The sequence below is a fragment of the Malania oleifera genome, chromosome 12 (genome assembly GCF_029873635.1).
Source record: "Malania oleifera isolate guangnan ecotype guangnan chromosome 12, ASM2987363v1, whole genome shotgun sequence".
Classification (NCBI taxonomy): Eukaryota; Viridiplantae; Streptophyta; class Magnoliopsida; order Santalales; family Ximeniaceae; genus Malania; species Malania oleifera.
In genome coordinates, this window is record NC_080428.1 from 56,123,337 (window position 1) to 56,267,515 (window position 144,179).

A 144,179-nucleotide genomic window follows, 5' to 3' on the forward strand; every position below is an offset into this window, starting at 1 on the left:
AAGAAGAGATTAGTGCCTTAATTAACAAAATTTCTCTCTGAATCTCTTTGAACTTTTCATTCCCAAATAAGCCTATATACTCCACTCATTCCTATTCCTTTACTAGAACAAATTTGGTGAGAGTGCTTTGAGAGAACCTACATTGTTTCCACTAACTTATACTCTCATATTGATTGTTGATTTTAGAGAGAGTTAAGCCCAAAGTTTTTCCCCAATGATTTAATCAATATAATCTTTTTGGGGAAGACCTTTTAAGCTTGTGAATCTTTGTATTTTTATTGTAGGACTCTTGAGCTTGTCTAGTGTTTTTGAAGAAAATATTTTTGGACAAGCTTGCTCTTCTAAATATCTCTTGTGCTTGAGTTTCCGGAAATTATTTTGAGATATTTGATTATACACTTGAAATCTTTGAAACATTATTTGTGGCTGATATATTTATATAGATTGTTTCACAGAAACTTTGCTAACACACTCTCACACTTTGATTCCCTATTGACACAATATTGCGAGTAGATTCACATATCTTCATTGAGCTTATACTTCCTATCCTATTGAAGTGCATTGGTTATTGCTTGTGCGTATTGGTACAAATCTGCTTGTGTTAGAAGCATCTTTGCATATTTTTTATTCATTGTTGTATTACAGGCATGGCCTGAGGGGGCCGTTGATCTAGCCCGTAAGGATCAGGTTGTAAAGGTTAGGGTCATTCCTGTTAATTTGACCTGGTGTTGTAACCAGTGCCGCTCCACCCGTTAAGTGAGCATTAGTGGATTCCTCAGGCTTACGAGCTGAGGCGAGGACGTAGGTAGTATTGGTCGAACCCCGATAACATATCGTATGTGCACTTTATATTTTATCAATTTATTTATTGCACATGTATTATTATTTTCAATAGGCTGTGAATGTTGCGCATGATTCAATTCCTGCACTTTATATTTATCTACGCATTTGGAATTGCGTAGACAGACCCTAGGTTGTGTTATACTGCTGATTTAGTTGAACCTAGGAGATAAATTTTTTTTAATACCCAATTCACCACCCTCTTGAGAATACACCAATTCCAACAATTTCAATCTCATCTCATTACATCATCCTTTGCTTGTCACCTTTTACCAATTTTTTTTCTAGTTTTTCTTGTGTTTCGTGCAGGGATACAAGAAATGATTTTTCCAATACAAAAGACTTGGAGCTGATAATATGCTTTGAGAATCTGGATAATGGGGTATAAAACAAAAACAAAAAAATGAAAAAAAATGAAAAAAGGGGAAAATGGAAAAAGGAAAAACCCTCCTAATTGGTGCCTAGTAGGGATCCCACTCCAATAGTGCATCCTCGATAATTTTAAGAAGATAAACAAGTCCTGAAGAAGATGTTGACAATCCATAAGGATCCCTATGGGAAATAGCTTTCAAATTATAAAGGGTCTTATCAGGAGGAGCTCTATTGTTAGTCAATATATATATATATATATATATATGTATATATATATATATATATATATATGTATGTATATATATATATATATGTATATATATATATATATATATATATGGAGACATCCTACCACACTATATTAACTCAGATGCTGTAAAAAAAATATTTTGCTTGGTGACATGTGTGCCTTTTTTATGAGATCAATGAGCAAGGGTCCTTAACTTTTCATTCTTAATTGTGGTTAGTGTCTTATGGGTGTAATGATTGTGTTCTAATCAAATGATGGGTGGTCATCTTTGGCTGGCTAGTATATCTAAAAGAACCAAACAATGTATTAATTTAAAATTTAGACCATTTTTTTTCTTGAAGTTAGTTACCAAAAATTTAACCTGCATTTGAGTCCCCTAGTGTCATTGGGTTTGAGTCCCCTAGTGTCTGGGATTAAATTGTTTTCAGGTTCAATAATTCTAAGATATAAAATTCAAACTGATTTTTCTAGAAAATTCTTGAACGAAAATTCTGTGGTAATTCCCAAAACTAGACCTGGGTATTTATCCAAATCTAGAAAAGGCTAAACCCAAACGCCTAATTACCCATATCCAGATCTGGGTCCAAAAACCCATATTGGAATACTCCAAATCCATTGACCCATTAATCCAAAACCATGAAACCATTCACCCTGACCCAAACCCATTAGATTTAAAGCCTTGGAACCCAAATCCCTTAAGGTCTAATTGGGCTCAAACCAAATGACAGCTAACTCATTAACCCAAGGACCATCACCAAGGTCCAATTGGGCTCATTTTAAAATCGTTCAACACACAACCCAATTAACCTTAATCAAAATCCCTTAACCTATTTGCCCTGAACCCTAGCTTGAGTCTTAAGTAGCTTTAAAGTTAGCCCAATTTAAAATCCAAGCCCATTCTCGAAAGTGATGGTGTAGTCCCAAGAGGGGGGGTGAATTGGGTATTTTAAATTTAATATGCTAAAGCTTGATTTATTTTAACGCTTATTTATCATGTCCCCTTTCTATATTCTAAATCACAACAATTATCTAAATAGCAAATAGTTATACCAATTTGAACAATCCTACACATATGTAATTAAAACAAAAAACTCAGCAAATTTTAAATATGTAGCAAGATAGACAAATATCAATTTTGTGTTTAAGGAATGAATATCTCAATATCAACAACCTTCAACAATTTTAACCAAGCAAATATCCTTATTGTACTTGAACAATTTGATCAACTAAATGAAGTAATCTCAATCGATTAAATTAATTTAGACTTGCAATATCAGCAACGTTTAATTCACAGCTGAAAATTAAATCATTCAAGTCATTCACAAGTCTATCTAAGCATTCATAAAATCCTTAAATCAATCTCAGCTTTTAACAATTCCCAAGCCAAATTAATTCATACACAACAGTTAATAATCAATTTAAAATTGCAGAAAATTAAAGAGATTAAGGAAAAGAAGATGAACACCCATATTTTTTACAAGGTTCGGGGACCTACTGTCACGCCCCAAACCCAGAAATGGGCCCCAGGGTGTGATTTAGTAACCTAACCTGTCTCTGTATCATACAACCATCCATGATACTACACAACATAAGGGTCTGACCCCGTAGGGTTCACGTATACCCTATTCTCAATCACATATACAATATACGCAGCAGAATAATTCAACCTATTACATCATAATATCATACTAGAGTCCATACAAAATTAGGATCTAGTCCCATAATACAACACATACCCCTGGGCGCCGACATAACCCAAAAATGACAACCCGACCAAAGATCAATACTTACACAAGTACTTCTATGAAGCTAACCAATGACTACGCTCTTGAAATGCTAGGACGCTAGTGTCGACTACTCAAAGGACCTGAAAAACATTTGTATGATAGGGATGAGACACCTCTCAGTAAGGGAGAAATAGGTTATATAGGGACGAGAGACCTCTCAATAAGGGAGAAACATGTTATATCAGTGTGTGGATACATGAGTGTTATTTCAATAGTAAAACATAAACATTTCACAATTCCAGTATTTTCACAATACAGTTCTAGTATATCTCACAAAACACCTCGGTCTAGTGTCGACAGTTCTAGTATATCTCACAAAACACCTCGGTCTAGTGTCGTCATACTCTTCGGCCTAAGCCGACCACACGACACGGTGCCCCCGATAACCTGGCGTAGCCTAAGCCCCATAACATTCAACCGATGCAAACATGATGCAAACTCACACCCTTCGGTGACCAACCGGAATCAATGGTGGTATTTCACACTCTCGACCTCAAGCCGGATATTTGAGGCTACGGTATTATTCTAGCACGCTTCATATCTTAGCCTTCGGTAGTTACCTGACACGCTTCGATTGTCCTGGACCTTCGATTTTATCCTAACTCGGCATTTTCACAAAACCTGGAACAATTTGGAACTCATGTTCCTATATCTCATTTCAACAACTCACAGCCTACGGTAGTTAATCGACACGCTTTTCACAAAACACATCATTCAATATATCAGTTCATTCTACACTTATTTGGGTATACAAATATCCTTATAACAGATAATTCGAAAATACAGTTTAATATAATCAAAGTTACGATCATATCTATATTAACATTTAACCAAATATACAATTATCCAACAGAAACGGAGATGATACCCGATAAACCCTTTTTTTCCCAAAAGCTGTAAACCCAAAAATCCTGTAATTTCACCCTATAGATTTTTCCAAATAAGTAACCAAAACATTCATATAATCGTAAACCATAGTTTTATCGATTCAGATTACAAAATTACTGATATAAACAGAAACCCCTTACCTTATCCTGAAAACCAAAACATGAAACTAATCGGTCCAAAGCAACGACACGGGATCCCTAAAACCTAAAAATCGAAGAACAATACTTTAATATAATCCTAACTACTTCAAATCTATCGAACCGAAAACGAAATCAGACCCTTACCTCGATTTTGGAACAAAACCCAAAAATCCTCAAAACGAATATCTGATCTGCAATAATTGTAGAGATTCTCCTTTTGATCCACGTAGCAACGTCAGATCATTGATTCAGGTAACAGATGGCCCACAATCCTAGAAAGAGAGAGAGAGAATCAAGAGAGAGAGAGAGAGAGAGAGAGAGAGAGAATCTTTGATTTCCTAGCAACTAAGCAATGAATAGGATATTTATAACTTGGTTGACCTAGCCAACCTCATCGACGAGACAACACCTTCGTTGACGAGCAAAAGAAGGGCATTTTGTAAAGACCTGGAAATTTAAAAGGATTAAAATAATTTGAAAAAAAAATAATAAATAAAATAACAAATAAATAAATAAAAGGAATGACGTGGGAAAAAGAAGAAGAAAAAAATTAAAAATAAAGAAATTAAATTAAATTAAGATAAATTAAATAATTAGTTATTAAATTAAATATTTTTATATTTGATTTAAAAAAAATTAATTAGCTAATTAAAATGATATATATAAGTAAGAAATTCTAATATATATATATATATATATATATCTATATGATAAGTATAAGATAAAATAATATATATATATATATATATATATATATAAAGTTAAGAAAAGTAAAAGAAGAAGAAGAAGAAGAAGAATAAGAAAGCAGAGGCTGCACGCAACCCCCCCTCTCTGATTTTTTTTTTAATTTTCCTGCGCTCCGTCTCTGTCTCTCTCATTCTCTCAATTACTCGACGAGTTTGCGACGGATCAGGAAACGGAAGGTGCCGTTAGAATCCTGGTTCCGCTGCCGATATTTCTACTAGAGTAGATTTTTCATGGGAACAGTTTAGACACTACTCCTAGGGAAAGATAATTTTTCCCCATTTTCTCAATTTCACCGTTAATATGTGGTTAAATCGACGAATGGACACCACTACGGGGTCCTGGTCGTCGATATCGTCATTTTGACATAAGTAATTTTTCAATTGGGGTTTTCTAAACCCTACTCCAAGGCGAGATTGGGATTTGGAAAATTTGATAATTTGGCTAAATTTAAGGGTATATTTATTTATTTAGGAATTATGGCCCTAGGAAATATTTAAATAATATTTTATTTAAGAATAATTTATTGGAGTTAGGAATTTTTGATTTAGGGTCCAGGTGAGCGCTGCAGGTATTTTTCGGAATCCATGTTGGCATAGTTCAAAAAACCAAGGAGAAAAATATATATTAAATCAGAATTTTTATGAATTTAATGGAAAAATAAATTGTGTTATATTTATGTGCAATTTTTCAGTATGGGTAAAATGTCAACTGTTTAAATTAAATTTTTTTTCAAGTTTAGGGTTGTTTATTAGATATGTATATGCGAAAATGAACTGAGAAAGTGGGAAATATTTTCAGGATAATTAAGTAAGAAATGAAAAGTATTTTCAATATATAAACATTAAAAGTTAGTTGGCTTATTTTACAAACAGTTTATGAATTTTATTACTAAGTTGTGTGGCATGAGATTCTGTGCAAATATATGTTAAATGTATGAGATGCAGGCTAAGTAAGTAAAACAATGAAAATAAAATATGATATGGATAATGTTGCTTGTGTATGTTTAATGCAACCATGTAAATGTAAGACAGCTGAAAGACAGTCATGTTAGCAGATCTAGCACACTTCTGTGTAGACTAACTGATGACAGCTAAAAGGAGCTGTGTTAGCAGATCTAGCACGTTTCTGCGTAAACTAACTGATGATGGCTAAAGACTAGCTGTAGTACGAAGTAATGAAATGAAATGTTATGCAATGAAATGACGATGAAATGACAATGAAATAAAATGACAAAGGTAAATGATGTAAATGGGGAAAAAGTCACTTCAAGTGAAACAAAATGCAAAGTTAACTTATGAACAGGAATGAATGTGCATGAATGTATAATGACAGAAAAGAATGATGTATTATGATATTAGAAGTATGTATGTACGTAGAATATGTTACGATTGGGCGAGACGTACCTTTTGCCTGAGGGCTTGCTGAGTAAGGCGAGTGCACTAGTAGCTACAGATGTGGCAATAGCCGCATAATGTACTAGGGCAAAGGGAACCTACTTGTATGGGCGGGTAGATTTTCCTATCCTTAGGGCCTTTACTGGTAAAATTTTGTATGAACTGCGTGAGTACGAGATCAATTTAACACTTGAGGGCTTACTAAGTAAGGTGAGTGCGCTGGTATGTTTTAATTGTGACCTTAGGGTTACCTAAGTATCATATCAGATGTGTGCTACTTGTATGGGCGGGTAATCACCCCTATCCTTGGGTAATCTCGTGGGTTAAACATTTGTATGTGTTTGATTAGGATCAGAGAATGATTTCGAAAATTATGTTAAGAATTAAAAAATGTTAAATATTATGTTATTTATAAACTCATGTTGGCCACACACTGTTTTAATATATGGTTTCTTCCCTTACTGAGATGTGTCTCACCCGAATATGAATTTATTTTTTTTTAGGATTTCCTTGAGATCGAGCTTTGAGAGCTCGAGGTTTTTATAACATTGCTGGGAAATAGAAAAAGAAAATGATATATTTATATGTTCATTTTGGGGAATGTAAATATTTATGTTTTATGCCTTTATGTTTTAAGGTTATTGAGTAAGGAATGATTATGAAAATACTGAATTGTTTGGGAGTTATGTAGATTTATGGAAATGCAGGTGATGGATGATTTAATATGGATTATAGTTAGAATTAGTAAACTCTGGTGTTATGTTATATGGAGCTTTTGTTGATATGTTCCACTGCGCATGTTATGGATCATGATTTATCAAGGATATGATCAGGTATAACGCAACGGGCCCGGGTTTAAGTGTTCGGGGCGTTTCACATTCGTCGACGACAGAGTTGGCCTTGTTGATAAGCCTGAGATTTTAGAATTCCCAAAATCTCTTGGCATCCTCTCATTGACGAACCTCTGAATTTCGTCGCCGAGCTGTAGAAGAGACTTCGTTGACGAGAGAAGGAGCCTCGTTGACGAGTCCTATTATTTTTCTCCTTTTAATTTCCCTTCTCTTTTCTTATTTATTAAATCCACATTTCTTGGGTTGGGTTCTTACACCAATTTACATCCTTACTTCAAGCAACCCGCTGTGAGGATTTTCCTTACTCTCTCTGTTCAATAGGTGGAGTTCCCTCTCTCCATTGGTAGGTGGAGTTCCCTCTTTCCGTTGGTAGGTGGAGACCCCTTTCTAACAAGAACACCCCTCTTGCTAGGCAATGATTCTATCCCTGAATCGTCAATTTACAATCAGTAATAGCAAATTTTGCGTACAAGTAAAATACTCTCTAAATAAAGTGAATTTGTACAATATAAACACACTATGAAACTTTCAATAGAAAGATGCAATAAAGCTCAAAACATTTAAGGGTTTTTTAGACTGAGATAAATCAAAATGAAAAGTAGAAAACCAAATATTGATTTGCAAATAAGAGCAACAGTGCACAACATCTTTTGCAATATGATTTTTGTGCAATTTGAATGAATAAGGTTGCCCTAATGCAATTAGGGTTGCCCCTAAATACTAGGTTTTGAAATCAGACCGTTTTCCTTAAGTATGGAAACAAAATATGCTCAAAATAGTAAGAAATCGTGCTGTTTAAAAATCAATCATGATACTTCGGTCACTTGGGCTGGTCACTTGGGCTCAAGCCTCGGTCGCCTAAACCATTAAGAAATTGGGATTTCAAAACAGGTAGTAGCACTTTGGTCACCAGAGCCTTTAGCTTCGATCGCCCGTGCTTGTTTGGTTGCCTGGACTATCAGTCTGGTCGCCTGAACCTACACTGTCTGGATTTATTCAATGGCAGTACCAATTGGGTCGCCCGACCCTTGGATCCGGTCACCCAAACTACTGATTCCAAACCAGTTAGTTCTGTTTGTTATGAAATTCAACCTTATTTACTTCAAAACTCATTTGCAATCTTTTTGAAACATATTTCAACATTGAAAAGACATTTTCAGAGTTTTAGAAATAGGTCTCTAAGTCCAATTATGTCCTAAGAGCTTCATACACAATCTTAATATTAGAGAGATACTTATATGAGACTCCTAAACAATACGTATAAAATACACATTGAGTCCTTATGTTCTTGAAGCTTTATCTTCATTTAAGCTTGAGCCAATCTTCATTTCTTTAGTTCCTCATGACTTTTAAGCTTTAAGTATAATCCATTTATGCTTGTAAAGTCTAATACCTATAAATGTACTTGAAGCACAATTAGAAACCTTAGTTTTTTTATCATCAAAACAGACATGTAGTCTTGTTAGGCCAATAATTCTTGTGCCACCTAGACTTAGACCAATTGAGCTTAAGTTAATTCAGACTAAACACAAGATAAACCAAGCCTAAACAAAGCTTAGCCCAATTAAGTTAAACCCAACCAGATCAACCCAAAAGCTAGCCTAAAGATCAACCTAACCTTAGTTTGACTTAATCCAACCCAAACCTAATCTAGTTATCTAACTAGGGTTTGTCCTTAATCCTAAATCTATTTGGTTCATGGGGGAAAAAAAAACAAGCAAATTCCTAAGAAAATCAAACAATAGAATGAATAAAGGAGAAAAAAGAATTAAAAAAAAGGGAGGGTTACCTTTATAGATCGCAATCAAATGGGAGAAGGCCAAGAGCTAGGCTCTCTACCACTTTCACAAGTCTGTGCTTGATCTGCAAGAAAAAGTAAGAGAGAGAAAGAGGTTAGAAAATGAAAAAATAGAGAATAAGAGTTGTGAGAGAAAGAAATAGAAAGGGTGAGAGAGAGTGTACTGAAAAAAAAAGAGAAAGGAAAGAAAAGAAAAGAAAAGAAAAAGAAATAAAAAATAATATAAATTAAGTTTTAAAAAAAAAATAGGACACATGTTACCATACGGACGATGACACGTGGCACAACCAAAATTGCGTGTTTGGGGAGCGATGTGGCTCGATCTTGGGAGTCCAAGTTATGTTTTCTTTGGACGGTTATATTGCTGCCACATTAGTGATCTACGTCACAAGCCTAGTGCTCGTCGCATTTTGCCATGTGGTGGGTGACATCACCCTAACGTTACTCTGCTGCAAAAAAAAAAAAAAAATCCTACACCATGTGTTAGCATGGTAGGCTAACACGCGGCCAGGCCATTTCGAATCGGGTTAACTCGATTGACTCGAGTTAACCTGTGTTGACTCGTTAACCTTGGCTCAAATTGGTTCAACTGGTCTAACCTGTCTAAAACTGTTTACTTTATTTTCAGAATTAAAAATTAGTGTTTATTTTTTAAAAAAAGGAAAAATAGTATAAAAATAAAAAAAAATCACAAAAAAATCAAAGAAAAATAAATAAAAATTGTTTGAGTAATTGACTTAGATAAAAAATGAAAAAAATAAAAATATCAAAAATAAATAAAATGAAGGAAAATTTCTTTAAAAATCATAGAAAATTATAGGAAATGCTAAAAAATTAGAAACATTTTGAAAAATATTTAAAAATTTTTGGGAATGTTTTAAAGACTTTTTACTTGATTTTGATGAATTTGTGCGTGTTTATATATATATATATATATATATATATATATATATTATTCTGTGTGAGTATGTTCCAATGATTAAACAAAACGTGAAGAGGTGTATTACAAAACTCTAGGTTAAGAATATCAAATACTATTAACAAAATTTATAAATTCAAACCACAAAAATCAGAAAACATCCTTAAAATATCCTATCCTCATTTTAGAAAACCCTCCACAGTTTATCCGTCCCACTCGCACTAAAGCTATTCCTACTCCCAGTAAACTTTACAATTAAGCTGCCGATTCCGGCTTTTATATAAAATTGACTTAAATGTCTAGAATACCCTGCTCCCCAGTGGCAATTAGCTCACTAAAACGAGGACATTCCCGTAACTTAACATCACAAAGACCGCGTTCCTTCTCTCTTCAACACGAGCCTGACCGCAGCCTTTCCCTCTCACTTTAAAAGCTCTCCCCTCTCAAAAGGGCTTACCGAGAGTGAAGAATTCACCGAGAAGATGATGAAACTATTCTCCAGAGGCTCTGCCTCGAAAGAAGCTTCAGACTTATCACCGCAATCTTTCCCTTCACCTTCGTCGCTGCCTCCAAACTTCACCGGCCCGGCGAGGCCGATCCGCCTGGTGTACTGCGACGAGAAGGGCAAGTTCCGGATGGATCCGGAGGCCGTCGCGATACTGCAGTTGGTCAAAGAACCCGTCGGTGTTGTGGCCGTTTGCGGTCGCGCTCGCCAGGGCAAGAGCTTCATCTTGAACCAGGTGCCTTTTCATTTTGTCCTCGCAAAATTAGAAAAACTGAGAAAATGTCAATTAGTACTTTCTGTGTTTGCACTCTAGGGGTTTTTTTGTAGCTATAGTTTGTTTGTATGGTTTTACTTTATTTTTTCTGTCCCAATGTTTCATGATTTGGGTTTCCTGTTGTGGGCATTGTGTTAGTGATTTGCAGTTTGGGGTATTTGAGAGAATGTGAATAATGGCGGAGGACTGTGTATGGCATGAATGTTTTGCGACCTATTATATTAGGATTGTGTTGAGATTGGTGAAGCCTGCTTTTTGATTTATAGTAATTAGTTTTCAGCTAGGGTTAGAAAGTTCGTGGTCGAGTTTAGTTTAATTATTATCATATTATGTCAAGCCCATCGGCAAGGAGCTTACATATGTCATCTGTAGACTAGTCGCGATAGAGTTTGGGTTTCCCAACCTGCTTCTCCTTTCCTTGGAAATCTTTGCCTGAATTTAGCAATGCTGTAAGGGTCCCGGTAGACTCACTGCTCAATTGAACGCCATGTGTGTTCTACAGGGCATTTTGCTTTTCCCTTACAGGTTTTTGGAAGGAGGGGATTGGAGGGGAGGGAAGATGAACCCAGAAACTTTGTTTAGGAATTTATTATTAACTTATTTTTTATGAAGGAGGAAGGGGTAGGGAGCCCCCAAGCACCCCATTCCCTCCATTTTCCAATTCCACTTAAATGATTGCCTCCAGATTTGGGGTGTTTGAGAAGGGAAGGTGATGGATTTTTACTGGTTCCCCCCCCCAACTGTTGTTCTTTTCCTTTCCTCTTCAAACTCCAAACAAGGGGAGAGTAGCCATCTCTTTTCTTTTCTTACCCTCCACTTCCATTCACTTTAAACCCCCTCTCCCACAAAGTGAAAAATCTCTAAAAGAATGTTGAGTATAAAGTTTGCAAGTACATCCCATACCTTTACTTTTTAAAGGGTGGGTATGTGGTCACTCTCCAAGTCATTCAAAATTTGCAAATATTTGTATTTTTGACACTTAAGTCTTAGACCCTTATGAGGTTTTATCTTTTTCATTATGCTGCAGTCTCTGAATCTCTCTTGATCCATCTGTTCATTAAAACACGCACACACATAAAGGCACGAGGGAGGTTTGTGAAACGTAAACTGTAGGAGGTGGAAGTGTTGTTTGAATGATAAAGGTTTTCTCTTAATTTAAACCACCGATATGTAGGGAGTGTAGTTTACCCCTTTTAAAACAATGCTCTATTCAATTGGCCGAGTTTTGAGCATGCAAGGAAGTACAAATTGTAGTTTCTTCTTCCAAAGTCTTAAGTTTGTCAAGAATGCGAGCCTGATACATTAGGAGTTGAAGGATGAAGCCTTGGAGAGATCATTGCATTTGGTATAATATGTAACTTGAAATGACCAACTAGAACAAACATCATAACAAAGTCTTTAATTTCAGTTTTGACTCAAATTTCAAAGCTCCAAAAGTATGGAAATTTCAAGATAAATTCCAATTTCGATTCCAATTTTGATTTTGATTTGAAAAAATAATGGAAATTAGTATTAAAGCGTGGAATTCTTTTATGAAACTTTAGAAATGATTAATAGACATAATAATATAAGTTTTAGGACTAATATATTACAACTTAAATGCATCTATGTTGCGTGTAAGGTGGAAAAGTTGTAATATAATATGTTTATCAAACATATTTGTATGTCAATGTGGATTAAACATATTCAGTTAATGCAAATAAAATTCATAAATCATTTAAATATTATTTAGTATATAAATAAGGATTATTTAGACATGAATGGTTAAATAAAATGTTGTAAGTTTATTTTTTATGTAATTTCAAAAGACCTCGTAGTAATCTTTTCTTTCGATAAAAAAAATAAAATAAATTGAGAAATTTCACTTTGCTCCTAAATCTCTCATTTAAATTCCAAGGAAATTTCATTGTATGGTTAAAGTTTTGATAAGTTTTGTTAAAACTTGGAGATTTCAATAAATTTTGGATGATTTGTTGAAATTCCGACGGAAATTATGTAATACAGAACGAGTGCCATTTCAATTTCGAGGGCGATGGAAACAAAACATTTAGACTATTTCGTGGAAATTTAAGACGATGCATCATAATATGAAATAAACATTCTATTAAGCAGACTCTCTCCTGCTCTGCTTTGCAGGTTGGCTAATTTTGTTTAGCCGTTCAAAATACATAAGAAAGTTAGATACTCAGTGTCTTCACTCTCGTTATTGAAACTTAATGTCACTAAATCAATTAGCTAGATGCATCACAAGCAACCTAAATCAAGATTTTGTGGAGGCTTCTAGACTTATATGGTGTAATCTATTTTTGTTTTTGGTGAGATACGGGTTTCTCCACCTAATGTGTAACATTTTATGAGGATTAATTTATGTGACTTTGGGAGAAGGTGAGATAGGTCATGTATACACAACCTCCTTTCCTTGCATGTTATGGATAGTAGTTTGTTTGCATCAACAATGCCAAAAATCCATTGTCATCCTAGGTGGCTTGCCAATATGGTGTCATGACACTCACAATAGTGTCTTCCTAAGGTCACCAGATCAAGGAACAAAGATCGTTTTTCATGTAATGAAGAATTGAGTAGAATGGAAGACCTAATCACAATGGTAAGTTTCTCCCTCTATTTATATTCTATGATTATATGGCAAGTACATACCAATGACCATAATACTCTTACTAACTCAAACTAACATAACACTAGCACACAATAATAATTTTAAATGACCAAAATAACCATTAACACTACCCCTCAAGCTAGAGCATAGATATCATATGCTCCTAGCTTGTTACAAATGAATTTAGCATGAGCACCCTAAAGGCTATAGTGAATAAATCAGCGAGCTTCAAATCATACTTCATATGAATGATTGTAATGAGCGCCTACCCAAGTTTTCCCCAAACAAAAGTGGCAATTAACTTTAACATGTTTTGTCTTCCATAGTAGTCAGAGGAGCGAGGCGAGCCGAGGCGCAAAGGGTCTTTGAAGCCGAGGCGCGAGGCACGAGGTGAAGGCGCACAATTATTAAAATTGTGTAAAATATCTATTTGGGGTAATTTATATATGAACATATGAATATCTAGTGATATTAGAATTTGAAATGCCAAAACATTCAATAACAAATTTAGAAATTTAATAAAATTTCCAAGACAAAGCCCAAAAGCATCAACAATTCAACATAGTTCAACATCAAAAGAAAAGAGTAGAAAAAAAAATTTCAAAATATAAAATCTAAAAATCCTCCTCAATCATCACTCATCACTCATCATCAACTAAGTCGGCAAAGATATCATCATCTTCCTCTTCATCATCAGAACTGTTTTCTCCAACATCTTTTTCCTCTTCTGTCTCCTCTGCACTATCCACTTGGATTTCATCCTCATCTACAAGTTCCAACATTGTGGTCCGACCCTTAGCACTGGTTGCACTACTAGATGAAGCCCTTCCTCTTCCTCTAGACGATGATGGCATATTTGTACTTATTCTTGATCTAGTGTGATGTGGGGGGTTATTTAGTCCAGCAGCTCTAGCAACAGAATCCTAAGTCAAATTATCATATTCAAACACAAGTTCGTCATCCTCATCAGAATCACCATCCATCCTAGCAATCAACCACTAATTACTATCATTAATGTCCTTTAGGAGGATGGGATCAATGGTGTCACGTTTGTCGTATCGACGCCTCAGAGTTCGATTATATTTCACAAATACCAAATCATTCAAGCGTTGCTGGGATAACCTATTTCTCCTTTTGCTATGAAGCTGCAAAAAGTTTAAAGTAATATGGTTAATAATGATTCTAAAAAGTAGTATATTGGTAGTTCTTGTTCTTTAATAATTAACCCATGATATACTAATGACTTACATGTTGGAATATGCTCCAATTTCTTTCGCAGCCAGTAGCACTACACGTGAGGCTAAGAATTTTCATAGCAAACTTTTGCAAGTTTGGAGTTGTTGATCCATATGCCATCCACCATTGCGCTGTTATAAAATAAATTTTAAATGAATACCTACTAGGTAAATAATTTCAAAAATAAAGAGGTAGTACAAATGCCACTTTACCTGGTGCTTTTGTCTTCCTTTGTCTCACTGCCAAACTAATTCCGAAGACACCACTAGCGGCATTGTATTTTTCCAACTCATGTGAAACTTTATCTTGCATTTCAATAGTTGGCAGTAACCTTGCAATACATTTGTACAAACCCGTCATAATTTCTTCATCTTGCAAAAGGTTGGGGTTTGAATAGAAAAATTCTGGATTCAAGTAGTGTGCAGCTGCATGCAACGGTTGATGGAGTTAGCATCCCCACCTCGTATCAATAATTTCAAATGCCTCCTTGAATTTATCCTCTCTCTCACCAAAAGCCTTAGCTATGGCTTCCTTAGCCCTATCCATTGCTTCATAAATGTATCCCATTGCAGGCTTCTTTTCCCCATCAACCAAATGGAGTACACGAACAAGTGGACCTGTTAACTTAAGAGCATAGACAATGGTACTCCAAAAAGTAGGCATCAAAACAATAGTAGCTGCTCTTTTGCCAGCCGCCTCCTTTGCCCATTTAGTAGTATTCCAATCTTCAGAAGTAAACATCTTCCTCAAGTTGTTCTTTTGAAGATGGATTGAACGAAGGGTGATGAACGCAGTTGCAAATCTTGTAACTACAGGTCCAAGTAACTCCTTTCCTCCAGTGAACTGTCTCATCAAGTTGACAACGCCAACACGATTATAGATATAGCCATTCAAAAAAATTGCCCTTTTCAAAGTTGCATAAATTGAAGACATCTTCCCAATATCCTCCAAAATTAAATCAATGCGATGAGCAGCACACGGTGTCTAATATAAATGTGGCCTCTTTGCTTCCAACAATCTCCCTGTTCAAAAATCAAGGAATGAAGCCATTAAAATATTAAAATAAACAATATATACACTATAGAAAGTAGTTCTAAAAATAAGTTCTTACTTGCTGCAACATAGTTTGACGCATTGTCAGTTACCACTTGAATCACATTTGATTCTCCAATTTCCTCCACCATCTCATCAAGTAATCTATACATTTTATCTGCATTCTTGACAATATTAGAAGCATCAATAGACTTGATGAATATTGATCCCCTTGGAGAGTTCACTAAAAAGTTGATTATGTCCTTATTAGCAACCGAATCTCTCTAACCATCAGACATAATTGAGCAGCCATATTTTGTCCATTCCTCCTTATGGACCTTCAACAACTCTTTCATTCGACTAACTTCCTCATTCAAGTAAGGAACTCTCACTTCATGATAGCTAAGTGGCTTTATTCCAGGACCATATTGTCCAATCGATTCAAGTGCCACTGCAAAGCTGCTTAAACATACAGCATTAAATGGTATCCCGGCATCATACATCCACCTAGCAAAATCTCCCATTGCCTTTTTTCTTAGTTCTTTCTTGCTCGCTTCATTTATTGATATTTGCTTCATCTTCCCTTCTTTCCTAGCTTGAACAACTTTCTTTGGATCGGGAGTGAAAAACAAGTCTATAGGCCCCTTCTGTTTTGGTTTCTTCAAGTTGGATTGGTATGATCTTTTACTCCCATCACTAGTAAGCACTCTCTTGCCACGAATGTCAATTTCTTGAACTTCATCTTCTTCATCTTCACCGTAATGATCTATATCATCAAAGTCGGGCAATAACACATTTTCCTCCTTTTCCAAATCTTTCTTTAACATATACTTTTTAATCTCCTCACGTACATGAGTAGGGCACTTAGAGCATTCTTTCACATTTTGAAATCCTCCGACAATGTGTTGTTTTGCCCGAAATATTCCTCCCCTTGTGACTTTACCACAAAAATTGCAAGTCAAATTATTTCTATTTTTTTGATCTTCCAAATGTGCATACTTCCATGCAGGATCTTTCTTTGCCGAGGCCTCACATCCAGAACTAGAATCCATTTAAGATTTTAGACTTGGTATCCCGTATCCTAACTGAAAAAACAATGCATCATATATTTAAAATTTAAGACTTATATAATGCATTTCCAAATAAATTAAAAAATGGTAGTTAATTTCAATAAAAAGAATAAATATTATGTATTAGTTATAATTTATAAACTTACATTAATTAAACTAAATATTATAAATTAAAAAAATATAGCTAAATTTCTGTAAAAAAAAAATAAATATTATGTATTAGTTATAATTTATAAGCTTACATTAATTAAACTTAATATTATAAATTAAAAAACAGTAGCTAAATTTCTGTAAAAAATAAATAAATATTATGTATTAGCTTACATTAATTAACCAAATATTTAATTTATAAGCTTACATATAAAGAAGAAGAAGAAGAAAAAGAGCAGGCAGCAGTCAACAGTCAGCAGCACGCAGCAAGCATGCAGCAGGAAAAAGAAGAAGAAGAAGAAGAGAAGCAGCAGGCAGCAGGATGCAAGTAGCAGCAACAGCAGCAGAAGAAGAAGAAGAAGAAGAAGAAGAAGAGAAGTAGCAGGCAACAGGAGGCAAGAAGAAGAAGAAGAAGAAGATGAAGACTTACAAAGGTTCGAAGGCTTAAAGACGATCTCCAGCTGGTTCGAAATGTTGAAGGCGACGTGACGAACTAACGACTGCTTCGAAGGCAGGCAAACGAACTCACGAGGGCTCCGGCTGGTTCGAAACGAAGTCGCGCAGGTCGTGTTTCTTCAAAATGTCGAAGATGAACTCACGAACCTGGTCGAAGCTCGAAGACGAAGTCGCGAAAGCCTCCGGCTGGTTCAAAGGCTCGCAAACGAGGCTTCGAAGGGTTGAAAGGGGCTACGGCTCTGTTCGTGTGAGGGATACGAGTCTGGCGGGCCATTTCTCTCCTTTAAATGGCCTAAAAATACACAAGGCGCGCCTCACTGCGCCTCGTCTCACCTAAGGTCGCCTCTTGCAGGTCGCCTCGCCCCACCTGGTATGAGGCCGTAGCCTCTTCGCCTCACTGTGCCTTGCGCCTGAGGCGCACTTTTAACTACTATATTGTCTGCTGATGGAAGACTGGGTTGGAGGCAATGGGAATGTTTGCTTGATTGTCACACATCTACTCCTTAAATCGAGAATGTGGAAAAACTAGTTCTTCCAACATGCTTAACCAAACAAGTTCACATGTAGTGTGAGCCCCGGTGCCATACTTTGACTGAGCACTTGACCTTACTCTTCTAGAAAACCAAATTATCGCCAGCAAAGATACAATACCCAATTGTTGATCTTCTATTGGAAGGTGACCTAGCCCAATCTGCACCTATGTATCCCTCATCATATCCTTGAATATAAACGTGACCCCAATCTTGATATGAGAGACCTCTCTTTAGTGTGCCATTGAGACATTTCAAGATGTAGATCTTGTGACTTGTTCTTGGAGAATCAAGAAATTGACTTATGACACTTGTTGTGAAAGATATATTCTATTAAGTGATCGTGAGATAATTCAACTTTTGAACGAGTCTATGATACCATCTTGAATCATGCAAAGAGTCGCCCATATGCGGCACTAAGTTATTGGTAGGATCCATAGGTGTATCAATAGGTTTGTATCCTAATAGCCTAGTCCTATCTAGAAGAGCAAGAATATACTTCCTTTGTGACAAAACTGTTCCCATATGCGAGATGTGGTTACTTCTATGCCCAACAAGTACTTCAATGGTCTTGGATCTTTGGTCTGAAACTTAGTTTGTAGAAAATGCTTTAGGCCCTGGATATCTTGATTATCATCCTTAGTAATCACAATATTGTCCACATATACAATAACTAGAATCCTACCAAATTGAGTATGACGATAAAATACAAAGTGATTGGCACACTGCTAGAGGCCAAACTCAAGTATTATAGGGCATTGAATTGACCAAACCATGTTCTCTGAAACTGCCTTAAACCACATAATAATTTCTTGCTTTAATACACTAAGCTCGATTCCTTTTGAGTAGCAAACCTAGGTGTTTGATTGATATAGGCCTCCTCTTGAAGATCACCATGCAGGAGGACATTCATCACCTCTAATTGATGTAGAAGCCACTAGACTTGTGACAAGTGGTGGCTAAGGAGATGGAAAAATGTATTGGGGCAAGTGTGGCAACTTGGAAGAATGTATTTGAATAATCCAAATCATACACTTCACTATATCTTTTAGCAACAAGGCATGGCTTCAAATGAGCCATAGAACCATCAAGGTTGACTTTCGGTATATACCTAGCGACAACTAAGCACATATTTATTAAAGGGAAGAGACACCAATCCCAAGTCTCATTTTCCTGTAATGACTCATCTCTTCAACCATTGCATTCCTCCATCTAGAGTGGGCTAACAGAAGATAGAGTATTAATAAGGCAAAAATAGTGGAGTGGCAAGAAGTCATAGCAAATAAAGTTGGAGGTGGGATGTTGTGTACATATGCATGTACGTTTCCAGACAATAGTGGGAGAATCATCATCATGGGAAATGGGATTTTCAAACAAGGAAATCAAAAGTGTAGTAATAGAAGCTAGATGGGACTCTCCTTCCTTTTATAGCGCAAGCCACAAGGATCCAACTAATTCACCTTGTGGGTTAACTGAGGATCAAAGGACACACACCAAAATATACGAGGAGATCAAGGGAACCAAGGAGCATTCGGAAAGAAAATGGAGTAGGGGATTTTATAAACTAACTGAGAATGATCTTTTATTAAATAGAGCCAGGTCATCCTTGAATAATCATCAGTAAAAGTTACAAGGTATTGGACACTCAACTTGGACACCACCTGACTAGTACCCCAAACATCATAATGTGCTAACACAAAAGGGCTTGCTGCCTGTTTATTGACTTGGGAAGCAAGTGGAACATGATGATGCTTTCCCAACTGGCAAGACTCACACTCAAGACTAGACACAAAACTCAAAGCAGGAATTGGTTGTTTTAACTCTTCCAATGAAGGATGTCGAAGGCGACAATTGATTAGTGGAGGCTGAAACTATTACTCAAGGACGAGGACAAGAAATACTGGATGGTTGGAGGGTAACCTGTTTGGGCAAGAGATGCAATGCGAAGGGAAGCTTGTTGGGATGCTTGATACTGTTGGAACTTGGAATACTATTCCTCTGACATAGATACAGTACGCTGCTCCCTACTCGAGCCCAAAAGTGTTTGTGGTGGTAGCATTGGTGATGTGAAGTGGTTTATCGTGAAGATCCCAACATTGCTTAATTTTGGGACCTCCTTATCATCCACAATGAGTGCACTTGCAAGGAGGGCCTCTATCTTGTCCATCTCTTCAACCACGACCATTTGAACCACCTCGAGAACTTCTACATTCCTTGGTTGAAAACTAGAACCATCTTGTGTGATGAACATAATCCTTAAAAAGCTAAGGGTTAAAACACTAGATGTTGAGGAATGTGTGCTGGAGGAAGCACAAAGAATGTGAGAATAAACTATAGTAAAAATGCAACTCTACACTACCAAGAATTTGGGATTGGGAGTGGATTACCTCAAACTTGGTTTCAAAACCATTAGAACCCAAAGAATTGTTATATTCTCCCATTGCTTTTGCATTTTGCGAATATTAGCGATTATGGGTTGCATGTTGTTAAGTTCTTTATGGATACAATTCATCTTTGCAAAGTACTTTTGTCCCCCCCCCCCCCCCCGGTGCTGTCATAGTAGAAAAAAGTAAAAAAAAAAGTCAAATCCCATATTTGAATAGCACACCATTATTAAGGAGATTACAGCCATTAAGCAAGATCAGCTCCATCAGAAAGTTAGATTAAGTTTATTATGCCTTCATCTTTCTTTGGGCCAAGCTTGGAGTGCCTCGTATTGAATAAGCCCAAATATCTTGAATCAGCCCATGAAGTGCTTCTTTGATCTTCTTGGATCTCGCTCTAGTGATAGGCCCAACTGGAACATGGAATAGATCCTTTAATGGTACATGTTGATTCTCATCACAACTAACATTGGGTAGGGTGGCCAGCCTGCTACAGTCTACAGGATATAGTGTAGTTTCCTTGGAATAAATGTAGAATACATGAGGCTCAGATTTAAGGATGGGCAGGTGTGACATGTAGACAGTGTATTGATCTTGTGACTTAATTTGGCCATTATGAATCTCTAAATAATCACATGCGGTTTGATAATAAGGAGCACCCATTAATATAACTATGGCATTGAGGCAGCTGAAATTTGGAGTGTCTTTCTTCAAGAAAAGTATTTTTACAGCCATATATCATCTGAACGTATGTTTGCTTCTAATTGGCTGTGGTAGTGAGTAGAAGAGGCACTAGACCCACTGGGATAAGGTCCATAATGATATGTAGGATGTGGATCTAGATATTTAACTGCTATCATGAGATCCATATGACTGTGATGAATCATGCAATCCAAAGTCTCCAACTTCGAAAGCACACCATAGGAATCTTCAGAAGAGTCTTGATCTCAGCAGTGACAACTTCTTGTAAGATGTCTTCCTATTCCATGACTCTCACTAGGGCCAACACTAGCAGCACTCCTCTTCCTGGGTTGTGAATATTGGAATTGAGGAGAAATACTCAAATAATAATTTTCTGGCACATCATGTAATCTATAATGATGAGAACGTTCCGTACCCTGCAAATGATGTCCTTCACCACTGTCGCTGCTGTTGCCACCACCACCACCACCAATTAGAGGGCTCAATTGTGTTATGTCGAGCACTTGAACTTGAATCATGCACATTTATTATTGGTTGGTCACTTGCTTCGGTAGTACCACCAACTTCTTTGTCTAACATGTTACCTGACCGCCAAGTAATGTTGCTCCTCTGTCTTCTAGCCTTAGGCGCAGAGTATCATCTTCTTCAAAGATGATGTCCACGTTAACTGGGTTAAAAACTATCATATATATCTTGCTGGCTTCTCCTTATAATTTGCCTTTACTTATACCTCATGTTATAATGCAGGAAAACTACTTTGTGTAACCTTTTGTATTTTAGTCTATTCCTCATTTTTGTGTGGATAAAACTAACAGCTCTAGTTTCGTTCATACTTTGAAGCAAGTGTGGTTTGGCTAAGAACTTCGATTGCCATTTGTTGAAGCTCATGAGCACAAATGTCATAAGGAATCTAGCATTCGGCTGTATTGGTAGAAGGAAAACATATTTTAGTATAGTGTATAAATTTTGAAAACTATATTTTAACATAGAATAAAAATAATTATTAAGCATGCTTAAACTACAAATATTTGTTTGTTTTGACTGCTGTTTTAGCTAATAGGGTACCAAATGTCACCTACTTGTTCTGCTAGCCAACAACTACAAATGGATGGTTGTGTGAAGGATAATTAGAGACATATTATAGCATATTATATCGTTCAATATTTTAGAGGCATTCTCTCCAATCTCCATAAATTATTACTGAATAGTGAACACTTGATTAATTGGTCGAATTTGAGTACCTATATTGGTCACCAGTTTTGTTTTTACTTTTTTCACCCCATCCTTCAAAACCTTTTTGACATTACTTTTCTTACCAATGTCTTCTATTATAAAAGGTCTATACAATGAGATACACATGCTGTCCAATATAGATAAGACCTTTTGTGCATCTACAATCCTTTTGTGCATCTACAATTTCTCCCTACCCTCATTGCAACTTCATTGTCCGCTATTGTTTGGACAGTATGTTTATCCTCCATTTCCTCTACAACTTTTTCCATTAACTAGAAATCAAATTATAGATTTAATTGTCAATGTTACTATTTCCTAATTAAAAATATGCAAGTCTATAAAATTAGAACTGTAATTACATATTTACATACAGCTGGCCACATTAGAGGCATCAACTGGCTTATGGAACATGGCACTCTTGTTGCAGTAAACTAGAAAATTTATTTTTGTGTCTCTAGTTTGTCTTGACAATCCATCACACATAATGATCCCCCCTCTTTCCCTTCATATGTCAGCGAAGGAGGACGTACAGGCCTTCTAATGTCATCTAGCATAGGTAGCATAAATGGAGAGTTAGCAACATTCGCTGGATCCAATTATTTTCCCACCGCTTCTCCTAACTTGCTCCTTGAGCCTTTTAGGAGTTTGGTGTTGATCTTTGGTTGCTATGCACTTTTGTGTCTTTCCAAAATAAGATTAATCGCCTTTAGTCTACCTTCAAGGGCATTGAGATAAATCTACAAGCATCCACTACGACTAGCTTATTATCTGCACTGCAAGAGCCATCCAGATGTGGGACAAGAAGCTGGACCATTGGCAGACCCTTGTATGAGACTCGTTCAGAACAATTGGGTTAAGCGATTGTTTAGTTTAGTTAATAAGTTATTGTTTGTTTAGTTTAATTAGTAGTGGATTATGTTTATGTATATTTAGCAATGTTTCAATATTGGACTGGACTGGCTGGTTGGACTGGTTAAACTGGGAACCAGACCTCGTTCTAGTCTGATTTGAATCAAGATATTAGCCATTTATCTGACCCAGATTATACTGGCTAAAATTGGAAAACTGGAAGACGAGGGTGAGTCGGCCCAAACTGAGTTCAACACAATATGTTGTTTGAAACTTCAAATCTCTTTAGATCTTCTCCTTGTTTGATGGATGGTTGCCCACCAACTAGAGTGGCCCAGAAACAACAGCCACCATATTTTGATCTGATTTTCGGAAAACAATTCAAATTGTGGGCAAAATGCATATATAAATATATATTTCCTCAAAACATTCATAAAAAGGAGACTTGCAGTAACCAATCTTGTTCTTGTTTGCAGCTGCCATGGGAGGTGATGTGAAAGACGAAAAGCTTTCTATTATTTTCAGATTCCAGATTAAGACTTGCATGATGAAAGAGGGGAAAATAAAAAGGCGCCGTGCCCAGTGCACAATGCTCCCACTTTGAGTGGAGTCTGGGAGAGGTGGATGTCGGCAAGCCTTACCCCCATTTTTGGAGAGGCCGCTCCCAAGTCTCGAACCCGAGACCACCCGTACTGAGGCAGAGGCACTTGCCATCGCACCAAGGCACGACCTCTAATGAAAGAGGGGAAAATAAAAAATAAAGAAAGGGGGTTGGGGGTAGGGGGGATGAAATAGATGAGAGGAGAACAGAGAACTAGAGTAGAAGGTTGGTAAGGTTGTTACTTGTAACTTGTGAAAAAATAATTTACAAAATTGCCATTGTGAAAAGATGTGAAAAATGAAGAAGAAAAAAAATAAGGAGGGTGGGGAGAGAGGTGGGCTGTGCCTAGGGAGGATTGAAACATAGACCTGGCCAAGAAGTGAGAAAGCAAGTCCCAGAACCACTGATCTAGGATATCAGTGGTGATATGAACCTAAAAGTTATTTATATAACTAATATAATATACATTTTGAATGAAAAATATAGCCAGTCTAACCGGAGGTCCAACCAATTTGACCAGTAGAATCAGAAATTGGACAGCTTCATGGTTCACTGCTTAGTTCGGTTTTAAGAACATTGGTATTTAGAGTTTTTGCCGCATTGTTTTAATATTCAAAATTTAAATTTTTAAAATTAAATCATTCAATACATAATATAATTAAAACCAAAATAAAATGATCATGTAAATTTAAATATATTCAAAACAAAAATATCGATGTAATTTTAAAACTGTTTTTTCTACGTTTCAATTATCAATTCAACAAAATTATTCTTATAACACTAAAAAATGAATTATGAAACATTAATTAACTAATTTTAACACTTATATTTTTAATATAATATTATAAATTCATATGCTTATGAAATGAGTATTTTGAATATTTAATTTATAGTTTTATAAATAATAACCAAAACGAGTTATTAATTTTCAGTTTTCACTTTTTATTTTTGATTTTCATTTTTATAATTTTTGACAATAATCATAAATAACTTTTTTTTTTTCAAAATTTTTTAGTGGGCCTTAATTTTTGACACCTCCCCATGGTGCAAAATCTAGCAAGCCTAGCAGCAGATATTAGAGAGAAAATTTAGACAAATTAAAGTTTGCCCGCATAAACTAGAAGGCACAAAGAAAATAAATAATACACAAGCAAACAACACAAGTTACACAACCATCTATCGAGCTTTAATAAAAATTTCTCCTAGGTTTCAAACTTATATACATAAAGTAGATTGAATATTATTGGGACAGCGAAATCTCCAAAAGCAGATTCTTCAAATACAACTTCAACCAACCACGGAAAATTGAACAGATTACATTGTAAATCCGCAAAAAAGAAATAAATTAAAGAAAAAGGGTGATTACACGTGAAGAAGAATGGGGGCCACCTTCACGGAATGATTGAAATCATGAGGTCTAGATGGGCTCCAGAATCTCGCACTGGCAGCTTCTTAAGAAGAAGAAGAAGGAGGAGGAGGAGGAGGAGGAGAAGAAATGACTGGAGTCGGGAGGGATATCCTCAATTTCAATTTGTTGGATACTGTGGTAGTGTGGGAATTGTGGGATACTGGGAGTTTGGGAGTGGGATATGGTTGCGCAGCTGGGTTGAAAATGAAATTTCAAACATTGAAACCCTAATCTATGCAGCTGTGCTAAGATTTGAGAATCTCAACGAGGGCCTGGCATAGGAGTGGGAGGGGGTCGAGGGGGGTGTGGCCGTGTGGGATGTGTGGTGTGTGGGCCGTGTGGGCATTGGGCTGGACACTTGGGCAGTGGGCAGTTCTGCAGTTGGGTTTTTATAGGTTAATTAGTAATGGGTTTTTAAGTGGATTGGCGGATATCTGCTGGATAAACCCGACTCGACCCGTTAAGGAGGCGGATATAAAATGGAAAACCAAGGTATAGGCAATTTACCTTTTAGGCCTTGTTGTATAGTCATGCTCAGGAAGCCACACAGTTTGTTGATGCCTTGACTAACCATATAAAACACATTGGACAGAGCAAGTTATGTTCCACTATTATTTAGAATCATAACTTAATTCGCAGCAGATGGGAGTCTAGTCCATGCATGTCGCCCACCAGCTTTTTGCCCCATAGCCGTTAAGCTGCAAGTGTTCATATCACATTCTTGCTGTAATAATTGCTCATATCTTCCTACCTACAAGTCATGGTCTGCCTTGTGCTGCATATGTTGTAACTGTGCAAGAACTTTTCCTTAAGAAAGGCCTGGGCCTATGCTACTGCCACTTCCAATTCCTTGCTTTAGGTCCTAGCCCATGCCAAATTTGCTGTCCTTATATGTTTGTATTTAACTACCTGATTTCCGCACAATTGTATAACCACAACCCTCCCATGCTTTGCTTGCTTGTCATCCTTTTGCCCATTAAGTGCTAGGTGCGTAAGCAACACGGGCAAGCCAGTCTAAAGCCTTCACCATGATTAGACCATGCAAGTTTATACACACAATGCCAGGCATGGTTTCCAGCCTAGAGATAGATATCCCAACCCATCTTAAGGAGCTAATGTCTAATTTCTTAGCTGGCTCATACACAAGACATCCATATGCGTGAGTCTAGTAAGGCACAGTGTCTGGCTTAGGGCAAAGAGTGGGAACCTCAGGCCACATTAAAGAGCATTGGTTGCCATTTTGAAAATGGCAACTATCAGGAGGAAGCATTCATGTGCTCGAGGAGCCATACTGGGCATTTGGCAAATTGGGACTGTTCCACCATAGTGCACAGAATTGTTGTCAAGCTGCAGCTACCACCTATTATTAAGGCCACACTTATAAACCACGTATTTATTGTCTTTGACGTGAGAAAAAGAAGAAAAAAAATTAAAAATAAAAAAATTAAATTAAATTAAGATAAATTAAATAATTAGTTATTAAATTAAATATTTTTATATTGGATTTAAAAAAAATTAATTAGCTAATTAAAATGATATATATAAGTAAGTTATTGTAATATATATATATATATATATATATATATATATATATATATATATATATATATATATATACAAAGTTAAGAAAAGTAAAAGAAGAAGAAGAAGAAGAATAAGAATAAGAAAGCAGAGGTTGCACACAACCCCCCCCTCTTTGAATTTTTTTTTTAATTTTCCTGCGCTCTATCTCTGTCTCTCTCATTCTCTCAATTACTCGGCGAGTTTGCGACGGATCAGGAAACGGAAGGTGTCATTGGAATCTTGGTTTCGCTGCCGATATTTTTATTAGAGCAGATTTTCATGAGAATGGCTTAGGCACTGCTCCTAGGGAAAGGTAATTTTTCCTCATTTTCTTAATTTTGCCTTTAATATGTGGTTAAATCGACAAACAGACACCACTACGGGGTCCTAGTCGTCGATATCGTCATTTTGACATAAGTAATTTTTCAATTGGGGTTTTCTAAGCCCTACTCCAAAGCGAGAGTGAGATTTGGGAAATTTGATTATTTGACTAAATTTAAGGGTATATTTATTTATTTGAGAATTATGGTCATAGGAAATATTTAAATAATATTTTATTCAAGAATAATTTATTGGAGTTGGGAATTTTTGATTTAGGGTCCAGGTGAGCGTTGTAGGTATTTTTCAGAGTCCCTGTTGGCATAGTTCAAGAAACCAGGTAAGGGGAAAAATATATATTAAATCAGAATTTTTATGAATTTAATAGAAAAATAAATTGTGTTATATGTATGTGTAATTTTTCAGTATGGGTAAAATGCCAACTGTTTAAATTATATTTTTTTCGAGTTTAGGGTTGTTTATTAGATATGTATATGCGAAAATGAACTGATGAAAGTGGAAAATATTTTCAAGATAATTAAGTAAGAAATGAAAGGTATTTTTAGTATATAAACATTAAATGTTAGTTGACTTATTTTACAAACAGTTTATGAATTTTATTGATAAATTGTGTAACATGAGATTCTGTGCAAATATATGTTAAATGTATGAGATGCAGGCTAAGTAAGTAAAGTAATGAAAATAAAATATGATATGGATAATGTTGTTTGTGTATGTTCAATGCAACCATGTAAATGTAAGATAGCTGAAAGACAGCCATGTTAGCAGATCTAGCACACTTCTGTGTAGACTAACTGATGATAGCTAAAAGGAGCTGTGTTAGCAGATCTAGTACGTTTCTACGTAGACTAACTGATGATGGCTAAAGACCAGCTATAGTACGAAGTAATGAAATGAAATGTTATGCAATGAAATGACAATGAAATAAAATGACAAAGGTAGATGATGTAAATGGGAAAAAGTCACTTAAAGTGAAACGAAATGCAAAGTTAAGTTATGAACAAGAATGAATGTGCATGAATGTATAATGACAGAAAAGAATGATGTATTATGATATTAGAAGTATGTATGTATGTAGAACATGTTACGATTGGGCGAGTCGTACCTTTCGCCTGAGGGCTTGTTGAGTAAGACGAGTGTACTAGTAGGTACAAATGTGGCAATAGCCGCATAACGTACTAGGGCAAAGGGAACCTACTTGTATGGGCGGGTAGATTTCCTTATCCTTAGGGCCTTTGCCGGTAAACTTTTGTATGAACTGCGTGAGTATGAGATCAATTTAACACTTGAGGGCTTACTGAGTAAGGTGAGTGCTCTGATATGTTTTAATTGTGACCTTAGGGTTACCTAAGTATCAGAGTAAAGGGGTGCTACTTGTATGAGCGGGTAATCACCCCTATCCTTGGGTAATCTCGTGGGTTAAACATTTGTATGTGTTTGATTAGGATCAGAGAATGATTTCGAAAATTAAGTTAAGAATTAAAAAATGTTAAATATTATGTTATTTATAAACTCATGTTGGCCACACACTGTTTTAATATATGGTTTCTTCCCTTACTGAGATGTGTCTCACCCGAATATGAATTTATTTTTTTTCAGGATTTCCTTGAGATTGAGCTTTGAGAGCTCGAGGTTTTTATAATATTGCTGGGAAATAGAAAAAGAAAATGGTATATTTATATGTTAATTTTAGGGAATGTAAATATTTATGTTTTATGCCTTTATGTTTTAAGGTTATTGAGTAAGGAATGATTATGAAAATACTGAATTGTTTGGGAGTTATGTAGATTTATGGAAATGCAGATGATGGATGATTTAATATGGATTATAGTTAGAATTAGTAAACTCTGGTGTTATGTTATATGGAGCTTTTGTTGATATGTTCCGCTGCGCATGTTATGGATCATGATTTATCAAGGATATGATCAGGTATAACGCAACGGGCCCGGGTTTAAGTGTTCGGGGCGTTTCACATTCGTCGACGACGGAGTTGGCCTTGTCGATGAGCCTGAGATTTTAGAATTCCCAAAACCTCTCGGCATCCTCTCATTGACGAACCTCTGAATTTCGTTGCCAAGCTGTAGAAGAGACTTCGTTGACGAGAGAAGGATCCTCGTTGACGAGCCCTGTTATTTTTCTCCTTTTAATTTCCCTTCTCTTTTCTTATTTATTAAATCCACATTTCTTGGGTTGGGTTCTTACACCTACCTACATCCTTACTTCAAGCAACCCGCTGTGAGGATTTTCCTTAATCTCTCTGTTCAATAGGTGGAGTTCCCTCTCTCCATTGGTAGGTGGAGTTCCCTCTTTCTATTGGTAGGCAGAGACCCCTCTCTAACAAGAACACCCCTTTTGCTAAGCAATGATTCTATCCCTGAATCGTCAATTTACAATCAACAATAGCAAATTTTGCGTACAAGTAAAATACTCTCTAAATAGAGTGAATTTGTACAATATAAACACACTATGAACCTTTCAATAGAAAGATGCATTGAAGCTCAAAAGATTTAAGGGTTTTCTGGACTGAGATAAATCAAAATGAAAAGTAGAAAACCAAAGATTGATTTGCAAATAAGAGCAACAGTGCACAACATCTTTTGCAATATGATTTTTGTGCAATTTGAATGAATAAGGTTGCCCTAATGCAATTAGGGTTGCCCCTAAATACTAGGTTTTGAAATTAGACCGTTTTCCTTAAGTTTGGAAACAAAATATGCTCAAAATAGTAAGAAATCGTGTTGTTTAAAAATCAGTCGTGATACTTCGGTCACTTGGGCTAAAGCTTCAGTCGCCTAAACCATTAAGAAATTTGGATTTCAATACAGGCAGTAGCACTTCGGTCACCAGAGCCTTTTGCTTCGATTGCTCGTGCTTGTTTGGTTGCCTGGACTATGAGTCTGGTCGCCTGAACCTACACTGTTTGGATTTATTCAACGGCAGTACCAATTTGGTCGCCCGAGCCTTGGATCTGGTCACCCAAACTACTGATTCTAGACCGGTTAGTTCTGTTTGTTATGAAATTCAACCTTATTTATTTCAAAACTCATTTGCAATCCTTTTGAAACATATTTCAACATTGAAAAGACATTTTCAGAGTTTTAGAAATAGGTCTCTAAGTCCAATTATGTCCTAAGAGCTTCATACACAATATTAATATTATAGAGATACTTATATGAGAATCCTAAACAATACTGATACAATACACGTTGAGTCCTTATGTTTCTTGAAGCTTATCTTCAATGTAAGATTGAGCCAATTCTTCATTTTTTAGTCATCCTGACTTCTAAGGCCTTGACAGATAATCTATTTATGCTGTGTAAAGTCAATACCTATTAAATGTACTGAAGCACACAATAGAACCTTAGTTTTTTATCATCACAAAGACATGTAGGTCTTGTTAGGCCAATAATCTTGCTGCCACCTAGACTTAGACAAGTGAGCTTAAGTTAATTCAGACTAAACACAAGATTTAAAACCAAGCCTTAAACAAGCTTAGCCCAATAAGTTAACACCCAACCCGATCAACCCAAAGCTAGCCTAAAGATCAACCTAACCTTAGTTTTGCTTCTTAATCCAACCCAAACCTAATCTAGTTATCTAAATAGGGTTGTCCTTAATCCTAAATCTATTGGTTCAGGGGAAAAAAAAAACAAAGCAATTCGTAAGAAAATCAAACAATAGAATGAATAAGGAGAAAAAAAGAATAAAAAAGAATTAAAGAAAAAGGGAGGGCTACCTGATAGATCGCGCAACAAATGGAGGAAGCCAAGAGCTAGGCTATCTTCTACACGTTCACAAAAGTCTTGGCTTGATCTGCAAGAAAAAAGTAAGAGAGCGACCGAGGTTAGAACAATGAAAAAAAAAATAGAGAATATAATAAGATGTGAGAGAAAGAAAATAGAAAGGGGTTGAGAGAGGAGTGTACTGAAAAAAAAAAAGAGAAAAGGAAAGAAAGAAAAGGGAAACGGAGAAAAAGAAATAAAAAAAGAATATAAATTAAGTTTTTTTTTAAAAAAAAATAGGACACATGTTACCCTATACGGACGATGACACGTGGCAACAACCAAAATTGCGTGTTTGGGGAGAGATGTGCCGACTTGGGAGTCAAGTATGTTTTCTTTGGACGGTTTTATATTGCTGCCACATTAGTGATCTCTACGTCACAAGCCTAGTGCTCGTAGCATTTTGCCATGTTGGGGGTGCATACGATTAACGTTACACACTGCAAAAAAAAAATCCTGCACCACTGTGTTAGAATGGTTGGCGACACGCGGGGCAGCATTCGGAATCGGAGTTAAACCGATGACTAGAGTTAACCTGTGGACTCGTTAACCTGGCTCAAATTGTTTCAACTGGCTCTAACCTGTCTAAAAACTGTTACTTTAATTTTCAGAATTAAAAATAATTTTTCTTTTTTTAAAAAGGAAATAATATAAAAATAAAAAAAAAATCAAAAAAAAAAATCCAAAGAAAAATAAACACAAAGTGTTTGAGTAATTGACTTAGATAAAAAAATGAAAAAAAATAAAAATATCAAAAATAAATAAAATGAAGGAAAATTTCTTTAAAAATCATAGAAAATTATAGGAAAATGCTAAAAAATTAGAAAAATTTTGAAAAATATTTAAAAAATTTTGGGAATGTTTTAAAGACTTTTTACTTGATTTTGATGAATTTGTTCGTGTTTAAATATCTATATATATTTTATTCTGTGTGAGTATGTTCCAATGATTAAACAAAAGGTTTATTTAATAAGTTGCCATCCTTTGGAGGTCTTATTAGAAATTTGTAAATCACACCTTATTTTACATTTTCTTTTAAAATTTTAATATTTATGTGTTTTTTAAAAAGTTAATTAAAGACCACTAGATTTAGTTTAGGGATAATTCATGGTTAATTAGGTATTGTTTGTAGAATGGGTGCGTAAGGGATACTAGTACCTTCCCCTCGCATAACTGAATTTATGATCACAACTCTGATAAATACATACTGATATTACTAGTTCCTTGATCTTAAGATTAGTTTAAAGACCAATCAACAAGTAGTAATTATGTGAACTAACTGTACTTAGAAAAATAACAAGTGACGACTCCATTAAACCTTTAATATTATTATTTCTCGTCATTTCAGACCTTTCACTTGAATATTGCGATAAGTATAGTTATTGAACCATAGGATGCGGAAAACGATTTAGTTGTGTTTGAAAGTATAGAACTGATATATTGGATTTGAATTTATATGGCTTTGAATAAAATATAATATAAAGTTATATATATATATATATTTAAATTTATACAAATTCAAATCCAAATCTCAAAATTTGTATTACAAAACTCTAGGTTAAAAATATCAAATATCATTAACAAAATTTATAAATTCAAACCACAAAAATCAGAAAACATCCTTAAAATATCCTATCCTCGTTTTAGAAAACAATTGAAAATCAATAAGTCTTATTAAAAAAGTTTTCTGTTCATTCCAGTTTTTGCACACCCTCCACAGTTTATCCGTCCCACTCGCACTAAAGCTTTTCCTACCTCCCAGTAAGCTTTACAATTAAGCTGCCGATTCCGGCTCTTTATATAAAACTGACTTAAATGTCTAGAATACCCTGCTCCCCAGTGGCAATTAGCTCACTAAAGCGAAGAAATTTCCGTAACTTAACATAACGAAGACTGCGTTCCTTCTCTCCTCAACACGAGCTGACCGTAGCCTTTCCCTCTCACTTTGTAATGAATCCACTCAAAGGGCTGATGAACACAATTTGTAATGATCTCAAATGAGTGGTAATGCCTGACTAAATGAATTACTTGCAAGGGAATGAAATTACAGGGACGAATTGAATCTAATACTGCAAGGCTTACCATGGAAATTGAAATAAGGAAGAACAAGTTGGCTGATTCGAGAGAGCCACTCTCGAGAAATAGAAAACAAATTGATTCCAATTTCCTACCCCCCTCTATTTCTGCTGTCCCTTAACTTTATACATAGCAAACTCTAACTAACTAGAATACCCCTGCGCTCTCCTACAGTTGGCCTCTTAACACGTAAGCAACAACGAGCCGTTAAGGGAGTTCGACCCAACACCCAGCCTAGCTGCCACGTGATCCACGCCTCGGCCATGACGACCCGAGCCCGACCTACCCACAGCGATCAATTATTTGCCTCTTCTGACACCCAGCTTCAGAACAATCTGCACGAGCTCCATTGCGATCAGCTGTTCCATCCGAAGGCCCTCAAGCCCTCTGTTCGAGCTCCCCTGTATGGGTCGCTCGTCCGAAGCCCTCAACCAGCTCGGCATCTCTTCATCTGAACACAGCTGTGACCCTTCGAATTTGCGTTCCCTGGTGACGAGTTACCTTGTTTGAGCCGCTCGATCTGCTTGGATTCCCCTCTGGTCAGCGTCTCAGACCTTCCCCTATCTCGGCTCGTAGCACACTTTAAACCCTCTCCCCTCGCAGAAGGGCTTACTGTGAGTGAACAATTCATCAAGATAATGATGAAACTATTCTCCAGAGGCTCTGCCTCGAAAGAAGCTTCAGACGTATCACCGCAATCTTTCCCTTCACCTTCGTCGCTGCCTCCAAACTTCACCGGCCCGGCGAGGCCGATCCGCCGTGTGTATGCCGACGAGAAGGGCAAGTTTCCGGATGGATCCGGAGGCACCGTAGCGATATGCCAGTTGGTAAGAACCCGTCGGTGTGGTGGCCGTTTTGCGGGTCGCGCTCGCAGGGCAAGAGCTTATCTTGAACAGGTGGCCTTTTCATTTGTCTAGCAAATTCGAAAACTGAGAAAATGTCAATTAGTTACTTTCTGGTTTGCGCTTCTAGGGGTTTTTTTGTAGCTAAGTTTGTTTGTATGGTTTACTTATTTGCGTCCCAATGTTCATGATTTGGGTTTTCCTGTCTGTGTGGGCATTGTGTAGTGATTGCAGTTTGGGGTATTTGAGAGAATGTGAATAATGGCGGAGGACGTTGTAGGCATGATGTTTGCGCCCTCTATATTAGGATTGTGTGAGATTGGTGAAGCCGGCTTTTATGATTTATTAGGAATTAGTTTTCAGCGAGGGTTAGAAAGTTCGTGGTCGAGTTTAGTTTAATTATATCAACTATGTCAAGCCCATCGGCAAGGGAGATTAACATATGTCATCTGTAGAATAGTCGCGTTATTAGAGTTTGGTTACCAAACCTGCTTCCCTTTTCCTTGCGAAATCTTTGCCGAATTTAGCAATGCTGAAGGGCCGGTGACCATGCCCTCAATGGAACGAATGGTGTTCTACAGGCATTTTGCTTTTCCGTTACAGGGTTGTGGAAAGGAGGGATGGAGGGAGGGGAGATGAACCCAGAAAACTTTGTTTAGGAATTTATTTTTAACTTATTTCTATGAAGGAGGAAGGGGTAGGGAGCCCCCAAAGCACCCCAATTCCCCTACATTTTCCAATTCCACTTAAATGATTGCCTCCAGATTTGGGGTGTTTGAGAAGGGAAGGTGATGGATTTTTACTGGTTCCCCCCCCAACTGTTGTTCTTTTCCTTTCCTCTTCAAACTCCAAATGTAACGACCTGGCCCTTTACACGGACTCAGGTGTCACTCACATACATCAAATACCTATACCTGTTCAAGATATGGAAACAACCCGCCCTAACGAGGGACTACCGGTATGTAAAAACATACATTAATATGATGAAATGTCGCGGAGGAAAAAAAATAACATACATGGGGATTACTACTAGCCTTATACCAGAGTTCACTAATACATACATAATTTACATACATCGGAAACTTAGAGTAATCGTCTATTACAACCCTCCAAAAAGGAATTCAGCAGTGTTTCGTACAAACTTTCAGAGATGCTTACGTAAGCTACCAAAATAAACTCCCTAGTACTTTATTCTAACTAGATCCGACGCACGGATGGACCGGAAAACAAAGGTTGTAAGATTAGGGGGTGACACCTCTCAGTAAGGGGAAGAAGGAGTACAACAGCTGTTGTGACTGCATACATGCTATTTCATCAAAAATCGGGAATATAAATCAAATAGTTTAATACAGTAATGCACAGGATATCATTATTATAACAAACTTCCCACATTGTCTTGACACCATGTTTAATGATTATCAGATGACCAACAGCAAAATATCCCTAATAACCAGTTTTTACCCCCGTGGCTCGGAGTTGTGTGCACTGGTCTCGTCAAGGCCCTGTCGTTGCCAGACACGGTCGAGTACCACATACGATCCCGAACCGCCTCCAGGGCCCAATATCAGCCACTGGTTTCACCCTGCTTAGCCCGACCATCTTGGTACCCACATCGTTTAGTCGTGTGTTGCAGTGTACATCCTCGCTACGCTATCGTGCCGTATCATATACAGTCGTTTATTCCAACTTGCAAAGAAAAGTATTTTTAAACTCCCGGGACTCTCAAGCTGTGGTTTCCGGTATCATTAAATTCAATTTATACAAATATGATAAGATTTTTATTCCCTAATCTATATCAATAGTATAGAAATATTCCAGCGGGTTCAAAGCGGCCGTCTTCCACTCAGTTTATCTGCTTTGTTTTACTGATGCGCTCGGTGGTATTCACCGCCTCTGTTTATCACATTGTCAGTATAACATTGGAATTTCATTCCCAGATTCTTTATCAGTAGTATAGAAAAGACATTCCATTCCATTCAACATATTATCACACACAAGTGTATACAAAAACCCGCTAAATGATAGAATTTCAATATACATATTAATAAATAAATAAAGGAATCGCGCCCTCTCTATCTATAGTATAAATACAAATAAAGATGTTTGTAAAATTTGGAGATCAACGTCGAAATCCTCGTTTTTTACCAAAATCGTACAATCGTCAAACCGGCATTTCTACTCGGGTAGAATTCACAAATAAGCAGTTTAAATCATACATATACGTAAACTAGCTTCTTAGCGGTTTTAGGTTCCAAAAAACTTGTTGTAATCAAATCACCTTACCTTTTTCAAAATGAAACCTTCGTACGGAAAACGGTCCAAAACGACAACTCAAGATCCCGAAAACCTAAAAACCACAGAAAAATAACCTTACTATGGTTTCTACGCTATCCAAAATCAAATCAAATTAGGATCAGATCCACTCAATTCCTGGGAAACCGGAAAACTCTCGAAACGACGATCAGATCCACTAAAAGTGTTTAGAGTTTCTCTTCTGATCACGCAGTACCCTCCATTTTTGGAAAACGGATGACGAACGGGAGAAGGATCTGAGAGATGAGAGAGAGAGGAAGGGGGAGGAAGGAGAGGAAGAAAATGAGAGAGAGAGGAGAGGAAGAGAGGAGAGTTGTAGAGAGAGAGAGGAAAAAAGAAAGAGAATTAAGAGAATTATAGAATAATCATGAGAGAGAGAGAGAGAGAGAGAAGATGAGACTGAGAGAATGAGAGAGGACTCCTCTCCCTAAGGAATTTATAGATAAATCTTGACTAGCCCTTACGTAAATCTAATAAATATCTCCTCCAAAGAAGATATTTATATATAAAATCTCAAAATATCTTCTCCAAAATATCTCTTCTTTTTTTTTTTTTTTTTTTTTTTTTTTGGGTCGGGTTACTACAATCTCCCTCCTTATAAGAATTTTGTCCCCGAAATCACCACTGATACCAAAAGTACTCAACCTTACGTCAGAGATCTACAGAGATTCGGCAGGCCACCCTCAATGCAGCTCCGGCGCGGAAGTTATTCTCTACCCTCGATTATGCGGAGGAAACCGTGGTACAATGTGATGCTTCGGACAAAAATTAACACACGGAAAACTCTACCGAGGACCCTACCCCTATACTACTATACAGTAATACATACCTTCCGAAAATAACTGCGGGTTACTTCTGGCGTTATTTCTGACTCTAACTCCCATGAAGATTCCTCCCTAATAGGGTTCGCATAATACATCCACTAGGGTATTTCCCTAGTCCGTAACTGCGAAACTTCCGACTAATATCAGACTGGACCTCTTCATAGATAAAGTCTCATGATCTATAGAGCTTCGTAACTCAGTATACGCGATGTGATCTGGTATGTACTTCCTCAGTACAGACATGTGAAATACATCATGACTCGGGATAATGCTGGAGGTATAAAAAGCCACTCGATAAGCACCGAAACACCCTATCCTTTCAAGGACTTTCAAAAGGCCCGACATACCGAGACTTAGCTTCCCCTATTCCGAATCTCATCACCCCTTTCATAGGAGCGGATTCCAAGAATACCATATCTCCTACGTTCAAATTCAGACTCTCGCCGACGAGTATCAAGCATAACTCTGTTGTCGACTCAGAGCTGCTTTAATTCTTTCCATGATCAATGCAACCTTGCAGAGGTCTGTTGAATCAGTCTGGACCTAGTATCTGCCGCCTCACCACCTGATCCCAGTACAACGGAAGACGACACCGACGACCGTACAAAGCCTCATAAGCGTGCCATCTCTATGTCGCCCTGGTAACTGGTGGTTTATCAAATCAACAAGCGGAGATATAGTATCCAAAATTACCAAAAAAAAAAACAAAAAAAATCTAGAATACAAGCCGCAACATATCTTATACGTGTTGAATAGTTCTTCCGGACTGTACATCCGTTTGTGGGTGTGAAAAGACTACGAACATCCAATCGCCGATCCCAAGGCATTTTGTAAAACTTTCCAGAAAAGAAACGGATGTAACACGCGGATCTCGATCTGAAAAAATAGATTCGGAAACACCATGGAGTCTACCACCTCCTGGACATAAAGTTCGGCCAGCTTATTCAAAGAGTAGCTGACTCTGATCGGAAGGAAGGGTGCGTCTTTGTCAAACGATATACATAACCCATATGGCATTCTGCCCATGCATCGCCCGCAGGTAAACCCGTCACAAAATACATTGAGACGTCCCATTCCACTCAGGGACGTGAGGGTTTGAAGTGGCCTGCCGGCTTCTGATGTTCTGCTGTTAATATACTGACAGTCAGGCACTGTTATCCAAATTGCGTCTTCTTTTCCATTAGACCACCGAAGATTCCGCAAATCCGGTAACATTTTCGTACTACCAGGAGGTAAGTGTAGAGCGACGGCGTGCCCTCTCTAGAATAAAACCCGGTTAATCACGGAATCTTCGTACGGCAAAACCCTGATGCGGAATCTCCGTATCCCATCCCAGAAACTATAAGTCCGGCTTAAAACCATTCCGAACTCCTTCTATAACCTCAAACAAACTTTGGATCCTCTTTTTGCGCTACACGGATCCTCTCTTGTAAGGTCGGGGTTGCACCACCAAGCTGCCTGACAGCATTTGATTGATTTTCTTCTCCCACTCCAAGCCCAACCTTTCCAAGTCCATACAAATTTGGAGCTGAACTCTAATCGCTGGAAAAACGACGAATCAACAGACTTCCGACTCAGAGCATCAGCGCTACACATTAGCCTTTCCTGCGGTGTGTAGCTAATAACACAGGCGTAGTCTTAATCAAATTAGCCACTGGTGTTAATGTTCAGCTCCTCTGGGTGAACAAGTATTTAAGACTTTTATGGTCGTAAAAATCTCGCAACTTTTCACCCATACAAGTAATGCCCCAATGTTTAATGCAAAAATACTACGCTGCTAATTCCATATCATGTGCGGGGTTAGTTCTTCTCGTACTCTTTTAAGTTGCGGAAGCGTAAGCCAATTACTCTGCTCTGCTGAATTATTATGGAACACAACCAAGGACCCTTCTTAGAGGCGTCATATAAATAACGACCCCATCACTGAAGGATATGGTCAGGATTGGAGCGTAGTAACCAGTCGCCGTTCAGCTCCTGGAACGCAACTCACATTACTCAGTCCAAACGTACCTCAGTTCTTTCCTCGTGAGTCGCGTCAAAGGACGCTAACTGAGAGAACCCTTACCAAAACGAACTGTTAGAACCTGTGCAAGACCGCAACAAGATTCTTACTTCCTGAACATTCTTCGGTCTCGCCCAGTTCACTACGGCTTCAATCTACTCGGAGCCACAGAACACCTCCTGGACACGAGCGTGACCAAGAGAAACGCAATATGCTTATTCAAAACCTCACACTTCTTCAATTAGCATTACAGTCTTTCCTAAGCATTGCAAGACAAGCCTAAATGCCCCTATGCCTTGCAGCGCTCCTAGAATACACTAGGATGCGTCGTAAATACCACGACGAACCGGTCTAAATATTCGATTGCCAGTTGTGAAAGACCCTGTTCATCAAATTCCAATAAACGCTGCAGGTGCATTAGTCAACCAAAAGGCATAACCATAAATCATAATGGGCCCTACCGCGTTCGAAATGACGTCTAGGAAGGTCTTTCCAACTTTCACCTTTAGTGGGTGATACCCAGATCGAGATCAATCGAGAGTAGATCTGCGTGCCTTGAAGTTGGTCTCAAAACAGATCTCGATCGACCACTCTCTTGTGCGACGTCTTGGGCATTGGGGACCTTCTTTCCCCCTTCCTTGTTCGTTTGGGTTTGTGGTTGGGTTGGGTAGCGGGAATTATTAATTCTTTATCGTCACCCGTTCAGTTATCTGTAGTCGATGCACATCCTCATCGACCCACCCTTCTTCTTAACAAAACAAAAAGGGAGCTCCCAAGGAGAAATACTAGGACGAAGTGTACCACATTGTCTAGGAGCTCCTAATAGTTGTCCTTCAGTTCTTCAATTCAGCGGAGCCATAGGTAAAGAGCTTTCGATATCGGCGCAGTACCTGGAACTAGCCCTATGAGGAATTCCACTTCCCTAACGGAGGGAAACCTGGCAAGTCCTCTGAAACACGGCAGGGAAATCGAACTATACGACAGCAATGTTTCAAACTTATTTTTTTCAAACGGCGTATTTCACAAAAGCCAGTTACAATTGGCAGACCATCTAGGAGTAGCCTCCTAGCTGCAAAGATGACAAGAGTTGTGGTTGAGAACGCACACAGACCCCTGGAATTTGAATTCCTGCTCCCTGGTGGTTTAAACAACACCTCTCGCCTGCGGCAATCAATACTAGCATAACTGGCCGACAACCAGTCCATCTCAAGGATGATATCAAAACCATGCATGTCATAGACCACTAGGTTAACTGGTAGTATTCTTCCCTGAATTTCCACAGGGAAGTTATGGACTAACTTACTACACCCGATTGCAGACCCAGACGGCGTAGTCACTACCAATTCATAATCCAACAGTTGCACCTCCAAACCACATAATTTAACAAAATTACGGGAAATAAAAGAATGCGTAGCTCCAGAATCAAAAAGTACTATAGCTTCATGAAAAAAACACATAAATAGTACCTGTGACCACGTCACCAGCGTTCTCAGCATCACCAGGAGTCAGAGAATATACCCTAGCCTGGGCAGTACCCCCCTGCTGACCGCCACGCTGTGTCGGAGCATTCCCTCTGTATTGCTTCTGTGTGACTCCATCATTCCTCTGCCTCGGACAGTCTCTCATCTGATGTCCTTGTCTACCACACCGCATACAGGCTCCCGTAGACAACCAACACTGCCCCTGGTGTTTCTTACCACATAAAGAGCAATGTGGAACACTTGCGGCATTCTGGGACGTGCCACCACTATTTTTCTTCCATTTACTCTGTCCTGCCCCAGATGAATAATTAGGAGGCGCTGGCCTCTTCTTCGTAACCTGAACCTCTGCATCCTCTAGTAAACACTCCTCTGCTACCGTGGCTTTATCAACCAACGTAGCAAAATCTTGTAACTGCAGAATCGCCGTCTGCTTACGGATCTCGCTCCTCAGACCCCTCTGAAACTTCCAAGCCTTCTTTGCTTCATCAGGATTCACGAATGGAGCAAATCGAGACAGCTCCTGGAACTTGGCAGCGTACTGCTGCACTGTCAGTGAACCCTGATTCAAATTCATAAATTCCTCCATTTTCGCATTTCTCATTGTGGCCGGAAAATAACGTTCAAAGAAGAGCTCTTTGAATCGGGCCCATGTCAACACTATCGGTATCGGTCGGTGCTCCTCCATCTGCTTTACCGACCCCCACCATCTCTCAGCCTCCCCTGCCAACTTGAACGTGGCGAAGGTGACTTTCTGCTTTTCAGTGCAGTTTAACACACCTAAGATCTTCTCGATCTCCTGGATCCAATTCTCAGCACGAACTGGATCTGTACCGCCCACAAAAGTAGAGGGCTTCAATCTGGTGAACTGCTCAATAGAGCAACCCAACTCAGTCATAGGACGATCCTGCCCTCTATTCGTACGCACTACCTCAGCCATAAGCTGCTGTGCGAATTCACGTAACACACTAGTAGAGTCGTTACCAGCCTCGGGGCCGGCACCCTCACTACTACTGCCACCTATATTGGCAGTGATATCCCTGGATTCCATCCTGAAAACATTTACGAGAATTCATTAGAAGGTAATAGCCTAGCATCAACTAACACTATCATACTATAGACTCAGTTCCTTAAATCCACATCCTGAATATCGAGGTACTCCATTAATTTAACATCATCATTCTAACTCAAGTTCTGCTCTTCCACTTGGAAACAACACCATCAATAGATTGTCATGATTTTCTGAACCCTTCGAATGATCCAGAAAAACACAGAAGTCTGCCAATTGTTTTCATCTCCAGGTATACAAAACAAAACTCAAGGTCATATCCATGTCCTATACTCTGGTATATTCTAGACTGTAACAACTAGCAAGTTTAGCACATATCCCTAACCAGGCAGTATGAATCAAATCATACTTCCGACTGGCTACGGGCTCTGATACCAACTGTAACGACCCGGCCCTTTACACGGACTCAGGTGTCACTCACATACATCAAATACCTATACCTGTTCAAGATATGGAAACAACCCGCCCTAAACAGGGACATACAGGTGTAAAACATACATAATCATGATGTAAATGTCGCGGAAAAAACATAAACATCCATTGGGATTACTACTAGCCTTATACCAGAGTTCACTAATACATCCATAATTTACATACATTCGGACTTAGAGTAATCGTCATATTACAACCCTCCAAAAAGGACTTTCATCAAGTTTAGTACAAAATTTAGATGCTTACGTAAGCTAACCAAAATAAACTCCCTAGTCCTTTTATCTACTAGGACCGACGCACGGATGGACCTGAAAACAAAGGTTGTAAGATAGGGTGAGACACCTCTCAGTAAGGAAGAAGGAGTTACAACAGTGTGTGACTGCATACATGCATATTTTCATTCAACATCTGGAATATAAATCAAATATTTTTAATACAGTAATGCATCAGGTATATCATTATTCATATTACAAAATTCCCACATCTGTCTTTCGACCATTTAATGATTTATCAGATGACCAACAGCAAAATATCCCTATAACCAGTTTTACCCCGTGGCTCGGGTTGTGCACTGGTACTCGTCCAATGCCCTGTTCGTGCAGACACTGTCGAGTACCTACATACGATCCGACTGCCTCCATTGGCCCAATATCAGCCAATGGTTTCACCCTGCTAGCCGACCATCTTGGTACCCACATCGTTTAGTACGTGTGGTTGCACGTGTACATCTAGCTACGATATCGTGCCGTATCATATAACAGTAGTTTATTTCAACTCTGCAAAGAAAGTATTTTTCAACCCTCCCGGGACTCTCAAGCTGTGGTTCCGTGTATCATAAATTCAATTTATACAAATATGATAAGATTTTATTTCCCATAATCTATATCAATAGTATAGAAATAATTCCAGCGGGTTCAAACCGGCGTCTTTCCACTCAGTTTACTCCTCTTTGTTTACTGATGCGGCTCGGTGTATCACCAGCCTCTGTTTATCACATTGTCAGTATAACAAATTGGAATTTCATTCCCATATTCTTTATCAGTAGTATAGAAAATACATTCATTTCCATTTCAACATATATCACACAAGTTTAATACAAAAACCCGCTAAATGATAGAAATTCAATATACATAGTTTAACTAAATAAATAAAGGAATCGAGCCTCTCCTACTATAGTATAAATACAAATAAAGATGTTTGTAAAATTTGGAGATCATACGTCGAAATCCTCGTTTTTACCAAAAATCGTAAAATCGTCAAACCGGCATTTCTACTCGGTAGAATTTCACAAATAAGCAGTTAAATCATACATAATAACGTAAACTAGCTTTTTAGCGGTTTAGTTTTCCAAAATAACTGTTGTAATCAAATTCCCCTTACCTTATATTCAAAATGAAACTTCGTACGAAAACGGTCCAAAACGACAACTCAAGATCCCGAAAACCTAAAACCACAGAACATAACCTTACTATGTTTTCTACTGCTATCCAAATATCCAATCAAAATTAGGATCAGATTCCTACCTCGATTCTTGGGAAAACCCGAAACTCTCCGAAACGACGATCCGATCCACTAAAAGTGTAGAGTTTTCTCTTCTGATCCACGCAGTACCCTCCATTTTTGGAAACGGATGACGAACGGCGAAGGATCTTAGAGAGAGAGAGAGAGAAAATGAGAGAGAGAGAGAGAGAGAGAGAGAGAATGAAAGAGAATAAGAGAATTTATAGAATAAATCCTTGAGAGAGAGAGAGAGAGAGAGAGAGAGAGAGAATGAGAGAATGAGAGAGGATAAGAGAATTTATAGAATAAATCTTTACTTAGCCCTTAAGTAATCTAAATAAATATCTCCTCCAAGATATTTATATATAAATATCTCAAAATATCTTCTTCTTTTTTTTTTTTTTTTTGGGTCGGGTTACTACACCAAACAAGGGGAGAGTAGCCATCTCTTTTCTTTTCTTACCCTCCACTTCCATTCACTTTAAACCCCCTCTCCCACAAAGTGAAAAATCTCTAAAAGAATGTTGAGTATAAAGTTTGCAAGTACATCCCATACCTTTACTTTTTAAAGGGTGGGTATGTGGTCACTCTCCAAGTCATTCAAAATTTGCAAATATTTGTATTTTTGACACTTAAGTCTTAGACCCTTATGAGGTTTTATCTTTTTCATTATGCTGCAGTCTCTGAATCTCTCTTGATCCATCTGTTCATTAAAACACGCACACACATAGAGGCATGAGGGAGGTTTGTGAAACGTAAACTGTAGGAGGTGGAAGTGTTGTTTGAATGCTAAAGGTTTTGTCTTAATTTAAACCACTGGTATGTAGGGAGTGTAGTTTACCCCTTTTAAAACAATGCTCTATTCAATTGGCCGAGTTTTGAGCATGCAAGGAAGTACAAATTGTAGTTTCTTCTTCCAAAGTCTTAAATTTGTCAAGAATGCGAGCCTGATACATTAGGAGTTGAAGGATGAATCCTTGGAGAGATCATTGCACTTGGTATACTATGTAACTTGAAATGACCTACTAGAACAAACATCAGAACAAAGTCTTAAATTTCAATTTTGACTCAAATTTCAAAGCTCCAAAAGTATGGAAATTTCAAGATAAATTTCAATTTCGATGCCAGTTTTGATTTTGATTTGAAAAAATAATGGAAATTAGTATTAAAGCGTGGAATTCTTTTATGAAACTTTAGAAATGATTAATAGACATAATAATATAAGTTTTAGGACTAATATATTACAACTTAAATGCATCTATGTTGCGTGTAAGGTGGAAAAGTTGTAATATAATATGTTTATTAAACATATTTGTAAGGTAATGTGCATTAAATATATTCAATTAATGCAAATAAAATTCATAAATCATTTAAATATTATTTAGTATATAAATAATGATTATTTAGACACGAATGGTTAAATAAAATGTTGTAAGTTTATTTTTTATGTAATTTCAAAAGACCTCGTAGTAATCTTTTCTTTCGATAAAAAAAAAAAAAAATAAATTGAAAAATTTCACTTTGCTCCTAAATCTTTCATTTAAATTCCAAGGAAATTTCATTGTATGGTTAAAGTTTTGATAAGTTTTGTTAAAACTTGGAGATTTCAATAAATTTTGGATGATTTGTTGAAATTCCGACGGAAATTATGTAATACAGAACGAGTGCCATTTCAATTTCGAGGGTGATGGAAACCAAACATTTAGACTATTTCGTGGAAATTTAAGACGATGCATCATAATATAAAATAAACATTCTATTAAGTAGACTCTCCTGCTTTGCAGGTTGGCTAATTTTGTTTAGCCGTTCAAAATACATAAGAATGTTAGATACTCAGTGTCTTCGCTCTCGTTTTTGAAACTTAATATCACTAAATCAATTAGCTAGATGCATCACAAGCAACCTAAATTAAGATTTTGTGGAGGCTTCTAGACTTATATGGTGTAATCTATTTTTGTTTTTGGTGAGATACGGGTTTCTCCACCTAATGTGTAACATTTTATGAGGATTAATTTATGTGACTTTGGGAGAAGGTGAGATAGGTCATGTATACTCAACCTCCTTTCCTTGCACGTTATGGATAGTAGTTTGTTTGCATCAACAATGCCAAAATCCATTGTCATCCTAGGTGGCTTGCCAATATGGTGTCATGACACTCACAATAGTGTCTTCCTAAGGTCACCAGATCAAGGAACAAAGATCGTTTTTCATGTAATGAAGTATTGAGTAGAATGGAAGACCTAATCACAATGGTAAGTTTCTCCCTCTATTTATATTCTATGATTATATGGCAAGTACATACCAATGACCATAATACTCTTACTAACTCAGACTAACATAACACTAGCACACAATAATAATTTTAAATGACCAAAATAACCATTAACACTCCACCTCAAGCTAGAGCATAGATATCATATGCTCCTAGCTTGTTACAAATGAATTTAGCATGAGCACCCTAAGGCCTAAAGGCTATAGTGAATAAATCAGCGAGCTGCAAATCATACTTCATATGAATGATTGTAATGAGCGCCTGCCCAAGTTTTCCCCGAACAAAAGTGGCAATTAACTTTAACATGTTTTGTAGCATAGATATCATATGCTCCTAGCTTGTTACAAATGAATTTAGCATGCGCACCCTAAAGGCTATAGTGAATAAATCAGCATGAATGATTGTAATGAGTGCCTACCCAAGTTTTCCTTGAACAAAAGTGGCAATTAACTTTAACATGTTTTGTTTGCTGATGGAAGACTGGGTTGGAGGCAATGGGAATGTTTGCTTGATTGTCACACATCTACTCCTTAAATCGAGAATGTGGAAAAACTAGTTCTTCCAACATGCTTAAACAAACAAGTTCACATGTAGTGTGAGCCCCGGTGCCATACTTTGACTGAGCACTTGACCTTACTCTTCTAGAAAACCGAATTACCGCCAGCAAAGATGCAATACCCGATTGTCGATCTTCTATTGGAAGGTGACCTAGCCCAATCTGCACCTGTGTATCCCTCAACATATCCTTGAATATAAATGTGACCCCAATCTTGATATGAGAGACCTCTCTTTGGTGTGCCATTGAGATATTTCAAGATGTAGATCTTGTGACTTGTTCTTGGAGAATCAAGAAATTGACTTATGACACTTGTTGTGAAAGATATATTCTATTAAGTGATCGTGAGATAATTCAACTTTTGAACGAGTCTATGATACCATCTTGAATCATGCAATGAGTCGCCCATATGCGGCACTAACTTATTGGTAGGATCCATAGGTGTATCAATAGGTTTGTATCCCAATAGCCTAGTCTTATCTAGAAGAGCAAGAATATACTTCCTTTGTGACAAAACTGTTCCCATATGCGAGGTGTGGATACTTTTATGCCCAACAAGTACTTCAATGGTCTTGGATCTTTGGTCTGAAACTTAGTTTGTAGAAAATGCTTTAGGCCCTGGATATCTTGATTATCATCCTTAGTAATCACAATATTGTCCACATATACAATAACTAGAATCCTACCAAATTGAGTATGACGATAAAATACAAAGTGATTGGCACACTGCTAGAGGCCAAACCCAAGTATTATAGAGCATTGAATTGACCAAACCATGTTCTATGAAACTGCCTTAAACCACATAATAATTTCTTGATTTGATACACTAAGCTGGATTCCTTTTGAGTAGCAAACCCAGGTGTTTGATTGATATAGGCCTCCTACTGAAGATCACCATGCAGGAGGACATTCTTCACCTCTAATTGATGTAGAAGCCACTAGACTTGTGACAAGTGGTGGCTAAGGAGATGGACAAATGTTTTGGGGCAAGTGTGGCAACTGGGGAGAATGTATTTGAATAATCCAAATCATACACTTCAGTATATCTTTTAGCAACAAGCCATGCCTTCAAATGAGCCATAGAACCATCAAGGTTGACTTTTGGTATATACCTAGCGATAACTAAGCACATATTTATTAGAAGGAAGAGGCACCAATCTCAAGTCTCATTTTCCTGTAATGACTCATCTCTTCAACCATTGCATTCCTCCATCTAGAGTGGGCTAATAGAAGATAGAGTATTAGTAAGGCAAAAATAGTGGGGTGGCAAGAAGTCATAGCAAATAAAGTTGGGGGTGGGATGTTGTGTACATATGCATGTACCTTTCCAGACAATAGTGGGAGAATCATCATCATGGGAAATGGGTTTTTCAAACAAGGAAATCAAAAGTGTAGTAATAGAAGCTAGATGGGACTCTCCTTCCTTTTATAGCGCAAGCCACAAGGATCCAACTAATTCACCCTGTGGGTTAACTGATGATCAAAGGACACACGCCAAAATATGCGAGGAGATTAAGAGAACCAAGGAGCATTCGGAAAGAAAATGGAGTAGGTGATTTTATAAACTAACTGAGAATGATCTTTTATTAAATAAAGCCACGTCATCCTTGAATAATCATCAGCAAAAGTTACAAGGTATTGGACACTCAACTTGGACACCACTTGACTAGTACCCCAAACATCATAATGTGCTAACACAAAAGGGCTTGCTGCCTGTTTATTGATTTGGAAAGCAAATGGAACATGATGATGCTTTCCCAACTGGCAAGACTTGCACTCAAGACTAGACACAAAACTCAAAGCAGGAATTGGTTGTTTTAACTCTTCCAATGAAGGATGTCGAAGGCGACAATTGATTAGTGGAGGCTGAAACTATTAATCAAGGACGAGGAGAAATACTGGATGGTTGGAGGGTAACCTGTTTGGGCAAGAGATGCAATGCGAAGGGAAGCTTGTTGGGATGCTTGATACTGTTGGAACTTGGAATCCTATTCCTCTGACATAGATACAGTACGCTGCTCCCTACTCGAGCCCAAAAGTGTTTGTGGTGGTAGCATTGGCGATGTAAAGTGGTTTACCATGAAGATCCCAACATTGCTTAATTTTGGGACCTCCTTATCATCCACAATGAGTGCACTTGCAAGGAGGGCCTTTATCTTGTACATCTCTTCAACCACGACCATTTGAACCACCTCGAGAACTTCTACATTACTTGGTTGAAAACTAGAACCATCTTGTGTGATGAACATAATCCTTTAAAAGCTAGGGGTTAAAACACTAGATGTTGAGGAATGTGTGCTGGAGGAAGCACAAAGAATGTGAGAATAAAATTTAGCAAAGGAATTCAACTCTGCACTACCAAGAATTTGGGGAGTGGACTACCTCAAACTTGGTTTCAAACCCATTAGAACCCTAATAATTGTTATATGCTCCCATTGCTTTTGCATTTTGTGAACATTAGCGATTATGGGTCGCATGTTGTTAAGTTCTTCATGGATACAATTCATCTTTGCAAAGTACTTTTGTCCCCCCCCCCCCCCCACGGGGTTGTAGTTGAAAAAAGTCAAATCCCATATTTGAATAGCACACCATTATTAAGGAGATTACACAGCCATTAAGCAAGATCAACTCCATCAAAAACTTGGATTAAGTTTATTACGCCTTCATCTTTCTTTGTGCCAAGCTTGGAGTGCCCCGTATTGAATAAGCCCAAATATCTTGAATCAGCCCATGAAGTGCTTCTTTGATCTTCTTGGATCTCGCTCTAGTAATAGACCCAACTAGAACATGCAATAGATCCTTTAATGGTGCTTGTTGATTCTCATCACAACTAACATTGGGTAGGGTGGCCAGCCTGCTACAGTCTGCAGGATATAGTGTAGTTTCCTTGGAATAAATGTAGAATACACGAGGCTCAGATTTGAGGATGGGCAGGTGTGACATGTAGACAGTGTATTGATCTTGTGACTTAACTTGGCCATTATGAATCACTAAATAATCACATGCAGTTTGATAATGAGGAGCACCTATTAATATAACTATGGCATTGAGGCGGTTGAAATTTGGAGTGTCTTTCTTCAAGAAAAGTATTTTTACAGCCATATATCATCTGAACGTATGTTTGCTTCCTTAATCACTTTTACTTTGAAAGATGTTTTAGTATGGAAAAATTTGTTATGTTGTATGCAATATGTGTAACTAAATATCCTGCTTGCATGTGCTCTGTTTTAGCTTCTTGGAAGGAGTAGCGGATTTCAAGTTGCATCAACTCATCGACCATGTACTAAAGGACTTTGGTTGTGGAGCACACCCTTAAGGAGAACTGCTCTTGATGGAACTGAATACAATCTTTTGTTATTAGACAGTGAAGGAATTGATGCGTATGATCAGACGGTTAGCTTTATTCTTTACAAAGAAATTGATGATTTGTTGATATTAGATATGATTATAGTAAGAAAAAGATCAGTTACAGAGCTGGATTTTTTTATTTATTTATTTTTCAAACTCTTCTGTTTGTTTTTTTTTTCCTTATTCTCTTTTTTTTTAATTGTACTAGATTTCCTTTATTTTTGTCTTTTTTAAAAAATAAAATAAAATAAAGTTGATGCTTTTCCTTCCTATCTTTTTGGGTATTATGTCTTTATTTTTCACTCTATTCTTTTGCAGGGAACGTATAGCACACAGATATTCTCCTTAGCTGTTCTGTTATCTAGCATGTTCATATACAACCAGGTTTGACCAACTTATGCTGTTGCTTCAACAATTTGGATACCGTGGTTTGTTGAAATTTGTTTATAATTTCTTCACTAACAGTGATTTTATTGCATATATTTACTGTCACAGTTGGTGCCTGCTGTGAATGAGGCATGATGTCTGTGAATTCTATTCCCTAGATTTCTTGCTTTGCCTATTTATGTTGATCTTTTTGTCCAGATGGGTGGTATCGATGAAGCTGCACTTGATCGCCTATCTCTTGTCACCCAAATGACTAAACATATTCGTGTTAGAGCATCAGGAGGAAGGGTTACTGCATCTGAGCTAGGGCAGTTCTCACCAATTTTTGTTTGGCTTTTAAGGGTAACTCTATTTTGAATCATTTTACATCTATTTATTTAATATTTTGAACATCTATTTTGTTTCTGTGACATGAGAATGGATCATTTGTTGGCTCATACACATCAACCAGTTTCCTTACTTCTAACTTATTGCAGGATTTTTATTTGGACTTAGTGGAGGATAACAAGAGAATAACACCCCGGGACTACCTAGAGATTGCGTTGAGACCAAATCAAGATGGTGGAAAAGATATTACTGCCAAAAACGAGGTATCATGTAGCTCTAATATTAATTCTTGTGGCAATAAACATCAGGGATGCGATAATCCTAATTTTCCTTTGTTTCTGCTTCTCTAAAGCGTATTTCTAATCTTAATGTGCCTTCTTTAAAACCTGTGTTTCTTACAATTTACAGTTCGAAGATTTTTCTGTAATGATCTTCTAGAGAACTTCGAGCACTTAATAGCTTGACTCTCTGCTGTTTATGTTCAACTGGAGGTGCTAACTTTGTATTAACAATACTTCCTAGATTCGGGATTCTATTCGAGCTCTTTTTCCTGACAGAGAATGCTTCACTCTTGTGCGGCCGTTGACTAATGAAAATGATCTCCAGAGATTGGACCAAATTTCGGTCTGTTTCTTGCTGTAGTCTTGGCTTTTCCCTTGTTGAGATTGTGAAAAGCTTCTATTTCTGTACTAATGTACAAGGCTTTGTTTGCAGTTGGACAAGCTGAGGCCAGAATTTAGGTCTGGTCTGGATGCATTGACCAAGTTTGTTTTTGAGAGAACTAGACCCAAGCAAGTAGGAGCTACAATAATGACAGGTCCTGTTCTGGTTCGTGTCACGGAATCTTATCTAGATGCACTTAATAATGGTGCAGTTCCCACAATATTCTCCTCATGGCAGGTTAGTGTTGTTTTTATGTAGCTCACTATTCCTTCTAGTTCACTGTATTTTGCTCTGTTGATGGTTAAATTTATTATGCTTGAAAATACTTGAACTTAATTATTCATTTTGAGCACTATTGAAGATATGAAGGATATCAAGTACAGGTTATCTGACATACTAAAGATTTGAAATAAACGTGGGACAGTGAAAGCAAGTTGTTGAAACTGTTTGCTCTTCAATATATATTCCAAGTGGTGTGATGTATATCTTAGTTTTATCTGCTGAATGCACCTTGTGTCATAGAATAAGAAGTGGGAATGGGGATCAACATGCATAACTAAAGCATTAGCCACTCTTGGTGCCAAAACATACTAGGATAAGCAGGAAAACAATTGGAATGGAAGAGAATATTGAAAAGAAATTTTATGGTGAGTTTGTGGCCTAGTGAATTGGAAGAGTAGTGAATAGGACATATTAACATATTTTCATGGGACAAAGTAGAAACTTCAGAAAGAGAACTGACAAAAGTTGTGAAACATGCTTTGAGTTGAAGTATAGAAACTATGATGTGATGAAAATTTGTTGCATTCCTCAAGAGCATTCTTGAAGTTTCCCTGGAATTTTTCCGGAGTCCATGGAGTTCTTCCCATTTGTTTCTTTAGTATCCATGCTGCTTCCATGTGACTTAAAGGCATCCTTCTCTCTTTTCTCTAAAACTGGGGGATCGATTTCTCTTTTCTCTCGTCTCTTTTGGATGAATGGGAGTCCAATTTTTCTAGTGGCTAATGTTTGGACTTGTATGGAAATGGGTGTTGTTCAGATAACAGGAAACTCATGTCTATAATGAGGTGATGAATGCAGAAAAGAATAGTTTGAAACTGTGCTGCAAATATGGAACTTACTGGGCAAATTTGCCAGACTTGTTCATATGAAATGTTATAATTATGTTCAAAGCAATTCTTTCCTACTGTATTTTCCTTCTTCATATTATTTGAAAAATACTTCTATAAATGGTTTGAACTGTTTTTTTGTTTGTACAGAGTGTTGAAGAGGCGGAGTGTCGGAGAGCATATGACTCAGCTGCTGAAGTATATATGTCTGCTTTTGACCGCTCAAAGCCTCCTGAGGAAGTAAGTATTTCTTCTTAAGAGTAATTGCTTGTTTCTATTATTTTCTAACTGCAGTGGTTGTAGGCTGCACTAAGAGAAGCACATGAAGAAGCAGTTCTGAAATCTGTGACTACATTCAATGCTAATGCTGTTGGGGCTGGTCCAGCTAGGCAGAAATATGAGAAGCTTCTTCATAACTTCTTGAGAAAGGCATTTGAGGTAATAGATCTGGGATTTTTTTTTTTTTCCTGTGTTATGAACTTATGACTATAAGCAAGAAGACATGATGGTTTACTAGTTAACAGAGTAAGCCCCTGATGAGAGCTAAACAGCAAAGAAACACTTTCTTATGGTTTGCTTACTTTGCTGTAAAGAGGCCCTTAGACTCTTAGGCCTTTGGTTATCAGGAATGGGTCAATCAGAATGGTAATGAAGGAATAGGTATTGATATCAAGGAATTGTACTGGGATGGTAATAACTGCATTTGACATATAACAAGAAGGAATCGGAATGATTTCCTGAAATAAGATTAATTGTGTTTGGTATGCCAGACTAAAAATGAGATGAATTTATTAAGTTAGTGCCTTTTGAAATAATTAATCAAAATTGTATAAAAATATAGGTAACTTATTTCCTTTCTAAAATTCAAACTAATTGGGGATTGATTTAATTTTACAACCACTCCAGCTGCATAAAAAATGACCAAGAAATTATAAATTGATGCTGCAAAGAATGCATTTATACATAATCCCATGACAAATATATGAAAATTGAAAAGTGATTAGAAGTCTGAAATGTGATTAGAAAATGCTAATACAAATTAATTGGTAATCATAGCGATAAAATTTGATACTATTATAGGCAGTAAAACACCATTTTTTATTAAAAAAATAATTTTATGGTACCTTTTCACCTATCCATTGATTCTCTCTAATATCTAACCGAGGTAGACATTTATCTTGAAATTCCTGTGACCAACCACAAATGCATTGTACGATTGGTCCTAATTATAAGGCATGGTTTTGCTTGCCTTCTTCTAAAGCCAAAAGATCCCCACAAGCCGTCAAAACACTTCCAAAAGTAGATTAATCCACGGCCAAGCCTTCCAACCTCATCCCTCAAAACAAGTCAACTGTTTGTCAACTCCCCAAACTATTTTGAGCAAGGCCTGTAATCATCACTTTCTATAAAACAAACCATGAAACAACTGCACTGATTCTAGTACCATCCCACATTGCAAAAGCCCAATGATCATTGGATTACATATGGACAAATTTCTCTCTGCCATTCGATCATAAATCTGCTTTGCATCATATATAGCTTGTTTTTGCATGCATGTCCACCAAGGGGCTACCCACTTAGACAGGAATCAAAACCAACTTTCCCTATTTGTCCATGAATTTGCTGAACCAAAATTCCAACCAAATTATGTATCGCTGAACTATGAGTAGCTCAAAAATCACAAATCACATTGAATCTGGAGAAAATGCAGAATCATTGAAGATTGATTTATAAAACAAAAGGCCAATTAACTGGAAAAAGAGAATTTCAAACAAAAGCTTGAAGAAGACAATGTAACCTGTCCTCTTACTGTGTCTCAAAAAAAAAAAAAAAAAAAATCGTTTCTGAAGAAGAAGAAAGAGAACAGATATGTGCATGTTTTGACTAATCTGCCAGGACGTGTTTGGATGTAATATGTCCTCTTACTCTTGTCTCAAAAAAAAAAAAATTTGTTTCTGAAGAAGAAGAAAAAGAATAGAGAGCTGCATGTTTTGACTATTCTGCCAGGACTTGTTCGGATGTAAACTATTTTGGTTTTAGTGCCATGTTATGTGTTGCTACATAATATCCTCCTGTCCCACATATTCATTCCTGTTTACACCCACCTTTCCCATGGTAATGAAAACCCTGTAATGCATAGTTTTTCAATCCTGGTTATTCCTGGCCAAACATCCAAGTCTTTGGGAATGAAGACTTTATTCCCATTCCAAGTCTTTCATTCCCAGTAACCAAACAGGGCCTTTGTTGAATGTTACTCTGGGTATGGTTATATGATGTTTTGACTATTCTGCCAGGACTACTTGTGTTGAGAGAACCTAGGCCCTAGTTAATGGACAATAGGGATGTAAATTATTTTGGTTTTAGTGCCATGTGCAGCATAACTACCTGCTGTTCCACATATTCATTCTCACTTATACCCACCTTCCCATGGTAATGAAAATCTTGTAATTTATAGTTTTTTATTCCAGATCATTCCTGGCCAAACATCCAAATCTTTGGTAACAAAGATTGCATTCCCATTCCAGGTCTTTATTACCCAGTAACCAAACAAGGCCTTAGTTGAATGTGACTTTGGGTATGGTTATACAGGGGTGTGTGCTTCTTTTCTTTTCTTTTGGGATGATAGTGCAGACCTTTTTCCTTTGAGTGAAATTCCAGATTATCTCATAGGGAACCTTGTTCTTGTTTGCAGTAGATGAATCATTTTTTTTATGTTAGAATTTGAAAATTAAACGATGTCAGACGTGGGGCTAAGGCTGATACTGGGTGCACTGATCTTTATTTCCAGGAAATTATTCTTTTGCTCATCGATTTGGTAATATCTACTCTATATAATATCTACTCTATACAATCACATAGAATCTTAGGATAATTAATAAAGTAAAAAAAATGGGAAGATGAAATCATATTGGAAAAGAAAATCTTAAATGTATTAGGCAATATGCCCAGTCATTCTAATAATTTTGGGTTTGAGGCTTGTACCATGGTACTTATGCATCAAGAATCCTTCATTCTTTATGGTAAGCAAATAAATGTGGAAAGATCTGTCTTCTAAGTTAGTTTGGTAGTTTACCAAATGCCAAGTGGCACATGTAATTCTCGTCTTTATCATTTTTAAAAAAAATATTTTTAATCTGGTCATGTCATCCCAAAACTTGAAATAAGTACAAGGTAGAATGATTTTAATATGCTTTTGTTAATTGAGTTTATAATTCTAGGAGTGGCTTGGCAGGTATCAATTTTTGTAGTAGGGTTTTAGAGACTTTTAGATCTTTAGCAGGTTGTGGTTTTAGAGACTTTTGGATCTTTAGCAGGTTGTGATTCTTGTGAATATCTATCTTGGCCTTTATTGTATGTTGGTCTTCCTCTGGGGGAATAGTCTTCCATCTGATGTATTTTGGGATCCAGTGATTGAGGGAGTAGGCAAAAGACTAGAGGGGTGGAAGAGGCTTGTATCTTGCTGTGGGATTGAATCACTCTTATTAGTGCCTCTCTTGCCAATATTCTGGTCTATTTTTTATCCCTTTTCAAATTACCTTTTATGTGGTTGGGAAGATGGAGAAGAACATGAGAGATTTCTTGTGGTAATGTACCTGGGGATAGGAGGGACCGCCTTTAGCTGGGATATAATTGTGGAGGTTTCCTTAAGAATCTAATTATTTATGGCATCAAGTAATAAAGAGTAAATATGGAATGCACAGAATGGGTGGGATTCCTAAGGAAGTGGAATGCTACTCATGCAAGCCCTTAGAAGTTTGTTTCATAAGTAGCTTGTCTTTTCTTCCTTTCACACATTTCTAAGTGAGGATTGGGGATAAAATTTTTTTCTGGGAGGATATTTGGGTTGGTGAGCCCTTGTTGGAGCTGTCAGTGCTGCGTTTGTTTAGACTTTCTTCAGTTCATGAGGCAATTTCAGCGTTTTATTTAATTGAGGAGGAGGGGGGGAGGGGGGGGGGGGGGGAGGGGCTTCCTTTCTTGGGATTTCCACTTTTTAGGTGTCTCAGTGAAAGAGAGGTTGACGAGTTAACTTGTTTGTTGAGTGTGTTGGATTTTTTCTTGCCAAATTCGTTGGGGACACAAGGCTTTGGATTCGGGATATTTTGGGGTCTTTCTCTTCAAAGTCTTTCTTTTCTAATCTTACGAAATCCACATATCCTAGTCCCTTCCTTTTAAACAAAGTTATTAAGAAAGCAGATGTTCCATTTAAATCAAGGCTTTCATATGGACTCTAATTCTAACCAGATCAATACGAATGGTGTGTCACAGATAAGGAGGCCTTACAAAGCCCTTAGTCCAGACCTGCGCATGCTGTGCAGTGAGTCAAATGAGACTTCTAGCCATATCTTCCTTCATTGTAAGGTTGCAAGATACATGTGGAACAATTGGTTTCTTATTTTAGAGTGGCGTGGGTGGCTCCGGAATCTATTCATGATATTTTGATGGTGAAGTTTTGGGTTTTTGGGAAGAATAAAGAGGCAGGATTTTTTGGGTGCAGTTTTATTGTGCTGTGGGTGGTCTGGCTTGAATGGAATGCTATAATTCATAAAGATCAGAATAGTTCTCCATTTTTGCTTTGGAAGAAAGTTGACTTTTTTGCTTCTTATGGGCACATTCTTTTGGGTTTTTTGAGGACCTAATGCTATCTGATATCCAACAAGATTGGAAGGCAACTTTGATGTGATTGGTTTTTAGTTTGCTTGTTTTGTGTTTCTTACTGGGAGGATTTCTTATTCTTCGTCCATTGGTATTTATTCTCACTAATAGTTTTATTTTGTTATTAAAAAAAATTCTCGTGGAGTTAATATTTTTTCTTTGGGGATCTAAATGGGGAAAGAGATTGGGCACAATTGGATTTGTTGTGCTCTAGTATGAAAATGATTGGGGGATGTAGGAGCATGTAAACTTCAATGACAAATTTCAAATTGTTGGTTTACAGTTGGCTGTTGAAGCTATATGAAGCATATTCAATCCTTCAGTATGCAGCACTGATAGTCATGTCGATTTGGTTTAAAATCATGAATCTTGTCAAATAACATTGATGGTCTTCCTTTTAATGAAATATTCTTTTGCTATAAAAAAAAGGTTAATTGATGGTTGTGCTCATGTTGGATTAGAGCCAGCTATGCTACTACATGATGCAGGACCAACCATGGCTTTAAATGTGGTCATACCTAGCATCGTGTAATGGTCATAGGTGTCATGGACATGGCAGAAGCTGGTGTTATGCAAAGGGAAGTGGTTGCAGCTTTTAGGAACTTTTTTTCACACACACACAAACATGTCCAAATTCAAGAATGAGCATGAATATTCTGACAGCATGATTTTTAATTAATCTTGGCTACTTTTATTCAACCTACAAAGACTCTTTAATAGGTAACATGGTTTTTATATTAATTTTGATGCGCTGTTTACAAAAAAAAAAAGTTCATATTTTTTGTTATCGCACTACATTCATGTAAAAAATTTAGAAATAAAATTGAAATCACAACCAATAGTTTTGAGACGTAAAATGAGCACTGTAGAGTTTCCATCTCTATTGTCACTTTGGGTTTTAGATTAAGAACCATTTCCCCACTCTTGTGGGAATGCATAATAAACCCATGATCCACATCATTCTCCTGAAAATCCAAATGCGAAAATCCAACTGATAAATGAGGTACAAAATATCCTCCTTACCAATCTTTTGGATCATATCCATGCCCATAGGTTGGAGCTTGCAGTTGGCTATGGTAGTGAGTAGAAGAGGCACTAGACCCACTGGGATAAGGTCCATAATGATATGTAGGATGTGGATCTAGATAGTAACTGCTATCATGAGATCCATATGACTGTGATGAATCATGCAATCCAAAGTCTCCAACTTCGGAAGCACACCATAGGAATCTTCAGAAGAGTCTTGATCTCAGCAGTGACAACTTCTTGTAAGATATCTTCCTATTCCATGACTCTCACTAGGGTCAACACTAGCAGCACTCCTCTTCCTGGGTTGTGAATATTGGAATTGAGGAGAAATACTCAAATAATAATTTTCTGGCACATCATGTAATCTATAATGACGAGAACGTTCCGTACCCTGCAAATGATGTCCTTCACCACTGTCGCTGCTGCTGCCGCCGCCTCTGCCACCACCACCACCACCAATTAGAGGGCTCAATTGTGTTATGTCGAGCACTTGAACTTGAATCATGCACATTTATTATTGGTTGGTCACTTGCTTCGGTAGTACCACCAACTTCTTTGTCTAACATGTTACCTGACCGCCAAGTAATGTTGCTCCTCTGTCTTCTAGCCTTAGGCGCAAAGTATCATCTTCTTCAAAGATCATGTCCAAGTTAACTGGGTTAAAAACTATCATATATATCTTGCTGGCTTCTCCTTATAATTTGCCTTTAGTTATACCTCATGTCATAATGCAGGAAAACTACTTTGTGTAACCTTATGTATTTTAGTCTATTCCTCATTTTTGTGTGGATGAAACTAACAGCTCTAGTTTTGTTCATACGTTGAAGCAAGTGTGGTTTGGCTAAGAACTTCGATTGCTATTTGTTGAAGCTCATGAGCACAAATGTCATAAGGAATCCAGCATTCGGTTGTATTGGTTGAAGGAAAACATATTTTAGTATAGTGTATAAGTTTTGAAAACTATATTTTAACATAGAATAAAAATAATTATTAAGCATACTTAAACTACAAATATTTGTTTGTTTGACTGCTGTTTTAGCTAATAGGGTACCAAATGTCACCTGCTTGTTCGGCTAGCCAACAACTACAAATGGATGGTTGTGTGAAGGATAATTAGAGACATATTATAGCATATTATATCGTTTAATATTTTAGAGGCACTCTCTCCAATCTCCAAAAATTATTACTGAATAGTGAACACTTGATTAATTGGTCGAATTTGAGTATCTATATTGGGCACCAGTTTTGTTTTCACTTTTTTCACCCCATCCTTCAAAACCTTTTTGACATTACTTTTCTTACCAATGTCTTCTATTATAAAAGGTCTATACAATGAGATACACATGCTGTCCAATATAGATAAGACCTTTTGTGCATCTACTATCCTTTTGTGCATCTACAATTTCTCCCTACCCTCATTGCAACTTCATTGTCTGCTATTGTTTGGACAGTATGTTTATCCTCCATTTCCTCAACAACTTTTTCCATTAACTAGAAATCAAATTATAGATTTAATTGTCAACGTTACTGTTACCTAATTAAAAATATGCAAGTCTATAATATTAGAACTGTAATTACATATTTACATACAGCTGGCCACATTAGAGGCATCAACTGGCTTATGGAACATGGCACTCTTGTTGCAGTAAACTAGAAAATTTATTTATGTGTCTCTAGTTCGTCTTGACAATCCATCACACATAATGATCACCCCTCTTTCCCTTCATATGTCAGCGAAGGAGGACGTATAGACCTTCTAATGTCATCTAGCATAGGTTGCATAAATGGAGAGTTAGCAACATTCGCTGGATCCAATTATTTTCCCACCGCTTCTCCTAACTTGCTCCTTAAGCCTTTTAGGAGTTTGGTGTTGATCGTTGGTTGCTTGGCACTTTTGCGTCTTTCCAAAATAAGATTAATCGCCGTTAGTCTACCTTCAAGGGCATTGGGATAAATCTACAAGCATCCACTACCACTAGCTTATTATCTGCACTGCAAGAGCCATCCAGATGTGGGACAAGAAGCTGGACCATTGGCAGACCCTTGTATGAGACTCATTCAGAACAATTTAGTTAAGCGATTGTTTAGTTTAGTTAAGTTATTGTTTGTTTAGTTTAATTAGTAGTGGATTATATTTATGTATATTTAGCAATGTTTCAAAATTGGACTGGACTGGCTGGTTGGACTCGTTAAACTGGGAACCAGACCTCGTTCTAGTCTGATTTGAATCAAGATATTAGCCATTTATCTGACCCGGATTATACTGGCTAAAATTGGAAAACTGGAAGACCAGGATGAGCAGGCCCAAACTGAGTTCAATGCAATTTGTTGTTTGAAACTTCAAATCTCTTTAGATCTTCTCCTTGTTTGATGGATGGTTGCCCACCAACTAGAGTGGCCCAGAAACAACAGCCACCATATTTTGATCTGATTTTCGGAAAACAAATCAGATTGTGGGAAAAATGCATATATAAATATATATTTCCTCAAAACATTCATAAAAAGGAGACTTGCAGTAACCAATATTGTTCTTGTTTGCAGCTGCCATGGGAGGTGATGTGAAAGACGAAAAGCTTTCTATTATTTTCAGATTCCAGATTAAGACTTGAATGATGAAAGAAGGGAAAATAAAAAAAGGCCGTGCCCAGTGCACAAGGCTCCCACTTTGAGTGGGTTCTGGGAGAGGTGGATGTCGGCAAGCCTTACCCCCATTTTTGGAGAGGCCGCTCCCAAGTCTCGAACCCGAGACCATCCGTACTGAGGTGGAGGCACTTGCCATCGCACCAAGGCACGGCCTCTAATGAAAGGGGGGAAAATAAAAAATAAAGAAAGGGGGATGGGGGTGGGGGGGATGAAATGGATGAGAGGAGAATAGAGAACTAGAGTAGAAAATTGGTAAGGTTGTTACTTGTAACTTGTGAAAAAATAATTTACAAAATTGCCATCGTGAAAAGATGTGAAAAATGAAGAAAAAAAAAATGAAGGGGGGTGGGGGTGGGTGGTGAGGAGAGAGGTGGGCTGTGCCTAGGGAGGATTGAAGCATAGACCTGGCTAAGAAGTGAGAAAGCAAGTCCCAGAACCACTGATCTAGGATATCAGTGGTGATATGAACCTAAAAGTTATTTATATAACTAATATAATATACATTTTGAATGAAAAATATAGCCAGTCTAACCGGAGGTCCAACCAATTTGACCAGTAGGATCAGAAACTGGACAGCTACATGGTTCACTGCTCAGTTTGGTTTTAGGAACATTGGTATTTAGAGTTTTTGTTTGTACTTTATGTAGTTTTAGGGGTATATGTATAATTTCTTGTCTTAGAGGCTTTCTTGTAAATAGTGTGGGGAAACCACATAGGAGGTAGTAATTGTTGAATTTGAATTGAGATGGTGTGTTCCCCTCAAGTGTATCTCCTTCCCCCTCTATTCTTCCTTCTTTTTCTTCCCCTTCCCTTCTCTCCTCAATTTCTTCTACAGTTCTACCTTCTCCCTTGCTAGCAGATCCATGACACTGTCCATCATATGATATCAGAGCCCAAAATCGAACTCTGTTTGTTCATTTCAATCCCCCATTTTCCCTGCCACTCTTCTTCTCATCTTATTTCCAATTCTTTCTCTTAATTCTCTCTCTCTCTCTCTTTCTCTCATTGTTTCTGATTTCTGCAGAATCCTCAAGAGAATTCTTCTTCCTTTCCTCCTCATTCTCCTTCCCCTTTCTTCTTTCTATTTTTCTCCCAATTTTCCACCTGGATGGTATGTGTACTGCTGTTCTATTCTGTTCCATAACTTCTGTCTTGTTGTATGCTTTTCTTCTCCCTTCTTCTATCTTCTTTTCTTTTCTTTATTCTATACCTCTCCTCATTTATCCACTCTATTCTGCATATCAAAAATTGCATCACTGCAGCATTGTTCATTGTCAAAAAACCGCCCTGAAATCACAATCGCCGCCCTCAAATTTTGAACACCACTTTGCCGTGTGTCATTTCACAGACCTGCTGTTCCATTAAAAACAGAAAATTTTTAAAAGTTCCGCAAAATTTCATCACCTTCTGGCTAGTGTGTGGCTCCATGCGCTGGAGAAAACTCCCCCAGCCATCGTCCCTCTGAAATCCCTAAATTCTAGGGATTATTTTGGTGCACCATCACCACTGCAAGTGGCATCCTTTGATCGACCTTCGCTCCAAACTTCATCTCTAGGTCATTGGTGGCGGCATGTGTGGTCTACGTGCTAGTGATTTGTGTGTGACTGAACCAAACTTCCCTGCATTTTCGAGTTTCACAAGAACTAGCCTCCAGCTGCGAGATTTTTTGGTTTTTCCATGACATTTTTTCTGCAGCATGATATTTTGATTCCGGTCATGATATATGGCAGGCAAGTGTGGTAATTTGATATGGAAGGCTAAAAATTGTCACTGCCAGCATTGAGTATCATGTTTGATTGTCACTTTTTTGAGAATTATCTAAGTGAATTTGTTTCTTTCTGCATGGAACTCAAGTTCAAAGGTGAATTGAAGATCGTTCTTGAAAATTGGGGCCAGATTTGTGGTTTTGCATGAGTAGATTGAGAATTGTGGGTAAATTGTGTTAAGGACTTTTGGTGATATATAGTTGCAGTATATATATGTATAAATCGGGCAGTATGGTGACAAATTATTGGAAAAAGGGATACCATTTGTCATACTTTGGACACAATTTCAGGATTTTTCACACCTTTCTCAAGTGTGGAGAAAATGTTTCCAAAATCATCATTAATGGAAGATGCCCTATGAATGTGGTTTCCATAACCTTGTGCAAATCTCATCTTGTCTTCATCTTAATCTTCTTAATCACTAAAATTGTCCTAACTCCTCAAATTTGAGCTTTCAATTCTTCTTGTCCTTGTTTTCTCTTCTCAGCACCTCTGTTCTCGTGCTCGTGTAGTCACATTTGCACATCCAACTTCTCTTTCTTATGTGCCAAATGTTGTTTTTGTTAGAGGTTATGTGTGTCTTTTAGTATTATTATTATTATTGAGTGTGTTATTATGATAATTACTGAGAGTTAGTAAGGGTATTATTGTCATTAGAATGTTTTTAAATTTGTATAAATAGGGGGAGAGATCTATCTTCAAGTTAAGTCATTCATTTTTAATCAAATCTTAACATGGTATCAGAGCTGGTTACTTGGAGGTCTTGCGTTCTAGTCTTGTTGCTTGTGTTTTATTGTGTGGTATTTAAAAAATTATTGTGTTCCCTATAATGGGTGATATTATCGTGTCTTTATCTCGTCACGTGCTGTTGGACTGCATGTGTGGGGGAGTGTTAAAGCTTGATATACATTGTTTGGCCCACAAACTAACAGTTTAAGTTTTTAAGTAAAGTGGTAATCTAACATGGTATCAGAGCATGATCCTATCTAAACTTTATTTCCCTCTGCTGTCGCCGGAAAACTCCATTCTCATTGCTATTCTTCCCTAATCCACCTTCATTCCATACTAAATCACAAAACCAACCATATACCCATAATCAAACCCCCATGACTAGCCCCATCATTGGGGGGCACTCCACGCGCCCCCACACGCCAACTAAATGCTGGCAGGGTCGACCACATGCACCGGCAGGTGAGTGCAGTTCTAGCCCCTTTTTTCTTTTGTGGGTAGAGACTGGGATCAGTAGTACAATTGTGTGTGGAGAAGGTGGTTGACTAACCATCCTAAATGGATATTAGTTAACCAGTGTCCCTATCGACACTTGTTCCAAGAAGTTACTGCTGTATATTGTGTGTTTGCCTTGAATAAGATCTAAAGATTATAAATCAATTCCATTTTGATCCCTCTAGTGAGATCATTACTGTCAAAGAGTGAACAAGATAGGGCTATTGGGATCGAAAAATTTAGTATCATTCTTTAAGAAAGTGGTGGTCTCGTAGAATTCTAATTTTTGAAAACATGGGATGATGGAAGATGAAAGACCTTGTTTGTTTGAAAATGATGAGTTTGATTTGAATATCTATTTGAGTGAACACATGTTTGAGATGGATGAAACATTGGGTTTGCATATCGATTTGAATGAAATCATGTTTGAAAGGGATGAAGATTTGAGTAAAAACATTGGGTTTGCATTCCAATTTGATTATTATCAGAAGTCAACAAATATTAAATTAGAAGTGAGAAAGGATTTGATTCATTAAAAGTTTACCTAAAAGGGCAAAAGAACTTTCGATTGATTTAAAAATATTAAGTAAGAGTAAGAGAGAGTTTATAAAAATATAAAGGAAATTAATTTTTTGAAGATCTAAAAGTACTCGAGGAAATCCTAGCTTCTAGATTTCGCTGCTTTTCCCAGGCTGGAGAAGGGTTTATAATTTATACTGCATATCTTTGTTTGATATGTTCATTTAGTATCCATACCAAACTACAAGTACACCTAAGTGTTAGGGTTATAGAAGCTAGAAGAAGCGTACAAAAGTACCCAGAAATCATTTTAGGATGCTCTGAAACAGGACCGGTTCAATTTGGTTTTCAAGTAATTAGTCCATATACCTTTAGTTTGGATCCTTTTGTTAGGTTTCTTGGAATTGGAAAAGACTTTTACTATAGATCGATAATGTTCTTTATTCTTTTGACATAGATTCTGAAAAGTATTTTATTGCAAAATTGTCGTGCCTCAATCTGGATCCCAAATTTTGGTAGTTTTTCTTAATAACTAAGGATCCTTGTGATTTCCATAGAGCATGTATTGCTGCAAAACTTGAGTTAAAAAGAATGTAAAAACATGACATGATGGGGTTGAATTCCTCAAGTTGTTGGAACTTTATAAGCTATTCTTAAATGCTAGATTAGTCTACTTTTGAATTTTATGATAGCTGCACTTATGCAACTCCATATTGTATTAGGTTTTGGATCTACTGTTTTTGTATACATCCTTGTACAAAAGAAGAGGATTCCCGGGGTTGCTAATGTAGGATTTTACCAGGATATGATATGGAGGACTATTTGGATTTAGATGATCCAAATAGCAATGAATTGATGTTAATGTTACTTGTAGGCCTTTTCTGAATCCAAGGATCAGTTAGTAGGGGGAAGATGGGGTTTAGTATGAGATGTGAGACAGGTTTCAACATACATAGATGTGTGTTTGGACTTGGATTCATGTGGATGTGCACCATATATCATTCTGTCTGTGGCCTGTATGACTGATATTTTGTCATCCTAAATGAATCACTTCACCATTGGAACTTGAAAGCTGCGATTTACTCCTACAGATATAGAATGCGAACTTTAATTTTACGAAGTGGGACCGTATAATTTCTTACATTTTGACCTCGACTAAAGAATACAATTTATATATTTTTTAATCTAGTACTGATTATGGTCCTGTTTTTATGAGTCAATCATCACCATCTTTATTTTTATTAGAATCTGCTGGGCAGCGTTGCTGCTCACGGTGTTAACTATTTGGCACTTCCACAGGACTATAAAAGGAATGCATTTATGGAGGCTGAATTAAGGTGCTCAAATTCTATACAATATATGGAAAAGAAGCTGAGGGCAGCTTGTCTTGCACCTGATGCAAAACTAGATCAGGTCATCAAGGTTAGCAAGTATTTATTATCGTATTATTATTCCCTTTACTCTCATGGCTCCTTCTCAAATGCATTGAAATTTCTTTTTCATCTATATCTGTATATTTATCTATCTATATGTAAAATAAATGCAACCCCCAGTGCACAAAGCTCCTGTACCATATCTATATATAGACTATGGAATCTAGATCCATTTTTAATTTGCATAATATGCCTTCAGCATGAGGATGATCCTTGACACAACAGTAAAGGCTTTACACTCGAACCAAAAGGTTACAAGTCATGGAAACTGTTTCTTCAGATATGGAGGTAAAGGCGTCATACCCTCCCCAGACCCCTTATAGGGCATGGGAGCGTGCACTGGGCGTTGCATCTGTATATTCTTCCTTAGGTATTTTAGAAAATTTTTTATTCTACAAACTAGACGCCACCTTTATGTTGGAATACACAATCTGATATTGTTGAGATTATGTCTTGCAGGTTCTTGATGATCTTCTATCTGATTATGAAGCATCATCTCATGGCCCGGGAAAATGGCAAAAATTGACCAAGTTCTTACAACAGAGGTCTGTATATACATATACATATGCATACATACATACATACATACATACATACATATATTATTTGTTTATTTTTTATTTTTTTATGATTCTACATTTAAATTCATCTTATCTTATTATCACACACCCAGTTTGGAAGGTCCAATGCTAGACCTTGTCAAGAAGCAAATAGATAAAGTTGGATCAGAGAAGAGTTCACTCATGTTAAAATGCCGTTCTCTTGAAGATAAGATGGGATTACTTCACAAGCAACTAGAAGCTAGTGAGAAGTATAAGTCTGAATATATGAAACGTTATGAGGATGCTATTAATGATAAGAAGAATCTTGCTGATGACTATATGAGCCGCATAACTAATCTGCAGAGTAATCGCAGCTCAATGGAGGAACGGTGTTCCAGTTTATTAAAAACATTGGATTCTGCCAGGCAGGAATCCTCAGAATGGAAAAGGAAATATGAACAGGCTCTATCAAATAAAAAAGCTGAGGAAAACCAGGCCAGTGGTGAAATAGCCATTCTGAAGGCCAGAAGCTCTGCTGCTGAAGCAAGGTTGGCAGCTGCTCGAGAACAAGCTCAGTCTGCTCAAGAGGAGGCGGAGGAATGGAAAAGGAAATATGATATTGCTGTTAGAGAAGCAAAAGCTGCTCTAGAAAAGGCAGCAATTGTTCAAGAACGCACAAATAAGCAAACACAACAGAGGGAGGATGCTTTGAGGGAAGAATTTTCAAGCAATTTAGCTGAGAAGGTTAAAGAAACACTTTTCCTTCATCTCTCCCTCCTTTCCTGCCCCTCTCTCTCTCTCTCTCTATCGCTCTCTCAAGCATGCTCACACGTGCATGTGACCACTTTATTTGTGCTACAACATATCCTTTTTGCAGTAGTCATGAAGATGCAGAGTTTTAATTAAATAAATCCCCTCTGCAGGAATCGGAAATAAGGGAGAAGGCTGCAAAGATTGAACGTGCTGAGCAGCGTTTGACGACATTGAATTTAGAATTGAAGGTAACTGTATTTGATTTTTATGTTATATGAAAATAATGGTGGCAAAGGCACACATATGCTATTTCATTAAGTGGTTACCTGTTTGTGTGCTCTTAATTAATTTTAAGCATAAATAGAATATGATATCTGTTCATAAGAAGCTAGTTAGGCATGCTGCCTTCATTGATTAATGTACATATGGCAAAGCTATATGATGTCTGTGGGGGTGGAAAAATTTCCCACTATTTTTTATATTTGCTTTTTGGGCCCCAAGACATCTGCTTTGTCTCAGCACTGCACACAGCAATCGTTACAGGCATCATGCAGCAGAGGTGCAAGACATAAATCTCACTCAAAATTACAAGAATTAATTCTAGCCTTGTTGCTTTCCCACAATTATAAATGAATCATTTTCCCTAGGATGATGTATTGTACAACTTTTTAGGGCATATGTTTTATGGCCCTAATTATAAAACTGAGCTGTTGATGCCCCCAATTGTTTGAACTTGTTGGAAATCACCAACTTGAGCCACCAAGGTATAGGCAATTTACCTTTTAGGCCTTGTTGTATAGTCATGCTCAGGATACCACACAGTTTGTTGATGCCTTGACTAACCATATAAAACACATTGGACAGAGCAAGTTATGTTCCACTATTATTTAGAATCATAACTTAAGTCGCAGCAGATGGGAGTCTAGTCCATGCTTGTCGCTCACCAGCTTTTTGCCCCATAGCCGTCAAGCTGCAAGTGTTCATATCACATTCTTGCTGTAATAATTGCTCATATCTTCCTACCTGCAAGTCATGGTCTGCCTTGCGCTGCATATGTTCTAACTGTGCAAGATGTTTGCCTTAAGGAAGGCCTGGGCCTATGCTACTGCCACTTCCAATTCCTTGCTTTAGGTCCTAGCCCATGCCAAATTTGCTGTCCATATATGTTTGTGTTTAGCTACCTGATTTCCGCACAATTGTATAACCACAACCCTCCCATGCTTTGCTTGCTTGTCATCTTTTTGCCCATCAAGTGCCACGTGCGTAAGCAACACAGGCAAGCCAGTCTAAAGCCTTCACCATGATTAGACCATGCAAGTTCATACACACAATGCCAGGCATGGTTTCCAGCCTAGAGATTGATATCCCAACCCATCTTAAGGAGCTAATGTCTAATTTCTTAGCTGGATCATACATAAGACATCCATATGCGTGAGTCTAGTGAGGGACGGTGTCTGGCCTAGGGCAAAGAGTGGGAACCTCAGGCCACATTAAAGAGCATTGGTTGCCATTTTGAAAATGGCAACTGTCAAGAGGAAGCATTCATGTGCTCGAGGAGCCATATTGGGCATTTGGGAAATTGGGACTGTTCCACCAAAGTGCACAGAATTGTTGTCAAGCTGCAGCTACCACCTATGATTAAAGCCACACTTATAAACCACGTGTTTATTGTCTTCGAAACTAAAGATGTAATCCCAAAAGGGAGGTGAGTTGGGTATTTTAAAATTATTTAGTGGAATTTCAGTTTATTGTTTGAAAATTAATCCAACTACAACCTCACACCAATAACAACAACAAAATACTAATCAGCGAACGTATTATACCAATTGATAATCCTAGGTATATATATGAAGCTATAAATACAATCCAAATTTAAACTTCAGTTAATTCAAAATTCAGTTCTGAATTTCAGCAATAATCAAGAATTTTCTCAAGCCACATATTCAGTAATACAAGTTAAGTTATCTTGATGCTTATGCTTCAATTAAATAAAGACTTAAAATAATTTAACCTCAGCCAATCACACCTGAATTTAAATATCAGTTCTTGTCTGATTTTTCATCCAACAACATAAACTCACAGCCAGGTTAATAACTTGATTCAAACACAATCAAATCTCTGTATTCAGAAAATTTCCCAATAAATTTAAAACATACATGCAGATTATAAGGTGCAAAAATTAAAGAGAAAGGGAAGAAGAGCGAATACTAGATTTTGTACAAGGTTCGGCCTACAACCTACGTCCTTGCCTTAAGCAACTCAGGATTTCCTTTACCACTTTGTTGAACAGGTGAAGCAACCCTCTCTGCGTTGGTAGGTGGAGACCTCTCTCTAACGAGAACACCCTCTCGCTAGGCAACGATTCAACAACCCTGAACCGTCAAAAATTGCAAAACAGCAATACAATATTCGTACAAGAAAATAACTCTCAGCAGAGCAGAATTTGTACAAGTTTAAAGCACAATATACTTCAGATAATCAATATCAGATTGAAGCTCACAAGTAATCTAAAGAATTCTGATTGTAGAATGAAGATTTAATAAGAACAGATGAGAATATAAGTTAGGGATTTCAGGAAAAGCTCACGGTGGATTTTCAGAGAGTTATAGCAAGAGTATAACATGAATTTGAATTATATGTGTGAGTTTGGTTGCCCTAGTTTGCGAAAAAATAACCTTTATATAGAGTAAGAAACTTTCTTACCATTTTCCCCAAGTTTGGAAACTCAAATGTTCGAATTCAGAAAGAAAATCTGCACTGTTAGAAGTTCAAAACATAAACTTCAGTTGCCTGATCCATGAGGTCAATCGCTTGAACTTATTCAAAATAGCACATCAGAATAGACAGTAGTAGTCCAGTCGCCTGATCCCGAGGGGTCAGTCGCCTGATCCTATTATGTTTCTTATTAACACTGGCAGTAGCATATCAGTCGCCTGTTACAAAAGCATCAGTCGCCTGACCACTAAACTACTCAGTGTCTTTCACATTTTGATTCCAAAACTTGTTTCTGTTTACTACTTTGAAAAGTATTTTAGACCTTACAAAATTATTTTCCATGTTCTAAATCAGGTCTCTAAGTCCAGAATGAATCCTAAGAGAGCTTCAACACAATATTGACCTTAGAAGTACTTACATAAGACTTAAAAAATATAAATCAAATAAATTCCTAAGTCTTCATGTTGCTTCAACAATTGTCCGAGCTTTGATCAACTCTTTAATATGCTTCATATCCCTCATGACTTGTAGCTTTAAGTCTAAGCTTCATTCAACCTCTTCAAGTAGATTCACTTTACCTTATAAAGTACTTGATTCCTGAAACTCAACTTGAAAGCACATTTAGTAATCTTAATTTGTTATCATCAAAACGAGATTAGCCTTGTTAGGCCAACAGTCTTGTGCTTCAATTTGCACTAGGCATGTTGCTACCACTCCACAATCCTTCTCTGTCCATGACAAGTGGGTAGTCTGTGCCCTGGTGTGATTACAACCATGGTCATAAATTTCCACGAAATTGTGAAATTTTTGCTTCTCCATCACCTTCAAAATTGAAATGGCAGTTGATTTACATCTTACATAATTTTCATCAAAATTGATCAAATCTCAAAATTTTGATGAAACTTGTCAAAATTTTAACTACAAAATGAAATTTTCTTGGAATTAAAATGTGAGAAATAGATGCAAAGTGAAATTTCTCTCGTAATTTATCTTATCATTATTATCTTTTATTGAAACAAAATATTATTACAATAGATTTTGAAATTATATGAAAAATTGAACTTGCAACAACATTATTTAACCATTCATGTCTAGATTATCTTTGTTTATATACTTAATATATAATTGATTTATGAGTTTCATTTATGTGAACTGAATATGTTTAATCCACATATTGTGTTGTGAATATGCTTAATACACATTATATTACAACTATTCCACCTCATGCACAACTTAAGTGCGTTTAATTTGTAATACGTTAGTCTTAAAACTTACATTATTATGTTTACTAATCAAGTCTAGAGTTTCAAACAAGTATTCCATGCTTTACTACTAATATCCATTGTTTTTTTCAAATTGAAATCCATTGCTTTTCTAAAATCGAAATCATAATCAAAATCGACATGGGCATAAAAATTTCTTTACTTTTGGGGCTTTGAAATTTTAGTCAAAATCAAGATTTATGATCTTGATTCTACCATATGCTTTGGCTGTAGGGTCTACAAAAATTGTAACTTTGTTCTTTCATCAATCATGGAAATAAAATGGTACTAATGGAATTGAAGATATTAATGGAAGTTAAAAAGAGTTACGTTTGCATCAATTTCTATCTTCTTTTTGCAATATAGTTTATGTAAATATTCATAAATTAGAATGTATGCTTGCCTTTGTTTGCATATGTATATATGGTAGTGTTTAGATGTTTTATTCTATCTGCAGGCTGCTGAATCAAGGATTAAGAACTATGATATGGAAATATCATCCTTGAACCTTAAAATCAAGGAGTTGGGCGAGAAGCTAGAATCTGTAACTGCTAAGGCACTGTCGTTTGAGAGAGAAGCTAGGATACTTGAGCAGGAGAAAGTCCATTTAGAACAGAAGTATCAATTTGAGTTCCAAAGGTTTGATGAAGTCCAGGAAAGGTGCAGAATTGCTGAAAAAGAAGCCAAGAGAGCCACTGAGTTGGCTGACAAAGCACGAGCTGAAGCAGTCTCTGCCCAAAAGGAAAAGAGTGAGATTCAGCGATTAGCAATGGAAAGATTGGCCCAGATTGAGAGGGCTGAAAGGCAGATTGAAAATTTGGAGAGGGAGAAACATGATTTGGCAGATAAAGTTGATACATTGCGTGTGTCAGAAATGGAGGCAGTTTCCAAAGTTAAATTACTGGAGGAAAGGGTTGAAGAACGGGAGACAGAAATAGAGTCTCTGTTAAAATCAAACAATGAGCAGAGGGCTGATACAGTTCAAGTGCTTGAGAATCTTCTTGGGACAGAGCGGACAGCCCGAGCTGAAGCAAACAACAGGGCGGAGGCACTTTCTGTTCAGTTACAGGCCACGCAGGGGAGACTTGATTTACTCCAACAGGAGTTGACTTCCGTACGACTGAATGAAACAGCATTGGATAGTAAGCTCAAGACTGCTGCACATGGAAAACGCGCGAGGGTGGATGACTATGAAATAGGCATGGATTCTGTTCACGATATGGATACTGGTGACAAAATAATCAGAGGAAGTAAGAGGTCCAAAAGCTCAACTAGTCCTGTAAAGTACACACAGGCAGAGGATGGTGGATCAGTTTTCAGGGCCGATGATGATAATCAGAGCCAGCATATCAATCGAGAGGATTATACAAAGTTCACCGTTCAAAAACTCAAGCAAGAGCTAACAAAGCATAACTTTGGTGCTCAGCTTCTTGAGTTGAGGAATCCCAACAAGAAAGATATCCTTGCACTCTATGAGAAACATGTTCTCCAGAAATCATAACTATTGACGTTTACTTAATGATTTGGGAGGTGCCTGTAATCTACAGAGAATTTGCTTGTTAGTTTATGATTCTAGGTGGAAAAAAAAAGTCTCTTCATATGTTGGAACATGCCTGTAATCTACAGAGAATTTGCTTGTTAGTTTGTCATTGGTACAAAGGTTGGAATTACTATTTAGTGTGAGCTACAAAGGTTGGAATTACTATTTAGTGTGAGCACAGAAGGGTTCCTCTCTTCATATGCCAATGAGGTCAAGCAGGTCGCTGGGTAAGATGTTTCTGACATTTCCTACTTTCGTTTCCATTTGTTTTTGCTCTTCATTTTTTTTGGATCTCTGGAAGAGACTTCTGAATTTTCCTGTAGTTGAGCCACCAGAGTACTTAATGCCATGATGTGATTGCATGAGTCAGAATTTCCTCAATATAGTCGCTTTTCCTAAACTCTGTTTTTTCCATGAGAAACATGATCCCTGAAATTCTGAACAGCTTGGGCATTACTGCTGTCTTATGTTGGTTTAATTACATGGACCATATTGGAGGCTTGAGTTATTTGTAGAATGTGTTGTAGCTTTAAGAGTGTTAAGAGTTTTGGATGAATCTGTAAGTTGGTCCCGGGTGGGGTTTTGTCTTATAAGACTACCGAAAATGATGTCAATGCGTGGTGACATTCTTTGAACACTGAACATATTTGTAATATGAAATTGTTTTTACTTCTGAAATGTCTCACTTGTTTTCTTTAAAGAGCTGGCCATTCATTTTGATGGTTGTAAACTTAAGCAGTTAATAGTCCGTTTGAAGTCCTTTTCTCACCATGCCTTGCTGGTGAGAAGAAAGCCAAGCTAAATTGTAAATGAACATTATGAATTTGATGTTTATTTTAGGCTATTCAGCTGGGAAAGTACTTAAATGTTACCGGACCGTGACATTAGAAGACAAGAGGAGAGAGGAGATGGGGCTCTCTCTCCTGTCATGCAGGTCCCCAAGTCCATGATATATACTATTACTGAATTCATTTAAAGATGGGTAGTTAGAAAACTCTATGGATTGTAGGGCGTCATGTGCCATCTCGCGGGTTACCCTCACCCAACATTTTTAGTAATTGTGTAGGGCATTTAATTATACGTATCTAACAATGATTTTCATTTTTCATTTCATGAAATTATTGGGGGAACAGGATGTACTGTGGTTGATTGATGAAGGATGGATGTATACATCATTACGAAGAAGTCATGAATTGAAGTGTGAAGTGGTAGACATTGTTCTAGCTTGGGGCAGAATTAAGAAAATGGGAAGGAACCTTCTGAATCAGACGAACTGTCTCTCAGATTGAAAGCCCTATTTGCTTTGAGCAGTACAACAACAAAATCTAATTTAGTAATGGAAGGGAACTGAACTGAACGTCATTGCTCTGTGGTTTTTAATCTATTACAAGATTTAGTAAATAAAAATGAAATAGAATCAAATTTATTACTTAATTTCTTCATCATCTTCAGTCAAATATTATTTCATAACATTCTGACATTAATATTTTGATTCATTCTATTTTGTAATTCAACTGAAAGTCTGAAACGTTAAGATTTTTGATATTTTCTTTTCTTTTCATCGTTACTGTGAAAAAGGACGTCAGTTTGACTTGTTTCTCTCTAGGTTTAATGGGCTGCCAGCTTCTGTAGCGTTTCCACTTTTCATCCAATTCTACTTATGGTATAATCTTTCACACTTCGTATGAACCACAGTAGAGTGGACCAAGGCGAATTAGTGGTAGAATCTTGTAACTCTAAGCTTGAGTTAAGTAACGCTGAGCCAGGGGCTATCCCTTGTGTGGTCACTTGATATCTGAGGAGCTTGCTTGTGAGTTTTATGAAATAAATCTTTGAGCAAAAGACACTAAGATCCTTTTAGATTTGTCAAAAAGATTGGGACTTTTCCTAAATTTCAAAAATTTCATTGATCTCTCATGCGATTTCAAAAATGATACAAACTTTTTCTGAGATTTGTTAAAAAGATACAAACCTCTCCTTAAATAAATAAATATTTTATTTTATTTTATTTTTTATTTTTGTAAAATTTAAAGGGAGGTTTGTATATTTTTGATAAATTTCAGGGGAAGTTTTCAAAATTCTTGAAACGTTAGAGGCGGTTCCTAAAATTTTTGAAACTTTAAGAAAGATCAATGTCTTTTTATCAAATTTGAGGGATCAATATCTTTCACACAAATCTCTTTTATGGTGACAACCTTTGGCGCATCACTATCAAAATTATGAAAATGAAATTTTTTAAAATTAAAAATTAGAACTACAAAATAAAAATTGAAAATCGACAATGTGTTTGGTTAGTAATTTTTATATTAAAAAAATAGCACCGATGCTCATTTTTATTTTTTCTTTGTAATCTTTGAATCAAATAACAACTAAAAACTAAACTAAAATATTTAAAACAAAAATAAAATAAAATATTATAATAAAATAAAATAATTATTATATTTCAGAGTTCACAAATACAAAAAACAATCTTTTATACATGACAATTTTTTTTTAAAAGTAAATTTTTATAAGGGCTTATATTATTATAAATTATGAATATTTTTATTTTAATTACATGTTGAATTTATGTGATCAATTTTTTAATTTTAATAAAAAATAATTTATAAAACAAATAATTTAATCCATAAAATTTAGTTATGAATATTAAAGTATTTTGACAACAAACAATTGAAAATCATAAAACTTAATTTTCAGTTTTTTTTTTGAAAATAATTGAAAATCAAATATAAAAAACTAGTAATGTAACGACCTGCTTAATTTCCATATATATATATATATATATATATATATATATATCCTTTTAAATAATAAAATACAATATCAACATATCAAATCCAGTAGGTCAAAATCAACCTGAACCCGTTGGTACCAGAGATATAACAGACACACAAAACGGAAGCCTAAGTCGTAGGAAACATAAAATCATAATATCATAAACACAAAACCATCCATCTCAAAACCAGAATTATTACATCTATTGTATTTAGGTATATACATCCAAAAAGAAAGTCCTAGGGACATTTCCCACAAAAATCCATCTGTCCCCACCAAAACTTAACCTTTAGATAAGGCAGATCAATAGTACTATCTCAGGGGAGCTTTATCCGCTCTTCTATGAGGGGCTCTTGAAATGTTCATATAATTCAGGGTGAACACCTCTTAGTAAGGGAAATAAACTAAAACTAGTGTGTGGCAACATGAGTATTCCGTGTTACACGTAAACCATATAGAAACATATTTAGAAAACTATTATGTCATATATGGGAAAACATATATCATCATAGCATGGCAGAACATACTGCATTTTCGTAACATAATTCATCTCATATAATAATAATACGAAAACAATCTTGGTAGGTTAACTGACTGTTGTCATGTATTACCCCCACATAACTGGGTTATGTGACCCGAAGGTGGGACTTGACAATGGTTGGCCGACCACTGCCAAGTCAAAAGTACAGTTTGTAAGTCCAATGAGTCTACCAGACCTGGTCCGTACACTAGGGGCGCTCACACTTCTTAAAACCACATCAACTATTCGTCCTCACGCTACTCCGTACAATAGCGTTAACACAATATCGTGATGATCACGAACACATAGCAGCAGTACCGTACAAGTGTTAGCCTAAACCAAGTCTACCAGATTCTGATAACATATAACATATAATTAAATTGTAATACATTGATATTTCATACTATGAATTGCCAAATCAATATCATCACATTATTTTACATATATACGTATATCATGAAAATCATCGGTTCATATGCCGGTATTTCACATTACCATAGCTCGGTCTGTATGCCTGCAAAACATATCCATAACTTGGCCTGTACATCAGCAAATCATACACATAAGTCAGCCCATACGCCGGCTAAACATATCCATAGCTCAGTCTGTACGCCGACAAAACGTATCTATACCGCGGCCTGTACGCCTGCAAAACATATCCATAGTTCGGCTTGTACGCCAGCAAATCATATATAAAATCCTCGGCCCGTACGCCGGTTTTTCATTATAAAAATCTATATCATTATCATATTCCCAGAAAACAGTAATTTATCATAAATTCTACTCATGCCACACAAATGGGTTTTTCATAAATTTAGAATATCTCATCAGTATCAACAATATTTTCCAACATAAATGCAAAATTATATAAATACACACACACACACACACACACACACACACACACATATATATATATATATATATATATATATATATATATATATATATTTCCCTGAAGTCAAATTCTATAAAATTTATATTTATTTTTCATTAAACATCTAACTTAGTTTATTCCCTTACTTAATTCTTGATAAGCCCTAAGACAAACAGTCCTGCAACCGCAAGATTCCCCGTTCAACACCCTGAAAATAATATTTCTCAGAACTAAACTTCAATATTTCTACGCGTACTATGCTTTCTACAACTGTCAGGAAGTCAAATATTGAGTAGAAAACCTTACCCTGGATCTAAGATGGATTCCGAACTAGCCCCACCTACGATCCATTCCAGTAGATATGCAGAGAACTTCCCTAGGAGTGTCGTGGTGGCTTTGGATCATCGATCAGGCAAAGAAAGGACCTAGAAACTAATAGAGAAGAGAGAGAAATCGAAGAGGAGAGAGAGAGAGAGAACTGTTCCTGCACGTCAAATCTGCAAGAAAATCACTTTTAGGGCTATTTATATACTAGCACTCGTCGATGGATGAGCCAAGTCACCTCATCGATAAGGTCATGAAGACAACTCATCAACGAACTCTCTCCTCGTCGACGAAATTTAGAATCACCCAAAACCCCCTCTCAGTATTTTCTCGTTGACGTAGAGCACCCTCGTCAACGAGCCCAATATGTCGTGTCATCAACGAACGCTTATTTCCTTTTCTCCCTTTTTATTATTATTTAATTATCATTATTCTTAGGGTCATTACAAGTAACATAAATAAATATGTTTTTATAATATATTTTTTCATTGTTTGAAAATAAAACAGAACATAGCAAACATAAATAACACAAAATAGACCCCTAATTTTCGACCTTGTGGTTGCTATTAGTCAGGAGGTTAACATATTTGATAAGTTTATCCAAAATCATTGCTAGTTAGATTTTCTAGTCGAGATGATAATTTCAACATGAATTCCTGAAAAAGTAAAATTCTATGACTACTAGATGAGCATCGCGTGGGGTATATATAGTTGCTTGATTAAGCCCGACCTACCATTAAAATGTTTTTGAAACAGATAGAAATCTTTACGTTGCTCAAATTGCCTTGAGCATAATTCTTTATACATACGTGTCCAGTTGTTGGGTATGGAATAAATTTAAAAAAGCAAATTGATTGGATATGTTGACTCTATGAGTCTAATCCCATTTTGATTATGACAAAACCAATGTTTCTCACATGTGCACTGAGCTTCTTGAGCAGGTTCATCCTTAACTTGCACTGATGGTAGGAACTTAAGAAGGTTATACGGGCTATGAAGATCAACTTTCATTTATGACAACTTAAGAATCGAAAGAATAAAGACCTATTTGTTATTGTATTTGTATTCATTTTTTGGTTTGTAATATAATATGGTATATAATAACTGCATTATATACATGATAGGACTAAATGCTCAAAGACCATAGATTGACCTTAGGGATCACCTTTCGGTTAACCGACACTAGATTTTTGGGACTAAGTAAAAAGTCCTTAGATAGACCCTAGGACCTTGCACAAACACTTAGGAAAATCCCCATTATCAACTATGTAATTAAGGGTAACTTATGATTTAAAATATGACTTAGGTTTTAATTGTGTAAGGGATTTAGGTGCCGAACCTTGGTGTTGAAAACACCTCAATCGACCAAACGTTTGAAAAGTTAGAACGTTGACCTGACTTTGGGTGACCGAATTTAAAATGACTTGAGTGTCCATGGTTGACCGAACTCATAACCTTACTTTTTCCAACAACTCGGACGCTCGAACTTCACGTTCAAAATACCCCCAAGCAACCGAATGTGCAAGTTCGGTGGACCAAACTTGAGACTAGGCGACCGAACCTCGGACATATTGAAAAATCGCCTTGGTAAGCAAATCAAACCCTTATTTAGGCACCCGAAGTTCAAAATTTACTTTTTCTATTGTGTCTATTCGAGCGACGAACTTATGGCTTGGTCGATCGAAATTCTTGGGTTGGCCTAAATTGATGGGTGGAGGGGACTCACTCAATCATTGGTTGTGATTGAAACTCAGTGAGAATTGCACACAAATACAAAACAATTAATTTCAATCTGAAAAAAAAAAAAAATACAAAAACAAATTCAAGATACAAATTTCTCTCCTCATTGGTTAATGTCTTTCTCTACACCTCACATTATATTAGACACACACATCTATTTATAGTAGAAGATGTACGATAGGTAGAATTAAATTCAAACAAGTAGGCTGAAGTTGGTGAAGAGTTGGTGGCTGCCAATCTCCAATGTCAACAGAAGCGGCTGGTTGGTGCGGCTATTGACGACTCTAGTCAAGTTTAATTTTCAACATCCCCCATTCAACTTGACTCTCTTGGTTTTGTCATTCCGAGCATTGTCTTCAATCTTGCAAAAATATCATGCCTGGGTGGCTTCGTGAAAATATCAGCAATCTAATCATATGTTCTGCAAGATATCAACTCCACTTCTTTATTCTTGACATGCTCCCTGATAAAATGATACTGAGTATCAATATGTTTGCTTTTTTATTTTTTTATTTTTTATGGTAAACTAGATTTTTCGCAAGTGCGATCGCTGATTGGTTGTCGATGTAGACTTCTGTGGGGTTATCTTAAAAAAATTCTAAATACTTTAGTACATTCCTAATTCATATATCATGACAAACAGCTGAGCTGACATCACATACTCAGCTTCACATGATGACAACATTACAATGGGTTACTTCTTTGATGACCATGTAAATGTTGTATCTCTCATGAAGAATGTGAATCCAGTCGAACTTTTTCTTTCATCAAGATCTGTTCCCCAATCGCTATCTGAATAGCCAATAAGTTTGCAATCACCTCTTGATGAATAAAACATAACATCAGTGATGGTACCCTTGACATAGCGGAGTATCCTCTTCGCTGCATTCAGATGGGACTAGTCAGGAGTCTCCATGTACCTGCTAATAAGTCCAACTCCATAGAGTATGTCTAGTCTAGTGCACGTCAAAAACCTCAAACTTTTAACCAAACTTTTGAAGTATGTGGGGTTAACATTTCCTTGCTCATTCTTTCTCAACTCCAATCCCATTTCAATCGGAGTTGTCACAGGGTTGCATTTGTCCATCCCAAACTTCTTCAGTACTTATTTTGCATAGTGGCTCTGGGAGATGAAGATTCCCTTCTCGCTTTGCACGACTTCTATGCCAAGGAAATGAGCCATCTGGCCAATATCCGTAATTTCAAATTCTTTGACCATGCTCTTCTTGAAAGCAATAGACATCTCTGGATTGTTGCCGGTGAAGATTAGATCATCAACATATAGGCAGGCTATCAGCATGCTTCCGTCTATCTCCATCTTCATGTATAGCGCATGCTCGTAGGGATACTTCTCAAATCCATTCTTTTAGAAATAGTCATCAATCCTCATGTTCCATGCACGAGGTGCCTGCTTCAAACCATAGAGTGTTTTCTTCAGTTTGTACACTCTATCTTATTTTCCCTTCTTTACATATCTAGGTGGTTGATTAATATAGATCTATTCTTCTAAGAAACCACTTAGAAATGCTGATTTCATGTCCAATTGGTAAATCTTCCCTCCATTTTGTGCTGATAGTGAAATTAGTAATCTGATGGTTTCAAGCCTAGAAACCGAGGCAAATATTTCTCCATAATTAATCCCTTCTTTGTGTTTGTAGCCCTTGGTGACAAGTCTTGTTTTGTATCTTTGAAATTCTCTTTGAGCATTCTTTTTGGTCTTGTAGACGCATTTCACACCAATAGTTTTGCGGCCCTTTGATAGATTTGTCAACTCCCAAGTCTTGTTCTTCTTGATAGATTGAATCTCCACATCTATTGTTTTTCTCCATTTGTCTTCTTCGTCAACCTCCTCAAAGCTAACCGGGTCGCTAGTCAACAATAGACAATATAGTGTTACGTACTCTTCTATTGGTTCTGTAGTTTCATATAGATAAGCTAGATTATAAGCTCCTCTAGGCCTCATGTCTAACATTTCACACTCAATTGGTGGTGGAGATTCATTCCTCTGTGGTCAACCGTGTGGAGGTGTCTGCAGCTCGGGAACTTGTGACTCGATAGCCACTTCTCTTGTCTGTGTGGGTTCTTCTCCTTCAATGCTGCTGTTAGGGGATTAACCTAGGGCATTAATTTTTTGAAAATACCAATTCAGCCCCCCTCTTGGGTTCACGCTAAAGCTATCAATCACCTTGGGCGATCTCCATGTGGTGCTAGTGAGGGTTGTTAAATTTAGCTATGGGTGCGGTAAAAGAGAAATACTGCAATGGAGAAGACAAATAACATAGTAGCAGAGAAGTACTGTAGTGGCGACGACGACTTGGAGAGTGGATATTTAATACGCGGAGCAACAAAAGTTCACGGATTCATAAAACATAAACACCTCTTCAAAATGTGGGCGTAGGCAGGCGTATCACCTCAAGATTCGCGATCGGACGTACCCTTCAATGCATTGACTACGAAATCATGTAAGTAATGCATTCATCAGCGATTGTAGATCTGATCCGGTGGTTTAGAAAAGTGCAAGATGAAATTCTTCTTGTTCATGATATATTATTGTAGGCATCAGCACAACATAGATCAATAGGGCTCCTTCGACGATAGCGACGATGGAGAAGCAAGGAGAGTGGGTAGGGGCACAAGTGTGGTTTTGACCTTCTCCATGTCGCTCAAGCATTGTTCCTACAACAACACTGCCATCATTGATGACAAGGACAAGGAGGGTCCAACGACTGTCCTCTCAATGACGTCCTTCATCAGTTCGACTAGGCAATGGACATCCAGAATCTTGACGGCCATGGAATGGTCATCAATGATGTTCGCTTAGGTGCGGCGACGTTAGTGAAGGAATTGGTAGAGTCATATGGATATCTGTCACCGAACAATGATGCAACAGACTCCACCAGCGATGAGGAAATTGAGCGATGAAGGGTCAAGAAGTTCGTCAACAAAATGAGGATCGATTCCAGTTTTAGAGAAAGCAGAGGCAGTAATGGCATCTGGAGGAAGCCGCCAGCGACAAGAGTTCTATAAGAAGCTTTGGAAAAAAAAAAGGGAAAAAGAAAAACAAGGTACATAATCGGCCTTTCACTGATACCATGTCAAACTAAGGAAAAAATTTCTTTATTTCCTGCTTCTCCAATTACATGGAATAATAGGTAATTATATACAAGAAAAAAATAAATCTAATTTGGGTTGTCCCTTGTTTCAAGGGATTTACAATCAAGGCCTTGATATAAGGGATTTACAATTATGATTTTCTCTAAAATCTCTCTAATTAATTTTAAATTATTAGTGACGATTTTAAAATCGTCACTAATAATTGTTCATTTTTTAAGTATTAGTGAATGTTTCAAATCGGCACTAATAGTAGAGTATTAGTGACGAATTTTAAAAGGGTCACTAAAGCCCAAGTATTAGTGACGGTTTTAATTTCATCACTAATAATATATTATTAGTGACGATTTTGAAATTCGTCACTCATACTCTACTATTAGTGACGATTTTGAGTCAAGCCAATGTAGAATTTATAGTGATGGTATTAAAGTTTTAGTGATGGTTATAATATGTGACTAATACTCTGTTATTAGTTACGCTTTTAGGATTCGTCACTACTAAGTAATAGTAACGACATTTATAGTGACTAATTCAAAATCATTAGTGACAGTTTTGTGATTATTAGTGACAGTTTTGATCCTTCACTAATAATCTTATTTTTTGTAGTGATATATGTCTTCATTGTGATTTGATTGAGGTTCTATAGGAAAATCACCAATGACATTCTTCTTTGTATTGTGAATAATTAGCACCACGATAAAAATATGTTTGTGAAAATGCCTCTTTTATTGAAATAAATATAGAAAAAAAATGAGAAAAACATGTGGAGAGAGAGAGAGAGAGAGTAGATCATGATTAGATTAGAAGAAATAGATGATAGAGAGATAGGGTAAATAAAAAAGAGCTAACTATATATTTAGTACGAAGGAATGGAAAGAAAAGTAGTACAATGGAATCGAATTGATAACTTGATTTCGTCATGCTTTCCATTCAAATTCTTAATTTATTTAAAGAGTAAATTTCATCACTAGATCTACTTAGTCGAGTGGAATACTTATCGATCAAACAATAACAATCTCATAGTTAGAGAAACTCATCCATTTTCCTCAACTAATAGTGGCTTAGCGGCCACAACCCATGTCAACCCAACACATCGAAGACCAACATCCATTTCCCAGTGAGCATGGACATAAGTGATGGCTTAGTGATGGTAAAAGAGAAAAATCAAGCAGTTTGTGAGAGCCTCATATCAGTACAAGTGAGTTTCTAATTTCAATAGCATTTAAAAATTACTTATTGTTGAGGAATGCCGCACTTCACGGCATAAATCGAGCGTTGAGAAATTTTGCAATATGCGGCATGAATTAAGAAATCAAATCACGCCTGAAATCATGTAAGGATAAAAGTCAATCTTGGTGTACAAATTGTTTGAAAGTTTTTTTTTATAAATATGGCTTGTACAAATTGAAATAATATACAGAAATTCAATCATTCCTTCTTTGATTTTTCTCTCATTTCTACTCCAGTTTTATCATGGTATCAAAGCAAGGTTGTAGAACCTCTGTTCCAATTATTTGATTATCTATCTATCTATATATATATATATTCCTGTTCATTACCTCATCGGCAAAGGTGTTCTGGAATCAGTTTACGATCATAGCGGCTCCCGATCACTGCAACGGCAGCAACGCAGAGATGATCATCGGTGACCAGATCGCCACCGTCGCTGTCGTAACCACGCTTCGCCACTGATCTCTTTGGTATTTGTTATTCCGAATCCTTCACCGCATTCTTCTCTGGCATCTCTGCTACTCACTACAAACATTTGGTGAGGGAGAATGCTTTTGATATGGGAATTATTATTATAAGGCTTTTATATGGGTTTTGATTATTATCGGTAAGAGTGATGTACAGCAAATAAGCATTTGCTAGATAAGGTGAACAATATTCAGATATTTGAAGTGATTATTTTATTATAAGGTTAGTATTTGCCAAAAAAAAAAAAAAAAAATCCAGAAAGAAGGAGAAGAAGAAGGAGAAGAGAGGTTTACCTTTTATGGCTGAAGAGGCAACCAAGATGGAAAAATATGATGATCCAAATCATCACTTATATCTCCAACAATCAGATCATCCTGGATTGATTTTAGTTTCTTCACCGCTTACAGAGGATAGTTATTCTACATGGAGCCGTGCAATGATTCTTGCACTTCAAGTAAAGAATAAAAACTGCTTCATTGATGGCACACTATCTCCACCACCTTCTGATTCCTCAGAATACTCGCAATGGATACGATGCAACGTTATGGTAATCTCTTGGCTTCTTAATTCTATTTCAAAGGAAATCTTTAGCAGTGTGATCTATTATGAAACTGCACATGCCATATGGGACGATATGAAAGATCGCTACTCTCAAGTCAATGACCCCCGCCTATACAAGCTTAAACAAGATATTGCTATTCTTGTTCAAGGATTCTTATCAGTTGGTGCATATTTTTCCAAATTGAAGAGTTTGTGGGATAAATTATGTGCAATTCAAGGAACATCTACCTACACTTGTAGTGCGAGCAAGGAGAGCCTCAAATAGCAAGAACTAGACCGTGTCTTGAAGTTTTTGATGGGGCTTAACAATTCCTACTGTCATGCCCCGAACCCCGAAATAGGACCCAAGGGTGAAAATGAAATATAACCTGTCCCTATATCCGATAAAACATCCAAAGATACAGTACAATGGATGAGGGTCCGACCCCGTGGGGTTCCTAGGCACCCTAAACACATCCAAACACAATCATATACGCGGTGAAAAAAGGTTATTCTATATAAACATGTACAGTACCATACCAGAGTCTATACAAGAGTAGAAACATCTCTATCAAAAATGTACAAATGGGTGCCCAAAAACATCTCAAAATGGCAACCCACAAAAAATACAGTCCTAACACTTACCCAAGTGCTAATCGCGGTACACCGGCCACTACGCTCCTTATACTAGGACGCTAGTTCCGGTTACTCGAAGGACCTGTAAAAATGTATGTACAGTAGGGGTGAGACGCCTCTCAATAAGGAAGAACACAAATTATATTGGTGTGTGACATTTAAGTGTTATCATGATGCAACATACACGCAGTTAAATGCAATCTAGTACTAGTTCACATAGTGCATACATGCACACATACACATGATCAGCAATCTTGGTGTTGTCACACCCTTCAGCCCGAAGCCAGCCCGCGACATATGACGTTCGCCTGTAGCCAACCCGCGAACACGGTACCACCGGCACATGGCTAGTCCCCGACTCCCATGGCATCGTACCAGCGCTAACTGGTGGATCCACACCCTTCGACCTGATCTGCTGGTATAGGCTCATTCCCTCTGATATGGAGCCGGACACTCTTGCCAACGTGGTAGGTGATAAACACACGCCTCGGATATAGAGCCGGACACTCTCAGTACCTGGAACAAATTTTGGAACCACATTCCTACTAGAATTTCAACATATCACACACACATGCATGCTCATATAACCAAACAAACCATACCCATTTGGTAATCTAAATCATGGTTTTCCAAAAAAATATAGTTTAAACAAGTCAAGGCACGACCATCCCAATATCACAGTATAAATCAACATATGCACTTGGTTTTCAACAAAACCAGGGATGCAGCCCATTGCCCCCTTTTTCCCAAAACTGTAATAATGAAAAATCCATAGTTTTTCCCCCCCAAATGAGTAGCCAAAACACACAGAGGACCATGAACCACAGTTCCATTGAGCCCGATTTAAAAAATAACCGATATAAACACAGTTCCCCATACCTTTTCCCCGAATAGAAAATCCCAAACTCCAAGGCCCCTAAACAGCGAACCGAGTTCCAAAACCTACAAATCATAGTTCAGAATATACTCACGAGACTGTTACCTACAAAATTACTGGATCAAAATTGAAAACTGAGCCTTCCCTCGATTTTACGTTGAAATCCAAAAATCTCCAAAACGAGATTCCGATCCGTAGAACTTGTAGAGAATCCTTCCACGATCCTTGTGGTAACTTCAGATTCCCAATACCAGCAACAATCGGCGAAGAAATCTAGAGAGAGAGAGAGTAGGGAGAGTTTTAGAGAGAGAGAGAGAGAGAGAGAAACAGAGAGATATTTGAAGTTTCTTAGTGAGGAAGTAAAGGAAATTTCTATTTATAGTCCTTTGAGCTGGGAAACTTCGTCGACGAAATGGCGCACTCGTCGATGAATCTTTCATTGCCTTCATCGACGAATCAGCGGCCTCGTCGACGAGTTTGGGATCTCCAGTTTTTTCGAGACTCCTCGGCTTCTCCTCGTCGACGAGAAGAACAAAGACTTGTTGACAAACTCTGGCTTCGTCGATGAAACCTATTCAAATACCAATTTTATCCCTCTTTTATTATTTAAACTCACTTATCACGGTTCGGGTTCTTACAATCTCCCCTTCTTACAAAAATTTTGTCCTCGAAATTTGTCATCTCTCATTCACCGACTCATATATACAATCAAACACATATATACCACTCTAGAGAAAAAATGGCGACCACTACAGCGTAGCCCCATCATACACATGCACATACACCTCATTTATGGCGGAGGAATACCGTCGTTATATATACAACTGTATCAGGAGTTCACAATACACAGGCACTCCCGACGACTAACCACCTATCCCAACCCAGAGTAGGATCATGTACAAGTGCTCAGAACAACTGTGGATACTTCCGGCGTATTTCCGTTTCTAGTTCCCAAGAAGCTTCCTCAATGTCGTGGTTTCGCCACAATACCTTCACTAACGGTATCTCTTTGGTACGAAACTTCTAAACTTTACGGTCCAGAACCTGAACAGGTATCTCCTCATATGCTAAAATATCCCTAATTTCCAACTCATCATAACTAATAACATGTGAAGGATCCAAGACGTACCTCCTCAACATGAATACGTGAAACACATCGTGGACCCTCGAAAGTGCTGGAGGTAATGCAATCCTGTAGGTTACCGGACCCACTCGCTCAAGTACCTCAAATGGTCTGATAAATCTATGGCTCAGCTTGTCCTTCCTCCCAAATCTCATCACCCCTTTCATCGGAGCAATACACAGAAATACCTTACCTCCCATTTCGAACTCTAACTTACGGCAGCGAACATCTGCGTAACTCGTCTGCCGATTCTGAGCTGATCTAATCCTCTCCCGGATCAAATCCACTTTCTAAGACGCCTGCTGCACAAGTTCAGGTCCTAACACCTGACGTTCACCAACCTCATCCCAACACAACGGAGATCAACACCTCCGACCATACACAGCCTCGAACGGTGCCATCCCGATACTAGACTGAAAGCTATTGTTATAAGCGAACTCTACAAGTGACATAAACTGTATCCAGCTACCACCAAAGTCTAACACACAAGCTCGCAACATATCTTCCAATATCTATATCGTCCTCTCCGACTGTCCATCAGTCTAAGGGTGGAACACTGTACTGAAAGTAAGCTTCATCCCCAATGCCTCCTGCAAGCTCATCTAGAATCGAGAAGTAAACCTTGGATCCTGATACGGTACTATGGACACCGGTACTCCGTGCATTCTCACAATCTCATGAACATACAAATATGCTAGCCTACTCAAAGGATAGCCAACTTTCATCGGTATGAAATGGGCAGATTTCATCAATCTATCCACGATCACCCAAATAGCATTCTGCCCGTGAAGTACTGGCGGCAATCTGATCACAAAATCCATGGAAATATGCTCCCATTTCCACACCGGAATAGGCAAAGGCTGCAACGGCCCTGCCTGCCTCTGATGTTCAGCTTTCATCTATTGACACGTCAAACACTACTCCACAAATTGAGCAATCTGCCTTTTCATACCAGACCACCAGAAGGTCTCGCGCAAGTTCATATACATCTTTGTACTACTAGGATGTTTCGTATACATAGAATAATGCGCCTTCTCCAGAATTGTCCTTCTGATCTCAGCATCATTCAGAACACACAACCTGGTTCCAAACCTCAGCACACCTCCCTCAGCGATGTTAAACTCTATAGCTAGTCCCTGCTATACCTTTTCCATAACCTCTGCCAACTCTGCATCACTAGCCCGCGCGACTTTTATACGCACAAATAAGGTTGGTTGAATCACCAAACCAGCAAGATAAGCCTGAAGATCACCAACCACCAACTCTATACCCGAACTCTCCAAATCCTATTTGATGTGACGCAGAGTTACAATCACAGATACAGCCGTAGGCCTTGACTTCCGACTTAATGCGTCAGCTACCACATTAGCCTTCCCCGGGTGATAACTGATCGTACAATCGTAGTTCTTAATCAACTCTAGCCACCGCCTCTGCCTCATATTCAACTCCTTCTGTGTGAAGAAATATCTGAGGCTCTTGTGGTTAGTGAAGATCTCACACTGCACCCCGTATAGATAATGTCACCAGATCTTCAATGCATATACCACAGCAGCCAACTCCAAATTGTGCGTAGGGTTGTTCTTCTCATACTCCTTCAGTTGCTGAGAGGCATACGCTACTACCTTACCTTGCTGCATGAGCACACATCCAAGGCCTTTTAGAGACACGTCTCTATAAATCACAAACCCACCATCCCCCGAAGGAATGGTCAACAACGGAGCAGTAACCAGTTTGTGCTTCATCTCCTGAAAGAACTGCTCACAATCACTGGTCCACTCAAGCTGCACTCCTTTCCTAGTCAATCATGTCAGAGGTCCAGACAGTTTAAAGAAACCCTCTACGAACCAACGATAGTAACCCGCCAGTCCCATAAAACTCTGAACCTCCTACACATTCTTCGGCCTTACCTAGTCGACCACAACTTCAATCTTACTAGGATCAACTAATACACCATTCCCAGTAACCACATGGCCTAAGAACGCAATATGACTCAACCAGAACTCACACTTCTTCAGCTTAGCATACAACTTTTTCTCCCGTAGAATTTGTAACACTAACCTCAAATATTCCACGTGCTCTTCCGTACTCCTCGAGTATACCATAATGTCATCAATGAATATCACTACGAACTGGTCTAGGTATTCATGGAAAACACTATTAATCAGATCCATGAACACCGCAGGAGTATTCATCAACCCAAAATGCATAACTAAAAACTCGTAATGGCCATATCTGGTTCAGAAAGCTGTCTTCGCTACATCCTCCGATTTGACCCTCACCTGATGATATCCTGACCGCAAGTCGATCTTTGAAAAGACTCGCGTGCCCTGCAACTGGTCGAAGAGATAATCTATATGTGGTAAATGATAGAGATTTTTCACAGTCACCTTGTTAATCTCACGGTAATCAATGCACATCCGCATCGACCCGTCCTTCTTCTTTACAAATAATACTGGAGCTCCCCAAGGCGAAACACTAGGTCGAATGAAACCCCTGTCTAGTAACTCTTGTAATTGCTCCTTCAACTCTCGAAGTTCTGCTGGAGCCATCCGGTACGGAGTTTTAGAGATCGGTGCCTTACCGGGCAGAAACTCTATCGCAAACTCCACCTTACGATCCAGAGGTGAACCGAGTAAATCATTTGGAAACACATCCAGGAACTCACTGACTACCTAAATGTCCTTGAGTCTCAACTCATCCCACGGCAGTTCCTTCATACACGCTAGGTACCCCTGACATTCGTCCAAGAGTAGCCTCCTCACCTGTAGTGCTGACAGAATCTATGGCGTTGGACGCACACACGATCCCACGAATTTGTACTTCTGCTCCCCAGGAGGTTTGAAAACTACTACCTTTCTATGATAGTTGATCACAATATAACTGGAGAACAACCAATCCATCCCCAGAATGACAACAAACCCCGACATGTCATATACGATAAGATTTACCAGTAGCAGCTTTCCCTGAATTTCCACTGGATAGTCTACCAACATCTTCTTACAGAAAGATACACTCCTAGATGGTGTAGTAACAGATAACACCTCATTCATGTCTCGGGTCTCAAGCCCATACCGTTCCACAAAATTCATAGATACAAAAGAATGGGTTGCACCCGAATCAAACAAAACAGAAGCCTTATTCGAAAGCAATTGGAAGGTACCTGTCACCACATTCTCTGAATGCTCAGCATCTGCTGGAGTAAGAGAATATACTCTGGCCGGAGCTGTATTTGTATGTACGGTTCCCCAAGGTATCTGATTGCTCCCTCGGTCCCAACTGAATGTAGGCACATCTCGCTTCGGTGCACGACAATCACGAGACATGTGACCAGGTCGACCATAGTTATAGAAGTTACCATCAAAAGACCGACACTCACCTTCGTGTCTTCTGAGACACCTGATACAACGACCACTAGTCTGGCTCCCCTGGGAATCCTGGCACTCAGTATTCTAGTGATAATCCAAGCCTTTATTCCTCTTCTTCCACGATCCCTGACGAGGCCCTATCTGAGAACCATAAGGTACTGTCCTCTTCCTCGATTCCTAATCCACCTCGTCCTCTTGGATACCAGTCTCAATCACCGTGACTTTATCCACCAACATCGAGAACTCACGGAACTGAAGCATACCCACCAGTCTTTGGATATCCTTCCTTAAACCCTACTCGAACCTCCGAGTCTTTTCATACTCACTCGAAATCAAACATGGTGCAAAGCGAGACAGCTCTATATACCAAGCCGCATACCCCTGCACCGTCATACTCCCCTGAGTCAGAGCAGAAAACTCATCTGCCTTCACATCACGTACGAAAACTAGGAAGTATTTGTCGAAGAACACCTCCTTGAAACGGCTCCACATCATCTCCTCAGGACTAGCTCTCTGCTTCTTCAGAAGACTCACCGCAATCCACCATCGACCCGCTTCCCCTGATAGTTGGAAGGTGGCATAGAGGACTCGCTGCCTATCCGTGCAGTGCAAGACTTCCAGAATCCTCTTAGTCTTCTCCACCCAATCCTCTGCTATCGTCGGGTCAGGTCCTCTAGAGAACGTTGGAGGATGCATGCATGTGAACCTCTCAATGGTGCACCTCGCAGCAACAGGAGAACGCTCACGTCTCCTCACACTCCGCCCGATCTCCCATAATACCTGCCTCGTCAAACCTCGAGGCACAGAAGGAGACTTATCACTCGCAGTCTCCTCAGAGCCACTTCTTAGGTTATTATCCTTGGGCTCCATTCCGCAACACAATAGGAATCTATCAGTATCCCTACAACACATACAGTTAACACAATGATCTACACTAATCGTGTTAACGACTCCCTGCCAGGTCTAAGTATGTCCTATCACACTGACACGAAAGTCATCAAGGATCTATCCTGCTTTTACTGGAATCGTCATCCCAGGAAAAACATGGAATACCATCGATAAATCTCGGTCTAGCAATCGAACAACCCTCAACCAACTCTACCCATATGCATATCCTATACTTTGGTGTGTACTCACCACTAAGCCTAACCAAGTCTACAAGATCTAGTAACCTAACTAGCTTTGATACCAAGCTATCATACCCCGAACCTCGAAATGGGACCCAAGGGTGAAAATGTAATCTAACCTGTCCTTGTATCCGATAAAACATCCAAAGATATAGTACAATGGATGAGAGTCTGACCCCGTGGGGTTCCCAGGCACCCTAAACACATCCAAACACAATCATATACGCTGTGGAAAAAAGGTCATTTTATATAAACATGTACAATACCATACCAGAGTCTATACAAGAACATAAAAAGCTCTATAAAAAATGTACAAAAGGGTGCCCAAATACATCTCAAAATGGCAACCCACAAAAAATACAGTTCTAACACTTACCCAAGCGCTAACCGCAGTACATCGGCCACTACGCTCCCTACACCAGGACGCTAGTTTCAGTTACTCGAAGGACCTATAAAAATGTACGTACAGCAGGGGTGAGATACCTCTCACTAAGGAAGAATACAGGTTATATCGGTGTGTGACATTTGAGTGTTATCATTATGCATATACACGCAGTTAAATGCAATCCAGTACTAGTTCACACAGTGCATACACGCACACATACACATGATCAGAAATCCTGGTGTCGTCACATCCTTCGGCCCGAAGCCGGCTCGCGACATACGGCATTGGCTAGTAGCCAACCCGCGAACACGGCGCCATCGGCACATGGCTAGTCCCTGACTCCCATGGCATCGTACCGGCGCTAACTGGTGGATCTATACCCTTCGGCCTGATCTGCCGGTATAGGCTTACGCCCTCGGATATAGAGCTGGACACTCTTACCTACTTGGCAGGCGATAAACATACGCCTCGTATATAAAGCCGAACACTCTCAGTACCTGGAACAAATTTCGAAACCATGTTCCTACTAGCATTTCAACATATCACACGCACATGCATGCTCATATAACCAAACAAACCACACCCATTTGGTAGTCTAAATCATGGTTTTCCAAAAAAATATAGTTTAAACAAATCAAGGCACGACCATCCCAGTATCACAGTATAAATCAACATATACACTCGGTTTTCAACAAAACCAGGGATGCAGGATGTCGCCCCCCTTTTCCTAAAACTGTGATAATGAAAAACCCATAGTTTTCCCCATTAGATCCCCTCCCAAATGAGTAACTAAAACATATAGAGGACCGTGAACCACAGTTGCACCGAATCCAATTTAAAAAATAATCGATATAAACATAGTTTCCCTTACATTTTCCCCGAATAGAAAATCCCAAACTCCAAGGCCCCTAAACAGCGAACCGAGTTCCAAAACCTACAAATCACAGTACATAATATACTCATGAGACTGTTACTTACAAAACTATCGGATTAGAATTGAAAAACGAGCCTTACCTAGATTTTATGGCAAAACTCAAAAATCTCCGAAATGAGATTTCGATCCGTAGAACTTGTAGAGAATCCTTCCATGATCCTTGTGGTAACTTCAGATTCCCAATTCCAGTGACGATCGGCGAAGAAATCTAGAGAGAGAGAGAGTAGGGAGAGTTATAGAGAGAAAGAGAGAGAGATATTTGAAGTTTCTTAGTGAGAAAGTAAAAGAAATTTCTATTTATAGCCCTTTGACCTGGGAAACTTCATCGACGAAATGGCGCACTCGTTGATGAATCTTTCATTGCCTTTGTCAACGAAACGGTGGCCTCCTCGACGAGTCTGGGATCTCTGGTTTTTTCGAGACTCCTCAACTTCTCCTCGTCAACGAGTCTCCAAATTTCATTGACCAGAAGAACAAAGACTTCGCCGATGAACTCTGGCTTCATCGATGAAACCTGTTCAAATACCAATTTTACCCCTCTCTTATTATTTAAACCCACTTATCACGGTTCGGGTTCTTACACCTACACTGCAATCCATGGGCAGATACTTCTAATTGATCCACTTCCCACTTTCAATCGTACCTATGCCCTTGTACTCCAAGAAGAACGTCATCGCAACATCTTCTCTCCACCATCCATTGATGGTATTGCTTTGGCTACCACTAACCATCAGCCAAGAAAGGAAGGATGACCCGATCCACCCAGGAAGCCTTTCAAATGTACTCATTGTGGCAAAGAAGGTCATACTGCAGATCGATGCTACCACATCCATGGCTTCCCTCCAGGGCCTCGCAGTTCTAAACCCAATCGGGGTCCTATGCATAGTGCTCATCAGGCTTTTTCACATCCATCTACTAGCAGCCTTCCTTTTTCTCTTGAATAGTGTCAGCAGCTTCTCGCCATTCTTAACAACTCTGCTCCCTCTCAACCCATGACACACCAAGTGGGTAGTGTTGAACCACCATTGTCAAGTAAATCTCATAATGATTTAGTATGGATTCTTGACAGTGGCGCAACTGATCATATAGTCTACTCACCTGCTACTTTCAGACAGTCTATCCCCGTATATGGCCATACCGTTCAATTACCAGATGGATCTCATGCCACCGTTACTCATATTGGATCAGTTCACTTATCTTCTAATCTTGTTTTAAACAATGTCCTTTGTGTCCTGACTTTTCATTTCAACTTAATTTTTGTCCGTAAATTGTGCAAAATTTATCATTGTCTCATTATTTTTTCTTCTAATTTTTGTTTCATTCAGGACCTACGCTTGATGAAGATTATTGGGATGGGAACTGAGCAGTATGACTTATACCGATTCACCAAGAAGGCTAGTTGTCAAGTGGTTACATCCACATCCACTTCCCAACTTTGGCATTGTTGTTTGGGTCATCTGTCAAATAAAAATTTGTCTTTTCTTTCCGATAAATTTCCAGAAATTTGTAGTTCTAATTCAGATTTATGTTTAATTTGTCCATTGGAAAAACAAACTCGTGCACCTTTTCCATCTAGTTCCATTTCTTCTCTTAAACCTTTTGACTTGTTGCATGTTGACATTTGGAGGAGCCATCGTGTCACTTCCACTAGTGGTGCACACTATTTTCTCACCATTGTTAATGACTATACCCGTTATACTTGGGTTTACTTAATGCGCCACAAATATGACATACGCCTTATTTTGTAATCCTTTATCCACTTTATCGAAAATCAATTTTCCACCACCATAAAAATCATTCGAAGTGATAGTGGGTCTGAATTTGACACACCTTCAATTTATGCACCCAAAGGCATTATATATCAAATTAGTTGCGTTAAAACTCCCCAAAAAAATGGAGTAGTTGAACGCAAACATCATCACCTCCTTAATGTTGCTCGTGCTTTAATTTTTAAAGCACATATGCCTAAACACTTTTGGGGGGATGCCATTCTTACCGCAACTTATCTCATTAACCTAACTCCTTCCCTTATTCTAGGTGGTTTGTCTCCTTATGAAAGATTGTATAATATCAAACCTGCATATAGCCATCTGCGAGTTTTTGGATGTCTATGCTTTGTTTCCACTCACTTGCAGAATCCATCAAAATTTGACCCCATAGCGACTCGATGTGCTTTTCTTGGTTATTACAAAAAGGCTACCGAATTTATAACCTTGCAACACACAATGTCTTTGTAACTCGAGATGTTATCTTTCATGAAGATTCCTCCCCTTTTGCTTCATCAATTCCCGAACCCATGGAACCCGTCTTACCTTGTCCTATTTCTTCTCTTGACATCACTAAAATTCCACCTTTATCACCATCTTCACCACCAAACTCTCCTCCATCCCCATCTAATATTTTACCCTCTTCTCCAACTCCTTGACGATCTAGTCGTCCTACTCAGCCACCGACATACTTGCAAGATTTTCATGTGGACTAGGTTTTAACATCTTGGCCTGCTTAATCATCTGACTCTACAAGGGTTCATTTGTCAGGTAATCCTTATTTTCTGACTGATTTTTTATCTTATTCCTGTCTGTCTCCTTTTCACCGTGTTTTCACCATAGCTCTCTTTCTTGCCAAAGAACCACAGTCATTTTTATAGGCCATGATAGATCCCAATTGGCGTACTACCATGTGTGCTAATATTGATGCTCTTGAGCTCAACAACACCTGACAAGTTACTTCTCTTCCTCCTAGTAAGAAACCATTGGCTACAAATGGGTATACAAGATCAAATACAACTCTGATGGATCCATTGACCGATACAAAGCTCGCCTAGTTGCAAAGGGCTACATTCAACAGGAAGGCATTGACTACACTGAGACATTTGCTCCGGTTGCTAAAATAACCACCGTCTGTACCATTTTTGCTATTGCTTCCGCTCGTAATTGGCACATCCATCAACTCGATGTCAATAATGCCTTTATCTATGGCGACCTTAATGAAGAAGTCTATATGCAGCTTCCTCTGGGATTCGGATGAAAGGGGGAGACTAGAGTTTGTAAGCTTGTTAAGTCTTTGTATGGTCTCAAACAAGCTTCAAGGCAATGGTATGCCAAACTTTCATCTACTCTCATTGATGCAGGATACAAACAATCCGAGGTAGATTATTCACTATTCATCCGATCCCATGAGGGTAATTTCACTGCCATTCTAGTCTGTGTGGATGACATTATTGTTGCAGGAAATAACTTGAAACAGGTCAAAGAGATCAAGAAATATCTAAGTGATTATTTCAAACTCAAAGATCTTGGAATTCTTAAATACTTTCTGGGAATCGAAGTCGCCCTTTTAGCCAAAGGAATATTTTTATCCCAAAAAAAGTATGCACTCGAGATATTAGAAGATACATGCTTCCTTGGAGCTAAACCTAGAAACTTTCCCATGAATCAAAATCTTACACTTAACGAAAGTGATGGCGAACTTATCTCAAATCCTTCGTCATATAGGCGACTTGTTGGAAGATTAATTTATCTAACCATCACAATACCCGACTTAGCCTATTCAGTGCATATGCTAAGTTAGTTTATGGACAAGCCATGAATACCACACTTGGATGCAGCACACAGAGTCTTACGGTACTTTAAGAAAACCCAGGTCAAGGAATTTTCTTATTTGTTTCTAGAAAAATTTAGCTCTATGCATATTGTGATACAGATTGGGCACAATGCAGGGATACCAGACGATCGATCACCGGGTATTGCATCCTACTCGAAAAATCACCCATTTCCTGGAAGACCAAGAAACAAACAATAGTTTCACGCTTCTCAGCTGAAGCAGAATATAATTCTATGACCTCCACATGTTATGAGGTCACTTGGCTAAAGTCTTTACTCTCAGACCTTGATGTAATGCATTCTCAAGCAGTCAGTTTGTATTGTGATAACAAGACCGCTATACACATAGCTTCAAATCCAGTGTTCCATGAACTAACCAAGCATATCGATATAGACTATCATGTGATTCAAGAGAAACTCCAGAGTGGCATCATCCAAACGACTTACATGCATACAAGTCAGCAACCTGTTGACCTTTTTACCAAAGTTCTTGGATTCGCACAGTTTAATTATTTACTTAGCAAGTTGGGTGTCATAAATATTCATGCCAACTTGAGGGAGAGTGTTGAGGAATGCTACACTTCACGGCATAAATCGAGTGTGGAGAAATGCCACAATCTGCGACATGAATTAAAAAAATCAAATCACGACTGAAATCACAAAGGAGAAAAGTCAATCTTGGTGTACATATTGTTTGAATGCTATTGTATAAATAGGGCTTGTACAAATTGAAATAATATACAAAAATTCAATCATTTCTTCTTTGATTTTTCTCTCATTTCTACTCCAGTTTTATCACTTACTAGAACAATGTGTCAAAATTTCAAAAGTTTGGGGTTTTAAATGCTCAAATTGACATTTTAACCGGCAAATTAGGAAAACCCAACTTCAAGGACTGAAAGTATTGTAACTTTCCTTGTTCTCTCCCATTTTTTGTCTAGTTAATGAAGGAGAATAAAAGATAAAAGGAAATGAAAATGAGAAGAGAGAGAGAGAGAGAGAACAAGTCATACAATATATATTTATTCCATTGATTTATAAGTCCATCAAAATAGGTACTAATAAAAGAAAAAAAAATGTTATATAAAGATGATTATAATAATGAAACTTAAAAATTTGACATCCTACCTAGCTAGATACTGTAAAAGTCATCTCTTTACAATTGTACAATCAGCATAGCTTCTCCATATAAAATGTTGTAATAGCTAGTGCATGCATGCACAACCTTCCTCGTGTAATCTCTGCCTAATATATATAGCTACAAGAACATCTAGTGCAGTGCAGAGGATACGTATAAAGCAGTTAATCCTCTACAAATTAACAGTGGTACAGCCAAATCTTCATTGCCCATTTGAGAAGAAATTTGACTCTTTTATCTTTTTACTATTTGTACCACCCATTTTATTCTCCTTTACCTCTCTTCTTCACTACTAATTCTCATTACCTATTAATTTATTATTTGACAAATACACAGCAACGGTAAGAGTCCCTTTTCATTGTTATCCCACTAGCCATGCACCATCTTCCAACTCCATATGTGTCTATTTCTTCTACAACACTTTTCCTTTGCTTGCATTGGAAGCTATACGAATGAAGGAAGACCCATCACCTTGGACAACCAAATTGGGTATCAACTGAGGTGGGCTTTCTCTATTATGGCTTCCATCATCGTAAGACATGAAAGGATGATTGTAGTACTCAACGATGGCAGCGGGGCTCTTAGCTATGGGACTCTGGTGGTGCCTGCTCATGGTACTCTTGGGTTTTTTGGTCTGTGACTCCTTAATGGTTGAACCACACTGTCTTGGCTGTGTTTGGTAGAAAACTTTTGATACTACCAATTCTCCCTCCCTCTCTTCTTCATTATTGCCTAGGTGGTATTGGTGCATTACCCAGTTCGTCTTCTCGGGTTTCCTTTGCCTGCCATAGTTGGTGTAGAGCACTAGTATCTTCTTGAACCCTTTCACCGCCCCGCAGATGAAAACTGGCCTGGTTTTGCCTGTTTTGTGCCATCTTGTCTCGCCTCCGTCTGCATCGGTGTGCACCTTTCTTCGCTTTCTGGTTCCTGTTGTGTACGCCTTCGAAGGTCGATGAAAGAAGTGACGAATTAGGCCATCTTTGCCGACTCCTGTTTGATCCAAATGTGCAAGAGGAAAATGGAATGTGTAGCTCAGTACATACTGCATACTCATGATAAATTAATAAGGGATGTGGGATTATGTGCAGGCTTGATTGAATTGTGCACACACACAAGTTGCACCTTGTGTTTAATGAGTGATGCTTGCAGGTGTTGGGAAGATGAAATCCTAAAAAGTTTGGTCAATATATTTGGGCTAGAATTTTCAAAGGCTTTCATTAATTAGAATTTATTTTAACTTCAATTTTCACTTTTTTATTTTTTATTTTTTATTCAACTTCAATGTAAAGCATTTTTTTTTTCTTTCCTCAATTTAAAAATATGTGTGTTTCATGAGTTAGGTTGGTTAAACACTCTTATTCTAGTTTATTACAATGACATGGTAGGGAGTCTTTTAGCCCTATTGCCTGTGTTAGCTCAAGCTAAGAGAATTAAAATACACGAAAGTTAACAAGTAAGAAAAAAAAAAAAAACCCTCGTGTCCAGTGCGAACCAAAAATTTCCTTTAATGGGACCAAAGAAATATACATATGTATATATATATATATATATATATATATATATAAACAATATATATAAATAAAAATATTTTTAATTTTTCCAAAACAAGTAATTAAAATGAAAATACATTCACTTTATAAAAATATAATAATTTTAATAAATAACATCCATTTTCTCCTAGCATGTCATTACATTTGGTATGGAGCCTAGCTTGTCCCTCATTTAAAGCACAAAGAGTTTTTGCAATGTAATTGGAAAAAAACATCTCAAAGTTAGGATGAAACACTTAATTCAATGTAAAAAAAAAAAAAAAAGAGAAAACAAAGGCAGAGATCCTTAAATTTTTTTTCCAAAATATAGTTCTTTTCTTTTTTTCTTTGGTAGCTATTATGATTTTGAATGATGTAAAGAAATATATATATATATATATATATATATATATATAAAAGTTCTCTAGACTTTTATATGTTTGCTAATTGACTAGTTATAAGCTTTTAATTCAGAAAATATAATGCTAGATTTGGTAGGAGAAAATGGAAATGACGAAACGAAGAAGGCCTAGTAGGAGAGATCAAGGAAAAGGAAGAAAAAAAGGTGATCAAACATATTTTGCCACTCACTATTTCACTATAGTTAATTAGTGACATTTTTATAACTAAAAATATTACTACCAAAGCAGTTTTGGACCAAAATAGGCTAGAGAAGCATTGGCAAAAACATTGAAGGAAATGTAAATAAAGTGGATGCACTCTTCTAATAAAGATATTTTTTTTTTTTGTACAAAAGAAAAATATAGCTTTAGTTGCTCAAATGATAGTTTTTGGTTGCTCATTTTCATACACTTTTGAATAGATTGAGTCTAGTACACATATAAGAATGGAAAAGAGTCAATTGTCTCTATTATGTCTAACTTCTTTTTTTTATCCTATACTTTTCTATATGCACAAACATGAGATATAATGGTTACTCTGATTCGTGAAATAAGAATGTAATAAAAATTGTATAGACACACACAGACAGACAGACAAATACACACGCTCACACACACACAGATATATATATATATATATATATATATATTATAATTTAATTAGAAAAAAGGTCATTGATATAAATGTTTGTACCATCATTGCTTGTATATTACATGTTATATGGACTAATAAAGATTTTGTATTATCATTGTCTTATGCATGATGAGAACCCATTTTCTTTTCTAAGATATCTAATCTTATAATGTGATCATTTTATTTTTTGTAAAAAGGCAAACCCAGTTTAAGATCACCTTTGTGAGTGAGTTGCTTCATTTGGAAGAGTTCTGCTACCTTCAAAATGCCACTAAGCTGAAGGGAACAATGACATTACCAATATTCATTAAGAGCTATTAATGGGTAGTCTTAGAAATTTATGGTAAGGAGTACACGCATGACGCATGCCCCGTTACTTGTGATTCATGCACTAACAAAAGCAAATACCCTCCCAACCCCACAAGCCTTTGTTGTTCAAAGTTCCAGTCAACCTAGCTAAGTGTTTATTCATAAAAACACTCGATGAGTTGGACAATACAACTTACAGGTTGGCATGGGCACGTAGATATATAAATAGTTCTGGAAACAAATCCTCTATCTCCTGTCTATAGGTTTTTTGTCAATGATAAAAAAAAATTATTTCCATAATTATAAATGACATCTTCCAATTCTTGAAATGGGATTCTTGTTCTCACCGTCTATTCACATCTACAAATCTCTTCTTTTTCTCGTCCTACATCTTCATTTATTTATTAAGTTGTGAAAATACATGGGTTTTCAATACAAAAGTAAAAACTCGGTAGGTGAAGAAGAATTCATGGAGCTATAGAATAGGGACACAGAATCTAAATTCGATATTTAATTTTTTTGGTCCTCAATTATGCTCTAGAAATTAATAAGGAGATAAAGCGTGATACATAAGGTATAACAGATATATAATTTACGTATAATAATTATAATTCTCAGATCTCATATATATCATTTCAAAACCATGGAGGCATCTATCTGGTACTAATGCAATGTTGAGGACCATGTTTTTGAGAAGTAATGTACATATATAGTCGCTCAAAAACATAGATCTGAAAATAAAAAGCAAAAAATATATGTAATATATATGTCACGGTCCACAGACACATGGGGGGCCAGTTGATGAACTAAGATTAATTAATTAATGAATTACCCGGTAGCTTCTCAGGGTGAGTGTAGCAAATTCCATTCTCTCCCTCAAGAGTGGGGATGAACTCGTCGATGAGAGGGTGAAGTTTGTGGTTATCAGACAGCACCTTTGCTTCCAAATGCTCCAGAATTTCTTGGTCTGTTGGATCAAACTTCACGCCGGCGGGCAGCCCCGGCAAATCCTGAATACCCGCCTGTACGCACTCAAACCCCGCCGGCCGGCCCCCAAATAATCAAAACATATATATATATTTTCTACAAAATACCCAGCAATAGTGTGTGTGTGTGTGTGTGTAAGATAAAGAAAAAGAAGAAAATGAAAATGGGTAAGAACCTGATCTTGGGGTTGTATAGGATGGCCGCAGGAAGGACAGTTATTGGTGGGAACCTCATCGTGTTTAGAAGAGGGTGAGATTGGGTGATCATCAATGGCTGCTCTCTCCTCATCTTCGGACTCATTATTGCACCATGTCATGATATATACCTCTCCTGTTCTTCTTATCTGTTAATTGCACATCCCTTGTTCCTGTACTTAATTCTTCTGCTTAAAGCAGAGGAAGAAGAAGTAGCAAAGGAAATGAACTCGGGCTCAGTTTAAAACGTGTTTTATGTTGCAAATAGGGCCTTATGCTTCTTCTTCTTCTTCTTCTAGTTCGTAGGTGTTTGGGGAGAGAGAAGGATCGGATTTGGCTGTGTGTATTATATCCTCAATAATGGAAGAAGGGGATGGATATGATGGAGAGGAGAGGAGGAGAATTGTGTGTAGATAAATAATATTAATAATAGGTTGCTTGGACGTCAAGTTTAGTTGGTTATGCTTGTGTGTGGCGCAGCTGTATGAGAATATATAGATGCAAATTTTTGATTGCTTTTTACGGCCGTCTAAACTATGGACCTCTCGAATTAAAAACGATCATTAATTAAAACAAACATTTATACACTGGATGAAGGAAAGTTAACGAGAAATAACTCCACAATGTAAGAGAGAGGGTAGAGTGGAGATTGGGCAACCCCTCGATACTCCTGTCCGTGGACATCTCAACTCCGAGAGAGAGAGAGAGAGAGAGAGAGAGAGCTGGTCAGGCGTCAACCTGGAGTGTTCTTAAAGCTTTACATATATAAATAAATATAAAAATGAAGATATATATATGGGTATGCATACCAAGAAAATTAAAAGATGAAAATAACAGATATGCAATCAAGGGGGAAAAGAATTACACACCAACCCGTATTTCCTACATTAAATCATTTCTTCACGTAGACTTCTCATGTACGTGAAGCAAAGAATCCCTACGCCTCAGGCCCTCTCTACCTATATCTCATTAGGGTGGGTACGTGGCCTGGGAGCAGGGTTTTATGAATTCTGAACAGTACCCTATACATACATACATGTAAGTAATATTTGTATTTTGAGATTCGAGGGAGGTTTTAGGGTTCACGCTGAAATTAATTCTTCCTCGTGCCAACCCCACTTGCCTTTCGTTAATCAATTGCTTCATGTGATTTTATATTTATTTACTGTATGTATTATCAATATTTCCATGTGCTATTAATTGTTGGTATGGGACTTCAATATATCTCGCGTGCCATTATGTGTATTGCTCCATCCAATCACTAGATTCTCATGGGTAATTGAAATAAAAAAATTTTAAAAAAATTTATTCGATTTATGTACCTTTAGGCATGATACCATAGGAGGCATCTTGGCAGGATAAAGTCATTTGTGGAGCTCAATATTGTGTGCATAACTCATACTTAAACTTTGTGTCTTTATTGAAATGCTTTTTGGGACACATCACTCTTTGAAAGCCTAATATTTTATAACATGTTGGACCGATTTTTTAGGGTGTTTTACTTTTGATCGAGTCTTGTATTAGGAAATTAAGGGTAAAAAAAATAACTTATGTTGTACATGAATGGATCAACCAACTCACGACTCTAACTTTTGGATTAAATTAGTATTTACCTTTGTAGATCAAATTTTTGCAACGACTCTTCAAGTAATGCTATTCCTCACAACTCGAAATTGTAGTGGGGGAAAGGAGGAGAAAGCCTATGTATCCTCAAATCCCTTGCTACCACATGATCCTGTGATGGAAAGCGTTTTCTAGACTTCCCCAACGTTAAACAATACAAATCAATATTTAGATCAAATAATTAGACTATTTGTCCTGTAACCTATTACTTGAAAACGTTTAAATGCTTGGATAATATTCATATATAAGTTCCAAATTAAATCTCTAGACAAACAATTCCCTTACAAATAAAGACAAATATTGACATTCTACTATCTAGTCGGGTTGGCTCGAGTGATAAGGGCGACTTGTGACTTTGGTGACTCCAAGGTCACGTGATCGATTCCTTCTTAAGAGTTTACCTTGGTGAATTACCAGAGGTGCGTCAATGGGGGTGCAAAGTGATGCGATGGTGACTGGAATCTCCGGATTATAAAAAAAAAAAAAAAAAAATTATTGACATTTTTCTTAAATTCACGATTTGTGAGTATATTCAAGTTTGACTTTTGTTTATATACATATTGTAACAACCCGAATTTAAAATGAAATTTAAATAATAAGGAAAGGGAAATGGAAACTGGAAACAAAAGGAGGTTGTAGACTTCATCGACGACATTGCATTTGGGGAGGGAAAAACAAAAAGGGGGAGTTTCAGGGCTTCGTCGACGAATCCCCTGCATTCGTCGACGAACACAGGGTTTCGTCGACGAGAAAATTCTGAGAGAGGTTCTGAGGTAGCCTGAATTTCGTCGACGAATACAGGGTCTCGTCGACGAAATTTGTGAAGGACTCGTCGACGAAGGTCGGGCTCGTCGAAGAAATCCTATTTTATAAGAATGAAAAATTCGGGAGAAATATCATTTTTTTTAAGAAATCTCTCTCTCTCTCCTCTCTCCTCTCTCTCTCTCTCTCTACGACTCTCTCTCTCTTCTCTCTACGTTTTCGGCCCCACCAGTCGTTAGATCGACGATCCGAAGCTACCACGATGATCCTAGCAAAGTTCTCTACAAGTCTACGAGGCTTATCGTTAGGGAAACGAAGTTGGATTCCATCCCAAATCCAGGATAAACCTTTTAACTCAATTTTTGAAGTCTTGACAGTAGAGAAAAGTGTTCTACGCATGAAAATACTGAAATTTAATACTGAAGATTTTCAATTTCGGAGTATTGATCAAGTAACCCCTCAGGTGTTAAACTTGAATACTTTTGGGTGAAAACTTTCTACCCAATATTTGGGTTTTTGGCAGTTGAGGAAAATATTGTATACTTCGAAATACTGAACTTTAATTCTGGAATTTTTCATTTTCAAGGTGTTGAGTTAGGAACCCTGCGAGTGCGGGGTAGTTTTATTAGGAGCTTTCTAGGAATTAGGTAAGGCGATAAACTAAGGTAGTACTGTTTTGGAAAATGCTTATATATATATATATATATATATATATATATATATATATATATATATAGTTATCATTTGATTTATGGAAAATGTATATGTTTATATATGTATGTTTTATATTGGCAAAATACTGTGAAAAAATGATCGTATGTTGAATATGTGGAAAATCTACTGTGTGGCATGAGTAAAAATGTTGTGAAATGCTGTTTTTTGGGAATGTGGATGATATGGATTTTTATGATGGAAAAATGGCGTACGGGCCAAGATGTATATATATATATATATATATATATATATATATATATATATATATATATAGATGTATATATATATATATATATGTGGATATGTTTGCCGGCGTACGGGTCGTGCTATGTGATTTGCCGGCGTACAGGCCGACCTATGTGATTTGCCAGCATACAGGCTGGGTTATGTGATTTGCCGGCGTACGGGCCGAGCTATGTGATTTGCCAGCGTACGGGCTGGGCTATGTGATTTACCGGCGTACGGGCCGAGTTATGTGATTTGCCGGCATAGGGGCCGTGCTATGTTAAAATGTGTAATACCGGCGTACGGGCCGATGATTTTCATGATACACGTATATATGTGAAATGATATGATTGATGTGAAAATAAATGATATGAGATATTTATGTATTACGGTTTTAGTATATGTATATGATATCAGAACTTGGTTGGCTTGGTCTAGGCTAGCACTTGCACGGTATCGTTGCTATGTGTCCATGGTTCTCGTGATCATGATATCTGTGTTAATGCCGCTATACGGAGTGGTGTGAGATTGGATGGTCGATGTGGTTATTTTCAAGAAGTGTGCTGTTATCGCCCCTAGTGTATGGACCAGTCTGGGTAGACCCATCGGACCTACAGACTAAACTATTGACTTGGCAGTGGTCGACCAACCATTGTCAGGTCTCGCCTTCGGGCCACACAACCCAGTCATGTTGGGGTAATACATGACAACAGCTAGCTAACCCACCAGGATGGTTTTTATGTTATTATCATTATCATGATATGAGATAAGAAATGTTTATGAAAATGCAGTATGTTCTGCCATGTTTTGATATACATATGTTGTCCCAGATTTGATAAACAGTATTGAATATGTTATGTATGGTATATGTAGAACACAATATACTCATGTTGCCACATACTAGTATTAGTTTATTTCCCTTACTGAGAGGTGTCTCACTCCTAAATTTCATTAACTTTTCAGGAGCCCCGGATAGGAGAGCGGGAAAAGTCCCGCAGAATTAGTGTTGTTTATTTGCCCTCTGCGAAGGGTAAGTTTTGGTAGGGACAGTTAGATTTTGAGGGAATTGTCCCTAGATTTATTTTTAGGTTGTATACATTGAGAGTTAGTGGTTGTAGTACTCTGGTATATGTTATGCACATTATGATGAGATGTATATGATTTTATACTTTCTGCTGCGTAGGCTTTTGCTGTATGTTTTGTTATATCCCTGGTACCCACGGGTCCAGGTGGATGGTGACCTGCTGAGCTGGATTGTGGGATATGTAGTATTGATTTTATGATGATATTATTATTGAAAAAAAAAAACGTGGAAAAGTGAGCAGGTCGTGACACATTTGACTGAAAATTTCTTCAATTATATGTTGCCTATAGGATCTTTTGTTATTATTTTTGTGTTTATATTATGACCATTCAACTAAAAAGGATTTGAATATTTCAATTGTTTCCAAATTATTACCAGCATCATTAATTAAAATTTGAAAATTTTGGCTACAATTTAATGTTAACCATTAGAGAAATATCTACACATTCCTTTTTCCAATTATTGTGTATTTAATATGGAACAAATATTTATGAGTAATTTGAGATCTTGCTCCTTGACTCATATATATAAAATACACCTTTGTAATGTTGAATGTTGAATATAGAAAAAATGCTTTTCTCCAAATTTAATATGGTATCAGAACCTAACTACGCCACTACCGCGACCCTAATCTCTTCCTCTGTCTAAGCCATCGACGCCTGTCAGTCTCTCTCGATTCTTCGTCGTTGGCGTCTCTCCCTCAATCTCTGGCGTCGTCTCTAATTCGCAGGCACTCAGTTCTCTAGTGTTTTTCAGTCAACTCTCGTCTCAGTTGTCTCTCTCAATTCGACGAAGCAGCAGTTAGTGCAACAAATTTTCGGCCATCTCTCTCAACATTTTTTTTCCCATCTCTTTGTTTTTCCGGCGGCATCCCTGCTCTTCTATCGTCTTCTTCGTTTCTCCCTCCTTCTGCATCTCGGTTATTGCAAAAGTTCTTTGGTAGCTCTCAAGGTCTCTCATAGACTCTCTCTCTCTCTCTCTCTCTCTCTCTCTCTCTCTCTCTCTCTCCGTCTAGTTATCTCCCTTAGTTGTTTTGTTTTTTGTTCGTAGCTTTCTGGCAATCCATCTCAGTCCTGCTCTCATCATCTCCAGTGCTCACGCCTTCTTCTCAGTTAGCCCTCCCAGTTCTCAGTAGCAGTCATCTTCACCGACGCTCGCTGTCGTTCACCCTATCTCTCAGTGCTTCTCTCTTCTCTAGCATCTCTGCTCCAGTGTGCGTTGGCGTCATCTTCTTCGTCTAGTAATATCTCAGTCTTGAAAACTACTCTTTGCTCTCCTTCCATCTCTCCTACCTCTGGCTCTCTCTCATCTCTCAGTTACAAGTTCTTCGACGTTCCTTTGTCTGCGGTCGTCTTCTCCAGCAAGAACAGTAGTAGCAGCATCCCTCATATGCCCTCTCTCTCTGTCTCATATCTCTACTCTCAGCTTTTCCACCTGAAAAGGCTCCCACGCGGGACTCCAACGGCACCTTCGGCTTCTTTGATTAAACAGTCGCTCAATTTGCATTTCAGTTCTTACAATGAGGCTATCAACTTGAAGATTTATATTTTTTTTTGCCGTCGCAGAGATCAGATCTGACCCGATTCAGTGGTTTGATTCATTTAAACTGATCTGAGATTATGACCAACATCACATTTGGTTCTTCAATGGCTACAAATATTGTCACGGTTTCTTCAACTTCTCCTAGGATTACTCTCCCTGGTCTCACCAGTGAACAATACCGTCAACTCTTGGATCTTTTATCGCCCTTGAACACCAACTCTACCAATTTTGCTGGTAACCTTGCCTCTTGTCATTCTACTTCTTTTTCTAATACTGAATGGATTGTTGATTCGAGTGCCTACGATCATATGACTTCCAATTTTTCTTCTCTTGATAATATTAAACTTCTTAATCCGCCATACCCCATTAAGCTTCCAAATGGTGACATTGTTCTTGTAACTCATACTGGCATTATGCGTTTTTCTCCTAATTTCTCTCTTTCTAATGTTCTTTATGTGCCTTCATTTAAGTTTAATTTATTTTCCACCAGCAAACTTACCACTGATCTCAATTGTGTTGCTATATTTTTTCCTACCTTTTGTGTTTTTCAGGACCTATCAACGAGGAGGCTGATTGGAACGTGTGAAGGACAGGATGGACTTTACCATTATAAACCTCCCTCCGCCTCAGTTTTCCACTCTCAGCGTGTTTCTGGCACTACTTTTTGGCATCAACGTCTTGGTTACCCTTCTATTTCATGTATTTTGAAAACTTTAAATATTTCTTGTTCTCATTTGCCTTACGATGTTTGTGCTAGAGTAAAACACATTCGTTTACTTTTTTCTTTGACTACAACTAAGAGCACATTTTTTTTAATCAAATTTTTTGTGATATATGGGGTGGTTATCATACAACTTCACTTTTTGGTGCACATTATTTTTTAACAATCGTGGATGACTACTTGCGTGCTACATGGGTCGATCTTATACGCATGAAATCTGATACTTTCACTTGCCTTAAAAATTTGTGCGCAATGGTTCAAACTCATTTCAATTGCACTATTAAGCATCTACGCACTGATAATGGTAGAGAATTTCTATCCACTCCGCTTCAAACTTTTTTCCATGATCAAGACATTTTTCACGAGCACACATATGTGGATACACCTCAACAGAATGGTGTTGCCGAGCATAAACATTGCCATCTTCTTAATGTGGCTTGGTGTTTTTGTTTTCAAGCTAATCTTCCCATTTCTTTTTTGGGGTGAATGCATTCTTACGGCCACCTATTTAATTAACCGCACTCCTGATTACGCGTGAAAACTGCGTAATTGGACATCTTAACCCGGAATTTACGGTTTATATTTTTAATTAAATGTCCAAAATTATCCAATATTTTAATAAAGTGCCAAAATCATCATTCTTGAACTTTATTGCACTATTTATGAAGTTTTAGTAATTTTTTGTTGCAGGAAAAATCTCAGAAACCAAAACCGACACCTGTTCATATTTCATGCATAACTTTTCCGTCTGAGCTCCGATTGAGACAATTCAAATTTTTGGAGAAAGAGAAAAGGATTATCTACAACTTTTATGTTTTGAGTTTTGTGAAAAACGGGCTCTAGAAGAGTCAGATTTGTGATGAACAGAGAATGAAAAAAAATGAAAAAATATAATAATTCAAGTCCTTTTAAACGGGCCGGGTCAGATTCATCTTGGCTGGATCCGGGTCTAGGGCTTCCCCCCCTATCCTTTAAATTCCCTTCTCTTCCTCCCCCTATGCAGGCAGCCCTGGGAGGGCTCTCCTCACTTCTTCTTCCTCTTGTTCCTTCTCTTTCCCTTAGCTTTTCTCTGTCCTCTCTCTTGTTCATTCTCTCAGTTCTCTTCCCCTATTTTCCCTCTCTCACTCTCTGCTTCTCAGTTCTTTTCTCCCCTTCTGCACTTCCCCTTGCCCACAAGCTCCTCCTTCAGCACCCACGCATAGCCAAAACTCATAGCTTCTGCCCCAGTACCCCGAGCGCTGCAACAGCGACCAGCCAGCCCCGGAACCTCCCTGTTCAGCAGCAATTTCAGCCGAGAACTTCCATCACAGCAGGAGCCCTCTGCATAGCCGTGACAACATCCAGTTTCCCTCGGGTCCTCTGCAAATACAGCCTTCAACTACTGCAGCAGACACCCCGGGCCACTCCTCTGCAACTTCATGAGCAGCTCCACCCGAGAACACCCTGCTACACAGCCCCTACAACTCTCTCTCTCTCTCTCTCTCTCTCTCTCTCTCTCTCTCTCTCTCTCTCTCTCTCTCATTACTTATTATTAATTAACTAGTGAAATTTTGGATTTTGAACATTAGTTAGGGTGGTTTATTATTGGTGAACTTTGATTGTTTATTTAATATTCTCTTAGTTGAATTTTGCCATATATTTAATTAATATTTGAATTATTTAATTAGTTTGGTAAAGTTTTAATTATTTAATTTTTATCGTGTTTTGTCTTCATCGTTAATAGTTTAATTTTGGTTCGTAATTTTTGGTTCATGTTAAAAATTTGATTTTTAGTGTGTGTGTGTGTTTGATTGAGTTTTCATTGCATGTTTTAATTCCTTATTTGTAGTTGCCATCTTGAATAATGCGTGTTTAGGTATTTCCTTAAGTAGACTAGGATTTCCATACTTGTTTTTTTTTTTTAATTTAGTGAATGTTAGTTTTAGGGTTTTTAAATTACATGCCATTTAATTCATCAGAAGTAAAAATGAACAATCTTGAAAATTCCGAATCTGAACTGAGTTCAGTAACTTTTATTTTTCGATTGGGCGAATGTAAAATTAGATATTAAAACACATTCCCTGAGGAGACGATCTAGCCCTTGGCCTTAATATTACACGACAGAACTCCTATACTTGGGATAGCTTCCGAGCTGCTCATTTTTCGAGTGAGTCAACTCGTTCACCCAACCTCAATCATAAGTCCCTTTATGAACTTCTTTTTCAGAAACCACCATCGTATGCACACTTGTGAGTATTTGGGTGCTTGTGCTATGCCCAATTTGCTTGCCAACATCGCGATAAATTCTCTCCTCGTGCTATTCGATGTGTTTTCTTGGGTTATCCTACTCATCATAAGGCTTATTGTGTATACAATCTTGAAAACAAAAAAAATTTCATCTCCCGTGATGTCACTTTTAAAGAAAATGTTTTTTCCTATCATCTCATATCTCTAACTCCTACATCTTCTCCCGTCCTTCCCCTTCCTATTCTTGATATACACCCTTCCTATACTTTACCTACCCAAACAACCACACCTAGCCCTAGCACCTCACCTCTCCCTCCTTCTCCCTTGGTATCCTCACCGACACCCTCACCTTGACCCCCTTCCGCACCACCCCCTCCACCTATCTCTTCACGGCCCAAGCGAGCTGTCACGCATCCCTCATACTTGGATGATTATATTTGTCCTATTTTACCAAAGTCCTCCACGACTTCACAAGTTTCAAGATCTTCTTCAGGTATGGTTTATTGTCTTTCCTCTTTTTTATCTTATCATCGTTTTTCTAATCAACATTTAGTTTTTCTTTCTTTTATGTCCTAACATCATGAACTCACCTCATATTCTCAAGTTGTGCTACACCCACATTGGCGTGATGCCATGACTTTTGAAATCCAAGCCTTAGAAGCTAATCATACATGGGTTTTTTAACACCTTCCATCTGGAAAAAAACTAATTGGCTATAAATGGGTGTTCAAAACAAAAATTCGGGCCGATGAATCCATAGAGCGACACAAAGCTCGCTTGGTGGCCAAGGACTACACTCAAGCAGAAGGTTTGGATTATCATGACACTTTTGCTCCTGTTTCTAAACTTGTTATTGTTAAGTGTGTTCTTACAGTGGTTGGAACTTGGAATTGACATCTTTTTTAATTGGACGTCAACAACGCTTTTTATCTATGGTGACCTCAATGATGAGGTTTATATGACCCCTCGCCAGGTTATTGCAAACAAGGGGAGACTCGTGTTTGTTGTCTACAAAAATCCCTTTATGGCCTTAAGTAAGCCTTTTGTAATTGGTTCTCTAAGTTATCTTCTATTTTACTTACTGAAGGGTTCACCCAATCTTAAGTCGATCACTCTCTCCTCACCCACTCTCGAGGTCAATTTTTCACTCTTATACTTGTTTATGTTGATGACATTCTCATGACAGACAATGATCTCTCTGATATTAGCACTTTCAAAGTCATGCTTGCTCAAAAATTCAAACTAAAGGATCTTGGAAAACTGAAATATTTCCTTGTCCTCGAAGTTGCTCGCTCTCCCATTGGCATATTTCTTAATCAATGACAATATGCTCTTGACATCCTCACTGATAGCGGTCATCTTGGTGCTTATCCTACCAACTTTTCCATGGAACAAAATCTCAAGCTCAATAATACTGATGGTGATCTTCTCTCTGATCCAAGCTCGTTTCGACAACTCATTGGATGTTTGATATATCTCACCATCACTCATCCCAATATTGTATTTCCATTCAACATTCTCAATCAATTTATGCACCAACCCAGACAACCACATTATGATGCTGTTGTACGTATTCTTCGATAGATTAAGGCATCTCCAAGCCAAGGCTTATTTTTTCCTACTGCCAACACTTTTCAAGTCTCAGCATATTCTAATTCGGATTGAGCTAGTTGTCCCCTCACTCGCCCCTCCACCACTGATTTTTTCATTCAGTTAGGCACTAGTCCAATTTCTTGGCGCACTAAGAAACAAACTACAGTGTCTCGCTCCTTCGCCGAAGCTGAGTACCAAGTGCTTGGTTCCACTACTTGTGAACTTACATGACTCAAAACTCTTTTAAATGATCTTGGTGTACCACATTTCCAGGCTATACTCTTATATTATGACAACCAAATGACTCTTCATATTGCCCAGAATCCTATTTTTCACGAACGTACAAAACATATAGAAATCGATTGTCATATTATTCGTGAAAAGTTACGGACTGGCCTCTTTTTCACTGAGCATATTGCTACCCATAGTCAGTTTATTGATATCTTTAACAAAACTTTAGGTTGTGAACATTTCCAAAACTTATCATGCAAGTTGGGTATTACGGATCTCTATGTTCTAACTTGAGGGGGAGTACGAGAAAAATATCTACACTTTCCATTTTCCAATTATTGTATAATTATTATAGAGCAGATATTTATGAGTAATTCGAGATTTTGTTCCTTAATTCATGTATATAAATACACCCTTATAATGTTGAATGTTTTAACACTAACTAATACTGTAGATGTTACATTTATTTTGTACAATATTGAAAAGTAAGACACGTTTTCTTTGTAAATTTATTTAATCATTATTTACATATAATTATATACGTTGTAAGGAAACAACTTGCTGTTAAACTATTTAATTTTCAGAGCATTCGATCTAGCCATGCTGTTTCAATTTAATTCATATCATAATTTGAAACACAATAAAAACACGTTAATTTTTCGTTTCCGAGAAGTTATTGAGGGGAGGGAATATGAAGCACTTGTAAGCACACAATTGGGTCCCAGGCTGGTTGCAAACATTGATCAAAGGAACACGATTGTAGACAATTCCGACCCTTTAAATAGTTTTGAAGCACCAACACGTTATATGAATAGTGCATGGAGTGGAGCTTCTCAAAGAAGCTATGGAATAATATCTGTAGAAGCTTAGGGCGGAAGGTTTAGCTTAGAATTAAGTTTGTATACCCCCAATTTTAATCAGGGCTTTAAAATAATATTTTTTTATTTTATTTTTATTGAGTACAACTGAAGTGCCAAATATACGGAAGTACATGAAAAACAGGAAATTTCTTTCTTTAATGGGCTGATTTTGTAATAAATTGAAGGATTTGTTTCTTAAAAATGAATGATTTGCAGTTAAAAGACTTGATTTGTTTCCTAATCCAAGTACTCGACTAAGAACCCATATGGGAGGAAATCAGCTCAGAAAATCCGATTTCAATGAGCCATGGATGGGGATGGGATTTTTTGTAGGAAGGAGAGCATGTGCATGGGAAATTGGATACAAGGAAAGAAGTGTAAAGGGAAGGATTGGTTTGTTACCTATGTTGGTTGAGGCCCCAACTGTATAAATAGGGGGCCTTCGCAGAGGGTAAAGGAGAAGAAAAAGAATAGAAAAAAAAAAAACACACACACACAAAGAGACACACGATATTGAAAGTAAAGTGAGAAATCATAGTTGAGAGAAGGGTAGTATCATACTCTTCCTAAGAAAAATAAAGGTGTTGTAGTATGTGACTCATATTGAGTAGAACGCATGTACAGAGAAATCATGATGAGAAAAAAGAAGGAAGCTGAACTATAGAAGAAAATCGTTGACTATTTACAAAGTGAGTTAACGGTTACATCGACGGTATTTTATAGAGGCCAAGTTAGGAAGAAACCGTCGACGATTTTGTTTTGCGCTGTTTTTGAATTTTTAATTGGGAAGATCAATAGGTTGGGGGTTCGGAAGCAAATCCTCTGAGAATTGATATAGGGGTGTTTAGGGAACTTTCTAATCCCTCCGTACGTGTAGGGTTAGCATATATCTATATAGACACACAATGTTGTAACCCATGTTTTGATAGATACTAAATTTCAGCGCTACAGTTTGCTCCCGTGGAAGTATGAATTTTTCCGAACCATGTTAATTCTTGTGTCATTATTTTTTATTGCTTTTCTTATTATATGTGTGATTGTGTTTTCATATTGTTCATCATTAGATGCTTCATAAGAGTACATGCATAATTACCCAAAATTTTATGGGTAGATGCAGTCAGCACAAGTTTATATATTATTAGTAGGTCACTTTCTGTAAAGATGGATGATGAAGTAGCCAAGGAAGTTTGGACAAGTAAAAAGGTTGACTACTCTATATCGAGGATCTTCGGTTGTCCATCATACGCTCACATTCCTAGTAAGCTTCAATCCAAACAAGACCTGTAATTCAAAAGGTATATTTTCATTAGCTATGAAAAGGGGGTTAAAGGGTTCAATTTGTAGGATCCATAGGATAATTAATATGGTATTTATGAGCAGATATATGGTGTTCAATGAGACATCAATGTGAAGGTACAAAGAAGATGGACAAGATAGTAAAGTTGGCAAGAAGGAGCCAGAGGTGCTTTTAGTTGAGTAGCATGATCAATGACAATTTGATGATTATAGTAGGGCTATTGACAAACCTAGACATATTACTTGCGCACCACAGAGATATGGTTTTGAGGATATGCATATTCTTTCCCAAGATTTTTTGGTCCAAAGAAAAATAAGCGGATAAAAGCTATGATAGAAGAGGTGGAGTGTAAAAATTAGACTTGGGAGTTGGTAGAACTTCATAAAGGAAGGAAAGTAGGGGGACACAAATGGGTGTTTACGGAGAAAAATGATATTTCAGACAGAGATGGTAAATGATTCAAAGCCAGACTAGGGAAAAAAAAGGTACTCTTAGAGGGAAACAATAGGCTATGATAAGGTATTTTCTCCTATTAATTATTATTTGACATACCCCGCCATTTGGGTTTTATTAGCCATGGTAGCTCAGTTTGATTTGGAGAGCAGCTGGATGTTAAAACAACATTTCTTTATGGTGATTTAGAAAAGAAAATTTATATAAGGCAACTAGAAGGTTTTATAGAACTTGAGAAGGAGAATTATGTTTGCAGATTGAGGAATCATTATATGGTCTAAAGAAATTGCCAAGGTAGTGGTACAAGCACTTTGATTCATACATTATGAATATCGAATGTACCTGTTGTGAGTATGATTGCTATGTTTACCTTAGAAGCCTATCGATCTAAAGGTTTATCTATCTTTTTGCTATTATATGTTGATAATATGTTGATTGCTGTAAAGAATATTCGCGATGTTAATGGTATAGAGTCCTTATTAAGTAAGGAATTTGAGATGAAGGATATTGGTGCTACAAATAAGGTCCTTAGGATGAAAATACATAGAGACAGTAAAGATCAAAAGCTTTGGGTTTCTTAAAAGGCTTATATAGAGATGATGATGGAGATATTTGACATGAGATCGAAACGATAAGCCAGTGTTTACCCCATTGGAAAATCATTCCAAGCTATCTTCAAAACACTTTCCAAAATTAGAGGAGGATGTGAAGGAGATGTCAAGGGTACCATATGCCAATGCAGTGGATTGCTTGATGAATGCTATGATTTGTATTCGTATAGATTTTGCATATACAATTAGTATGGTGAGTAAGTTTGTGGAAAATTGAAGTAAGGGAAATTGGAGTGCTTTGAAGTGGGTCCTTAGGTACTTGAAAGGCACTGTAGATTTTGGCTTTGAGTTTGGTATAAGATAGGATTCAATTATAGTATAAGGATTTGTTGATGCATATTATGTAGGAGATTTAAGTAACAAAAGGTCCACCACAAGTTGTGTATTCACTGTTTGTTGAAAATCCATGCTACAGTTAGTTGTTGCATTATCCACCACTGAGGCAGAGTGTAAGAACCTGAACCATGATAAATGGGTTTAAATAAATAAGAAAGGGGTAAATTGGTATTTGAACAGGCTTCGTCGACGAAGTCAGAGTTTGTCGACAAAGGCCTTGTATCTCTTATCGACGAAGTTCAAAGGCTCGTCGACGAGGAGAAGCTGAGGGTTTTCGAAAAATTGGCGATCCCAAACTCATTGACGAGGTCTTGGTCTCGTCGATGAGAAGACTATAGAGCCTCGTCGATGAGGACGCAATTCATCGACGAGAAGTGGCCAGGTCAAAGGGCTATAAATAGAAGTTTTCATTACTTCCAAGCTAAGAAAACTAAATCCTATCTCTTTCTCTCTCTAGAACTCTCTCTACTCTCTATCTCTCCAGATTTCTTCTCTATTTGTCACTAGAATCGTGAATCTGAAGTTACCACGAGGATCGTGGAAGGATTCTGTACAAGTTCTATAGATCGGAATCCCGTTTCAGAGATTTTCAGGTTTTGGCGAAAAATCGAAGTAAGGCTTGGTTTTCAATTTTGACCCGATAGTTTTGTAGGGAATAGTCTTGTGAGTATATTTTGTACTGTGATTTATAGGTTTTGGAACTCGGTTCATTGTTTAGGGACCCTAGAGTTTGGGATTTGCTATTCGGGGGAAAGGTAAAGGGAATTGTGTTTATATCGGTTATTTTTGAAATCGGATCCGGTGGAACTGTGGTTCATAGTCCTGTGTGTGTTTTGGCTACTTATTTGGGGGGATCTAATGGGAAAAACTATGGGTTTGTCATGATTATAGTTTTGGGAAAAAGGGGGGCGACGGGCTGCATCCCTGGTTTTATTGAAAACCTAATGTATATGTTGATTTATGCTGTGTTATAGGGATGGTCGTGCCTTGACTTGTTTAAACTATATTTTGTTGGAAAACCATGATTTTAGATTACTAAATGGGTGTGGTTTGTTTGGTTATATGAGCATGCATGTGTGTATGATTGGTTTAAATGCTAGTAGGAACACGGTTCTGAATTGTTCCAGGTACTGAGAGTGTCCGACTCTATATCTGAGGGCATATGAAATCACTGGCCATAGATTGGTAGAGTGTCTGACTCTATATTCGAGGGCGTGAGCCTATTCCGGCAAATCAGGCTGAAGGGTGTGGATCCACCAGTTAGCGCTGATACGATGCCATGGGAATCGGGGACTAGCCATGTGCCGGTGGCGCCGTGTTCACGGGTTGGCTACGGGCCAACGCCGTATGTTGTGGGCTGGTTTCGAGCCGAAGAGTGTGACGACACCGAGATTGCTGATCATGTGTGTGTGTGCTTGTATGCATTGTTGTAAAATTAGTACTGGACTGCATTTAACTGTGTGTATGTTGCATCATGATAACACTCAATTGCTACACACCGATATAACATGTGTTCTTCCTTACTGAGAGGTGTGTCACCCCTACTGTACGTACATTTTTATAGGTCCTTTGAGTAACTGGAACTAGCATCCTGGTGTGGGGAGCGTAGTGGCCTCTGTACTGTGGTTAACACTTGGGTAAGTGCTAGGACTATATTTTTTAGGTTGCCATTTTGAGATGTGTTGGGCACCCAGTTATACGTTATTTGATGGAACTTTGATTCTGTCCTTGTGTAGAATCTGGTATGGTATTGTATGTATATAGAATGACCATATTTTCATTGCATATATTCTATTGTGTTTGGATGTGTATAGGGTGCCTGGGAACCCCACAGGGTCGGACCCTCATCCTTGTTCTGTATCTTGGATGTTTTGTATGATACAGGAATTGGTTAGTTTACATTTTCACCCTTGGGTCCCATTTTCGGGTTCGGGGTGTGACAACTTGGTATCAAAACTAATCAGGTTGTTAGGTCTTGTAGACTTGGTTAGGCTTAGTTGTGAGTACATACTAGAGTATAGGATGTTGGATATGGGTAGATTTGGGTGAGGGTTGTTCGGTTGCTAGACTGGGATTTTTTTATGGTATTTCGTGTTTTTCATGGGATGACGATTCCAGTAAAAGTAGGGCAGATCATTGATGACATTCATGTTGGTGTGATAAGACAGACCTAGACCTGGCAGGAGTAGTTAACACGATTAGTATAGATCATTGTGTTAACTGTATGTGTTATAGGGATACTGATAGATTCCTATTGTGGTGCAGAATGGAGCCCAAGGATAATGACCTGGGAAGTGGCTCCGAGGAGATTGCAAGTGATGAGTCTCCCTCTGTGCCTCGAGGTTTGACGAGGCATGTGTTACGGGAGATCGTGCAGAGTGTGAGAAGATGCGAGCGCTCTCCTACTGCTGCGAGGTGCACCATTGAGAGGTTCACACGCATGCATCCTCCGACGTTCTCTAGAGGACCTGACTCGACGATAGTAGTGGATTGGGTGGAGAAGACTGAGAGGATCTTGGAGGTCTGTCACTGCATGGATAGGCAGGGAATCCTTTATGCCACCTTCCAGCTATTTGGGGAGGCAGGTCGATGGTGGACTGCAGTGAACCTGATGGAGAAGCAGAGGGGTGGTTTTGAGGAGATGACATGGAGCCGTTTCAAGGAGCTATTCTTCGACAGATACTTCCCAACTTCTATATGTGATGCGAAGACAGATGAGTTTTCTGCTCTGACTCAAGGGATTTGACGGTGCAAGGGTATACGACTTGGTATATAAAGCTATCCCGATTTGCACTGTGTTTGATCTTGAGAGAGTATGAGAAGACTCAGAGATTTGAGAAGGGCCTGAGGAAGGATATCCGCAGACTAGTGGGTATGCTTCAGATCCACAAGTTCTCAGTGTTGGTAGATAAAGCCACGGTGATTTAGACAGGTATCCGAGAGGACGAGGTGGATCAGGAATCGAGGAAGAGGATAGTACCTTTTGGTTCTCATATAGGATCTCCTCAGGGATCATGGAAGAAAAGGAACAAGGGCTTGGGTTACTACCAGAATACTGAGCGCTAGGATTCTTAGATGAACCAGACTAGTGGATGTTGTACAAGATGCCACAAATGGCATGAGGGTGAGTGCCGGTCATTTAGGGGTAATTGCTACCATTGTGGCCAGCTAGGCCACATGTTTCGTGATTGTCATGCACCAAAGTGAGACGTGACTGCATCTAGTGCGAACCGAGGGAGCAACCAAATACCTCGGGGAACCATTCAGACGAATATAGCTCTAGCCAGAGTATACTCTCTTACTCCAGCGGACACTGAGCATGTAGAGACTGTAGTGACAGGTACCTTATTATTTCTTTCAAATAAGGCTTCTATTTTGTTTGATTCGGGTGCAACCCATTCTTTTATATCTGTGAATTTTGTTGGACGGTGTGGGGTTGAGACCCAAGTCATGAACAAGGTGTTATATGTTACTACGCCATCTGGGAGTGTATCTTTCTGTGGGAAGATGTTGGTAGATTGCCCGGTGGTGATTTAGGGGAAGCTGTTACCGGCGAATCTTGTGGTATACGACATGTTAGGGTTCGATGTTATCGTGGGGATGGATTGGTTGTTCTCCACTTATGCTGTGATCGACTGTCGTAGGAAGGTAGTATTTTTTAGACCTCCTGGGGAACAAGAGTATGAATTCGAGGGATCATGTGTGCATCCAGTGCCACAGATACTATCAGCACTACAGGCGAGGAGGTTACTATTGGACGGGTATCAAGGGTACCTAGCTTATGTGAAGGAACCGCCGCGGGATGAGTTGAGGCTTGAGGACATTCGGGTAGTCAGCAAGTTTTCGGATGTATTTCCAGATGATTTACCCGGTTTACCTCCGCATCGTGAGGTGGAGTTTGCGATAGAGTTGCTGCCTGGTAAGGCACCGATCTCTAAAGCTCTGTACGAGATGGTTCGGGCAGAACTTCGGGAGTTGAAGGAACAGTTACAGGAATTAATGGACAGGGGATTCATTCAACCTAGTGTTTCACCCTGGGGAGCTCCAGTATCGTTTGTGAAGAAGAAGGACGGGTTGATGCGGATGTGCATTGATAACTGTGAGATTAATAAGGTGACTGTGAAGAATCGCTATCCTTTACCTCGTATAGATGATCTTTTTGACCAGTTGCAGGGGACGCGGGTCTTTTCAAAGATCGACTTGTGGTCAAGATATCATCAGGTGAGGGTTAGATCTAAGGATGTAGCGAAGAAGGCTTTTCGAACCAGATACGACCACTACGAGTTCTTGGTTATGCCATTTGGGTTGATGAATGCTTCGGCGGTGTTCATGGATCTAATGAACAAGATTTTCCATGAGTACCTAGATCGATTCGTGGTGGTATTCATTGACGATATTCTGGTATACTTGAAGAGTTTGGAAGAGTATGAGGATCATTTGAGGTTAGTATTACAAACTCTGTGAGAGAAGAAGTTTTATGCTAAACTGACGAAGTGTGAATTCTAGTTGGATCGGGTGGCGTTCTTAGGCCATGTGGTTACTGGTGATGGTATATCAGTTGATCCTAGCAAGATCGAAGCTGTGGTCGACTGGGTGAGGCCGAAGAATGTGCAGGAGATTTAGAGTTTTCTAGGACTGGCAGGTTACTATCATCGGTTCATGGAGTGGTTCTCTAAACTATTCGGACCTCTAACTCAATTGACTAGGAAGGGGGTGCAATTTGAGTAGACTAGTGATTGTGAGCAGTGCTTTCAGGAGTTGAAGCACCGGCTGGTTACTACTCTAGTTTTGACCATTCCTTCGGGGGATGGTGGGTTTGTGATTTATAGTGACGCGTCTCTGAAGGGTTTGGGATGTGTGCTTATGCAGCAGGGTAAGGTGGTAACTTATGCTTCTCGGCAAATGAAGGAATATGAGAAGAATTACCCTATGCATAATCTAGAGTTGGCTACTATTGTATATGCACTGAAGATCTAGCGACACTATATGTGTGATGCCCCAACCCGCCAAGTGGGGCCTAAGTGCCACATGTTCCAATCACCTGCATCTGATACCATAATTATCATGCACGTAGTGGAACATAAATAAATAATCTCAAATAAATACCAAATTTCTATATAACAACCAAAAACCAACACTATAACATCCAAATATCTATCTCCACAACCAGTATTTAAAACATAATCTGGTACAAATATGTCTATACATATATCAGTATCTCACAATGCCTCAAAAAGAAACCAGCAAAAACAAACCTAGTCTAGGCCTTCAAACCCGGTCTCCAGAAGAACCTGAAAAATTGTTAATCCACTAGGATGAGACACTTCTCAGTAAGGGTGGAATAAATTATAACAGTGTGTAATAATTGAGTTTTAATATTTATATATCAAAATAAACTGTTTCTCACATAATATCAATAACAACTGAGAAAGTGTACCATTAATAACATTCCCGACATCTAATATCACACACATCCAATATTCACAAGTACATAATTTTTATGCAGGCGAAAGTCCCTAAGGATAGGGAAGATTACCTGCCCATACAAGTAGCTTTCCTCTACTCTGGTACGAAAAACTACCTACCAGAGCACTCACCTTACTCAGTAAACCCTTAGGTGAAGTATTACCTCACTGCTAGTACACAAATCTTTATTATTTTAAAGGCGAAGGTTTCCGAGGATCGAGATGTCTACCCGCCCATACAAGTAGCATCCCTTTGCACTGATACCAAGAAACTACCTAACAGAGCACTCGCCTTTCTCAGCAAGCCCCCGGTGGTATGTTTACCTCACCACATGTACACACATACATTCACAATATGTTATACCATTATTTTTATGCTATAATTAAATTCACATGCGCACAACACATCCACACAGGAATCATGCATCTCATACTTCATCTTCCAATGTCCTCAGTACGTGGCCCACACAAAGTAACAGCGTATATGTCAATACATGGCCCACACAAGCACCTACGTACTTCTTATCTACATGTGGCCCACACAGACACCACTACCGACATAGGGTACATAACATGGCCCACACAAGCACCATTATCCACACAGGATATAACGTGGTCCACACAGGCACCACTACCCACACAGGGTATATAACATGGCTCATACAGACTCCATTATCCACACAGGATATAACGTGGCCCATATAGGCACCACTACCCGCACAAGGTATATAACATGGCCCACACAGGCGCCATTATTCACCAGTATCCAATCCCCATGACCTACCCGTCATACATCAGTAGAACAAGCTCCTCGACCTGCCAATGTTTTACCCCATATAAATGACAATATGACAAGCTCCTCAACCTACCAATATCATATCATGATTTACATCTAGGCAATATAACAACCTCCTCATGCCAACGTTATATTGAGATGCATACGAATAACCACACCAGTTAGTTCACACAGACGCATTAATGCATTTCCACACAGGAATTCAACAGATCAATTCATTTCCCACACAGTATCCCCACAGATCAATACATTTCCACACAGAAGTCAAACATAACAACTCATTCATCATGCCATAATCATTTCAAACATCCCCACATGCAAACCCAAATGCCACAAAAATTCATATTCAATTTATTAGAAAGAAATTGTTCTTATGCCACACGATTTTAATATCATAAACAATTATCCCAAATATAACATTAAACCAAAATCATCATTTTCCCAGTAATCAGGCTATTCTGAAAATTATATAGATAAATAATAAATTTCGTATGCTCGTAAATAACTGGTTCACTTTAATAAAATATTGATATAATTTTATTCCCCCTTACCTGATTCCCTGAATCATGCCTGTAGGGCTCCCAAAATTATACCCGCGGTACTCACCCGAACCCTGATTCAATCAAATCAACCCGAATAAAATATTATTTTAATATTTCCTAATTTACAATAATTAAATAATAATTAATTTCTAAATAACTCATTTATCCTAATTTTGGACTATTTCTACAACGATCCCATAAGAATTTCGCTCCGCTAGACTTGTAGAGAATCATCCCTAGATTCTTGTGGTGGTGTCTGATCGCCCATTTGGCTTAAAATTTAGGAAAAATTGAGATAAGAATGAGAATTTAGCTTACCCCATGAGATATGCCCACGTTACTCCTACGATAAATCCACTTCAGTAGGTATGTCGGTGGCAAAGAATGGAGTTCGGTGGTATCTTCGGATTTCCAATTGGATGAGAATCGGCCACGAAATCGTAGAAGAAGAGGAATGGAGAGCGTGAGAGAATATATTTAATTTTTTTTCCTTTCTCTCTCGTTCTTTCCTTTCTTATCTAGCGCGTGAAATTTTGTTTTTTTTTTCTTCTTTCCCTCTGTTTTGTTCCAGCAAAAAACTTATACACTAAGTTTTCTTTTTCTTTTTCTTTTTCTTTTTTCTTTCCTTTATCCTTTCTTTAACCTTATCATATACTTATATATACATATATGTATATATATATATATAAAATTAAATATACACACATATATATATATATATATCCACAATCCTCAAATTTCTTAATTTAATTAATTTTCTTAATAATAATAATTTTTTTAATTAATACTTTTTTTATTTATTTTATTTATTTTTATTTTTTTGAGTCGTTACAATACGTATGGTGTGCAGTGTGAGATCTTCACTGATTATAAAAATCTCAGGTATTTCTTTATGTAGAAGGAGTTGAATATGAGGTAAAAGTGGTGGCTAGAGTTGATTAAAGACTACGATTGTACAATCAGTTACCACTCGGGGAAGGCTAATTTGGTGGCTGATGTGCTGAGTTGGAAGTCAGGACTTGCGGCTGTATCTGCAGTTGTAGCTCAACATCACATCAAACGGGATCTGGAGAGCTTGGGTATTGAGTTGGTATCCAGGGATCATCAGGTTTTCTTTGCTAGCTTGGATCCAGCCGACTTTGTTTGAGCTTATAAAAGCCGCGCAAGCTAGTGATGCAGGGTTAGCTGGGATTAGGGAGAAGGTACAGTAGGGACTAACTACAAAATTTAATATCTCTGAAGAAGGTGTGTTGAGGTTTGGGATTAGTCTGCGTGTTCCGAACGATGATGAGATCAGAAGGATGATTCTGGAGGAAGCGCATCGTTCTTTGTATACGGTACATCCAGGTAGTACGAAGATGTATTAGGACTTGCGGGAGACCTTCTGGTGGTCTGGTATGAAGAGGCAGATTGCTCAGTTTGTGGAGTAGTATCTGATGTGTCAATAGGTAAAAGCTGAACATCAGAGGCCAGTAGGGCCGTTGCAGCCTTTGCCTATTCGATGTAGAAATGGGAGCATATTTCGATGGATTTTGTGACTGGATTGCCACCAGCACTTCACGGGTAGGATGCTATTTGGGTGATTGTAGATAGATTGACCAAATTTGCTCATTTCATACTGATGAAGGTTGGCTATCCTTTAAGTAAGCTAGTTGAAATATACGTGCAAGAGATTGTGAGAATGCACGGGGTACCGGTGTCCATTGTGTTAGATCGAGATCCAAGGTTTACTTCTCGATTTTGGATGAGCTTGCAGGAGGCACTGGGGATGAAGCTTACTTTTAGTACAACGTTCCACCCCCAAACGGATGGACAGTCAAAAATACGATACAGATCTTGGAGGATATGTTGTAAGCTTGTGTGTTAGACATTGGTGGTAGCTAGATACAGTTTATGCCACTCATAGAGTTGGCTTATAATAACAGCTTCTAGGCTAGTATCAGGATGACACCGTTCGAGGTTTTGTATGGTCGGAGGTGTTGATCTCCTTTGTGTTGGGATGAGGTTGGTGAACGTCAGGTGTTAGGACCTGAACTTGTGCAGCAGGCATCTGAGAAGGTGAGTTTGATCTGAGAGAGGATTAAATTGGCTCAGAGTCGACAGAAGAGTTATGCAGATGTTCGCTGTTGTGATTTAGAGTTCGAGGTGGGGGTAAGGTATTTCTGCATATCTCTCTGATGAAAGGGGTGACTAGATTTTGGAGGAAGGGCAAGTTGAGCCCAAGGTATATCGGATCATTTGAGATTCTTGAGCGAGTGGGTTTGGTAGCCTACATGATTGCATTACCCCCAGCACTCTCGAGGGTCCACGATGTGTTTCACGTATCCATGCTGAGGAGGTACGTGCTGGATCCATCACATGTTATCAGTTATGATGAGTTGGAAATTGGGGATACTTTAGTGTATGAGGAGATACCTGTTCAGGTTTTGGACCGTAAAGTTCAGAAGCTTCGTACTAAAGAGATATCGTTAGTGAAGGTATTGTGGCGAAACCACAAGATTGAGGAAGTTTCTTGAGAACTGGAAACGGAAATACACTGGAAGTATCCATAGTTGTTTTGAGCACTTGTACATTATCCTACTTTGGGTTGTGATAGGTGCTTATTCGTCAGAAGTGTGTATATTGTGAACTCCTGAGACGATTGTATATGAACCACAGTATTCCTCTACCATAAGTGAGGGTATGTATGTGTATGTGTATGGTGGGGCTGCGCTGTAGTAGTTGCTAGTTTCTTGTCAGTATTGCATGTATGTATTTAGTTGTATGTACGAGTTATGAATGAGAGATGGCAAATTTCGAGGAAGAAATTTTGTAAGGAGGGGGGATTGTAAGAACCCGAACCGTGATAAATGGGTTTAAATAAATAAAGGGGTAAATTGGTATTTGAACAAGCTTCATCAACAAAGCCAGAGTTCGTCGACGAAAGCTTTGTATCTCTCGTCAACGAAGTTCAGAGGCTTGTCGACGAGAAGTGGTCGGGTCAAAGGGCTATAAATAGAAGTTCGCATTACTTCCAAGCCAAGAAAACTAAATCCTATCTCTTTTTCTCTCTAGAACTCTCCCTACTTTCTATCTCTCTAGATTTCTTCATTGTTTGTCTCTAGAATCGTGAATCTAAAGTTACCATGAGGATCGTGGAAGGATTCTTTACAAGTTCTACGGATTGGAATCCCATTTTGGAGATTTTCGGGTTTTGGCGAAAAATCAAGGTAAGACTCGATTTTCAATTCTGATCCTGTAGTGTTGTAGGGAACAGTCTTGTGAGTATATTTTGTACTGTGATTTATGGGTTTTGGAACTCGGTTTGCTGTTTAGGGACCTTAGAGTTTGGGATTTGCTATTCGGGGGAAAGGTAAGGGGAATTGTGTTTATATCAGTTATTTTTGAAATCGGACTCAGTGGAACTGTGGTTCACGGTTTTGTGTGTGTTTTGGTTACTCATTTGAGGGGATCTAATAGGGAAAATTATGGGTTTTTCATGATTAAACTTTTGGGAAAAAGGGGGGCGACGAGCTGCATCCCTAGTTTTGTTGACTTGTTTAAACTGTATTTGTTTGGAAAAACATGATTTTAGATTACCAAATGGGTGTGGTTTGTTTGGTTATATGAGCATGCATGTGTGTGTGAGTTGTTTAAATGCTAGTAGGAATGCGGTTCCGAATTGTTCCACGTATTGAGAGTGTCCGACTCTATATCCGAGGGCGTATGAAATAGTTGGTCATAGATTGGCAGAGTGTCCAACTCTATATCCGAGGGAGTGAGCCTATTCCAGCAGATCAGGCTGAAGGGTGTGGATCCACCAGTTAGCACCGGTACGATGCCATGGGAGTCAGGGACTAGCAATGTGCTGATAGGGCAGTGTTCGCAGGTTGGCTATGGGCCAACGCCGTATGTCGCAGGCCAGCTTTGGGCGGAAGGGTGTGACGACACCAGGATTTCTGATCATGTGTGTGTGTGCTTGTATGCGCTGTTGTGAAATTAGTACTGGACTGCATTTACCTGTGTGTATGCTGCATCATGATAACACTCAAATGCCACACACCAATATAACTTGTGTTCTTCCTTACTGAGAGGTGTCTCACCCCTACTATACATACATTTTTTACAGGTCCTTCGAGTAACCGGAACTAGCATCCTGGTGTGGGGAACGTAGTGGCAGGTGTACTGTGGTTAGCGCTTGGATAAGTGCTAGGACTGTATTTTGTGGGTTACCATTTAGAGATGTGTTGGGCACCCAGTTGTACGTTATTTGATGGAACTTTGATTCTGTCCTTGTGTAGACTCTGGTATGGTATTGTATGTATATAGAATGACCGTATTTCCGCTGCGTATATTATGTTGTGTTTGGATGTGTATAGGGTGTCTGGGAACCCCACGGGGTCGGACCCTTACCGTTGTTCTGTATCTTGGATGTTTTGTATGATACAGGATCTGGTTGGTTTACATTTTTACCCCTGGGTCCCATTTCTGGGTTCGGGGTGTGACACAGAGTACATGGTAGCAACTGTAAAGGAGGCTATCTGGTTAAAGGGATTGATAACTAAATTTGGCATAGAGCAACAGACAATTCTTTTGCATTGTGATAATTAAAGTACTGTTTACTTAGTAATAAACCAAGTTTATCATGTTAGAACAAAGCATATTGCAGTTAGATATCACAAGATACGAAAGTTGATTGGTACTTATGAGATTCAGTTGGTTAAGGTGGTACACAAGAAAATGCAACTGACATGTTAATGAAGGTTGTTACTAAAGAGAAATTCTTGCATTGCGTGAACTTACTCCATATTGCTAGTTGTTGGATCAATTCTATGCAACTTCAACTCGAGGTACATGTCTAAAAGCTTCAAAGGGTTGAATATTCGCCAAGGTGGAGATTGTTGAGTTGTGATTTATATTCATAGCATATCCACTTGAAGACTGTTACATACAGTACAATACATTTGAGTTATAACACAATATAAATGTATGTCATATGAGGGTATTTTGATGTTTTCATATGGGGTTATATATACACATTATTGCCAAGGGTTGAAACCCTAAGGCAGTTTTTTGTTTGATAGTGAAAATTACACAAGAATTCCTTGGACATAGGCACTTTGCCGAACCACGTAAATTCATGTTCTTCTTCTCCATTTTATTTTTTAATTTTCATATTAGTTGTGTATGCGCGCATAATCTCAGGGCATAATTTTGCAATGATATTGATAAATTCCTTTCCGTCAATTCCTTCCTAAAAGGTTTTTCTAAAAGTCACAAAATGGGCAAACTAAGCTGAAAAGTAAGGTGTACTCCCAAGAGGGGAGGGGGTGAATTAGGTTTTTAAATTTTTCTTTGAAAACTCTTTATTTTACAAGTTCGTTTAGTTAAGTGTTAAACCCAACCAACTTTCTTTTCAGCAGTCACACAAACACAATGATCACTAATCCTTTGAACTTTAACCAACAATCTTTCCAAGTTCAATCTTTTATGTTAACGACCAGCTTAATTAAATTCTCAAAATCAATGAATAATGATAATATCAAGATGATTTTCAGTTGATCAAATAAATCAAGCTTACAACTTTCCTTTAACAGAATAATGAATCTCAGCACAATAACTTTGACTTATGATATTCAACTCATAATAATTCAAATCAGCTTTTCTTTTCAGATCATAACAAAATTAAGCTTTTCTCAAGATTAATCTCAACTTTAGCATTCAGCACTTCAGAATTTTAATCTAATGCTTCAATTTATAACCAAATTCCAAAATCAATAATTCTCCTTAGTTATGAACAATGATAGCTTTAATATATGATTTCAATGATTCAATCTGAAGTGTTTCTTGTAGAATAAATAATTCAATTAGTCAAGATTTATCTCAGTTGTGCATTCAACAATTCAGATTTCAAAGCTTTATAAAAAACTCAATCAACCAATCAATATAGTTCTTTTGATTAGTGTTCCAGCAATTCCCAATGAACAATCAGCTCTTAGCAATTAAACATACACGTAGTTAATATAATTGCAGTAAATTAAAGAGAGTAGGGAGAAGAGCTATAGACCGTATTTTTACTAGGTTCAGCTTGAAGCCTACGTCCTTGCCCTAAGTAACCGCTGTGAGGATTCCAACTTTCTTTATTAAACCAAAGTTACAACCTCTCTCTTTCTCAGGTGGAATTCCCTCTCTAACGAGAATCCCCTCTCGCTAGGCAACGATTCAATTTCTTGAACCGTCAAAACAAATCTTATTACCGGATTTTTGATTTAGAATTGAAATTCTCAATGTAAATAGATTAGAAAAACCTTCACTTTGTCAGTAATAGCACAACAATAAGTTCAGAAAATTTCAGCAATAGACCATTGAATTTGTATTCTTTATGTGCTTGCTAGTTGTTTTTTAATTCATGTGAATAACATGTATTTATAGAGTTAAAAATTACTTGGAGTATTTCCCAAGTTTTCTAAAAGTATGGGGGCTAAGCAATCAAATTTGGAAACTTTCTCTCAGTGTTATCAATTTAAAATCACAAAGGTTAGTTGTGTGTGCCAGCCTTTAAATTTCAGCGTATTTTGAAACATAGAATAAGGTTAGTCGCCTAATCATATGAGGACAGTCAACCGATCCAATGTTGTTTGTTTAAATTTTATCAGCATAAAATGTCAGTCGCCTGATCGTGCAAAACATATGCTTTTAAAAACTTTGTTTCCAAAAACTCTTTAACTTTTATACTTGTCATATTGAATCAATATTTTTGAAAATATTTTGCATGGGTTTTCAAAAATGGATTTCTAAGTCAATAATGATTCCTAAGAGCTTCATGCATCCATATTGAAATGGTTTGAAGTACTTACATGAGACTCATTCAAGACTATAATTTTCTAAGCTTTAAGTCTTCATGTTTTTGCTTTGCTCTTCAATGTCTTCATGTTTTTGCTTTGATTCTTTATATTTGACTTGACTTCAAGCTTCAATAGACTTTAAGCTTCATAAGATTTTGTAGCATTAAGTTCGAGCTTTTAATAGTCTTGTCAAGCACTTGATATTGATCACTTGAGTCACTTTATTTTAATCTAAAAACACTCAAGTCACCTGAAACTTTACTTAACCAAATATGTTAAGTTCCTTTGATTTTTTATCATCAAAATAAGATTCTAAGTCTTGTTAGGCCAACATAAGCTTTAGGGTTTCTTTGGTCCTCTTTGGTATGTTTCTTCATAATTAAGCTCTAATAATATTTACTAAGTTGGAAAGAATAAAAAAAATAGATAGTTTCTATTGCAAAAATAAATGGAATGCTAACTTTTCATTACATATTTTAAAATATAGGAAAGCCTTTATATTTGAATTTCCTGGTAATTTCATCTTAGAGCATTATATGAGTTTTCATATCTCTAAACTTTCAAGGAAATAGGGTGATGCCTCTTCTAGGTGTTCTTCATGTTTGTAAATATTTTGTTTCCTTTCTTTTGATTACTTGATATGATAGATTTTTATATCTTTTATCTCTATGTCATTATTGTCTACATGAATTTATGCTTATCCATGCATGTTGAACATGAACCTTAAAACACTTTAATCAGTTGACAACACACTTAAAGATTATGTTTTGTGCATGAACTACAAGAATCTTGAGGTGAAGATAGTTCTTATAAAATAGGAGGTCACCCAAAAATTAATAGACATATAACATCTCACTAAAACACCCTCAAATGCTAAAAATAATCCGATAATTACCTCAAGGTATGTCTTGTGCATGCTTTCAAGGATTTCAAGCTAAGGATAATTTCTGTCTTGTACAAGACTGTCCAATATTTAAAGGTTATGGTAAATACAAAAAAAAAAAAAAAAAAATTCAAATATTAATGGATTCATTTTAAAGGTCATCTTAGACTAATTAGGTACCATTTATACGACGAATATGTTAAAGGCTTCAGTATCTTCCCTTTTATAACCTCTGAATTTGAGTCTAATTATGCAGACCATGACAATCAATTCTTTAGCACTAGGTTTAACTTCGAGACCAATTAATTGGCAGCAATTATGCGAACTAAACCATATCTAAGTAAATAAAAAAATTAGTGACAATTTTGTCATCTAAAAGAGGAAAGACTTTTAAATCATACTTGGATTGCTATTCCCATTGAGGCATTTATTCTCGATCTGCCCGTGTTGATATTATGTATGACAATTGAATGAAAGGGTAAAAATGTCATTATATTAAGGATAATTTTTTTTTCCAGATATATTTAATAATTGACTAATAGAAAGTTTATTTTGTTAATAAAATTAAAATTTATGATTTTTTTGGGAATAAATTTTAGAAATATAAGAAGTGCAATCCCATATTCAATAAAAAAATTTATAAAGTGGTGTTAGATTTTATCCTTCAGTTAATTTAAATTGTTGAAGCCATCTGTATTTGTCTTCATAATATTCCAATGACAAAGAAAATAAAAGAAAACGAAAATTTACCAAACAACCCCTTAAATGTGATCGCGACCTTACTTTCCAACTTGGGCTCTGCTTTTGGACCGCTACCTATTTTTATGCTGTTTAATCCTAGAAAACGCGTGGACTGGGAAGGCCCAAGGCCCACCTGTGCTTGGAAAATCATTGGGTGTACAGCGTGGAGCCCATATAATAATAATAATAATAATAATAATAATAATAATAATAATAATAATTATTATTATTATTATTATTGTTAAAAATTACACATAATTACATTTAATTTTTAGTTATTAAATCTGATGGCACTATTGGCATTTTTCAATAAAAAGAAGAAATATAATTTTATTCCCACATTTATTTTACCACCTATAAATGATAATACCTTTTTTGACACTCCATTTTACAAGTAAAAAAGTTATAAAAAATAAAATGAGAGGATAAATTTGATATTTTATTGTAAAAATTAAGGAGTAAAATTGTATATAGAAAAATGCCATCCCAATGAATTTTAAAGTGTCAAAAGCACTCTCCTTTAAATACTTTATATTTTAATTTAAATATACATATATTTAATTTTTCAAAGTTTTAAATAAAAATATAGAAAAGCAACAAATTAAGCAATGCCATTTTTTTTTTTGTAATTATTCAAAAAACAAAAAGTTAGTTCTCACAACTAATCAAGCCTTTCAATTGCAATTAAGAAATTTAACTGCTTGACTAGATGACATTCTTAGGTGAATTATTAAGTTAAGGTTGATTGTTTCCATACATTCTAAAGTGTTCATAAAATTTATAAGGGGGAAAGTGAATGAAATGCATGTCTTTTTTGTATACTAAATGATTATTTTGAAATTTTCCTTTTAGGATTAGAAATTTAAAACATTTATGTAATTAATAGATTGACGAAGATCGTCCATTTCATTCTCATTAAAGTCAACTACTTCATGGACAAACTGACAGAGTTATATATTTAGGAGATCATGCGATCACATGGAGTGTCAGTATCTATTGTATCAGACCGAGACCCATATTTCATGTCACGGTTTTGGAGGAGCTTGTAGGAGGCTCTAGAATCTCAATTATCTTTTAGCACCCTTTCATCCTTAGACGGACGACTAGATTGAGAGGGTGATTTAGATATTAGAAGATATGCTGTGTGCATGCGTGCTAAATTTTGGGGGTAGTTGGATCCAGTATATGCCGCTGGTAGAGTTTGCGTATAATAATAGCTACCAAACCAACATCAGCATGACACCGTATGAGGCACTCTACAGTAGAAGGTGTTGTTCTCCTCTATACTGGGATGAGACAGGTGAGAGGTGAGTGTTGGGACCAAAGATGGTGCAGTAGGCCTACGATAAAGTCTGGCTCATTAAAGAGAGAATCAGTGCAGCTCAGAGTTGACAGAAAATTTACGCCGATACTCGCTTCCGGGGATTAGAACTCGAAGTTGGAAATCATGTGTTTTTTAAGATAGCGCCGCTAAAGGGGTTATGAGATTTGGGAGAAAGGGTAAGTTGAACCCTAAGTTTATTGGCCCTTTTGAGATTCTTGAAAGAGTAGGGTCAGTTGCTTATCGGTTAGCTTTACCACCAGCTTTGTTTAGAATTCACAACGTATTTCATGTTTCCATGTTAAGGAAATACGTCCCAGATACCTCCCATGTCATCAGTTATGCCGAGTTAGAACTCAATGATGCTTGGGTTTATGAGGAAGCCTAGTGCAACATCTGGACAGGAAGGAACAAGGATTACACAGTAAGAGAATTCCATTAGTAAAGGTCCTGTGGAAGAATCACGCCATGGAAGAAGCTTCTTGGGAGCTTAAGGAAGAGATACGACAAAAATACCCGTATCTCTTCAGTGGAGATCAGCAGTAGTCAAGGAAAAATATAGGTAATTATGTAAAGTCTCTTTTGTGTAGGTTAGTTAGTAAATGTAATAATTTTCTACTAGTAGGCAGTGTTTTGGTTGCGGGAGAATTCTATTTTATATGTATTTGTAATCTCCCGGAACCCTGAATGTAACCATGGTATTCCTTCGCTACAAGTGAGGGTAAGTAATAAAATAAGTAGCCAATTTTTCCTTAAGGAATGGGGTATAGTATCGATAGCAAATTTCGAGGACGAAATTTCTATAAAGAGGGGAGAATGTAACACAAAAAAATAAAATAAAAAAAAATAAATAAAAAATAAAAATACATAAATAATAAATAAATAAATAAATATTAATTAAATAATTAATGAAATAATAATAATTATTAATTTAATAATATAATATAATAATATATTAATATAATATTATATAGTGTATATATATATATATGTCCTTCAGGAAAGTAATAGAACTCTCCCCCTCCCTTTTCCAGTTTCACACAGACAGAGACGCCCCTGGTATTTCTCTCTCTCTGACTCACCTCCGTCTCTCTCTCTCTCACTTCTTTCAATTTCTCGACAGATATTCGGTTGATCAGAAAATGGAAGGTGTCGTTGGATTCCTAACTCCGTCACTGACATTTCTACTGGAGTGGATTTGTCGTGGGAGCGGTGTAGGCACAATTCTTGGGGTAAGGTAATCTTTCCCTATTTTCTCAATTTCTCCTTAGATCTTCAGGAAAATCGACGATCGAGCATCGCCACGGAGTCTTAGTTGCTATCGTCGTCATTTTGACTAGTGTAAGTTTTCAATTTGGGTTTCCTACACCATTCCAAAGCGAGAGTGAGATTTAGGGAATTAAGTAAATTGGTTATATTTGAGGGTATAATTATTTATTTGGAATTTATGGGTCTAGGAAATATTAAAATTGTATTTTATTTAGGATTGATTTAATGGAATTAGGATTTTTGATTCAGGGTCCGGGTGAGTGCCGTAGACACCAGTTTGAGATTCTTGTTGGCGTAGTTCAATAAATCAGATAAGGGAATAAATTAAGTCATAATTTTCATGGAAATACTTATTATTTTACATCATTTTATTTCAGAAATTATGTATGATATAAAATTATGTTTGGAAAAATTACTGCTGTTTATAGGGAATGTTTATATATATATATATATATATATATATATATATATATATTATCAGGGAAAATGGTTTAATTTGTATGACATGAGTATAAAATCTTATGATTTATGTGATAACAAAATGTTATGTTTTCAGAACCTTCATGCTATTTTTGTTTTCGGGAAATGGTCAAAACAATACAGGAATTACATTTTTTGTAATTTATGCAAAATGACACAAGGGTCGTAATTTATAAAATGGAGTAAGGGCCGTAATTTATGAAATGGAGCAAGGGCCGTAATTTATGTGAAATGGCGCAAGGGCCATAATTTATGTGAAATGGCGCAAGGGCCATAGTTTATATAAAATGGCGTAAGGGCCACTAATTTATATGATATGATATGAAATGTCGACGCAAGGGCCGTAATGAAAGATATGTTATTTTTATGAAAATATTATTATGTTAGATATTATGGTGAATGGTTATATTCAGCATATGAAATACAGTATATGATATCAGTACCCGGATGAATTGTAGATGTGACTTCAGTGTAGAGTTGTAGATGTCCCCCTGATAGTCTGGACTAGGGTGGGGCAGGCCCATCGCACTTACAGACTTATATTGATCTAGTATGGTTGGCCAGCCAGTGCTAGGTCCCGCCTTCGGGCCGCACAACCCAATCATGTGGGGATAATACATGATATCAGCTAGCTATCCATCCTGAGATTTATTTCACGTATTATACAGTGATATAAGATGTTTTACATATACAGATATATAGCATAACATGTATGTTACTTTCAAATATGTTTATTCAGTATTTATCAGAAAGATTTCTTAGATATGATTTATGTACAGTATATGCTTATGACTCATGAAATACCTATGTTGCCACACACTAATATTAGTTTATTTCCCTTACTAAGAGGTGTCTCACCCTAATTTTAAACTATTTTAGGGAATCTAGGTAGGGGAGCGAATAGAGCTCCGCAACGATAGTGGTCGCCTGATCTACCCTGCCAGAATGCTAAGTCATTCCACTAGGGTCAGATGAATTTTGGGGTAGTGATCCTAGGGAACTTTATGTGTTGGAATGTGTGTATTTGAATATGATAGATTTTTGTATAACTCTGGTATTGGGTTTGTTAGACTATTTGATATGTATATGTTGTAGCCTTCCGCTGCTAGGGTGTCAGGTTCATATAACGGGTTTATTTCCCAGCACCCTTGGGTCTGGGTGGATTATGTATGTGGTAGTTATGATTATTGGCAGACTAATATGTGGAAAAAATATATGTGGAAATTAGACAGGTCGTTACATTTATAATTTCATTCTTGAAGTATAAATTATGTATTTGTGAAGGTGTCAAGATTACCAATCATGCTTTTAAATTTATCATGTCATGCTCAAATATCAATTAATTTCATGTAAGTGCTCATGGATACCAATATCAAGAATAATACCAATATCATATCAATATCATCAATATCATAACATGCTTATGTTTAGTTTGTTCACATTCAAATTTTGCTAAACTTTCTCCATCTTTTTACATTTAACAAAATGATTAAACAGAAAGAAATCTTATGCTAAGGTACTAAGGACCAAAAAAATTTCACATTTATATTGCAATAACAAGGTTCATAAGCTAGCATTTATTATAACGTGTTTATCCATTAGTCAATCATGCAAGAGATGTATAATGTGATCCATTATTAGCATGTAAACTGATATGGTCAAGAATTAATTTCATACTCATATATCAATATCATATCAAGATTCATGCTTCATAATCATGCTTAATAATTTCATGCTCAAATATGCAATGTATAGTGAGCCATAATTCATCAATATAAGTCAAGTCATTATCATGTTTTTGGTAATATCAAGATATCATACATGTCAGCATTTTAGCATAATCTTAGCTCAGTATTTAGTTCATATTATCATATCATTAGTATCTCACCACATATGCATATCAGAATATCAGTGTTTAGCATGTAAGTATGTAGCATATCAGCATATCATATAAGCATGGAGCATATTATGATCATTTGTACAATTTTACTTAAATTGTTCTCATGTTGCTCAAGTATCTCTCTTTCTCAAATACCTCTCATTTTTCTTAAATACCTCTCATTTTGCTCAAATATCTTTTCTTAATCAAAATACTCATGCAATAAGCTCAATTTGCTTCAGATTTTCTTTCTTTTGATTTCATATGAATTCCCAAAATTCATATTGCTTTCCAAATCTTAATACTTTATAAGTTAAGCCTTGTACGAATCATCCTATGATTTTGACCAACAATGTCATTTTTTTTTTTATTTGTTTCAATGTTATAGTCGTCAATAAGCTCTTAAACTCTTCTTTGAGATTTTCTATTTCAACTAGTTCAATATCTTTGTATTGAATTTGATTAAGTAACTTTCTTAATTTCTACAAGGGGATGACTAATCCTAATATCTTTGGAGTCCTTAATTTGTGAACTAGGCTTTTTATCTAGGTATCCATACTGTAGTCCCAAGTGCACGTCTAGAGGGGGATGAATAGACGTTTTTCGCACTTTTCACGGATATGAAAATTTTCTACAATTACAAAATTATCTTGGCAAGATGCAAGAGTATTATATCACAATTTACATTCAAAGCAAATAATGATAATAAAGCAATATGAAAGGGAAGGGTAAGAAAATCTTAACACAACGATGTTAACATGGTTCGACACCAAGCCTACATCCATGCCTTGAGACCAACTCAAGGATTTCCCAAATCCACTAAGCAACCCTCCTTCACTAGCGGAGAAACCTTTACAACCCAACTACTCACCAAGAGCTACAACAAGATGCTCACCAAGAGTCACCTTACAAAGGCTCACAATGAACCCTTCAACACAATGAATTTGAAACAATGGGATACAATAACAAAATGCCCATTCTTAAGCAGATATACCAACACCTCACACCACTCTCTCTTTGCACATGAGGTGTAAACAAGAGTAAGGAGGAAGAGAGCTTGAGAGCACAAATGAAACCCTAGAATGAATGCTTAAATGAATGTTCTTGACAACTAAGTGCTTAACTAACTTGAAATAAATGCACAAGACTCATTTTAAAGGCCAAAGGGATGAACAATGTGTTGGAGAGCCGTTGGGCATTAATGGACATAAGAAAATTTGAAAACAAGCCTTTAATACGCATTAAATGTTGTTTGTATCTAGACATTCGTCAACGAGGTCATGCCTTCATCAACGAGTTCCATGCATGCTTTTGTTGATGAGACCCTGTGTTCATCAACGAACCTTCTGTTATGAATTCAGATGGGTCTTGGTTTCTTTTTGTTAACGAGTCCCCTGTGTACGTTGACAAACCACCATTATGTTTTCGTCACCGAATCTCCTGTATTTGTCGACGAACCTATTTTGAACTTTTAGGTGGTCTTAGTATCTTTTCGTCGACAAGTCCCCTATGTACGTCAACAAAATCCTTTCTTGCATTTATCGACGAACCCTTTACTTGTATTGATGTGTATATGTTCAGAAATTAGTTTTTGTCCAAGTAAAGGTTCTATCTTGTCCAGATTTAAGTTTTACCAATTTTAAGATGTCTTGGTTTGATAAAACATGTCTGAAAGCCTTTTTGACATCTTATGCTGGTTAAGTGACTCGACATGCATGTGTAAATCTCGAAATTATGTTCTAACCTACTATGAGCTATATGCATGTATGATTCGCTCGTCTCTTGCAAGATACTCTTGAAACATGCCAACTGTATAGGAGTTACAACATTAATCTCATATGCACAACCCAATGCATATATGTAGAAATTATAAAAACTTTGCTTAAATGGTTGAGTTCCGGATGTGCCGTATGTTGGACTCTGATGATGGTCATTTTCATGTTCGATTCATATTTGACCTTTATGTTTTTCTTGGAGTTTTCCTGTATATTTGAACTGAGCTTGAGGAAAAATGTTAGTAAACTTAAAGAACTACTAATGGGTTGTTGTCATCAAAACAAGCTGGAATGAAAGCCCTTAACCACTAGGGCTAATGTTCTCCCCCTTTTTGATGATGGCAAATCATTTGTGTTCTTTTGAAGGATTTTTTTTAAGAAAAATTGCTCCCCCTCAAAGTATGCATATATGTTAAAAATGTAACAGTTCCTCCCCCTTAATGTATGCACTATGTGATCATCATATTTAATTTTGGAAAATGAATTCAAATGAAATTTCAGCAACATGCCGTCTATAAATTAAAAATTTTCCATATTTTTAAACTTGTATCAATTTAATATTCTACACAAGCAATTCCGTATCACCATTCAACACAATTTGTTCAATATTTCCATTTAATCACAAGCATCTCAGTAGAAGTATCAGTAATGCATTTAGTTATAGTCATATTCAACATCTATCTATTTGTGAGTACAAAGGTGGTGTAAGTCAATTTGCATCAGGATATCAAAAGTAATGCAAATTCAACAATATGTTAGAACAAAAAGAAAAAAACCATCACTACATCAAAGTATCTAAAACAAAAAAAAATAAAACAAAAGAACCATCTTCCTACATTAGAAAATCTAAGACAAATAGAAAACATCCTACGTCATTGATCCTATATATCATCGTCTCCTCCTTTTTCCATTATAAAAAAAATATATGGGGTGGTGACCCGAAAGCTACTCTGAGGGGCGATCTAGTTTGGCAAGGATGGAAGCGAGGGCATCGTCAATGGAGTCAAAGCGAGCATGGTGCTGATATGCTTGCAATGCCAGGGCTGCATCAATAGAATCAAAATGGGAATGATTACGTTGATTAGACTATGCCATGGCGAGCTGTACGCCATCTAGACGCTCCAAGACGAGATCCATGGTAGGTTCCTCGGCCTCCTCATCTTCCTCCATGGCATCCTATACCTCATCTACTGGTGCCCTCCCTTGCTTATAAGCCTTTACCCAAGTATTCGTATCCTCGTCCTCATCTTTCTCAAAATGCATGCGGCGCAGAGTAGCCTCAGTATATGTATCATCCGACATGGGTCTATTGCAGCGTATCCTAGCGTGAATAAGGCCGAAATAATCGAAAAAGAGGGTGAGTAGGTGGCCATACAACAGACATCCCTGTTTCTGTTTCAGACTCTCCTCCATATGTTGAATGATGACTATCGGCAAGTAGATGCCTTTGCCATGCCATAGACAGTACATGTAGAAGATATCCCCTAAAGTCACCCAGTCACGTACGTTGGTCCTTGGTGAGAATTTGTATGTGATCATGTGATGCAAGACCCGAAATTCAATGATAAGGTCCTTGGATTTGGGTCGGGCCATAGGAGAAATGCGAGGTTCACTTGTGATCAGCATCAGAGCCTCGTGAGAGTCAAACTAGTCAAAACGAGTGGGTCAGGAGGCCTTGGAAAGGCCTTGCATCGGATAGAGTTGGTAGCCTAAGACCTGAGAAAATGTGTGGTCAGATAAACGAATGATGGTTCCATGAACTATAAAGTATGCTGCAACACCTTGAGTGGATGGAAAAAAATAGGCATAAAACTCATGGATGAGCTCCTCATACATGAACTCTCCCAAATCGAATAGAACCTCCCATTCGACGGCTTGGATTTTGGTTAGGAGGTTGGGGAAATGAGTATGAATAAAAGCTGAAGGAACGATCTTACCATGCACTATGTGGCGCTTGGAGATGTCATTCTGATATCGGTAGGCAGCCTCAGAGGAAATGAAGCATTGATCGGCCTCTTTGGAGGCTTGCTAGGACGGCTTGATTGGAGGGCGCTGAGAGGAACCTTCGTTGAGCTCGGGGTGAGAGGCTCTCTTTTTTGGGCGAGGAGCCAATCTAGAGGAGAGGAAGAGAGGGTGAGAGAGCTAGGGAGAGGGAGGTAGGGCACGAAGTGGGAGAGGCAGCTGGGGAGAGGGAGTTTGCTGCAAGGGGCTAGCTAGGAGAAATAAATAGAGGGTTAGCTTAGGCAAAATGGAGAGTAGCTGCGAGGGTTAGCTTAGGAGGATGAAAGGGCGTCGAATGAGGTTCAGAGGGATGAAGGAGGGAGCTAGTGTTTGAGAGCTAGGGTTTATGGCTTTTAAAAAAACAGATTGAATGCTGGGAAATTAAAGTTTCCCCGATAGATTTCATCGACGAATCCCCTGTGTTCATCGACGAAGCGCTCTGTACCGTTAGATGATGAATCCCTTGTGTTCATCGACGAAGTGCTCCATATTATTCAGAGACGAATGCCTTGTGTTCGTCAATGAATAGATCTTCATGTCTTGGTGACGAATCCCTTGTGTTCATTGATGAGACCAGTGAAAACTGTTGCGTTTTATCTTTTGGGAGTTTTGAGCCAAAGAAAGACAACTTGTTGTTCGTCAGATAGGTCCTTGGAAGTGCACATGCCCAAGGCTAGCCTAATTTTGCTGAATCTTTCTTCGTTTAGGGGTTTTGTTAAAATATCAGCCAGTTGATTTTCAATAGTTACGAATACTAACTCAACGTCCTCCTTTTGAACATGATCTCGGATAAAGTGGTGTCGTATCTCAATATGTTTGGTCCTAGAGTGCAGGTATGAGTTTTTTGAGATATTGATGGTACTAGTATTATCAAAAATGGATTTTTGTACCTTTAACAAAATTTTAAAGTCCTCGAGTTGTTGCTTCATATATAAAGCTTGTGCACAACGACTACCGGCTGCAGTGTATTCAGCCTCGGTGGTTGAAAGAGTAACTGAAGTTTGCTTCTTGCAAAACCATGAGATAAGCGAATGTCCTAGAAAGTGACATGTTCCACTCGTGCTATTTCTATTGGTTTTGCACCTGCCATAGTCAGCATCTGAGTAGTAGGTGAGATCAAAGGGAGCATTCTTAGCGTAAAAGAGTCTTAAGTCATGTATCCCTACTAGGTACCTAAATATTCGCTTAACGACATTAAGATGTGACTCTTTGGGACATAATTGGAATCTAGCACACAAGAAAACACTAAAAATAATATCCGACGTGCTAGAAGTGATGTATAATAAACTTCCAATCATTCCTTTATATAGCTTTTGGTCAACATTCTTCCTTTTTTCATCATTGTCAAGCTTTGTTGTTGTGCTCATAGGGGTTGCTTTGGGTTTTCCTATTTCAAGTCCAAATTTCTTGAGCATGTCCTTGACATACTTGGCTTGATTAATTATAATTCCATTTTTCAATTGTTTGATTTGCAAACTAAGGAAGAAAGTTAATTTGCCCATCATACTCATCTCAAATGTCTCTTGCATAATCCAGGAAAATTCTTTACACATATTTTCATTTGTGGCCCCGAAAATGATATCATCTACGTAAATTTGAATGACCAACACATCATTTTCCTTATGTTTCAAGAACAAGGTAGTATCAAATTGTCCTCTTGTGAAGCCATCTTCTATGAGGAATTTGCTTAAACGTCATACCATGCTCTTGGTGTCTTCTTGAGTCCATATAGGGCTTTGGAGAGTTTGAAGACATATTTAGGGTGAGCATGACTCTCAAAACCTTGGGGGTTGTCTAACGTATACTTCTTAATTAATGAATCCATTTAGAAATGCACTCTTTACATCCATTTGAAATATTTTGAAATTTTTGAAGCAAGCAAATGCAAGTAACATCCTAATGGCCTAAAGTCTAGCTACAGGGGCATAAGTTTCATCGCAATTAATTCCTTCTTGTTGATTATACCCTCATGCAACAAGTCTCGCATTATTTCTCACAATGTTACCATCTTCATCTTTCTTATTCCTAAACACCCATTTTGTGCCTATTATGGTTGTGTTCTTGGGCTTAGGAACCAATTCCCATACTTCGTTCCTTTCGAATTAATCAAGCTCGTCTTGCATGGAAATGATCCAATTTTTGTCATTTTTAACCTCCTCAAAATTCTTAGGCTCTATTTGAGATACAAAGGCTATGTCATTACATCCACTTCTCAAGTGTGACCTAGTTCTAACTCCTTGGGATGGATTACCAATGATAAGGTCAGTTGGGTGGTTTCCAACAAATTTCTATGCTCTAAGAAGTTCCTCATTTTCTTCTTCAATTCTTAAAGAATCTTCCTTAGGTGATGACTTTTGATGATCATTTTTAATTTCTTGAGAGTTCTCATTTGGTTTATCGTCTATTTTAAGTTGCTCAAGTTCCCTCTCAGTTCTCATAGAAGTTACTTAATTATCCTTGTCAACTATTTCTTTGGGTGCATTAGGGTTAGTTTCATAAAAAATAACATGCATTGATTCTTGAACAACTCGAGTCCTTCTATTAAATACTCTGTAGGCTTTACTGTTCATTACATACCCTAGAAAGATCCCTTCATTGGATTTTGAATCAAATTTGGCTAAGTGATCTCTATCATTTAGAATGAAGTATTTGCATCCAAAAACCTTGAAGTGTGAGATGTTAGGTTTTCTACCCTTCCAAATCTCATATGGAGTTTTCCTTATTTTGGATCTAATAAGGACACAGTTACTAACATAGCATGCTGTACTGATGGCTTCGGCCCAAAAAATTTTTGGAAGTTTATGTTCATTAAGCATTGTCCTAGTCATTTCTTGGAGCGTTTAGTTCTTTCTTTCAACTACTCCATTTTTCTGTGGAGTTTAGGTGCAGAGAAATTGTGTGAATAACCATTTTCATTACAAAAATCTTCTAGTTCTTGGTTTCTAAATTCTCTTCCCCTATCACTCTTAATATGAACAATGGGAATACCTTTTTCATTTTGTACTTTACCACAGAAGTGAATGAAAGCACTGTTGACCTTATTGGTCACACTCGGTTTTGATTATGACAAATACTCATTGTATCTAATGAGTGTTTGAGGTTTTGTGTAGTAACTAAGGGTAATAAGATTAAGATGTGCACAAAGCAAGAAAAACTTGAAGACCAATTTATAATTCAGCATTGTAATATACTTATATTGGTCTGTAATAGTAAGTAGGCATTTGGTTTGTAATAAGCTCACACACACATCACATGTATGATTTACTATTTAAGCTCAAACCAAACCATAAATAAGAAAGGAGCTTAGAAAGACCTTAGGGTATTTCTTTACATCGGATTTTTTCGGTGTCTCTATTTTGGACCCAAGTGACCCTAGGACACACACATATTCACATATATTTGTTAGGCACTTAAATAGAGCCTTATTGTGTCAAGACAGGACCGAAATGCACACTTGGTGCACTTTCAATCGACCGGCCAAAACAGTTCATTTTTTGCCTAGTCGACCGAACCAAACCTAGGTCAACCATTGACCTAGTTCCCGGTCGACCGAGACCCTGTAGTTCATTTGACCTCGATCGACCGAATCACCTAGAAGTCAACATTTTGACTTTTCGGTCGACCGACCACTTTTGTGCTCCAATTACCTGGTCGACCAGAGGGTCCTCGGGAGAATTCCCAGCGGTCTGGTCGACCGAACCATGTAGTTCAAAATTCCCTGGTCGATCGAACCTCAAAATTTTGGGAAATCTCCCTCTCTGGTCGACTGAGCCTTTCAGTTCAAAGTCCCCTGGTCGACCGAACCATATGAGACTTGGTCGACCAAACTTGTTCTGGTCGACCGGACCTCTCGGGCTGCCCTGATTTTTTACCGTAGTTAATTTTTTTTAAACAGGGTTAAAATGCTCTAAACATCATTAAAATTTTCTAATAATACCCAATAGGTCCCCAACGGTCATATTTTCTCCCTTGTCTATATATATGAGTTCATTTGAGAAAATTAACATTGGATTAGCCACTTTGATTAAGTGAAAATTCTCTGAAAATCCAAAAGCCCATACTACTCATTCTTGAGCCTCCTACACTCATACTTACCTTCTCATACTAATTAAACCCTTTGTAAGTTGATTGAGTGCTAGTCTAAATAGGTTTGCTCTCCCACTATTGATTGATTGATTCGATTTTTACGAGAGCTAAACCTAAGTGTTCTTAGAGGGCTTTTACTAATAAGCCTATCCTAAGAAGACTTGGTAAAGCTCTTGAGTATTGCACTTGTGTTGCAATTTCTTAGGAAGCTTGTATTTGTCTTTGGGTTACAAAATCATTTTCAAACATACTCAAATATCTTGTGTGATTTATATTGATATATTTGTGAAAAGATATTTGTGTTTTTGATTGTGATCTTTGTTGCAATATTCACTCACTCATATATTATTTGCTGAATACAAAGATTACGCATCTTTTGCAAACCGAGCATATACTTCATTTGATACTCACATGCTTGAAATATCCTGCTGATTAAAATACTTTGAGACTAGACATCTTTGTGTAAGCTCATTTATTGAACATTTCTTGTGATACAAAGATTGTTTGTTTGACACTCTCACGTACGCATTACACTGATAAAACATAGTTGAGAGTTGAACCATCTAGACCACATTGAGCTTAAATATTGAATCATATTGTGGTGTAAGTTATTGCGCGCAATTGGGTACATATCTGCTTTACACGAAAGCTTATCATTGTACCATTTTATTGTATTTCAAATACTGTTGTATTTCTAGGCACAGGCCTGAAGAGGGAGACTAGCCCTGGAATAGTCCCGGATTGGCTTAGACCTGGTTAGGAAAGCTAGGTGCATCGTCCTATTAAGGCGTGTAGGTTGAGGTCAGCCCCGCTAATTGACTGGGTTAAGGTTGAGATTAGCCTTGTGTTAATTTGACCTGGTTGTAAACGGTGCCGCTCCACCCTTAAGTGAGCTATTAGTGGAATCCTCCGACTTGCGAGTTAGAGGCGGGGACATAGGCACAGTTGGCCGAACCCCGATAACATATAGTGTGTTCACTTACATTTCCGCACTTTATATTTACCGCACATGTATGTTATGG

General features: G+C 37.6%; 2 protein-coding genes and 1 long non-coding RNA gene across 4 annotated transcripts; 1 reads left to right on the forward strand and 2 right to left on the reverse strand.

Annotated features, from left to right (window-relative positions):
- Nucleotides 1–10,414: 10,414 nt before the first annotated feature.
- On the forward strand, nt 10,415–72,391 carry LOC131144354 (uncharacterized). Of its 2 annotated transcripts, none has more exons than XM_058092945.1 (14): nt 10,415–10,726; nt 49,310–49,471; nt 49,745–49,810; nt 50,012–50,155; nt 50,290–50,403; nt 50,663–50,764; nt 50,855–51,040; nt 52,063–52,152; nt 52,216–52,350; nt 65,046–65,168; nt 65,639–65,724; nt 65,853–66,465; nt 66,645–66,722; nt 70,909–72,391. In XM_058092945.1, exons 1-14 carry the CDS (start codon nt 10,469–10,471, stop codon nt 71,950–71,952), a joined length of 3,201 nt encoding a protein of 1,066 aa, XP_057948928.1. In that variant the 5' UTR covers nt 10,415–10,468; the 3' UTR covers nt 71,953–72,391. The 2 variants fall into 2 exon arrangements, with proteins under 2 accessions (XP_057948928.1, XP_057948927.1); XM_058092944.1 differs by lacking the exon at nt 10,415–10,726 and adding an exon at nt 32,709–33,686.
- LOC131144355 (uncharacterized) lies at nt 41,835–43,528 on the reverse strand. Its single transcript, XR_009133790.1, has 3 exons — nt 43,274–43,528; nt 43,131–43,194; nt 41,835–42,058 (listed from the first exon to the last, which is right to left on the reverse strand). It is a non-coding gene; the product is annotated as an uncharacterized LOC131144355 (long non-coding RNA).
- A 24,241-nt stretch (nt 72,392–96,632) lies between the features above and the next one.
- On the reverse strand, nt 96,633–101,212 carry LOC131144359 (NAC domain-containing protein 73-like). Its single transcript, XM_058092954.1, has 3 exons — nt 100,799–101,212; nt 100,469–100,658; nt 96,633–97,753 (listed from the first exon to the last, which is right to left on the reverse strand). Exons 1-3 carry the CDS (start codon nt 100,937–100,939, stop codon nt 97,176–97,178), a joined length of 909 nt encoding a protein of 302 aa, XP_057948937.1. The 5' UTR covers nt 100,940–101,212; the 3' UTR covers nt 96,633–97,175.
- Between the last annotated feature and the right edge of the window lie 42,967 nt (nt 101,213–144,179).

Excerpts from the sequence above, each read along its gene's own strand:
- LOC131144354 (XM_058092945.1), top strand. The coding sequence starts at position 10,469 with ATGATGAAACTATTCTCCAGAGGCTCTGCCTCGAAAGAAGCTTCAGAC. Across the intron at positions 49,811-50,011 it reads GCATGTTCATATACAACCAG|ATGGGTGGTATCGATGAAGC; the intron begins GTTTGACCAACT and ends CTTTTTGTCCAG. Across the intron at positions 50,765-50,854 it reads AGAGATTGGACCAAATTTCG|TTGGACAAGCTGAGGCCAGA; the intron begins GTCTGTTTCTTG and ends CTTTGTTTGCAG.
- LOC131144359 (XM_058092954.1), bottom strand. The coding sequence starts at position 100,939 with ATGACATGGTGCAATAATGAGTCCGAAGATGAGGAGAGAGCAGCCATT. Across the intron at positions 100,659-100,798 it reads CTATACAACCCCAAGATCAG|GCGGGTATTCAGGATTTGCC; the intron begins GTTCTTACCCAT and ends GAGTGCGTACAG. Across the intron at positions 97,754-100,468 it reads TCACCCTGAGAAGCTACCGG|GAGTCGGCAAAGATGGCCTA; the intron begins GTAATTCATTAA and ends TGGATCAAACAG.